The sequence below is a fragment of the Pempheris klunzingeri genome, chromosome 3 (assembly GCF_042242105.1).
Source record: "Pempheris klunzingeri isolate RE-2024b chromosome 3, fPemKlu1.hap1, whole genome shotgun sequence".
Lineage (NCBI taxonomy): Eukaryota > Metazoa > Chordata > Actinopteri > Acropomatiformes > Pempheridae > Pempheris > Pempheris klunzingeri.
The window spans coordinates 25,078,540-25,179,675 of record NC_092014.1 but is presented as its reverse complement, the minus strand read 5'-3'; the positions used below and the strand labels follow the sequence as shown (position 1 = coordinate 25,179,675).

General features: G+C 43.7%; 6 protein-coding genes across 9 annotated transcripts; 5 read left to right on the top strand and 1 right to left on the bottom strand.

Annotated features, from left to right (window-relative positions):
* The first annotated feature begins 3,178 nt into the window (after nt 1-3,178).
* On the top strand, nt 3,179-26,774 carry ctnnd1 (catenin (cadherin-associated protein), delta 1). 4 transcript variants are annotated; one of them, XM_070855258.1, is made up of 22 exons: nt 3,179-3,249; nt 11,718-11,792; nt 11,900-12,025; nt 12,247-12,539; nt 12,623-12,713; nt 12,894-13,084; nt 13,402-13,657; nt 14,254-14,325; nt 15,578-15,728; nt 15,874-16,075; nt 18,425-18,542; nt 19,103-19,259; nt 20,158-20,175; nt 20,448-20,513; nt 20,619-20,746; nt 21,142-21,292; nt 21,437-21,632; nt 21,774-21,967; nt 23,090-23,137; nt 23,558-23,640; nt 24,295-24,389; nt 24,720-26,774. In XM_070855258.1, the coding sequence occupies exons 3-21, from the start codon at nt 11,906-11,908 to the stop codon at nt 24,352-24,354; spliced, it is 2,595 nt and encodes an 864-aa protein (XP_070711359.1). In that variant the 5' UTR covers nt 3,179-3,249; nt 11,718-11,792; nt 11,900-11,905; the 3' UTR covers nt 24,355-24,389; nt 24,720-26,774. The 4 variants fall into 4 exon arrangements, with proteins under 4 accessions (XP_070711359.1, XP_070711351.1, XP_070711365.1 ...); XM_070855250.1 differs by lacking the exon at nt 3,179-3,249 and adding an exon at nt 4,085-4,144; XM_070855264.1 differs by lacking the exon at nt 3,179-3,249 and adding an exon at nt 4,587-4,605.
* Nucleotides 26,775-35,916: 9,142 nt separating this feature from the next.
* Nucleotides 35,917-37,695, top strand: timm10 (translocase of inner mitochondrial membrane 10 homolog (yeast)). The gene is made up of 2 exons (XM_070828043.1): nt 35,917-36,122; nt 36,665-37,695. Exons 1-2 carry the CDS (start codon nt 36,052-36,054, stop codon nt 36,858-36,860), a joined length of 267 nt encoding a protein of 88 aa, XP_070684144.1. The 5' UTR covers nt 35,917-36,051; the 3' UTR covers nt 36,861-37,695.
* A 3,490-nt stretch (nt 37,696-41,185) lies between these two features.
* Nucleotides 41,186-53,693, top strand: unc93b1 (unc-93 homolog B1, TLR signaling regulator). The gene is made up of 13 exons (XM_070856259.1): nt 41,186-41,273; nt 44,068-44,190; nt 44,323-44,464; nt 44,604-44,757; nt 44,851-45,012; nt 47,049-47,178; nt 47,296-47,389; nt 48,033-48,157; nt 48,542-48,724; nt 49,561-49,834; nt 49,929-50,050; nt 50,152-50,274; nt 51,039-53,693. The coding sequence occupies exons 1-13, from the start codon at nt 41,271-41,273 to the stop codon at nt 51,216-51,218; spliced, it is 1,815 nt and encodes a 604-aa protein (XP_070712360.1). The 5' UTR covers nt 41,186-41,270; the 3' UTR covers nt 51,219-53,693.
* Nucleotides 53,694-56,547: 2,854 nt separating this feature from the next.
* Nucleotides 56,548-59,848, bottom strand: LOC139225427 (beta-crystallin A1-like). Its single transcript, XM_070856271.1, has 6 exons — nt 59,751-59,848; nt 59,371-59,447; nt 59,161-59,279; nt 57,669-57,810; nt 57,310-57,452; nt 56,548-56,870 (listed from the first exon to the last, which is right to left on the bottom strand). Exons 2-6 carry the CDS (start codon nt 59,443-59,445, stop codon nt 56,723-56,725), a joined length of 627 nt encoding a protein of 208 aa, XP_070712372.1. The 5' UTR covers nt 59,446-59,447; nt 59,751-59,848; the 3' UTR covers nt 56,548-56,722.
* Nucleotides 59,849-62,342: 2,494 nt separating this feature from the next.
* Nucleotides 62,343-66,122, top strand: crybb1l2 (crystallin, beta B1, like 2). Its single transcript, XM_070856261.1, is given in 7 exon segments — nt 62,343-62,494; nt 62,496-62,515; nt 63,256-63,356; nt 63,747-63,865; nt 64,287-64,419; nt 64,550-64,692; nt 65,900-66,122. Coding segments are annotated over 7 exon segments (840 nt in total). The 3' UTR covers nt 66,072-66,122.
* Nucleotides 66,123-84,251: 18,129 nt separating this feature from the next.
* Nucleotides 84,252-86,574, top strand: rtn4rl2a (reticulon 4 receptor-like 2 a). Its single transcript, XM_070828217.1, has 4 exons — nt 84,252-84,443; nt 84,910-85,136; nt 85,310-85,543; nt 85,714-86,574. The coding sequence occupies exons 1-4, from the start codon at nt 84,386-84,388 to the stop codon at nt 86,572-86,574; spliced, it is 1,380 nt and encodes a 459-aa protein (XP_070684318.1). The 5' UTR covers nt 84,252-84,385.
* The last annotated feature ends 14,562 nt before the right edge of the window (nt 86,575-101,136 follow it).

Sequence of the window (101,136 nt, the reverse complement as noted above, 5' to 3'; positions counted from 1 at the left end):
TAGGCACCTTTCAAGGTACTTGAGGTCGCCTTACAATTATAAAAACAATGACATACATTAAAATGACAGACAGTATATAATTAGAAAGTGCAGTGAGTCACAGGGAACACACACGTTTGAACAGGTGGGTTTTGAGTTTGGATTTGAAAAGTGGAAGTGAACCAGAGTTGCGGAGATCAGGAGGGGGTGAACTCCAGAGCGGCTGAATGCTCTGCTCCCCATGGTGGTGAGGCAGGCGGGGGGGACAGTGAGATGGATGGAGGAGGATCTGAGTGTGCGGGCAGGTGTGGTGATGTGGAGGAGGTCAGAGAGGTAGGGAGGGGCGAGGCAGTGGATGGCTTCGTAGGTGAGTAGTAGAATTTTATATTGAATATGATGTGTGATGGGGGGCCAGTGGAGCTGCTGCAGAACAGGTGTGATGTGGTGAATAGATGGTGTCCACCCGCTGCTGAATTCTGAACCAATTGTAGTTGATGGAGGGTTTTGTGAGGAAGACCAAACTGAAGACAGTTACAGTAGTCAAGGCAGGAAGTGATGACGCTGTGTACTGGTATGGCGGTGGTGTGAGGTGTGAGGGAGGGGCGGAGACGGTTAATGTTGTGGAGATGGAAGTAAGCTGACCGGGTTATGTTGTTGACATGAGATGTGAAAGAGAGTGTGCTGTCGAGGATGACACCCAGACTCTCAACCTGAGGGGGGGGAGAAATGGAAGAGTTGTCTATGGATATGGTAAAACTGTCAGATTTGGTTAGAAGTTAAAAGAACTGTTCAAAAGAAATATTCAAAAGTAACAACATCAACTCTCATCTGTTTCCTCAATCACTATACCTCAAAGGAAAGAATGAGCCTACAGATACTTTGGTCTGACCCTAAAAACAAGTAGCATATTTATCACACAGAATAGTTAGGTGGGAAAAGAAAAAGGCTTGGCATGATGGATGGATGCAGAGGTGAATCAACTTCTGGCAGAATGATCCAAGGATCAGTTCATGCTCTGGGCTGTTTGGTGCTGGCCAGAATGTTACACTAAAATATGTCATGGTAATGAGTAGAACTGGCATTGGTATGTAAGCAGCTGTTTAATGTCCATACTGATCAAGGTGGAGCTGAGATCAAGTCTGTCAATCCGATCAGTCAATCCACGGAAAACTAATCAGCAACTATTTTATCATAAAGTTCAGAATATTCTTTCCTGCTGGTTCCAGCCTCTGAGAGGGTTTTCTGCTAACCTATTATCTGTTGGTCGGACTAAACAAGCAGTGTGAGGATGTTACCTTGGCCTGTGGGAAAGCAGTGTTACGTCTGACAGAGAAAATCAGGTCCACAGGTCCACTCGTTCAGGTTCCTGGGGGTGCACATCGCAGGCGACCTCTCCTGGTCTGCTAACATCACGGCGGTGGTGAAGAAGACCCAGCAGCGACTCCACTTCCTGAGAGTGCTCAGGAAAAACAACCTGGAGGAGAAGCTGCTGGTGGCTTTCTACAGAGCCAACGTGGCGAGCATCCTGGCGTACTGCATCTCAGTGTGGTACGCCGGGTGCACGGCAGCAGACAGGAGAGCTCTGCAGAGGGTGATCAACACCGCCCAAAAGATCCCCGGCTGCTCTCTGCCCAGCCTGGAGGACATTGCTAGCTCTCGCTACCACAACAGAGCTAGCAACATCATCAAAGACTCATCCCACCCCGGTCACCATCTGTTTGACCTGTTGCCCTCCGGCAGGTGCTACAGGTCCCTCAGAACAGTCCCTCAGTCCCTTGAACCTCTGTTCAATGTGCAATAACCTCTGTTCAATGTGCAATAACCTCTGTTCAATGTATAATAACCTCTGTTCAATGTGCAATAACCTCTGTTCAATGTATAATAACCTCTGTTCAATGTGCAATAACCTCTGTTCAATGTATAATAACCTCTGTTAAAAGTGCAATAACCTCTGTTCAATGTATGATAACCTCTGTTCAATGTATAATAACCTCTGTTAAAAGTGCAATAACCTCTGTTCAATGTATAATAACCTCTGTTCAATGTATAATAACCTCTGTTCAATGTGCAATAACCTCTGTTCAATGTATAATAACCTCTATTCAATGTGCAATAACCTCTGTTCAATGTATAATAACCTCTGTTCAATGTGCAATAACCTCTGTTCAATGTATAATAACCTCTGTTAAAAGTGCAATAACCTCTGTTAAAAGTGCAATAACCTCTGTTCAATGTATAATAACCTCTGTTAAAAGTGCAATAACCTCTGTTCAATGTATAATAACCTCTGTTAAAAGTGCAATAACCTAGGTCTCACTCAGTGCAATATATATGTGACATACAGTACATCATCACGCAAAGCCTTTCTACAGACATGTAGAATTTTTGTACATATATATTTATATATTCTGTGTATATTGTTATATTCCTTTTATTATATTTTTATTGTATTCTATTCTAATTTGATTTTTGTAAAATGCACCAAAGTGGAGCAGCGCCCCTAATTTCATTGTACCGCAATGACAATAAAAGGCTATTCTATTCTATTCTATTCTTCTATTCTATTCTATTCTATTCTTCTATTCACAGTTTAGATGCTGATCATGTGTTGACTGTCAGGCTGCAGGTAAAGTTACTATAGATGGTAATGTCCATGACTTACCTTTGAGATGTATTGCAGCACAACATGGAAATACTCAAGTAAAATACAAATACTTGATATTTGTCTAAGGAATCCTACTGAACTGAAGTAAATGTACTCCGTTACTTGTCACTGCCCTCCATAAAGAACTGAAGTGTGGGTTCACTGTAATAACACTTCCATGACCACATGAGGGCAACATCCCAGTCCTTTAATTGCAGGGGGGGGTATATTTAGTGTCTGGAAGCTGAGAAAAAGGGATAGTGCTGAATAGGATTAATTGATCACAGCATTAGGGGTTAATTAAGATGACGTGGTTTTCTTAAAGTCGAGAAAGGCAACTTTAATTTGAAATGTAACGTTTTGTCTTTATTCTGTATCACGTCGTAATTGAATAATATCAGTGTGACGTTTTAAAGAATAAAGCTTGTTAACGTTAGAAGTTTGTTCAGTTGACGTAATGTGGCCAATAACCCACAGCGCCCCCCACCCCCTCCCTCCCCCCAGCGGACAGAGGAAGAGCAAAGACAAGTGAACAACAAACCAGCTGAGGAGGAGCAGGCGGCAGGCAGCAGGCAGCGGACAGGACACCGTGTGTGCGGCTCTCTCCGGCTCTCTCCGTCCTCTCTGTGAGTGCTCTCGCCCTGCGGTGGACAGGTGCGCTTCTGTTTTCACACGAACACACGCGGGGCTGTTTCTGTTGGCTCATCTCAACTCTTCACATCGCGGGTCGAGGTTTGGATCGTGTCGGCGCAGCACGGGCATCACTCGGCTAGGCTAGGCTAGGCTAAGCTAGGCTAGGCTAGGCCTGGCCTGAATCCACCCATATGAATTCTCCTCGCAAACACTTGTGGACTTTGAAAAACAAGCAGAATTGCCCCCCCCCCGAATCGGTGCACGCCTTTTTGTGATGCTCCGTGCTGGGTGCGGCTGGTTGGGATTAGTTGTAGTCGGAAAGAGGAGTGACTATTAATTTGGTAAACTTGGTATCGTTAGTTGTAACCGCGGCGTTAACAGGCTAGCTAACGTAGCACAGGCTAGTTGAGCCAGCAGTAGTGTATTTCAGTCGGCTGAATGAATTGCTTGCTAGAGGGAGACTTTGGCAAAGTTGAACAAAACTTGAGCACGCAGTTAAGACTGGCTGCTGTCAAGACGGCTGAAAGGGTGACACGTCCAGCCAGCGAGGCGTTCACTCGCCAGCCCAGCACTTTATTTCGTGAATGGGAGGCTGGGAGGTGAATAACAATAAAAATACGTCGTGTCTTCTCTGTTCCTGCCTTAAAACATGGAGCCCCGGACTTTTCCCTCCAGCTATCCCGGGCTGGGAGGGGTGTTAAGGTGAAAGACGCACACGGAAGTTCTCAGGTGGCCCGCCGCGTCAAAGAGCGCACGGTAAGGTGAGGGTCAAAGTCCAGGCTTGGTTTACTTAACACTACCAGCTTCCTGTACAATCGGTTCATTGTACCCGAGACTGTCTGTGCTGCAGGGGAGCTGCGGTGATCCCGAGGCCACTCCGCTCACAAGGTGCGCGCTTTTTTGGCCTTTTGACACTTAAGTCATTTCAGTGTTGGAGGTGGTCTACTGAGAGCTCCTACTCTGTCTCAGCAGCTGTCTTTGCGGTCTGCCAGGTAGGGGGGGTGGCAGGAGCGGAGGTGGAGCATTGAGAGACAAAAACAAGAACCTGTTGTGTGGGTCTGGATGTGTGGGGTGTGGTGCTGCTTCATTATTGAGTTTCTTTTTGTGTGGGAGTTGCAGCTCAGACGCCCTCTCAGTTAGCAGGTCTTCAGTCCGAGCAGATGCTTGATCACTCAAAGGGACCGGGCTGGTTCTGGGAGTGGGGTGGGGGTACTCTTGGATTATGCTTGCTGCTACTTACAGTTTGTAGTCAAGATCTGTTGTAGTTTCTGTATGCGACGTTGGAAATCACTGCACAGTAACACCTTGGCCTGGCTTGGCTCGTGTCTGACAGCTCATCTGAAGTCCCTGTGAGTAACTCACCCTTACCCTGTGAGTTGATTGGAGTTGGCTCAGTTAGTTTCAGTGCAGCATGAACATGCCTATCATATTCATCCTTGTGAGCAAGTTTGGACATGCTGTCTGTTCTGAAGTGTCCCTTCTGTAAGAGGTAAGAAGGAGGGGGCAAGTTGGGCATTTTGCTGCGTGAAATCTGTTCCTGGCCATGCTGTCTTTGTGGGCGCTGAAGTCTTGCTGATCAGCCAGTTGCTTTAGACAGGGTTATCATTTGAGAGCTTCGGTAATAACGGGCTTCCAGAGCACACCACGGGTGTGTCCCTCTGACACACAGAAGCTGGGCTTTTCTTATGTTTGCTCCTCCTCCACCCTTTCTGTCCCTCAGTTTATCCATCTTCCTCTCTTTGGCTACAGTTAAGCTGCAGTCAGTTTTTTCACTGAATGGCGGGCACATCAGAGTCCGCCTGCTCGCCACGCAGGGAGGACATGTGACAGGGGTGAGAGTGCACACAGAGTGCAATGAAAGTTTGAAAGCTCTGCAGTGAAATGCGGTACAGTAGTTGTTGGAAAGGCAGAGCGCCAGTTTGCACTTTCTGGTCCTCAGTGCAGCAATTTAACCAACTTCCTTGTTCAGTGGTGATCACTGTGATTTCAGGTCATCAGTGGTAAATGTTTACCGACTGCTGAATGTTGGCTTGTAGATTAACTGACTGTTTTTTATATATGACGACTGACCAGTAATGTTAATCATTTGTCACATGTATTAAGTGAATGATTATGAGCAAAATGTATATATAAAGAGAGAAATGTGTTTTACATGTGAAGGTTTTGTCTGACTTATTGCATATCAGTGGAACCCAACATACGTTTATTTTTTGATTAATTTTGGTTACATTTTCATATTGTGATATTCCAATGTACTGAATCATGATGATTCACTGTGATTAATTTTGTGTTGGACTCTGCACCACTATTATTAATATGCTGTTGTTAGTGATGGTACCTTGACAATTGTAATTTGTGGGAAAGGAAAATGTGCGCCCTCTACTCACCCCCTCTGTCTTTTGATCAGTTTAGTTAGTCGAGTATGACCTAATCGTTCGCCACCATAGTTTAGTAAAGGCTTTTGTTGTGTGAAATAGGCCTCTGCTTTCTATGTAAAACACTGCTAGAAACTCTTCATAGAGAATATTGTGACCGAGGTCAAATTCATTGCTATGGCATTCAGTGTCCATCTCACAGTGAAATTTAAAAGGTTGCTTAATCATCAGAAAAGTAACAAACAGCTATTTTAGTGATTGATGAGTAGTTACAAGCAAACATAGCTGTTGTAGCTTTTCAGATGAGGGTTTGCTTCTTTTATCCATTTATATCACGTGAATTACATGTTGAACTGTTGGTTGGAGAAAATACAAACCATTTGAAGATGTCACCTTGGGCTCTGAGAAATTGATGGGCAGTCCTCTCTAATTTCTTTGACATTTAGTTTTAGTTTATTGTTTATTTGTCAGGGACAGTGTACAAATACATTAATCTCAAGGAGAAGAGATGCTTTGCACCAGAGTTAGCTATAAGCTGCTTTCCATCTGCTGTCCCCGGGCAGGTGTGCACACAATACAGAACATTTACATTACATACAATACCAAACTAACCTTAGCTCATAATTACAATAGTTAAGAACATCAATTTCATAATTTTCATGTTGTTTCCTAAAAAAGCAATTACATTTGATTGTCGTAATGGGTAATCTCTATAATAAACTACAGATCAGTCTATAAAGAAAAACTAGTCAGTTAGTCTATTTATCTTCTAGCTCCATATAGTGGTGGAAATATTTTTCTGATTGCCCTCTGAGTGACAGACATTGTAAGATTACACAGTGCAGATCAGACAGCTGACTGTGCAGAGGTGTTTTAACAGTCAGCGTGGAGTGATGATGGTTGGATGGGTGGTTGCACTCCCGCTGCAGCTACCACTGTAGGCCACACATGGGGGGAGGTACAAGTCAGGGTGACGGTAGTAGGTGGGTGTAAGCCAAGGCTAACACACAAAACACACTCACACATACACACACCGGCCAAATCTCTCTGTGAGAGGCTGAGTCAGCGGAGCACTTGGCCAGGCCATAACAGAGAGAGCAGACTGGAGCTGAATGCATGTCACCCTGCCACAACCAGCAGTTGCTGAAATGGCACTGATAGCATATATTAGGGAACATTGCAGTACTCACAGGGGGATAGACCAACAGATCAGATGGGAGTATGTACTTCACAAAGTTTTTTGTGAGTAGTGTGTGTAATCTGTGTTGGCTTAGGAAGGTAAGTGGCTTAGCAGCGTAATACAGGACTATCCCATTAGCAGATACGATTTAGCGTTGCTGCTAATGGCCTTACCGTAGATCAGTGACTAATGCCCAGGCTTTAAGTGGCTGAAGCCATTTCAAACTCTCACAGAATCGACTGCTCCCAGCCACAAGAATGTTAGCGGTGGGACTCGTAGCATAGCTGTAGTGGTTGTGTGGGTCGGTGTGTCTGAAGAGACCGCCATCCTCTGTCCTCTCTGAATGTGCTGATGTTTTGACAGAGCCACAACCCACTCTGCTATGTTGGCTCGTCTGATGTATGGTGTCAGTTCCCCATTGTCAAGTTGAAGTTTTGGTCCCTAATGTAGAACTTGACCATTTCTACAGGCAGCCTTCATGACGCAATAGACATTTGTTGGTTACTTGCTGCCATGTTTCATTATCTGTTTTCTTTCAGTTTTTAGGATCTCAGCAAATACCTTAGTCACAGTCATTGTTGAGCAAAGTCATGGTTTTGATTGTTGATTTCTTGATAAGTCTAATGCATTCAAAGCTGCATATATAAACTTCAGATCAGTTCAAACCATCGTTCACACTAAAGGAGTACTCTGTGGATTTGTGTTGGATGCCCTGATTGGGTCAGAGAAAGTAATAGTGCCCACACTCTCATTCTGATAGATTGGTAAGAGCAGCACTTTGAAGGAATGAACCCCCCCCCCTTATTAGGACAGCTTCCAACAGCAGAGACAGGATATGACATGTTGAAACTCACTGTGGAATGCATGACAATGGTGATGTGTGTTTGTGCCTTTGGAAAGGTGAATCAACTTTTCTTTCAACTTTTTTCTTCTGAATTCAAATGTGATCTGAGATGCAACATAGTTAAATTTGTAAACCGGGTAGAGGTAAAGTTTAAGTTGGACTTAAATAATAAAGCACTGAATATTTTTTAGCACTAAGGCACAGTAACATTAAAACTGAGTCACTGACAATTTGAAAATGGATGGGTGGATGATTTCATTTTGTCCCCTGTAACAATTAATGTGATGTAATTATGCTATATTGGTGTGTAATAGTAAGAATATTTTTGTTGTTGAATGTAGAGGAGAACGAGGCCTGCGATTACTTTCCCTGCTGTGGAGCTTGCTTTTCAGATTTGATTAGAGTTGATGGTGTGATGCTGTCTTTTTAATATTCGTCACCTTTTCCTTTCTCACCTTCTCTACATCCTTAGGATAAGGAAGTGCTAACAAGCTCCAAATGCTGCAGCTGAAAACGTGCTGTAATTGTCTCCCGTCATATATCTCACTTTCTGTCTATTTTTAACCCTGCCTAGCAGACAGTGATGGTAGTTTGCTCCTGTCCCTGCTCTGCGGATGCCAGTCCCACCTTGAATTTGGATGGAATAGTCATTGTTGTGGATGAATTCTTAAGTAGTGAGCTCTGTCTTTGTGCCTGTTATTCATCCTTGGAGTGTTTTTTGCTCTTCTTCTGTCTATACGCACATTTTCTCTGTACCTGCTTCTTTATCTCCCCTCACTTATCTTCCTTTGCTTTGCCTTCCTGCCTCAGCTCCTGCTGCCTCTTAACCTCCAAATATCATCTTCATCAGTACTTCACTGTGTGTATGGTGCCAGGGCCCCCTGTCTTTGTATCTTTGTATGTATGGAAGTGATTGAGCCTCGCTGTATGTCTGGTCTTTGATGAAATGCTGGTGCTAGTTGAATCTCTCCCCCTCTGTGGTGGTGTTGATCCTGTCCTGTCCTGTCCTGTCCTGTGCTCTACCTCAGTGTGTAAATGGAGCAGTGTGCGAGTACGGCCTCCCTGCTGGCCTCGGTGCGGGAGCAGGAGAGGCAGTTTGAGATGCTGAGCCGAGCTTTGGAGGAGGAGCGGAGGTCATGTGCTGGCACCCTGCCCCGCCCCCTCCCCAATATGCAGGTAACATGGAACATACCCACTCCCCTCCCCACCCATCCTTATTCACTTCTTCCATCAACAGTCCTTCAGATTCACCTTTCACTTGAGTGAATTCATCCAGTGTCACTTCCATGGTGTCCTCCTTCCCATCTGTGTGGACTGGCTGGATGGCAGCAGAACTTAAACCAAGCATAGGGAAAAAGACCCCCCTGTTGGGCTTTAGTCAATGGAAGTGTGCTCGAATTGAATTTTTGAATTCAAAAGTTGAGTCAAATACTGGCAAGCACCTTCCCACATAGCCCGAGAAGGTAATTTTCTGTTGCAGCTTTCAGTCACACCTTTTTTCCATCCTCCATTGGTTCCTCAGTAACATTCATGTCCTTCCACCATCATGTCTCCCCTTCCACCAATCAAATATCACCACCCACTGTAACACATCATGTTTGCATGCAAACTTGAATAGACAGCCCAAGACTGTGCCTTACTTGATATATTGTTATGTTATGTTACATTTCCTGGATCATAATGAGTTTAACTTTGTACAAACTGTCCATTAGCAAGGACGAGGGTCCAGTCAGTCCTGCTAGGAATATTACTTGATATAAATCTTGAGTCCTGAGTCTGTTTCATGGCAAAAATGCCTTCTGCTGTTTGGTGACACACCCTCCTTATCGTGCATGAGTCAGTTACCTGATTCAAGTTACTTACACTTACCTCACTGACAGAGTTGCAGGAACACACACTCCCACACTTACTCATTCTTTCGCTTCCTTATTGGCACACTCTGCTATTAGACTGCATGAATAAAATGGCGTACACACACACACACACACTCTTTTGGGCTTGACGCCTTTGAAACACACTCAAATAACTGGGCTCCCCCACTCTCCCTCTTTCATTTGTTGCTCTTGCATGTAGGCTTCCTGGGGGCACAACCAGTCAGAGGTAATTGTAGTGGCTCATGTCTAGGTGGACTGTGTCTCACAGTGAGAGCAGAACAGAAGTGTAGCCCGTGCTGGTCCTTATCTCTTCTGTGTGTTTACATAGCCCAAAGGTTTTGGCATGCCTCTGCCAATCTCCCAGGCAGCACAACAGAACCTCAGTTTTTACTGACAAGTTCCCACATGTTCAGATCTGCTCGCCACTTTCTACCATTCTCTCACTTGTGCTTAACTTAACTTAAGATAGTGATCATTTGCTTAATCTCTGTCTGGTTCATGTGGTCTGGACAGAATGGCACTTGAAACGGTAGTCATTGCTCCTCTGATGTTATTTTTAGCATTCAGGAAATTATTTCTGTTTTTGGTTATGAAAATACAACAATTTGGTCAGCATGAAATGACCATATCCCATCTTTGAATACAGTTAAAATTATTCAACCCCCAATGCAAATTTGGTATACTGGCAAAATGTACAAACTTTTAGCTGCTAAAACAAGAACAATTGGAATGGCTCAACACAACTTATATTACAGGTGGTTTCTCCAAATTCATCACAATATATGCCACCTTTTCATGACTACAGCCTGTCCTGATATCATTCACCCCCCTTAAAAGAGTCCCTCATAGGAATACTAAATTGCAAATCCGGATGGAACACATTGGTTGCATGTTAGACATATGAGTAAGTCAAGAGAATTATCCAGGAAGGATATTATTGCCTTGCACAAACAAGGTTAAGGATACAAAAAGATGGCAAAGACACTGAATGTTCCTTGAGATACTGTTGGAAGCATAGATCGCTAGTTCAAAGCTAAAGGAACACTGGCTACACTACCTGGATGTGGCAGAAAGAGGAAGCTATCAACAGCTGCCACCAGATTTCTGAGGAGGCAGGAGGCCAAAAACCCTCAAGTGACTGCAAAAGACCTGCTGCAAGACTTGGTGGCAGCAGGCACTGAGGTTTCAGTTTCTACAGTAAGGTGTATACTAAACGCTGAAGGCCTCCATGCCCAAACTCCAAGATATGTTTATCACTACTGACACAAAAGCACAAGACAAGTCGGCTCCAATATGCTCTAAACCTTAGAATGACATAAAGCTGGAATTGTTTGGGTCTATGGATCAGTGGTACGACTGGAGGTGGAAGAATGAGCCAGATGCTGAAAAAAACACCCTGCTTATAGTGAAGCATGACGGTGGCTCAGTGATGTTCTGGGGCGGCTTTGCTTCTTCTGGCACTGAAAACCTGCAGCATTTGGAGGGCAAGATGGATTTAATCAAGTATCAGGAAATCCAGGAGAAATGTCATGATAATCATCAATTTTGAGACTGCAGCAGTCATTAAAAGTGGCATATTGTGTTGAATTTGGAGAAACCACCTGAAATATTAGTTGCGTTGAGCTATTTCAATTGTTCTTGTTTGAGTCGTTCATTGAACACAACTGCAATTTTGCTAAACACCTAATTGGCAATGACGGTTGAATAATTTTGAGTTCAACTGCACCTTTGGAGTTCATGTAACAGTTTTTTTTTTGTCTGAAAAACACTGCAAAGGACAAACCAGTGCTCCATTCTCTTTCTCTAGATTTTTTAAAAGACAAAACTCTTTTTTTATTTCTGGTGAGGCTGTCATTGGCTAGTTGTGTCACTGTAACCCAACACAAGAAAAAAGTAGAGCATGGTCCTTCAGCTGCAGTGCAACTTTAAGTGCTTGAGCTCCACAAGATAAGACTTTGTGTCATTAAAATTCAAATGAAAGTTGACGATGGGTGCTGCTTTTACTTTTTTTCCTTTTTCCTTTTTTTTGGGTCAGTCTGAGTAGATGGATGGCCAGAAAGTCCAACTGCTCAGTGGTGTGATGTGTGTATGTGTTCATATTCATCCATTCATCCATTGTGTGTGTGTGTGTGTGTGTGTGTGTGAGAGAGTGTGTTTGATCCCCTCATGTGTGTCTTCCTTCCTGCAGAACGGCCGCAGTCCTTGTGATGCAGATATCGAGATATTGTCATTGAACGAGAGTTATATCAACGGGACACATCACGTAAGCCTCTTCTGTGTCTTCTGTCTAATTCTGAACAAGGTTAAAGCTTAAGATCTCCCTTGTGAGACCAATGCATGGCTTATATTCGTGTGTGTGTGTGTGTGTAGTACAGGATGGAGCCTGGTCAGGTGGTGCAGGAGACGTACACTGTGGAGGAAGACCCCCAGGAGTCACCACCTGTTGTCTCTGTGGAGACCTGTGATGATGGGACCACACGCCGCACAGAAACCACTGTAATATGAGAAATTCAAATTTATGTTGTGCAATTCAAATCACAAAATGACTACAACAGAAGAATGGTTTTATGTTGCACAAGTTAGGAGCTTATCTGATTCAGAATTCTTTGAGACATTTCAATTGTATCTCTGGATAGGGTTGAAAGTGCGTCTTGCATTCATAATGTTAATCTTGTAAATATGGTCTGTTGAATCTTTTCTCCCTTCTACTCCATAAGGTAAAGAAAGTAGTAAAGACCACCACCACTCGCACCGTCATCCCCTCCATGTCAGACACACTTTCCCTGGATGGTGGCGGTTCAGTGACTGGTATGGGGGGCTACACTACACCCATGGACCGGGTCTACAGACCAGCGCCTGGAGTTGGCTTGCCCATGGATTACCCCACCCACACGGTGCCGCGCAACTACCACTACGGCCCACCAGTGGGCTATGACGACTACCGCACAGGACCCCCATCTGAGACCTATGCAAGCCTTAACAGGGGAGCTCGCATGGATGATCGCTACAGGTATTAAAATTCTTGGACAGTCTTACAGCCTTTCCATGTATTCCTGTTCTGACACTCAGCCTGCCTGTCCCTCCCCTGTCCAGACCGGTCCATCCAGATGGTTACAGAACTCTGGATCCAAACTACAGAGCCCACAGCAGGAACCAGCTGGACCCCTATGCTGCTCAGCCACAGGTATGTGTAACAATCACTGTCCCACCCGCTTTGATGTTTTCGTTTCTAACAGGACTAACTTGTTCTACTGACACTTTTCAAAAGAGTACACAGATTTACAAGCCATAGCATATGTTTGCCACAGCAATTGGCTTGTAGCTTGCATCATTTCTTGTATTATTTTGGACCCCATCTGTGTAGGTTGGCCGTATGGGTAGTGCCATGGAACTATCCTCCATCCCAAGGTTTGTCCCAGAGCCATACGGTCTGGAGGATGATCAGCGCAGCATAGGTTACGATGAGCCTGACTATGGCATGGGACACCCAATGCACTACAGCACTGTGCCCCGCAACCACCATGCATTCCCTCATGGGCCCCCACGCAGGGCAGGGTAAGTTGTGCTCTTGTAGTTCATGTTTAAGGGGTGAGTAACATGTAGATGTATCTTCTGTGTGCATGCACTGTACACAGTCCTCTTTGAGCTTGAATATTGTGTGTGTAAGATGTGCACATAATGTACTGTCCTCTATCACTCAAATTTTAGCTAAAAGATGCAGTAAAAGGAAAAATAGATTGAACTGTTTTCATTTTCAAATCACCAATGTTATGAATAAATACAGACGAAACTGTTTTCATCCTTTCTTGTCTTTATTGATGCATTTATGTACAAAATATGTACATACACATGTTCTTGTCCTCCCTTTGCAGGAGTTACGAAGGTACCTTGGATGGTGACATGAGCGGTCCTGGGGACATGTACTATTGGGGAGGGGGAGTGCCGCTGGCCCAGGGTGAAAGAGGTAGCATGGCTTCATTAGACAGCACTCTAAGGAAAGGTCCTGGTCCCAGTGGCTGGCGTCAGCCAGAGTTGCCAGAGGTCATCGCCATGCTCAACTACAGGCTGGACCCCGTCAAGAGCAATGCAGCTGCATACCTGCAGCATCTCACCTATAAGAATGATAAAGTAAGAGATGCACATGGGCAAGTATATATTTTATGGTATAAAGTATTGTTTCCTTTCAGGAGTCTGTTTGTCGAATGAAAATATTTAAAAGAATGCAACATCCTTTTTCTGGTAGATAATTTCTTATTTTACCATTATAATTCCCCTTGTGAGAGGGTCAATAGACCCTTAAGGTATGCTCTAGGAGGAAGGGATAGAGTGAGGGAGATGGTCTACTCGTCAGTTGATCGTGGGAAATTCTCCGTCATGGTTGGATATCGGATATAGAGCTGATTTTGAACTGGAACAGGCTTCAAATGTAGTACTGTAAATTTGTTTGGAGAGAAGCATTTTTTCCTGTTGATCAGTGAAGTCCGTGTTTCAGTAGCATGACGCATAGGCGCATTTTAATTTGCTTTTCTGCTCAGCCAGAACGTGTGACTGTTATGCTCACACTGAACCTATCAATTTACCACAGCTCAACATAACTGTTGATTTCAGCTTTTTGTGTAATAGTGGCGTATTTGCGTATGATGTACTCATTGAAATTATTTGTACATATTACATATTTTATTGTTTAATTGATGTTGACATAATTTTGTCCATGGTTTTTCAAGGTAAAGTCTGATGTGCGTCGTCTGAAAGGCATTCCGGCGCTGGTCTCAATGCTTGACAACCCCAACAAAGAGGTGAGCTTGCTGATTTTTCTTCATGGCTTTTTGTTCACTCTTTACTAGAAGTGTGTTATGATTGGGCTAGTTGTGGTAAAAGTGAGACTTATGGGATGTATTGCATTTCATATTTGATACCAAGACAGGTCATTGGCCTGTGACAAGGTGAACTTGACTTTATCACTAATATCAAAAGGGGGCTAGAAATGAGCATTATACATCTGACTTCTCTTCAACTCCTGTACTTTGTGCTAGTTCTTGTGGATTTTCCATTATTCACTTTCATTCAGCCCAAAGTTTTGCTGATGTTTGAATGGCAGAGCTCCAGACTAATCCTGAAAACCCACCAGGCACGTCTGCGTCCTATCCCGGCTGTGGTCCGCTTTGGCTCCATCCTCAGCATGGCTGTAAAACCCATCGGGAGCGCAGAGCATTTTGCCTGACTGATTAGTTGACTTGCTCTGATTTTATTGATTTGGTCATTTTCCTGTGATTTTCATGCTTCTAATGTACTCAAACAAGCTACGTTTCAGATTTTGTCTGTTGCTGTAGGATACAGACAGCAGCTGAAGTGAAAGTGAAATAGTTTTTCCCATATCCAAGACAAACCTCTCATCAAACATGGTGTTGAAATACCCTCCAACTGGTTAACTGGCCTGGTGCCACTGATTATAAAATGATATCGATGTGGTGGCGGGGTATACGATTGAAAGTCTGCATGGGTTGCTTTTATTTTGAAAACTGACCGTATTCTCGTTGCCGTTTGTTTGTCTGTCCTGCCCACCTCATCTGCTCTATGCTGCTTGAGCTGCATCGAAAATGGAACAAGCGCGAGCCGCTTGTGGGATGCGCCGCATAGTGATCAATGCATGATGATCATTGCTGTTTTAAAGTTTCTCTGTCACAAGCAGTGGCTGACACCAATAGGTTATCTTCTAATTAAAAGAAAACCGCAACCAGGGATACTGCATTAGCAGTATTTTTACTCAAGTACAATACTTTAGGACTTAATTTTTTTTTTTACAAATATTGTACTATTGTACTGTCAGTTTAGTTGCTTTGCTTGGATGTTCAAATTTGCCTCTAAAAATAGATTTGTATGAACCAAAAAAAAATCATTAATCATTAAAAAAAACAAAAAACATCCAGCTTTCCACAAGCGTTACATGCTACAGCTACAAGAGTTATCAGGGCATGACACTGTTTTCTACTATTAAGTGACACTCCATCCATAACGGGTCAATAAGCTGTCATTATGTCTTTGTTATAGGTTCACCATGCAGCTTGTGGAGCGCTGAAGAACATCTCGTATGGCAAAGATCCAGACAACAAGATAGCCATCAAGAACTGTGACGGAGTGCCTGCTCTGGTCAGGCTGCTGAGGAAGACCCACGACCAGGACCTCACTGACACTATCACAGGTAAGTGAGCACATGTACAGACTGCACCGACTGTTTACCAGCCAAAGATACTGTGGTCTGATTGGTTGGTTGTGGTTAAAGTGATGCTTGGCAAGATTGAAAGTAGGCTTCATAATTAAATAATGCATTTATTCGTTTTTCCAAGGAACGCTGTGGAATTTATCGTCCCATGACTCTGTGAAAATGGAGATTGTGGACCATGCGCTGCACGCCCTCTCCGATGAGGTGATGGTGCCCCATTCAGGCTGGGAGCGAGGGAGCAACGGAGCAGGAGGAGGGGAAGAGAACTGCAAGCCCAGACATCTCGAGTGGGAGACGGCCCTCACCAACACAGCAGGCTGCCTGAGGTATGGAGGCTGCATCAGAGAACTGAGCAGAGATTTTGGACTTGACATGGAGGTGATGATATGGAGAAGATGGTAGGGTTGATGTAGATGAGAAGGGAATGTGGAAACATGCAAGCCTAACAGACTGACCAAGCAGTGGGATGGATGAGGGAGGAAGGGAGCAATGGTAAGTTAGCAGAGCAGAAGAGAAGGAAAATCGTCATGGAGTGGTCTTTGTGAAGAGGGAGGAAAGGAGCCAGTTGGAACACAAAAGCTGAATGTGTCCTCAACGAATAAACCTAAAAGACCTTTTCTAATCAGTTATAACAAATACAAATATGTCAGTTGCCCCCGGGCAGCACGGTGCTGCTGTGGTGTGAACCTCTTTCTGTGTGGAGTTTCTCCCTGTGCTTGCGTGGGTTTTCTCTGTGGGTACTCCAAAGACATGCAGGTTAGGTTGATTGGTCACTCTAAATTGCCTATGTGAGTGTGACCGTGAATGGTTGTCTCCATGTGTTGGAGACCAGTCCAGGGTGTACCCTGCCTCTCGCCTAGGGGCAGAGGACTGTGGGGAATTTACTTACACAGTGTAAACAGTATGTTCTGGCCTGTCAGTAATTAACAATGTGGTCGAGGGGAATGTTTAGATATCAGACTATGTTCATTCAGGTCTAGCAAAGTATGTGTGAGTAACATTGTAACTTAAGAGTGAAATGGTCTGGACAGGATTGTCGCAGTACACCCCATGACTAGACACTGGAGTACAAAATCTGCATAGTTGGGTTGTAGTCGACCAAAATCTTGGTTTTGATCTGTGATTGTACCTGCTATTCAGGCAACCAATCAGTAGGCACGCATACACACACACTTCTGCTTTGTGTTCTTTTTCTTATGCTGTGTTCTTGTGGGATACAGATGATTATTTCACTGCTACATTAATTCACTTACCTGCTCTCATAGCAATCACTCCCTTCAGTCCAGTGCCAGTTCTCCACTAGTGGTATATTACAGTATCACATCATATGAAATGCACAAGAATAATGGATTAAGAAGGCTTTTCCCCTTATGAAAGTAACGCTAGGGATTGTCTGACCAATCAGAATTGGGTCGGACAATAGTATATCAATGAACCAACTGACTGACAGGAAGACGTCAGCCCTTCTGCACTCTCATTTAAAATGCAATGTATTGTCACTTTACAGCTGATGATACAAGGCTTTAACATATTAAACTGTGGCCAACAGTCTTTAAATCTGATAAAGGAATGTAATGAAAAGCTATTGGAGTCTCTGAATCCATTATGGAAACTTGATTAATAGGTTGAGTTTTTATTGTTTGTGTTTTTATGTTTGTATTTGTTAGTACACATTAGAGGTAGACAGGAAACACAGGTGAGAGAGAGAGACATGCAGCAAACCGTCCGGATAAGAAGCCAACCTGCTGCAACAAGGACTGAGCCTTGTGGTTTAGCTACTGGGGCTCCCCATTTGTTTTCCATTTTTAGAACCTCCAGAAAAGTGCCACTTGGGAGGAAAAAGTTCAGTACTCTTTGAGGCCACTGTTAGGAGATAAACATACTTTTGTAGGTGATAACAGGACATACATAGAGCCACCTTGCTAGTAAATGGAACTTCTTTTTACATGCCCAGCAAGTCTTAGCAAAGAGGCAAAATGTCAATGTTCACTTTCAGTCAGAAGTTCAACTGTTATTTCACTCTTCTGGTGCACGGAGGGGGTTACTGCCACTGACCTTCCCTGTCACCAGAATCTAAGAAATAAATGTAATAAGTTTCTTTTCTTGACGGAGAGGACTTTATTGAGTCTTTATTTTGCCTACGGCAGCCTATAAAGAAACATCCTGAATTGAAATCAGTGCCCCCTGCCGTGGTCATTAATGTGTCCCTGTATTGTGTGAGAGGGTGTGTCTGACACTGGGGACTCAGGCCGGCACAAAAGACCAAGGCTGAATATCATTCCACAGTCTTCTCCCTCATGTTCCTCTTTACATGTCTTCTACATCAATGAATGAAGACTTCACTGGGTCTCACTTTCTACGTCCAGTCCTGTTCCTGATCTCTAAGTAGGACTGAGTCAGAACAATTGAAGAAATTGGTCTGGAGCTGTAACTTGATCTCACCAAACTGTACTCTCTTTGTAAACTAGTAGATTTAACACCGGTGTCATTCAAGCAGTTCTTGGGGGTGTGCTCAAAGCATTGTGCGCTGGAATCCTTTTGTCACTAAAATGGACTCTTTTCTTTCCCCTTAACTGCCTTGTTTATTTTTCCAACCATTCGCACTGCTAATCCGTATTTTGTGTTACATTCTTGTTTTTCATTCTTTTTCGTATCATCTTTCCATTCATCTATAGAAACGTCAGTTCAGAGCGAAGTGAGGCGAGGAGGAAGCTGAGGGAGTGCACAGGATTGGTTGATTCGCTCATGTACATTGTCCAATCACAGATTGACTGTAAAGACGTCGACAATAAGGTAAGTGGAACTTTTTCACATTGAAGTCACTGGTGTTGACGTGTTCGATTGCACATGTGGCTCCAGAGAGAGCTGCTTAAGGTCTTATAAGCTGTCTCCAGTGATGTCACTTGTGTCGGTGTCTGTTGGGTGTGAGGCCTGTGAGTTATAATAATAATAAAATAAAAAGCCCTGCTGGGGTGGAATTAGAGACAACAGCAGACTTGTGCAGCCCACAGCTCATCTCTACTGCAGGCCTGTGGCTCCAGGTTACAAGCCCCTACAAGCATAACACATCAGAATCTCTGACTGAACTTAGAAATTGATTGATTTTGGTCCTTTTTTTTTTCTTCAGAAACTGTCAGTTGTGGGTGTGACATGGTAGGAGTGCAGTGCTAAATCAGTGGAGTACTAACTATAATTAAAGAAATGAAAAGGGTGTATGATGCGTTGCATGTAGGTGAAGTGATGATGAGATAATGAGAAATCGGCAGATTAAAAGTTTGCATTTGAACAGTTTTTCATTATTTTTTCACTATTTATTTCCTCCATCCCACTGTTTGTCCCTTAATCTTTTTCAGTTGATAGAGAATAGCCTGTGTCTGCTGAGAAACTTGTCCTATCAGGTGCATCGTGAAATCCCCGGCTGTGAGCGCTACCAGGAGGCTGCGCCAGTCAACCAGGGCCCTCCCCCCTCCAGCCAGAAGGGGGGCTGCTTCAGCTCCCGCAAGAGCAAAGGTTTGTCAGAGATAGAGAGACGTGCTGTGTTTGTTCAGTGAGCTGGAGCAACTTTTACGGTGATGTCACTGTTGACAACAGCGACTGGACTGATACTAACACACACACACACACACGCGCACACTTGCACAAACAAAACCACTTGTTGGCTCAGGGATGTTAACAGTTTCCCCAGCTGTGAGAAATCCCATCCTCTCCCCTGCTGACTTTTAAACAGAAAAGCAGTAACTAAGTAGCAGTAAGAGAATTCTTCAGAGAATGTTTTAGTAATTTGTCATAAGAAATGACTGAAATGATTTCTAAACATATAAATCAATTCAGTAGTTGATTATTTGTTGTTGTTTTAGCTGATTATTATTAATCAACCAGAGCATTTCTTCCTTAGGAATATTTTACGTCGTGATATAAAAGAATTATACAGCTTCTGTATGAAAGAGAAAAGTTGCTGCTATGCAACATATAGCTGTGAAATGTGTCGGCTCACTTTATCACACACTGCCTATTGGTTTGCTCCATGTTGTTCTGTGTATGTATAATTTTTTCAGGTGTGCTTCGAAGATAGAAAAGTATCGCAGCAGCAAGAGCAGTCACTGTGTGTGTGTGTGTGTGTGTGTGTGTGTGTGTGTGTGTAAAACGTTTTCATGAGCTGCTGCTGAATCATTTGAAGAGCTTTATTTGGCCTTCATACTTGGCATCTCACATTGCTGATGGGTGTGTGGTGGCAGCAGTAGTTGGGATGTAAGCAGATGTTAACTGGGTGGCACAGTTATGGCTGCTTTCCTCTTACTTACAGTAAATGCTCTCTCTTCATTCTGTCCTGTCATTCTCTTCTCCCTCTTCATCCATTTTCTCTCTTCCCTCTTCCACTCCACTCTCGCCTTTTCGAGCTGGACTACAGATGAGTGGTTTTCCAAAGGTAAGCTTTATACTCCTGCATGACTGCCCTTTGCTTCTGCTACCTGTTGTCACTGTGGTAGTAACAGAGTAGCTGAGCTAACAGGTCGGTGTAACTGCCTTAGTACTAACATGCATGCAAGCAGAATGTGCATCTCCGTGTTTGGTCGTAGCGTTTGTCTAACCAAAGTAGAACAAAACTAAGACTAACGGTGGAGGTAATTCTCTGAAATAAATGTGTCACAGTTATCCTCTGTGTGTTTTTAAGGCTGAATTATTCTTGTTTGATTCCAGGTAGAAAAGATGAGGATGCAGCTGCAGACATGATAGACATTCCAAAGAGGACCACACCTGCTAAAGGTACCTACTGACTCAGTTGACACTTTTATTGATTGTATCACACAGTCAAAAGAAACTGAGAGGAAACATGAATTTGTTCTTTACTTTTCCACACTTCCCCTGTAGGTTATGAGCTGTTGTACCAGCCAGAGGTGGTCCGTATCTATACCTCCCTGTTCAAGGAGTCCAAGAACCCCACTGTCCTGGAAGCCTCAGCTGGCGCCGTTCAAAACCTGTGTGCTGGACGCTGGACTGTAAGAACTACTACTGTCTTATCCTGTTCTGTTTGACAGCGGTCTTCTGAACAGACCTGAACATAGAGCTGTGCACAGATGCCACAAGACCAACCATAGCTTGTAAGATATTAAATCATTCCTAAGGGAGTATTGGGAATGGACTAAAGCATTATTACACACTCCTTTCCAAAGTCCTCACTATAGTATGACTTTCCATATTTTGTCTGGTCTTGGATCTTGCCCACGTGGACCTTGGCCTGACCTTGAAGGTTCACACTTTAATTACTTAATGGTGTGACTACCCAGTGGAGCACCTTTGGTCTTTGTGCCACACAATTACAGCACAACTGAAACCAGTCTGACAGGTGGAGAAGCTAAACAACTGATTTAATGGGGGAAAATTGTGTGTTTAGTATGGACGATACATCCGTGCCTTGGTGCGCCAGGAGAAGGGTCTACCCATGATGACTGAGCTGCTGGCACACGGGAACGACCGTGTAGTGCGCGCAATGTCTGGAGCCCTCCGCAACCTAGCCATTGATGCACGCAACAGAGATCTACTAGGTGAGACCTGTGACTGAGCTGGTCATGCTGTCCAGCAGAATTACAAAATACAGTTTTAACCATGTAGCGACAGAGGGATTTATTTTATCAAGAGAATGGCATCAGTATTTAAGAGTGTTAAGTCTTGTGATTGTTTGTTGTCAGGGAATCATGCAGTGCCTCACCTGGTGGCCAATCTGCCTGGCGGTGGTCAGAGTCAGCCGGTGCGAGCACTGTCAGAAGAGACGGTGGTGTCAGTATTGAGCACGCTCCATGAGGTGCTTGGTTCCAGCCTGGATGCAGCTAAGACCCTCAGGGCTTCACAGGGAATCGAGAGATTGGTGCTCATTAACAAGGATGGGTATGGGGTTTTTTGGAGATCATTTTCTATCAGTACACGTTTATAGCCTGTAGAAACTGCAGTTTAGAATTACTTGGCTTTGTTTTGGATAAGTCCCATCTTAATTCCCCATCTGCCTTTCATACCTATTGGGGTCACCAGTAATCGCTCTGAGCGGGAGGTGCGTGGGGCCGGCCTGGTGCTGCAGACGGTGTGGGGATACAAGGAGCTGCGGCGCACTTTGGAGAAGGACGGCTGGAAGAAGACAGACTTCATGGTCAACCTAAACCCTCCCAGCAACAACACCAGGGCCAATGGAGGATATGAGGACAGCACTCTGCCGCTCATAGACAAAGGTCAGTAATGGACATGTACATTTGTAGTGTACTTCATTTCAAGGCCAAATGTCTCAGAGTTAAATTAGTGACAGCAAGTCTTCAGCATCTACTCTTTAAATCTCCTCTCCAAGCATTCAAGCAGTACAGAGGCCTGATTGGCATTTTTATTATCTTGTCGAGTTGAACCAAAATGTACTCCACAGAGCTCTGCTTCAGATTCAACTGATTTAACTATGGCAGTGTTTCAAAGAATCAGTGCTTCTGTGTGTTTCTCTGAGCTGCTGTTTATGTAATTAGGTGGACTGTTTGCAGACTTTGGAGAATAACGTGGCGTTATTACAATTACTGCTTCAAACCTCCTGCATGCCAAGCAGATTGAGGCAAACATCAGAATGAGAATTCCTTTAATAATCCCCAGGGGGAAATTGCTTTTTGTTACACACAGCTCCAAAACAATAAGAATAAACCCCAAACACAAAAGCAAAAAATGCAATTATATAAAAAGTATGTATTAAAAAATATTATTACAAATTATTACACAGAGGTAAATTATTGCACCAGGTGAGTCCAGAGTCTTATAATAATAATAATAATAATAATAACATAACAACATGTACATTCAGAGTAAGGCGTTATACTATATAATAATACTACTACTACTACTACCAATAATAACATAACAACATGTACACTCAGAGTGAGGAGCTGTATTATATAATGATAATAATAATAATGATAACAATAATAATAATCAGGTGAGTCCAGGGTCCTCTCCTCTCTGGTGAAACAGTTCACGTACTGGGTGAAGTTGGGCATGTAAACATGAGGGTTTACAAGTGGGACACTGAACTTTATCTCAGCCAGGGTTCTCAATCACCACACTTTTATGTTAAATTTTCCTTTTTACTATGTTCAAAAGATCTTTTAAACTCTGTGGTAATAATGTTAACATTACCCCCCACCCATTACAGCAAAGTAATGTAAACTATGTTACTGGCTAACGGGTACAAAACACACACACCTGATCACTTTCTATCTTTGGTAAGGGATTCTGTGGGTGTGATCACTGCCTCTGTGAGGGAATACAAAGATTTAACAGTGCATAGTGATGCTCATCGTTTCTGTGTCTGTATTACACAGGGGGCAAAGGGGACCGGGAAATGATTCCAATGAATGACTTTGGACCAGGCAAGTGTGGCAACAGAAAAAACACACACATGCACATCTATCTATTGTGTATACTGTAACTAAAGAATACTAACCCTTACTACCCTACTGACCCTTACACTGACTTTAACTATCACCAAACAAGTCTTTTGACACTTTTTGTTTTCTCAATAGCAACAATATAGTTTAGAAAAATGTTCTTCTCCTAGTGGTGCCCAGCAAAATGTCCTTACTAAACAGTCTGGGCCCCATATGGTCAGTGTACGTCCAGTGTTAGGGCACTCACTCACACACACACACACACACACACACACACACACACACACACACACAGGTCAGTATCACACTAGGCTGCAGTGACTTTGTTGAGTAGTGTTTGGTAAGATCCTTGGATTCCAAACACTCATCTGTGCCTCTGGTTTAAACTCGTTTTTTCTTCAGATGCCTACTCCACACTGGACCAGAGAGGCAGAAGGAACACTCTGGATAACACACTCGAACCTGCTGACAAAGACGCAGTACAGGTGAACACTGGCCACACATAGCACCCTCCATGAATTACTTACTCCTAACAGAAACGTTTCTCCACACTCCCTACGTCCCTCAGTATACTGTACAGTTTACATTTGTGAGACTAACAGCACAAGCAGCATCATCATCATATCTGATCATCTGCGGATACTGTTTGCCATTTCCATCATCTCTGAAATAAGTCATGATCCTTCAGAAGACATCGGTGCAGTCTGTAGCGTCACTAAGCTGAATGTTATTTTTGATTGGATATTGATCACACAGCATCATGGTAAGGAAAGGCTGCTGAAAACGTTACCTTGTGACTGGACATGCTCTGACACTCACCCACTCACAGCATGTTGAAGTATGTCTTGTTAAAGCACTGCAGTTCGTCTGTCTTGCACATAAGTTCTCACCGGTGTTCCTTTTTCCCCTGAAACATGACCTAACATCAAACTAACCTTCTGTGATCCCTCTCTCTTTTCTCATCTGATGCCTTCTACTTTTCTCTCCGTTCATTTTTCATTCTTTCTTTTTACATGTTTGTGTCTCCTCACCGATTCCCTTGGATTTTCTCACTTAACCCTCTTATTTCTTTATTTTGCTGTCTGTCTGTCTGTCTGTCTCTGTATGTTTCTTTCTTTTTCTCTCTCTCTCTCTCTCAGGGAGGGATGTATGGGGAGAGGCAGGCCTCTTTGCCTCTGATGGATTCTTATGATGGTTAGGCTACACCCACTGTCACACTGCATGTCAGCGCATGGTATGTGTGTGCCACCGGCTGCTCCTCTCTGCTCACTGCATGGCCTTGTAATAGGACCTGTGACTTCTTTGTGTATTTAACAGTGGCCAGTGTTGTACTGTACTTGGACTGTTGTTGCTCCCCCTGATGGTGAAACGTGTCAGTGTTTTTTTTTTCTCTCTTTTCCTGAGATGTGATTGTTCTGTTCACCACAGTGTGTATAATGTGTGGTGACTTGTTGTCAGCATCCACTGCTGTCTTGTTTTTTGTGCTTTTCTTCAAGCCTAGACATGAACGCCTCACATTAGCTCCTCGACATGATCAATTCCCACACCTCTTCTTGTCTTGCAGAAAAACTGATTGTGTGCATCACAAGACGACAGCCTCCTCCCACTTACTGCCCTTGCTGAACTGACAATGGGGGACCACAACAATACAGATGGGACTGACCCTGTCCTGTATCACTCAACTCTTCTGTCCCTCTTCACTCTTCTGCAGCTTCTCTCTCTTTCTCTTTGTTACATTCCCCCATCGCAGCTGACACACTAATGAAACCACATGGAAATACTGACGTGGATCTACGCTCCCTGTGGACTAACTAGATGGAACAGTTTGATCACTTTGTGATCTGCCACTGTCACTTAAATCCAAAACACTCAGAGACCATGGCCAAACACTACATCTCCACGCAACGACACTACAACTTCTCTGGACAACACTAATCCTCTCTAATGGAAAGCTGAGACTATGGCTTCATCTGAGAACTTTTCTAAATCTTGGAGGTGGAGTGTAGACTTGGACTGATTAAACTGATTAGTAAGAAATGGTGGAATCGTAATGGAACATTTTTGGTGAAATTTTACATAAACGAGAGGGAAGTTGGCCATTTTTTTTCCTCTGTCTCTGATAGTTAAATATTTCCTACCACTAAGAGCCAATGTTTAACAATCTTATCAGATATGTGTAAAGCTTCTGCTTCTGTTTTGGTAGTGATTATTCCTCCTCTGGCTTTGCTCTGTACCACAGTAATGCACACGTGCCAAATGACACTGCTCCTGCTGCGACTGCCAACACTGAATGCAAGAACATCACTCACTCAGACTTTTTTCTTAGCAGCCACACTGAAAAAAACTGACATCTGCCGTGTTTTGTGTGCAGTTTGTGCCGGTGACAGTCCGTTGCCAAGATGCATGGGGATGCTGCATATTTTGTATTTAATTGCGACCGATAGTCCTAGAGGTCCTTGTATGGATGTTACCAACAGACAGAAATCAAGAGGCAAATTATTCTCCATCTCATTAGGACAGACCGCACTGTCTGATCCATGTTTCTAAAGTGAGGTTTCTGTTAAATGTAATTCCCTTAATCTTGTCATTCTTGGGAGATCTCACAGGATTCAGTGGATGCATTTCCCTTTATCTGCAGGTCTGTAATCTTATGAATGTGTACATAAGACTGTCTCTAAGAACATGTGTGGGCTAACTTGAGTGCCTCCTTCAGGATGGGTCTGATGGGTTTGTCCAGCATGACGTGGATAACCACTCTGTTGTCTGCTGACAAGTACAAATCTTGATACTATTTGGGAATACTGTATATGGAACTCAGCAGTTTTCTATTCTGTAAGATAATGGAATATGTGAACTGTAAGAGTTGATTCCTGTCAATGTGATTGGTTTTTTATGAGGTATAAAACTCTTGAGTTCTGTATCATTTGATGCTTCACAAACCCATGGCCTGCCTGGCTTTAAGACTACAGAACAGTACATGGGAGAAGACACAGTGTTGTCTTGTTTTGACCAATGTTTCTAAAGTAACCTGTTCTGTAGAAGAATGCATATTCTTAGTGTCGAGTGAGATGTAGATATTTACTGAGAGGATTATTAAAAGAAGCACTGGGGGGGTATAATGTGTGTTTCTCTTTTTTCCTTCTTTCCCTTTTTGTTTTCTATGCCAATGGAAACATGACAGAGGATGCCTCATTTTGCCTTCAAGAGTAAAAGTATAGAAAAGAGCAAGAGTGTCAGAAAATATTAATGTAAGGAGGCATAGATGAGAGAAAGTGGTGGAAAAATACAAGCACATTTAAACTATATACAAGAGAATATTTGTTAATTTTAATGGTTTTATGTATTTCTTTTTGATATTGATTTGGGTTCAATTGTTTTGGGTGCTCTGGATGAATGCATATGCAATCACTTTTTGTTTTGATTGAAAACATTCAGTTTGTCTTAAATGCAAAGCAAGTTATCTTAAACAAGTCCTCAGATCCTGGAACACTAACTGAAGAATCAGATTCTGGACTACACCGTAATCTCTTTGCCTTGGCTCTTAAAGTTGCACATTCTCATTTCTGAATGGATTCTGTAACTAGCAATACTGTTTTTAATAAAAAAGACTGATTTCTCAGAGGCTGCTTCCTGTGTTCACTGGGCGTCCACCGGGGGGCGCTGTCGGCCCGAGCCCGGCTGTGTCAGGTGGAGGTGAGGGAAGGTGTCAACATGCTGATGGTCTCTAGATCCACAGGTCAACGCTAGTGTCACTGTTTGGAAGTATTCTGAAGGATTCCTGCTCCAGACTCCTGCTGGTAAGTGTTGTCACAGTGAACACTTCAGCTCCGGTGACTCTAGTTGGCTAACGTCGTTAGCGAATCCACTTCAAATGGCGTTAAAGGTTAATTCTAATGCACCACTTTAAGGTCCCTAAATGTAGAAGGTGGACATTTTACATGGCTCTGCTAATAATGTAGTATAATGTAATAATTGAAAAGTGGAGCGGCTAAGAGGAGCAGAAGGTCGCCCGGAGGCGGGAACACGGCACATGAATGGTGCCAAAACAAAGGCTCACACATGGACAAGCTAAGCCAGGCTAATGCTAACGAACAAGGCACAACACGTGTTTTCTTCTGTGTTTTAAGGGAACTGCTGCAGCATACTGAAGCAAAGAGCTAGCACAGCTTTAGCCAACACACAGTGGAGAAATAAAGAAGGTGAAACACACTCCAGCATTAATATGGCTGCTGAACAGTGAGCAGGTGGGAATACTCTGTGTGTGTGTGTGTGAGTGATTAAAAAAGACCACATGTCCTGGTCCTTCTTGCTCCCAGTGTCCAGGTGGACATGCAGAGGTATCACTGGCCAGGTTATGGGATACAGCTGCTTGGAGAGCTGCAGAGACAACAAAACAACGCCCAGTTCTGTGACACCCTGCTGCAAACCGAGGGTGAGATGTGATGCCGATTGCCTGATTGATACAAAAGTTTTAAATGGAAGGAAAATTGGAAAAAAAATCTGTCTTCTACTGTTTGTAAAGGTATTTCAGTCCCGACCCATAGTTGCATTCTGGCAGCTCTCAGTCCCTACCTGTCTCAGAAGTTATCCACCTCCCCATCTCCTCCATCTGGCCAGAAGCGCCAGCTGCAGCTCCAGGCCGTAGGGGCCCAAACTCTGCTGAAACTTGTTGGTCTTCTGTACTCGGGGGAACTGGAGGTAAAAGGAGGCGTAGAGCAGAATGACGTGCTGTCTGCAGCCCGCCAGTTTGGGATCACAGACCTTGTTGAAGGCCAGAAAGATGGGAGAATGAAGGAGGGAACCCCCCAGAAAAAGAGCTCTGGGAATTCCAGAGAGAGGAATGAAAGCAGGGTAATGCAAGACATTCCAGGTTCTCCAGCTGAGAAGAGAAGTTTAGTTTCCACAGGCACACAGACAGTTAAAGCTGCTGAAAAGACTGCAGGCAGTTCTGTTACTCACTCTGACCAAGTGAAACCTTCAAACCAAGAGCCTGCATCCTTTGTAGCTCAAAGTCTGGATTTTTCTATCTTACTGCAACCACAAAATATCACATTTGATAAACAAGCTTGTTCCACTTCTTTCCCACCAATCCCACCAAGCAGTGATGGATCTACATTAGACCAATCCTCTCTCAGCGTAACAAACCCCATGTCAGCTTCACTTTTGTCCAGCAGTGTGATTTTCGTTAGTGATGAATCAACCTCCCTGTCACCCCAGGAAGATGGCACCTGCCAGCAGCCATCTGAGAGAAAAACATATGATAAGATGGCTGACAGTAGAGAAGATACTGAACAGCCAAGCCACCCCAAAAGAAATGAGATGCTAGGAAACTGTGCAGAAAAGAAGCAGGCACATGCTAATGTAGGGGCGAAGAGCCTGGCTAAGATGAAACAGATGCAGCAGATGATGGAAACCACACAGATCTCTATCAAGGTAAGAAGAGGTAGTTAATTTATTCATGTAGAAAATAACCGGGAATTAATTTCTTTTGCATGGAGTCATCTTCAGATTGTCATAACAAATGTGTAGTGAGTCCTCTGTTTCTTTACATCTGTGTGTTCTCATCATGGCCATGTTTTCTTCCTCTGTAGGTGAAGCTGAGGAGGAGGACCAAAGGAGATGCGTGGGAGGTTGTGAGCGGGCATGACGACACGCTATCAGCTCTTACCTGCCTGGAACAGGTAGAATAGAAAAGAAGCCACTGCTTTTGATATTAAACCTGGCTGGGAAGCCTGAAAGCATACAGTACAGGCCAAAAGTTTGGACACACCTTCTCATTCAGTGCGTTTTCTTTATTTTCATGACTATTTACATTGTAGATTCTCACTGAAGGCATCAAAACTATGAATGAACACGTGGAATTATGTACTTAAGTGTGAAATAACTGAAAACATGTCTTATATTCTAGTTTCTTCAAAGTAGCCACCCTTTGCTCTGATTACTGCTTTGCACACTCTTGGCATTCTCTTGATGAGCTTCAAGAGGTAGTCACCTGAAATGGTTTTCACTTCACAGGTGTGCCTTGTCAGGGTTACTTAGTGGAATTTCTTGCCTTATTAAAGGGGTTGGGACCATCAGTTGTGTTGTGCAGAAGTCAGGTTGATACACAGCCGACAGCCCTATTGGACAATTGTTAGAATTCATATTATGGCAAGAACCAATCAGCTAAGTAAAGAGAAGCGAGTGGCCATCATTACTTTAAGAAATGAAGGTTAGTCAGTCCGGAAAATTGCAAAAACTTTGAATGTGTCCCCAAGTGCAGTCGCAAAAACCATCAAGCGCTACAACAAAACTGAACGAAACATGAGGACCGCCCCAGGAAAGGAAGACCAAGAGTCACCTCTGCTGCTGAGGATAAGTTCATCCGAGTCACCAGCCTCAGAAATCGCAAGTTAACAGCAGATGAATGAACCAGATGAATGCCACACAGAGCTCTAGCAGCAGACACATCTCTAGAACAACTGTTAAGAAGAGACTTCACGAATCAGGCCTTCCTTCATGGTCAAATAGCTGCTAGGAAACCAGTGCTAAGGAGAGGCAACAAGCAGAAGAGATTTGTTTGGGCCAAGAAACATTTATTTATTCAAAATTGAAGGCATACTGCACCAGCATGGCTACCACAGCATCCTGCAGCGACATGCCATCCCATCTGGTTTGCGCTTAGTTGGACCATCATTTATTTTTCAACAGGACAATGACCCCAAACACACCTCCAGGCTGTGTAAGGGCTATTTGACCAAGAAGGAGAGTGATGGAGTGCTGCGCCAGATGACCTGCCAAAAGGGCCAACAAGTGCTAAGCATCTCTGGGAACTCCTTCAAGACTGTTGGAAAACCATTTCAGGTGACTACCTCTTGAAGCTCATCAAGAGAATGCCAAGAGTGTGCAAAGCAGTAATCAGAGCAAAGGGTGGCTACTTTGAAGAAACTAGAATATAAGACATGTTTTCAGTTATTTCACACTTTTTTGTTAAGTACATAATTCCACATGTGTTCATTCATAGTTTTGATGCCTTCAGTGAGAATCTACAATGTAAATAGTCATGAAAATAAAGAAAACGCATTGAATGAGAAGGTGTGTCCAAACTTTTGGCCTGTACTGTATGATAGCAATATACGTACAGGAAACTATATTAAATGTCTTTTTGTATGTGAAAGAAGTGACATTGCAGAGGGGACGTGTTAAGAGAAAGAATAAAGCCATTGGAGAGCTTATTTGCACCACACATGGTGATCCAACAGTGCTGGGTGTTACTCTGAGGAAGCCTTGGCGGGGCTGATGCACATTCTTGGGCAGAGTAGAGGATGTGGTGCTGTGGAGAGTGTTTAGGCTCACTGTCTGCTGGGAAAAGTGAAAGGCAGTATGTTGCAAACATGTGGTAAAAGCCTACCTTAGCTGCTGCCTGAGGCAGGTGTGTTTCACTATCTGCTCCCAGGCTCTCCATCATCAGCAGCCCCACAGCCGGTAATTGTAAGGAAAGTTTTAGTTTTTAAATAAAGAAATCAATAGATGTTTCAAAAAATCTTGATAAAACCTCCTCATCTTTCTGAAGGATGGGTCCAACCTTCTTCAGCCTGCTACCACCAACTCCCCTGAAGCACCACTTCAGTCCAACACCACCTACGGCGCCCAGCTTCCCTTGAGTGACTGCTTCACTCCAAACACAAACAGTAGCCTGGAGTCAGTCCTGCTCCCCCAGCCTCCAGCTCCTGTAGAGGAGTCAGATGAGCAAATAGAGAAGCTGCTGGAAGACATCATGATGGGCCTGAACATCCTGCCAAATTTGCAGAAGGACTGCAAGAGGTCTCACCACCTTCAACTGAGCCATGACGACGCGCCGGCCTCCTGCCAAGTCCCCGTTACAGCAGACAGCCAGGCCCCGAGCCGGATGCATGCCACCGTCAGTGCAGCAGGGGGGGTCTATTACCAGGATTTTGAGACACAAATTGGTGACACGACAACAGATACAGGTATCTAGATGTCTTTGTTTACTGACCGTTTGCCCCTAGCAGGTTGTCTAGACTGTTTTACAAGCAGTGGCAGTTGGGTTCTTGCTTATGAATCAAGTCGCCATTTTTAATCCAAAGACTAGAGATTTGCTAGTTGGGAAAACTAAAAAGAAACAACGGCCATGTTGTGACTCTTTGCATGTACAGGCTAATGTAACTACATGTGGTGGGTTTTGAATCATGGAAGTTGATGATTTCAAGTTTTCTCAATCTGTGTTTTATTTTGAATTTGATTACACCAGTATGTCTATAAGATATTGCATTGGGCCTATACAAAATCAGCCATCCTCTTGTTTGTAGTCCAGCATTTGAAATGGTCCAAAACCTTACACTGTATAAAAGAAGTGAAATGTAGCTTGAGGGCCTGAAAAGTGAAGCCAGTGTGAAAGTGCCTTAAATGTACATCCTTTGTAATGGCCAGCAGGGCTGCTGGGTGCAAAAAGATGTCTGAATGTATGGAAGTTTATGAGAAAATGACTCTAGTTCTCACTTGATTTATCACCTCAGTAAACACTTTCCTAATGAGTTTTGTGTCGTCATCGCTAGTTTCAGTCTTCAATACAGCACGATGTTCATTTAGTGAATTGTGGTCCCATTCAGAGTAAAACAGGACTACATTGTGACTAACCAATCCTGGAATGAGCGTCACTTCTGGCTCAAAAAAACAAGATGGTGACGGCCAAGTAACCCAGATGGCGATGCCCATAAAGCCAGACTGACCGATGACGTCATGGTGGCTGTGTCCACTTCTTATGTCCAATCTATGTCCACAACTTAAATATTGCCAATTTACTATCACAGTATGTAAAGAGAGGCAGAACTGAAAGGCTGGAATAAGGTAATGTTGAAAAATGACTTGAGTTGTTGATCATTCAGTTAACTAATTGTTTCAACTCTAATTAAAAGGTTTTGTTTGATTAATATTGAGCAGTAGTATTCAAAGTTTTGCTGTTTCTTGTTTCTTTGAAAGTCCTCCCAGTCCTTTTTATAACACCCCCAGCACCAGCCCACTGTCTAAGCTCCCGTTATTTCTCCACTATCCTAAACCCCCTTTCTACCAACATGAATTAATGACAGTCTTCCCACCTGTGCAGGTGTCCATTGTTGTTTTACTGCTGGAACCCCGTCCAGCTGCTCAGTTCTTCCATCTGTATCCCCGAATGCGGTGCTGATCCAACAGCAGCAGTCCTCCCTTCACTGTCATTCATCTCTCTCACCCATGGGGCAAAAATATAGAAGCAGCCAAAAGGACATGCCATCGTCCAAAGATCAAAAAGGTACATATCCTGAAGCACCCACAACAGGATCAGTCACATCCGCAGCTTTCTGCTCTAGTGGGCAGACACTCCATCATCCGGTATGCCAGGGACCACCTTCACAGGATGATCAGAACATCCTAACAAATGGAAATGAGGTACCGTCCTCGCTCTCTTTTTTTTTACCTTGCATGGATGAGTTGAGGCTTCCCCGATGCCTCTCTCCATTGGAGCAGTTTGCACCAGCAGCAGAACATCAGCCGTTCGTCGACAACTCCACGACAAACCAGAGCGCCACGGCTCAGCCGCAGCCATCTTTACATGGGCGACCCTGGCTCACAGAAGAGCCTGGATCACTACAGTTTCCTCTCAGGGCCATCGCTCACAGAGCTGATGGAAGTGTGTCTTTACCGCTGGATACAAACAGCTGCTGCCGTTCAAAGCAACAGCAGAAACCTATGGAACTGAATTCACAAAACAGGGTAACCTGGACAGAGTCACATACTGTGAGGGAGAGGACAGTACCTCCTGGTCATGGAAACACAGCAGTCATGACATCTGACCCCCGGGAAAAGAAGGAACATTTAGGATGTAAACAAGGTGACGCTGCAGTGCCTCAAAGGAAGAAGAAGGAGCACTCGGTTTATCCACCAGGTGCTGCCAGTTCTCTTTCAGCATACCGAGATGTGAAAGTCAGTGATGGAACAAAAGCTCAGATCAGTCTGAATGCGTGTTCAGTCAGTTTGTCAAGCAACAATATGCTGGCGAGAGAAAGGGAAATGGCCACCAGTTCTTCAAACATACTAAACAAATTTGTAGAGAAACCAAACGAACTGTCAACCATCGCAGAAAGTCTAAGAGAGAAAGACGGAGGGCCGAGGGATCTGGGAACTAACCAGACTCGGATAAGAACCAGGGGCTTTTTGAAAAAAACTCTAGAGACGGCAAGTAACGCACACCTAGAATGGTCCTCAGGTGTAAACCCCATGGCCCTTAGAGCCAATATTGTGAATATTCGGGGAGTCTCGCCCCCCAGGAGGAAACGTGGAAGGCCGCCGAAAAAGAAGGTTGAAGAGATCTCTTCAGAGAGCTGTCCTGCCGTAGCTGGAAAAAAGAGCCACAACGTAGAGAGTGAGCCTCTCATTGATAACAGTTTGCCAAAGATGGAAGAGAGTGACCGAATAAAGAGAAGCTGTAAAAAACGGAGGAAGACCAGAAGTCTAGTGGAGGTAATTCCACTGAAGAAGACCATCAGCGATGAGAGCACCGGCAATAACAATGACATCATCCCAGCAGGGAGAAACCCTGGGACACCCAAACAACCACGGATGGTCACTCTGAAGGAGCTGCAAAAGCTCATCACATGCCAACGCTCCAAAACAAGGAAAGCAAATGAAAGGCAAGACAAGGAAACAGGTGAAACTGCACAAGATGTCGGCAGTAAAGGGAAGGCCTGTGGTAACACAGATGAAGGACTTAAAGAGTCTCATGTCACTGTTGGTAAAACTCCAGACCACATTCTCAACAAATCGACAGATGAGTGTAGCAGGTGGCAGCGAGATGAGCCAAACAGCTGCCTTACTAAGGAGAGCGGCGTGGTCACTGATGGGAACCGTCCAGAGTTTTCCTTCCATGTCTTAGAGGAGAAGGTGACCAAGTTAGCAGCTGAGAGGGGGCAGCCACTGAAGGATCCTGATGAAGGTAAAGTGGTTGCCATAAGTGAACTGCTTTTTACGTGTGCGTTTCTGGAAAAATCCCATGTTCATTAAGCTGTAGAACAGTACGTGTGATATTAGGAGCGTCTCTGGTGCCACCTGCTGGATATAATGAGACACTGACAGCAACAATTGCAAGATACTTGAAATTGTATTTCACTAATAGAGAGAGAGTTGAAATGGAGAGACATGTATTGCATTTTTAAAAAAGAAAATGTCTTGATAGAACTCTGCTTACAGGCTTCATTCACTCTGATCACAGTGCTTCCTCAAGTGGTCCAAGTCTTTCACCGGTGGTGGAGGAAGTATACATCACATGTCTGCCTTCATACTCCTCTATAAAAGTGTTAACAGCAAAATGTGCTCAGTATCAGCAGTAAAGGGTAGTGCTACTTGTTCAGTAAATAGTTTTATTTGATGACGTAATGATGCTACAGCAGTGTGTTACTGTTGGAGCAGTAACACACTCTGAACTATTTGAAATACAAAACAAATCTATTTGTTCTTCTTTCTTCGGATCTTTGCTTTTTTGTGAGAAGTGTAGAGGAAGTTTGTCTTCACTGTTTATGTAAATAATGAATAGAAGTGAAATCTGTTGACCATCCCCGACCACATTCAAGGAGCCACAAGCCCAAATCCCTGCTTTCATCAGTTTGTCCCATCTTAAAGCCAAAGCCGTTATTGTTTCATGTATCTTATTCCAGCTGTCACCACACACCTCTGATCTGTTATGGAGTAGAAGTACGAAGTAGCATGAAATGCAAATTTGAGTACAAGCACCTCTATTTCTATACTTAAGCACTGAACTAAAGTTTTGTACTTGAGTAAATGTATTTTGCCTCGTGGTGTTTTATTTGCTGAGGCTTTCAGATACCTGACACTTCAATACAGTAGAGATTAATTCAGTTTTGTCCTAATCCTCCTGTTTTAGCACAGAGATGTGATGATGCAGGAGCATCGCAGGCAGCCCAGCAGATGGCTGTCAGGGATGAAGGCTCATCCACATCACACACCCACACCCAGACCCACCTCCCTGAAGAAGACAAAATGCCTTTTGACCACAACTTGGAACCCCAGACCCCGGAGAAAACTGGTCCACCTCTGTTGGCAGCTGTGGGGTTCAGCAAGAGCTCAGGCTGCACCGAAGAAGAGGAGGAGGGGGAGGGGGAGGAGGAGGTGGACATTCTGCTTTACTCCCCAGACAAAGTGCCTCAGATCAGAGAGTGCAAAGATGGACTGGACAGCATGGACGGAAGTCCAGAGGAGGAGGAGGAGGAGGAGGAGGAGGAGGAAGATGTGACTGAGGTCGATGTGACTGGAGATGAGGCAGAGTAACTTGTTGTGTTGTCATGTTAGACCTCATGTTCTGTGTGTTCACCAGTATGACAGATGGCCCCCCCTTTCTGTTCACAAGTGTCAGAGTCCAGTTCACAGACCCGGTTCACACGGATGTTTATGTTCCATTAATAAGATGCTAAAGTATTGAAACAGTTCTTTATGTTTACAATAACCATCTAGATCTTCTTCATTCTTTTCAGTGAGCTTTGAGTTGAGCTAACAGTCCAGCGTCTCTTCTTCTTCTTCTGTCCAAATAAACTCCATTCAGAGCCTGTCTTTGTAAACACAAGTGTTTTTTTTGAATTACGCCGTTCTTCACTTGTCGAGCCTGTCAGAGGTGTTGTTCCTGTCAACACCACCAGGAGGAGGAGGAGCAGAGAGACCCTCCTTCCGTTTCAATCCAACTTTATTGACAGTGGAAGCGGAAGTGGCGCACACGTGCTGCATCGCAGATTTGAAGGTTATAGAAGAAGAAGCAGCAGCATCGGAGGGGAAGGTTTGCTGTCGGCTGTCCGCTGCAGAGGGTCACTGGGACGTTGTGGTTTGTGGAAGGTTGAAGCATCGTTGAAGTGAAAGACATGGATCCTATGAAGGCGCAGCAGCTCGCAGCGGAGCTGGAGGTGGAGATGATGGCCGACATGTACAACCGGTACGAGCTGAAACAAGCTAACCACCGAGCTAGCTGTGATGAGTGCTGGCAGGCAGCAGTGATCGGTCCTACGGCCTCTAGTCCAACAGTCTGTGACTAAGGCTCATGGAAGGTTAGCCTGCTGGGTGCTAGCTGCAGCCTCCTGCAGGCACTTTAACATTAGCTGCAAAGCATTTCAGTGTTTTAGGGCTGCAGGAGACTGGATCCAGTCAGGATCCGGTTTGGATTTCAAGCAGAAATACTGTCATTAGTCACAGTGAGCTACTCGAAGATTATATGAATGTTTATTAATATGATCAGTGTTACTTTCGGCCCTTAAAAAATCACATAATGTATTAAATAGCAGACCTCCTGTGTTAAACAGTGACCAGGCCAAGTCAGGGTGATTCCACAATGATCAAAAAACAGTGATTCCAGCTGATTGAACGGTTGTTTCAGTGAGTGACTATTGGTGGGACATTATATTAAGCTATAGGCATAATGAAACAGCTAAGCAGAAGTGTTTGTGACATTGATCTGAACATTCCTTCCTTTCCTTCCAGAATGACCAACGCCTGCCACAGGAAGTGTGTGCCACCACATTACAAGGAGGCCGAACTGACAAAGGGCGAGTCGGTGTGCTTGGACCGCTGCGTGGCCAAATACCTGGACCTTCACGAAAGGCTGGGCCGGAAGCTGACCGAGCTGTCTGTCCAGGATGAGGAGATGATGAGGAAGTCGGCCGTGGGGAGCGGATAGAGATGCTGATGAAAGGAACCAAGTGGAGCATTGTGGGGGATTACAAGGTCATTTGGTGGGGCTGGCATGTCTGGTTCCTCCAAGATGAGAGACTTCTGTTTTAATGAGTGGATGGGTTTTGTTGAGGCACTGAGAGAACCTGCCCTCTCTGCTGTACAGGATGAGATAGGAAGTGGCTGGACGAACCACCAACGATGGCACGGGGACATTTTGACACTCTGTTCACATCAGTCCGCTGCCCTCTGGATACGTCTGATTAGTTTACATTCAAGAAGCAATCTGAAAAGGAAAGGACACCAGCCTGGGACATGTAATATTCTATCCAAGTCATACTATGTACTTCTTTCTGCTGCTTTGATTTCAAGAAGGGTGCTGCAGAACCTCAAATACTGTTCAGTGCTTAGTGAAGGCACCTTCTAGAAGGAGAATGATTTGCATTTAGTTTTTCTCTTCCCAAATGATCCTTTGAACTGAGGGGGGTGGCGCCCGCCCTCCTCTTGAAGTTGTAACACAATGTGATATTTCAGTTCTTGAGAAAACCTCAGATTACAGAAAATCAAATCCGTGGAGCAGGGCCTGTATCAAGTAACACCTCCCTTCATGCAGACACTTGTGTCCTCAGTAACTCCGGCAGACGGACGACCCGCCCACCTGCTGTCATGGCCGTGCCTCCAAGATGGAACAGGCTTTGCTCATTGGTCATCTTTGTGTATGTGTGCTGTACGTCAGTGGACCAGGCTTCTGACTGTGAAACATTTACTCTTCTCTCTGTCGACCACTATGTCAGGAGATCTGTGTTTTTACTGTTGATCATTAATAAAACAATGTGTCCTAATGTCCAAAACAGCATCCTGGTGTCTGTCCTACTATAGGCTGTATGACTGTGTGGCACAGACAGGAGGGAGGGAGGGCTCTGTACCACAGACAGGTCTGTACCACAGACAGGAGGCAGACAGGCAGGGCTCTGCGCCACAGACAGGAGGGAGGCAGGCAGGGCTCTGCACCACAGACAGGAGGCAGACAGGCAGGGCTCTGCACCACAGACAGGAGGGAGGCAGGGCTCTGTACCACAGACAGGAGGCAGACAGGCAGGGCTCTGTACCACAGACAGGTTTGTACCACAGACAGGAGGCAGACAGGCAGGGCTCTGCACCACAGACAGGAGGCAGACAGGCAGGGCTCTGTACCATAGACAGGCAGGGCTCTGTACCACAGACAGGAGGGAGGCAGGGCTCTGCACCACAGACAGGAGGCAGACAGGCAGGGCTCTGTACCACAGACAGGAGGGAGGCAGGGCTCTGCACCACAGACAGGAAGGAGGCAGGCAGGGCTCTGTACCACAGACAGGAGGGAGGCAGGCAGGGCTCTGTACCACAGACAGGAGGGAGGCAGGGCTCTGTACCACAGACAGGAGGGAGGCAGGGCTCTGCACCACAGACAGGAAGGAGGCAGGCAGGGCTCTGTACCACAGACAGGAGGAAGACAGGAGGCAGACAGGCAGGGCTCTGCACCACAGACAGGAGGCAGACAGGCAGGGCTCTGTACCACAGACAGGTCTGTACCACAGACAGGGAGGAGGCAGGGCTCTGCACCACAGACAGGAGGGAGGGAGGGCTCTGTACCACAGACAGGTCTGTACCACAGACAGGAGGCAGACAGGCAGGGCTCTGCACCACAGACAGGAGGCAGACAGGCAGGGCTCTGTACCACAGACAGGAGGGAGGCAGGGCTCTGCACCACAGACAGGAGGGAGGAAGGGCTCTGCACCACAGACAGGAGGGAGGCAGGCAGGGCTCTGCACCACAGACAGGAGGCAGACAGGCAGGGCTCTGTACCACAGACAGGAGGGAGGTAGGGCTCTGTACCACAGACAGGAGGGAGGCAGGGCTCTGCACCACAGACAGGAGGCAGACAGGCAGGGCTCTGTACCGCAGACAGGAGGCAGACAGGAGGCAGACAGGCAGGGCTCTGCACCACAGACAGGAGGCAGACAGGCAGGGCTCTGTACCACAGACAGGACGCAGACAGGCAGGGCTCTGCACCACAGACAGGAGGCAGACAGGCAGGGCTCTGTACCACAGACAGGAGGGAGGCAGGACTCTGCACCACAGACAGGAAGGAGGCAGGGCTCTGTACCACAGACAGGAAGGAGGCAGGCAAGGCTCTGTACCACAGACAGGAGGGAGGCAGGGCTCTATACCACAGACAGGAAGGAGGCAGGCAAGGCTCTGTACCACAGACAGGAGGGAGGCAGGGCTCTATACCACAGACAGGGCTCTGTATCACAGACAGGAAGCAGACAGGCAGGGCTCTGTACCACAGACAGGAGGGAGGCAGGGCTCTGTACCACAGACAGGAGGGAGGCAGGGCTCTGCACCACAGACAGGAAGGAGGCAGGCAGGGCTCTGTACCACAGACAGGAGGCAGACAGGAGGCAGACAGGCAGGGCTCTGCACCACAGACAGGAGGCAGACAGGCAGGGCTCTGTACCACAGACAGGTCTGTACCACAGATAGGGAGGAGGCAGGGCTCTGCACCACAGACAGGAGGGAGGGAGGGCTCTGTACCACAGACAGGTCTGTACCACAGACAGGAGGCAGACAGGCAGGGCTCTGCACCACAGACAGGAGGCAGACAGGCAGGGCTCTGTACCACAGACAGGAGGGAGGCAGGGCTCTGCACCACAGACAGGAGGGAGGAAGGGCTCTGCACCACAGACAGGAGGGAGGCAGGCAGGGCTCTGCACCACAGACAGGAGGCAGACAGGCAGGGCTCTGTACCACAGACAGGAGGGAGGTAGGGCTCTGTACCACAGACAGGAGGGAGGCAGGGCTCTGCACCACAGACAGGAGGCAGACAGGCAGGGCTCTGTACCGCAGACAGGAGGCAGACAGGAGGCAGACAGGCAGGGCTCTGCACCACAGACAGGAGGCAGACAGGCAGGGCTCTGTACCACAGACAGGACGCAGACAGGCAGGGCTCTGCACCACAGACAGGAGGCAGACAGGCAGGGCTCTGTACCACAGACAGGAGGGAGGCAGGACTCTGCACCACAGACAGGAAGGAGGCAGGGCTCTGTACCACAGACAGGAAGGAGGCAGGCAAGGCTCTGTACCACAGACAGGAGGGAGGCAGGGCTCTATACCACAGACAGGAGGGAGGCAGGCAAGGCTCTGTACCACAGACAGGAGGGAGGCAGGGCTCTATACCACAGACAGGGCTCTGTATCACAGACAGGAAGCAGACAGGCAGGGCTCTGAACCACAGACAGGAGGGAGGCAGACAGGGCTCTGTACCACAGACAGGAGGCAGACAGACAAGGCTATGTACCACAGACAGGGCTCTGTACCACAGGCAGGCTCTGTACCACAGACAGGAGGCAGACAGACATGGCTCTGTACCACAGACAGGCTCTGTCCCACAGACAGGCTCTGTCCCACAGACAGGAGGCAGACAGACAAGGCTCTGTACCACAGACAGGGCTCTGTACCACAGACAGGAGGCAGACAGACATGGCTCTGTACCACAGACAGGGCTCTGTACAACAGACAGGCTCTGTACCACAGACAGGAGGCAGACAGACAGGCTCTGTACCACAGACATGGCTCTGTACCACAGACAGGCTCTGTACCACAGACAGGATGCAGACAGACAAGGCTCTGTACCACAGACAGGCTCTGTACCACAAACAGGAGGCAGACAGACAAGGCTCTGTACCACAGACAGGCTCTGTACCACAGACAGGAGGCAGACAGACAAGGCTCTGTACCACAGACAGGGCTCTGTACCACAGACAGGAGGCAGACAGACAAGGCTCTGTACCACAGACAGGAGGCAGACAGACATGGCTCTGTACCACAGACAGGGCTCTGTACCACAGACAGGCTCTGTACCACAGACAGGAGGCAGACAGACAAGGCTCTGTACCACAGACAGGAGGCAGACAGACAAGGCTCTGTACCACAGACAGGGCTCTGTACCACAGACAGGCTCTGTACCACAGACAGGAGGCAGACAGACATGGCTCTGTACCACAGACAGGGCTCTGTACCACAGACAGGAGGCAGACAGACATGGCTCTGTACCACAGACAGGGCTCTGTACCACAGACAGGAGGCAGACAGACATGGCTCTGTACCACAGACAGGGCTCTGTACCACAGACAGGCTCTGTACCACAGACATGGCTCTGTACCACAGACAGGCTCTGTACCACAAACAGGAGGCAGACAGACAAGGCTCTGTACCTTTAAGACAGACAGTGAGGAAGTGAATGTGAGGGAAGTTTCGGTTCCTTCCAGGTTGTGTTTCCAGCTGCAGCCTGTACTGAGGAAAGGGGAACTGTAGCTGCACTCAACACTTTCTGTATCAGAAGTGTTCGAAGCTGTCAGCGTGGTGCCCTGAGAGAAACATGGTAAGTGATTTTCAAAGTGTTGCTGTTTGAACAAGCCTCGTCACTTACTGAGTGTTCTTGTGTTTGTCCGAGCTTTGCTGGACACACCTGAAAATAATGGTACAACTGGAACCCTTCACAGTAATGTCTGAACCTACGTAGCTGTCGCTCACATGTACTTTACCCCCTGAATGCAGACTATTTATAAAGCTAGTATTTACAGCATATCCAACGCCCATGTGACTCATATATTAATAATTCAAACCTGATATTAATCTGTTGTATAGAGTGAGACAACTGTGCAATCATTTTCATACAGTCCCTAACCTACACCGTGAACTCTTAATGGGAATGTAGTGTTTTAATAGAGACACAGCTGTTACTGTTACTACTGCTACTGTTACTGTTACTACTGTTACTGTTACTACTGCTACTGTTACTGTTACTACTGTTACTGTTACTACTGCTACTGTTACTGTTACTACTGCTACTGTTTCTACTGCTACTGTTACTGTTACTACTGTTACTGTTACTACTGCTACTGCTACTGTTACTACTGCTACTGTTTCTACTGCTACTGTTACTGTTACTACTGTTACTGTTACTACTGCTACTGCTACTACTGCTACTGTTTCTATTGTTACTACTGTTACTGATTCTACTGTTTCTACTGTTACTACTGCTACTGCTACTACTGCTACTGTTTCTACTGTTACTATTGTTACTGTTACTACTGCTACTACTGCTACTGTTTCTACTGTTACTACTGTTTCTACTGTTACTACTGCTACTGTTTCTACTGTTACTGTTACTACTGCTACTGTTACTACTGTTACTGTTTCTACTGTTACTGTTACTACTGCTACTGTTACTACCGTTACTGTTACTACTATTACTACTGCTACTGTTACTACTGCTACTGTTACTACCGTTACTGTTACTACTATTACTACTGTTACTGTTACTACTGCTACTGTTGCTGTTACTGCTGTTACTACTGTTACTGTTACTACTGCTACTATTACGACTGTTACTACTGTTACTGTTACTACTGCTACTGTTACTGCTGTTACTACTGTTACTGTTACTATTACTACTGTTACTACCGTTACTACTATTTTTACTATACTATTGTTACTACTGTCACTACTGTTACTATTGTTACTACTGTTACTGTTACTACTGTTACTACTATTATTACTATACTATTGTTACTACTGTCACTACTGTTACTATTGTTACTACTGTTACTATTGTCACTACTGCCACTACTGTTACTACTGTTACTATTGTTACTACTATTATTACTGTTACTGTAAAATGTAGCCTTCAAAAAAGAGGACTCCCTTTGTTCGAATGATGCATTACATTTTGGTTATACATGTTTCTCATGTTCCTCTGCTGAAGAGTAAATTCAGCCAAATTGAAACTTTGGTTTGTGTGTTCAACTTCTCATCTGTGCCCTGAAAACTCTCCTTAACAGAGGTCATAGTTAACAGTGGGAGTATGCATGCATGTAGGTGTCCAATAAAATACAGAGGATATAAAAAGTCTACACACCCGTTAAAATGCCACGTTTATGTGATGTAAAAAATGAGACCAAGATAAATCATTTCAGAACCATTTTTCCACCTTTAATGTGGCCTATAACCTGTACAACTCAACTGAAAAACAAACTGAAATCTTTTAGGTGGGGTTGCATAAATATGCACACCCTTAAACTAATACTTTGTTGAAGCACCTTTTGGTTTTATTAAAGCACTCAGTCTTTTTGGGTAGGAGTCTATCAGCATGGCACATCTTGACTTTCTCTTCTTTGCAAAAACGCTCTAAATCTGTCAGATTGGGAGGGCATCTCCTGTGCACAGCCCTTTTCAGGTCATCCAACAGATTTTCAATGGGATTCAGGTCTGGGCTCTGGGTGGGCCATTCCAAAACTTTAATCTTCTCCTGGTGAAGCCGTTCTTTTGTTGATTTGGATGTATGCTTTGGCTCGTTGTCATGCTGAAAGATGAAGTTCCTCTTCATCTTCAGCTTTCTAGCAGAAGCCTGAAGGTTTTGTATCAGCACTAAAGAAAATGTGAGAAAAAGCTACTAGAACAGCTGAACTGTATTTGGGGTTAATCAGAGGCACTTAAAATGATGGCAGGTGTGTACTGACTCCTATTTAACATGATTCTGAACACAGCCACATCCCCAGTTATAAGAGGGTGTGCACACTTGTGCAACCACATTATTTTAATGTTTTTATTTTTACTCCCCCCCCCTAAAAGATTTCAGTTTGTTTTTCAGTTGATTTGTACAGGTTATAGGTCACATTAAAGGTGGAAAAAGTTCTGAAATGATTTATCTTAGTCTCATTTTTTTATATCACAAACACCTGGCATTTTAACAGGTGTGTGTAGACTTTTTATATCCACTGTACATGGCGGTAGTTTTACAGTTTGTTAAATGAATTATAATGTTATTGCATTCACGTACTATTCACAGGACCCCACCCTCCAATAAACTTTATTGCAAATCTTTGCAAATACTGCACACCTTTTAAGGAGTATTTATATGGATGATTCTAATTCATAGTCATAGTCAGTCTTGGATTCAATCTAAAATCCATAATGATGTTTAAAGCCCGTGAAAACTTGAAAAAAGCATCTGTATGTAGTCCCGGTAGTATGATCAGTAAGAGTTTTGAGAGCCCTGCTCCCTGTAGGTGCCTCAGGAACACTGTTACTAAAATGTGGTATCAGTTCAGATGCCTGCTTCAGGTGCAGTGAACCACCTGTGAATCCAGTGTGCTTCTCCTTTTGGTCACTAGATGGAGGCCTCTTCTACAGAAGACTTGGTCAGGGAGGATGATGATGATGAGCTTATAACACCTCCTGGTGGGGGCCTGAATGAACTGCTGAATGTGGGGCAAGAAGACAACATGCAGGGCCAGGTGAGCTCCCTCCTGTCCTGTGGAAAACGTCATAGCTCCGATCTTTGTGATTATCAGGTTTCAAGTGAAAGCTAGCACACTTCTCCACAAGTGTGATACAGTTTGTGTAACCTCTTACGCTTCTTTCTTCAGATGGAGGAGTTTCTGGGTCCACAGGCAGAGTACAATGAGGAGGAGGAGGAGAAGAAATACTACCGGAGGAAGAGGCTTGGAGTCATCAAGAATGTTCTTGCAGCCAGTTTTGGAGCCATGATTGTGTACAGCGTGTACATGGGTGAGATTCAGTGGAGAGAATTCAATGAAATGGACAAAGAAACACACAGAGAGACAGAGTTACAGAGACCCTGATATGTTCTTTCAAATATATATATATTGTGTGTGTGTGTGTGTGTGTGTATGCTTGCCTGCGACAGGCCTACTGCAGATGCAGCTGATCCTCCATTATGATATGACTTACCGTGAGGTAAAGTACAGCAACCTTGGCCTGGAGGACATCGATCGGAAGATGCTGATGGGCATCAATGTCACCCCCATCATAGGCCTGCTGTACACCCCCATACTTATCAGGTTGACACACACACACTCACACACATACATAATGAAGCTCTGTGTGTGTGTCCTCGGCACTCTTTATGCTAATCACTTCCGTCCCTCTGGCAGGTTTCTAGGTACTAAGTGGATGATGTTCCTCGCTTCAGGAATCTATGCACTCTTCGTTTCAACCAACTACTGGGAGCGTTACTACACCTTGGTTCCATCAGCCGTAGCTATTGGCGTGGCCATTGTGCCGCTCTGGGCCTCTTTGGGAAATTATATCACTAGGTAAGAAACACAATTTAGAAAGGTGGATGGATGTTTCAAGCCTGACCCTCATCACGTCACAGGCACACACAGAGTCCTGAACAGTTAGCCAAGATCTCAGCTCATTGCTCTTTCCTTCACTGCACTACATTTCAACTTGACTCTTTCTTATCTTAGACTAAGCCTAACCGTCTGTAATGGAATGCATAAAGATAAGTGTATGACTACCTTTATCCTAGAGTATAACAGTAGCCAGTGATACCGACCATCTCCAATTATCAAAGCTTTAAAGTGGACATACTATCTAACTGTCTTTTCAGTGCGGACATGTGTCCCTGGTGTATCCAGAGACCCTCAAACTAGGAGAAAAGACGATCCTCTCTCTTTTTCTCCTGTTCCATCTGTTAGTAAATGTATGTGGAAACGCTCAGTTTTAGATTTGATAGCTTCTTCAGTAGGCTGACAGTCCCACCCACTGAAAACCTGAATCCGCCTTGCTGTCTGCCATTGCTGTGTAGCTCTAGTAATATGATGTAAGCTACAAGCAAAGTATGCAAATTGTGCTGTCACTGGCTACAAAAACCCATATAACAGCCTTCATGTCCTCCTACCATTTGAGGAAGTCAATACCAGATGATAAACTGTATTTTGGATGGAAATGTCCTGACCAATCAGAACAGGCGGTGCTGTTCTAGAAGGCTAAAACTGAGGGGCTGAAAATGTATGCAGTATGCACAGTGTGAGAAAAATAATACATTTTTTGAACATTACAGCATGCAAACGTATTCTGGTAGGACCCCCCAAATTCAAATATGAACTTGAAAATGACCATAATAAGTCATAATAAATGTCAAATTACAGTCAGAGACATAACCATCATATTACAGGTCTCAACTAACAGAGGGTCATAATATATAATTATAATATTATAATTATAATGATATAATTGTATGTCATTGAAAACATCTGATAACAGTTTATTGGCTTATTGTCATTTTTAACATGAAAACCTGAATCAGGAATTTTTTGATAAGATCCCTTAAATGTGATTATTTAGAAATTGTGACCAACATATGTGGAACGATTCACAGATAAGGAACTTGTCAGTCTTCTCTGTAGATGCTCCTGACCGTAATACTAACCCCTGTTCCTCCCATAGTCTGCAGTGATTCAAGTTTTTATACGCGTTCCTTCGGTTCAGTGTGTGTTAATATGATTAAACATAAATAAAACAAGAACATACAGTATAAGCAACAACCTGAAATAATCCAGATCATCAAGATCAGTTAACAAAGAACCCCCCATACGACCATCATCAAATCACAGTGGATATGGTGGTTATTCTTAAACTAATTATTATTCATTCAAAAGCCAGTTAAAAACAGGAAATCCGGAGTTGTTTTTAGTTTCAAAGCCTGTGCTAACTTGCTACGTCAGTCAGCGACATCAAAACTTCATTAAATAAGTATCATTAGCCGCCGCGAGTGCTCACACGTGTTCACAAAAAGCATAACAGTAAAAATAGGCCCTATTGTTTGGATCAGTTCTATTGAGCTGTGCAGTGCTGTGGTCGTCAGGCCGAGCTCTTCATTGCCAGCATGTTTGTCTTATTTTGTAAAGCATTGTTTTGTTTATTTTATCGAGAACCACAGTTCACAAATGTAGTGTTTTTATTCCATTGACTTGAGTATTACACTTTTATAAAGCTGAATGCAGAAAGAAACAGATAATGGAAATGTAATTCATATTCTTCCATTGTTAAATCAATTTAAACTATGAATTATAGAAATCTTCACACCCCTCCTATTCATAGACCAACGCTTAGCTGTCAAGGTGTGAAGTTGAGGGAGCACATGGATCAGTATGAGCACCTCATACACAGAGGCAGTGGTCATGTGATGATCATATGATGAATGATCACAGGTGAATGGATACATACCCACACAAGCCTCAAATGAGCACACACCTGACTGAACACGATGTGTACGCATATTTTGAATGTTTGCTGTTCCTCCTCCCACACACACACACACACGCTCCCACACACATACATACAGGATGGCGCAGCAGTACTATGAGTATGTCAACTACAAAGAAGAGCATGTGCAGGAACAGAAGAAGCTTCCCAAGGGAGCGTGCCACAGCTACATCATTGTCTTCCAGTCAGTCTTCAACATCATCTTCCATGTGAGTCTTCAGCCGTCTTTTCCTTCAGTTCACTGAACGGCGTGTGTTGGTGTTCAACATTTGTTTGCATCGCTGCAGAAAGACATGAGCAAACGTCTTCTCTCTCTCCCCCATCAGCTGAGCTTTGTCTTCGCGGAGTTCCCCATGCTTTTCATTCTCAATGACTACTTGCAAGACAACAAACACATTCTCTGCAATGTGCAAACCTGCGGTAAAGACACGCCACTTCACCCCCACTGATCAATGACCACAGACAGGAGAAAAATGTATAAGGATTCAGTTCATTCTGTCCAACAAGACATGTACCTGTGCTTGGCAAGTATATACTTGGTCCTCTATGCCTCAGTGTGTAGCACGGGACTGAACCAAGCACAAGCTGGCCTCCCAAAGCTGTGAGATTAGTGAAGTGCAACATTTCTTGTAGAGCTAAAAGGTTTTCCTGGAATGCTGAACTAAAAGGATCTCACTTCTGCCAGCAATGCTTCCTTTTAATTGTAAACAACAATAGGAGGAAGCAAAACTACAGTCAGGTTCCCACCATCACATGCCTCACAGGTGACCTCTTAAAAATACAAAACCACGCTCACCCTAATTTTCTTTTTTATTGCTTGTCCAGTATGCAATAGAAAATAGAATGACCACTGATCCACCAGGCTTGAGCTTTCCTAAGATGCTAGAGGCGTCAAAGTGGAAACTAATGAAGGGTTTCTATGCAGTGTATCACTTTATTTCTGCACTTCTGGTCTATCAGACATTCATCTGAACATACCAGTGTAGATTTCAGCCACTCACTGGCAGGGATACAGTGTCAGACATACAGGAGTGAAACCTAATCCTTCCTCTTCCTCGGCCAGGAGCAACAATCAGTGGAGTGATCCCCGGCTTCAATATCACTGTGCTGACCAACCTGCCGCGCTCCATGCTGCTCATCCAGGTGGAGAGCGTCCTCATGGGCTTTGCCTTCCTTGCCATGATCATCGTAAGAATGAAACTCCCCGACACACATGCACCTCTTGACTCCCCAGTGTTTTTATTTGTTCTGTGATTGTTTGTTAAGTCTGATTGTTAAGTGTCTGTCGTTCATAACTCATTACTATGTATTAATGTTTTACATCAAACCAAACACTAAGCGGTTGAGAAACAACATATTGTGGTGCGGTGGTTCTAGCAGCAGTAGTATTTAGGTTATTGTAGTGAAATGAGGAGGTATGGTACTATCTTATTCAGAGCTGTCTTTAGCTTGAACTTATTTTGTCCTACAACAGGCTGAAATGAACTGACAAAGCATGTACAGTACTGTACTCCACAGCAATCATTCCAAATGATTCCAAATACACTGATTACTGTTTGCTGCTGCACACAGTTCCTTGTGCTGTGTGGTGCTGCATATCGGCCGACAGAAGAGATCGACCTTCGTAGTATTGGCTGGGGAAACATCTTCCAGCTGCCTTTTAAACACCTGAGGGACTACCGCCTCAGACTGCTTTGCCCCTTCTTCATCTACAGCGGCTTTGAAGTGCTGTTTGCCATCTCTGGATTCTCCCTGGTAGTGCACTGTCAATCAAGTTTGTTGAACAGTAGCTTTTACATGCATTGCTTCATTTTGTTAGTGTCTTTGAGCAGTATCATGAAATATTATTATTAGTCATATTTTTATCATCATTATTATTATTATTATCAGTGCTATTATTTTTGTTGTCGATATTCTTCTTCTTTTCCTGCTTCTTCTTATTTGTCCCTGCTGAAAGTGTAACTGAAAGCAGTAACTGTAAGACCTACATGCACCAAAAATGGCAGATGGGTTGCAAATGCCGCTCACCAGGTGCATAACATGACTCACTGGCCTTGGTGGTGCTGCAACAATTAACTTTACAGTTTCACAGTTATCTTGAAAACAGCTTGACCTAAATTGGGCAGCAGATAGATCTGCCCTGTCTCCTTCTCCTAGGAGTGTTTTTGGAGAGCTCATTAAGTTCTTTGAAGTCTGAGATTACAGACTATCCTTGTCTCATCCTCACCTGTCCAACAGTGACCATATATTCTGTGTTCTGTTGGTTTTTTGTTTTTCTTTGTTTTCAGTGTTCAGTGGAGAGATATTCTCTCTGCTTAGGTCTAGTCTACTTTGCCCACTGTCTTTCACAGCAGATGGCCGCCGACCTTCGAGCCAGTTTCTGTTTGAGGTTTCTGCCTATGCTTGCTCACGAATGTTGGGTCTCTGCAAATTGTAAATGTTAAACTATTGTCTTGTCCTGCTCTGTATGAAATGCAAAATAATAGAACAGGACACATAAAGGAGCAGACAGATTATAGTAATGAGGGCAGGAAATATAGGAAATGTCAATGTTTCCACTAATTTCTTCTTTTGCTTCCCTCCCTCAATAGTCCTATGGTGTCTGTGTTTTGGGCCTGAAGAAACTGTGGCTCCTCATTCTAGTCTATGGCCTCTCCTGCTCCGTCTTTTCCTCCCTCTCCCTTTGCCTCCTCCGCTTCCCCCGCTGGCTGTGTCTCATGGGGGGTGCTGCTGTGCACTCAGTGCTGCTGGTGGTTCTCCTGGCCTTGTCTCTACCTAAAGACCAACCACAGTATCTGGGCCCTCTGCTGGTGATCTCTGTGCTGTGGGGACTTGGCACAGCTCTGAACAAGACGGGAGTCAGCAGTGAGTACCAGTGGTGTTTGAGGAGTCCGTACATACTCTTTACAACTTTGTTCACACAATGACGTGTCAGCATGAACTCCTGTGTGTGTGTCAGCTCTGCTCGGCATGCTGTATGCTGAGGAAAAAGAACGTCTGGACTTTGTCTACACCATCTATCACTGGTGGCAGGCCATCGCCATCTTCATAGTTTACCTCTGGTCCAACCTGCCAATGAGGGTATGACTATGTCTGTTTAGAGAATGATTCATGTGTATCTGTGTCACCATTTGAATCCACATTTTAGAAGAAAAGTTCATATTTTTTTCCCACCTCCTCAGGCTAAACTCTCTCTCCTGTTGGCCACTTTATTGCTGGCCTGCTACTGTTATTGGGTTATGGAGCGTAGGCTGGCCAAGAGAGTGCCTTACAGACTGCCTCGCATCCCTCGGCCACGGCACAAGGTAACCAATCACAGTCACAAATGACTGCCTCAATCTGAACACATTCACCTAAACAGATTGGTGCTGTCAGTCAAAGGTTAAAGTGGAGATCTCATAACCCAAAAGGAAGTTAACCAATCCAATCGTCACTCTTTTTTTTAATGTGTTTGTCATTTTAAACCTGTATTTTAGTCTGGTAATATAAGCGCGCACGTATTGACCGATAAAACTACCCGAGCTGCCGCCTTGTGGGAAAAGTCACTGGGGTCGGGTGTTTTGTCAGTTGGCAGGAGACAAAGGCGGGGGCAGAGGTGTTCCTGCATCTGGCTTCAGAATGCCTCCAGGAGGAGCTGAGGAGAGAGATGTCTGAACTGCGTAGCTCAGTCTGCCCCAGCCCAGATAGTCATCAAAAAATAATCAGCCCAACTCATAACTCATTCATTTCCATACATTTTTCAGGTTTTGTGTGTTTGTTGGACAAAAGCAAAACCTAGCAGCGTATGAGGTGCACACCAACCACACCTTTGCAGGAGATAAATCTCACTGCACAGCAGACATTTTTTTCATTAACTCAGAGATGTGGTGTTTGACCAGATTTGAATTCCTGCAAACAGTGATCTGTCCTGCACTGTGTGGAAGAAACCCCTCAGCTATGCGGGAGTGAATAAAATCCTGTTATTGTCATAGCCTTGCTGTAAAACATTTAACTTCTGACTGTAAAACTCTTAAGAGCCACTTACCTCCTCTCCTCACTTATCAATAGAACATATCATTTGTGTGCACAGGTCAAAGGCTACCGCTACCTGGAAGAGGACAACTCAGATGAGTCAGACTCTGAGATAAGTGAGGAAGAAGACAAGGAGGAGAAAAAGGAGGACGAAGAACATTTGGTGGAGGAGATGGGAGAAGAGGACAGGGAGGAAGTAGGCCGAAACACAGGGGTCCAGGGAGCTGACTCACGCTGAGCCAGGAGGAGAGACTCAAGATGTTTATTATCACGTGCACAGAAAACCAGACAGTTCCACTGTACAATGAAATTCTTACTTTGCAGCCCTTAACTATAGGCTTTATCACCAAGGAAGGTTTTTAGTCTACTCTTAAATGTAGAGAGGGTGTCTGCCCCCCAAACCCAAACTGGAAGGAGGTTCCACAGGAGAGGAGCCTGATAGCTGAAAGCTCTGGCTCCATCACTACTTTAGAGGACTTTAGGAACCACCAGTACAATACAATCTAAGCAAAATGTAGAGCCTAAATAAATAGGAGTAAGCATACCTGAACCAACAGCAGCAGTGGTCATAAAGTGCACTGTGCATTATGTAGACTTTGGTAGAATAGATAAAGTGACAACAGCAGTGAATATAAAGTGCAGAGACTGGAGGATGCCCATGTGAGGGAGGGAGAGAGGGATGGATGAAAGATATACAGAAGAGGAAGAGAGTTGTGCCTGGCGCTGTTGTGTTCATTACTCCATTTATTTTTTCTAGATATGTATACTTTTTGTAATTCTTGCGGTACACACCAAACAAAAGCATTTTTCTGGCTTAAATGAAAAGATTTACCGATACTATCAGAAGAAAGGGTATAGAAACTGGAACCGGAATAGATAGAGCACTGACTGGATGAAATACAACAGTACATACATACAATAAGAATAGTTTAGTGCTTCTTTTGCTGCGGTTTGTGACATTTAGCGCACATGGTGATAAATATTCCATTGTCATTGCTTTTGTGCTTCATCAAGTAGAAAACCTATTTTGTAAAACTGTTTTCATTTGAAAAACAGCACTTATCTCAGAAGGAAGAACTGACAGTGACAGAAACAGAGATGAGGAATTGATTTTCTAAGTTTATCTCCAGGTTGAAGTGTGTTTTGATGGAGTCATTTTCTGAAAGCCTGGCCTGCTTCATGTGGACAGCACAAGCAGCCTCAGCTATATTTGTTCTTCTTTGTTTATCTTCAATCCCTTAACTTGTGCACAATTCTCAAAAGATGCTATCATCAGCAGCTCAGATGCCAGTCTGTTGCCTTGATGCATCTCATGCTCTTAGCAGAAGTTAAATATGAACGCATGAATGTAGGCTTATGCTTTATTTCAATATGGCAGAGGTAAGGGTAGTCAGTCATTCATGGCCAGAGCCAACAAGGCTAAACAGTGCTCTCCTGAATACTGAAAGTATCAGTATGTGGACTATATCATTCGCTCACATGCTGATGTTTAGGTATAATGTTTACCAGGTTCGCCACCTTAGTTCAGTGCATTACCATTATTTCACTTTTTAACGAGCCCGTTACAGGCTTGGAGGTTTTGGATGATTTTGTGATTAAGGAGTTTGGTTCAACTTGACAGCACAACATGTTTAATTGTACCATATACAACGTTCATATGTATATCCGTATGAATTTTACTGCCCGCCATGTTGTTCTGTTTTTTTTTTCTTTTTTTGTTTGGCTTGGTTTGATCCAGGCAGCGTTAATAGAATAGTAATATAAGGTAAAGGAGGACCAAAAGCTGAAATGCTGTCATACAGGTGGTTGGACTAATGGACCAAGCTTTGTAGGTACTGTACTCAGGGTTCACCTTTAGTGCATTCTATTTTGTAAGTAATCACAGTATTTATATTTGTACCTGCTGTGGGAGGAAAGAATGGATCTGCACTCTCTAGCAGGATATTTAACATTTCATTAATGTAATGAAAACCACTCCTTACTTTTCACTGAAGTGATGCCAAAGCTCCCTGATTTCCTATGAAGTTGTTATGCTTCTGACTTCACCCGTCTCTGTCTAACTTTAGAGCCACTGACATTAGGTGGTACGGTGGTCAGCACTGTTGCCTCACAGCAGAATCTGCTGGCCAGCAGGTTTGCAGTTTGAGCCAAGGGCCTTTCTGAGTGCTGTGTTCTGTGCTTGTGTGGATTTTCTCCAGGTGGGACTCTGGCTTCCTCCCACAGCCCAAAGACATGCAGGTTGGATTAGGATGTGTTGAAGTTAGCTGCTGCTGTGTTTCTTGACTGGTGGGTGGCATGATGTCAGTTACTGATTTTATAAAAAGAACTATAATGACAGCCAAACACTCATCGCCATAGAAACCTTAAAGTACTACTAACGCAAAGAATAGCAAGAAAGCTAAATTAATGTTTCATTGCAGTTGTTGTGACACAGTACATTACATGCCCATACAGTCATAAATGTAGATCCTATGATTGAAAACTGTGCATGTCTTTTGCTTCTGTAAAGGTACAAATATCAGTAGCAACCTGGTAGATTGTGTATCATTTCCTTACTGCAGTGGACTGGGTTTGAGTCCAGCTCGGGCCCTTTGCTGCATGTTGTCCCATTTCTCTCTCCTTTCCTGTAAATCTGTACTGTACTATCTAATGAAAAAGAAATTGCCAAAGGTGCAAATATTATAATGAACATTAAAAACACATTTCAGAGTAACATTTTTTGTTCAAGCAATCATCACTTTCTGGTTTTAACTTACTGATGAATTAACTTTAAGTATTTAAATACTTTAAGGTCAATCAATCGATCATCATCATTCTTTATTTATATAGCACAAATTCATAACAAGCATTCTCAAGGTGCTTTCCATAAATTAAGATTAATTATTAATTAAGAGACCCAATGATACAAGAATTAAAAGTTAAGGATTCAAGAATCCCCACATGAGCAGCATCAGATATTGTATTAGACAACAGTGGCAGGAAGAACTCCCCTTTAACGGGAAGAAACCTGGAACAGACCCAGGTTCAGAGGGGGGGGGGCTTTCTGTCAGGGTCCGTGTTGGGTGGAGGTTGGACAGAGACTAACACTGAGAAACATGGCAATAGTTAATATATGACTACTATCAGTAAAAAGTGTCAGTGGCTGACGATCCTCAGCTGTGATTCATTAAGCCAGAGAACCACAGCAGGAGAACCAGGACCAGGATCCACAGGAACCAGAGAACCACAGCAGGAGAACCAGGACCAGGATCCACAGGAACCAGAGAACCACAGCAGGAGAACCAGGACTAGGATCCACAGGAACCAGAGAACCACAGCAAGAGAACCAGGACCAGGATCCACAGGAACCTGAGAACCACAGCAGGAGAACCAGGACCAGGATCCACAGGAACCAGAGAACCACGATCCACAGGAACCAGAGAGATGAGAAAAGCACAGAAAGGCTCCAGGGAAGAATGAAGCATCAGGATGGAGAGGAAGAGGAGGAGAGAGGAGCCCAGTGCATCATGGGAGTCCCCCGGCAGTCTAAGCCTATAGCAGAATAACTAGGGGCTGGTCTAAGGCCTGATCCAGCCCTAAACTATAGGCTTTATCACTAAGGAAGGTTTTTAGCCTACTCTTAAATGTAGAGAGGGTGTCTGCCCCCCGAACCCAAACTGGAAGGGGATTCCACAGGAGAGGAGCCTGATAGCTGAAAGCTCTGGCTCCATCACTACTTTAGAGGACTTTAGGAACCACCAGTAGACCTGCATTCTGGGAGCACAGTGCTCTAGTGGGGTAGTACGGTACTATGAGTTCTGTAAGATATGATGGAGCCTGACCCTTAAGAACCTTGTAGGTGAGGAGAAGGATTTTAAATTCTATTCTAAATTTTACTGGAAGCCAGTGAAGAGAAGCCAGTACAGGAGAAATATGGTCTCTTCTCTTAGTTCTCATCAGAACACGAGCAGCAGCATTCTGGACCAGCTGGAGAGTCTTTAAGGACTTATTGGGGCAGCCTGATAATAAGGAGTTACAATAGTCCAACCTAGAAGTGACAAATGCATGGACTAATTTTTCTGCATCATCTATGGATATGATGGGCCTGATTTTAGCAATATTACGTAGAAGGAAAAAGGCAGTTCTAGAAATCTGTTTAATGTGGGAGTTAAAGGACAAATCCTGATCAAAGATAACTCCCAGATTCCTCACAGTGGAGCTGGAGGCCAGAGTAAGGAGGTGATGAATTTTGTCTCTAATAGTTAGAATTTTATCATCAAAGAAGCTCATGAAGTCGTTGCTACTGAGCTCTAAAGGAGCACAAGGATCAATGGAGTTCTGGCTCTTTGTCAGCCTGGCTAGTGTGCTGAACAGAAATCTAGGGCTGTTTTTATTTTCTTCTATCAATGAGGAGTAATTACAGCATTACAGAGGGACTTTCTATAGGATTTCACACTGTTTTGCCAGATTAAGCGGGATTCTTCTAATTTGGTGGCACGCCATGTGGTAAAATGGTGAATGATCTGCATTTTTGTACTTTCTAGTCATTTTGACTCCTCAGAGCTCTTTTCCATCACATCCTCATTCAGCCATTCACCCATCATTCATCCAGGAGGAATCTAATTTGAAGGACACACTGAAGCTGCTTCAGGAGCAAATTGGGGTTCAGTGTCTTGCCCATGGACACTTGGACATGCTGACTCACATGTTGGGAATTATACCAAGGAGCTTGTCTCTTTTCTTTAATCATCTTCTTTTTTAGAGTGACATTTGCAGTGGGCCTGATGCACCATCACTATCACCTGCAGCAATTTGGGAGGGGCTAAGATTAGCGTAGGGGTCTTCTATTGTATGGAGACATGGCATTAGCTTTAATACTGATGGAATCACTTCCTTGAATTTGGCAACAGCACTATCAGATAAGCATCTAGTGAGGACATTTTTGTTGAATGGCGCATAGTCCAGTAATAGGAAACCAAATGTTATCAGGTAACGGTCCAATAAAATAGAATTTTGTGGAAAAACTGTTAACTGTTCAATTTCACTGACATATGCCAGAGCAAGGTCAAGGGAGTGGTTAAAGCAGTGAGTGGGTTCATTTACACTCTGAGAAACCAGTTGAGTCTAATGAGATGAAAACAGTGCTGAGATCATCATTAGAATTGTCCACATGAATATTAAAGTCATCTACTATAATAAGATAAAGTTCTATCTGATCAAAATGCTGTTGGGTCATCAAGAAGCCTAATTATTTTGTTTTGGATTGAAAACTTTACATTTACACACATAAAATGTTGATTGTGCTGCAGAATTATAACCCACAAGAGCGTTGTGTCTTGATGGTGTCACACAGAGACTGGTATGAGATCAGCATTTATTGTTCCTTCCATCCGATCCTCTCAGCTTCGGACAGTGCCGAAGCTGCAGCTGCTCTTTGTGCTGAGGGAAGTCAGATGGGTGCATTCATGCACTTGCACATGATTCCAGATACACAAGATTCCAGACAGGGTCAGGTTCTCAATCTGAACTTTATTTCACTTGTACTGAGACAAAATGAGTATTAACAGAAATATGAATATGAGCTGGGATGAAGAGGTGTCTGCTATGTCACTGATGGTGTTATAGTTGCTGTCCTTACAAATGAACCCTCGGAACCAAAACTTAACTTCAGGCTTTTGACACATAGTCAGGCCATCGTCATAAACCATGACATTTAGACGTGAGCCTGACCAGTTACTGTCATCAGTCTTGAGCTGTTCCCTCTTAGTGCCTGATTCGTCTGATAGACTGAATCTTTGGAGTCTGGCAGTGGGAGCCCCAGTTCTTCCAGTGCTGGTAGTCTCCACTGTGTCTCTCACACTCCATGATGTACTGCTGGCCTCTGTAGCCTGGGTACTCATAGCACACGAAGCTGCAGAAAGACAGACGCAGGATGAGGAGCTAATAAGTAGGCAAGAGCTCAATCGATTTATATAGTGCCAATTCGTAACAAGCTTCATCTTAGACGCTTAGACCAAACTCTTTAAGAGATGAGTGCCAGTTTATGTGCCAGTTATGAGTTGCTTAACTAAAAGTAATTGTACAGGTGGACAGACAGTTGCCATTTGGGCAATGATTCAGATTAGAGCCTAACTAATACTGGATTACTGAGGTCAATACCAATACTTAAGATTAAATAATGTGATGCTGATATATTGGATCATATTCCTTTAAAATACAATAAAATTAACAAATGTTTTAGTAATGTATGTTTGTTTGCTCCTATCTCTCTGTTCTTCTTTCTTCCTCTTAAAGCCCTCTTATACATCTTAAAAAGCTTTGATTCAACATGAACCAGAACACTGACTTACGCTCCACATTGCACGTGCATGGAGCCCACCTCGGGCCTGAACCAGCCCATGGCCTGCAGGGAGGGGTAGTCGTCGCACAGGTCGCTGCAGCGGCCCATGAAGTTCTCCCTCTCGAAGATCATCATGCGGCTGCTTTGGTGGGACTGTGGAGGGGTACAGCACAGACTCTGTGTTACAGTCAGTGCTGGCCGGTCAGGCGGACGAACGAGTTGTCTCGTGTCTATTTTTGAGTGGTCTCAGTCGCTCTTCTGATCACTCTCTCCGTCTGTCACTCACCACCTTCTCATTTCCATTCACCCTTCCTTCCTCTCCCACTTCCCTGTCTCATTCTAGCCCGCCTGTTCTCTACAGGTACTCACAGCGCAGTAAATGGGGCGAAAAGACATGAAGCGCTCGGTGTGGTAGGACAGGGAGCCACTGTAGGCATCCCAGTTGGGGTACTCGCCCCTCTCCAGGATGAACTGCTGGCCCTGGAAGTCATGGTGCTCGTAACCCACCCAACTAGACACATGAGCGGAAGAGGTGAAACAGTCAGACAGGTGAGTCAACATGGCAGGCACTGTTGTCTGAAATCATCCAAACATAAAACAGATAGGTGACAACACATGGGGTGAGAGGAAACTGAACCAGTCTGGTCCCTCTGGTGGGCAGAGGCAACAGTGATGAGGATGACGGGCAGGGGCATGACATCGTTGGGGTCCTGTTTTCAAGAGCTACTTTTTACATTTAACATTCCTACATCATCCCTAAAATGTTTGACTGTCATCGACCAAATTCAAAACTTGGCACACAAAATGAATGAATGAAAAATTACCAATAGATGGTTTTCAAAATGGATATATATCACTTTGTTTTAATAACAATCTATCCGTTGCCACATTTGTTGTCCTTATTGTCAACTTTTTCTAAACTCCAAAGAAGAAGGGCTGGATGACTGCAGCCCTTGAACAAAGAGCCCAAAAGATTTTCTGACCTGCTGACCAACAGATGTCTGCTTGATGTATACACAGGGAAAGAAACGACCTTTTGTTGGAGCATTTTCATTGAACAAACAACAACAACAACAACAACAACAACAACAGGAATACAAGCAACTAAATAATGTAGTAAATTTGGAAGACTACTTCTACTTCTAACCCACAACCTACTGCATTAGACTGGCCTAAACATTTACTCAAGTAAAAGGAGCAGTATAAATACCCAACACAGAAATACCTCAAAACCAGACTTAAGTACAGTACTTAAGTAAATGTACCTGATAATACCTCAGGACTCTAATATGGAACGTTATCTAGAAGGATGTCATATCTTAATCCAAGTTTTCAGAGGCTTTAGGACTGAAAGTGATTTGCTAGTGTCAAAATATAGTCCAGCAGAGCAGTTTGGTGTTTCTAAATAGGAGTGTGCTTTTCATCAGAGGGATCTTGACATGTTTTTCTTTCATACACTATGAGAAGAAAGCGTCACACCATCTTATTAAAGGGATGAAAACTCCCAGGTGGCCTTAAATGATCAACTGGCCGACGAAATCTGCGGACCACAGGTGAGGCACGTATACCAGTGAAGACTCCTGCAGTATAAATGGCTTTCAGATTGGTTGAAAGAGCAGTCAGCTCCTCGGGTGATCCTGATGAAATTGTTTCCCAGTATTTCATCTGAAATGTCAAAGAGAAGACAACCTCCCCACTATTTCATCTACCTACATGGAGGACAAGCGGGAGTCCAGAGGTGACTGAACACAAGTTCCTCTCTACAGACACACACCTACATAAACACACACACACACACACACAGTCAGTCAGTCCACGGTCCACAGAGACTTATTGCAGGCGTACAGGCTGTGTGACTCACGCTCCACTCTCCACTCGGATGGAGCGAATGTTGTCCATGCCACAGTCGTGGATGTTGCAGCACTCGTTGGTGAACTCCATACACTTGCCCTGGAAGTACTCCCGCTCAAACACAGTCACCTGCACACAGGGGGAGACGGATGTAGACGGGTGGAGGCATGAGGGTGTGTACTGTATGTGTGTATATGTGTGTGTGTGTGTGTGTGTTCACCTTAAAGAAGGGGGCTGTACCCATGCTGGGGAAGTACATGGGTGAGGTCATGTGGGTTTTAGTGACTCTATACATTTCTGAAGTGGAATAGAAAACAAGAAAAACAGAGCATATGGATCAGAGAAGGGTACAAGTGGTAAAATGTTTGACTAATAACAATTTCATTTATTTGACAATAACAAAATTATTTTTCTTCAAATGTGAACTTTAAGTGAATTTAACTAGTTTTCATGTCTTCATGTGTTGCCCTCCATATGAATTCAGTTAAACTTTACATGTAATCAACATTTTCTTCATAAACAGCTAGAAACTAGTCCCCAGAAACAGAGAGCCGACTAACCAGGTGAATCCATCCACCAGCCTCCCCCTGCCTCTCTTACCTGGATGCTCCTCGTGTTGTCCTCGCACTCCTCACACCACACCAAACACTCTTACGGGAGACTTTTGTCGGAACCTGGCGCTTCCGTTTTATACCAGCGTCCACGCGAGCACCTCGTGCTCACGCGTGTGCGTGCGTGGCCCCTCCATGTTAATGATGTGAACGATGCCAGTTTTGTCAAGAGTGAAGCTGGCCCGATTTCAAAGCAACACTTCCGGTTTGAGTTTTCAAAATAAAGCTCTGTTAAACATTGTAACACCTTCACTGAATAAAGTAACACCAATACGGTATGTTGCAGTGTACAGTTATGCAGTGTTACAGTAATACCTGTACGGCGTGTGACAATGATTCTATGTAGTAACACTTGCACAGCACAGTCTCAGTTATGAAAACCATTACTAGCTCAGGTCAGGGCTATAATAGGGTTTTTATTGTGAAGGCAGGGTGAAGAAGAGTTCCGGTTTTTCTCTTGCTAACTGTGATTAACTTGACGCAGGTGAGAGTGGACCCCACGTGAGTTCCTCTGTGTGCGCGATAAAAGGGTTTGTGCACGCGCGCCGGCAGCTTTCAGCAGCGCTCTCTCTCCGTCTCTCGCTGTCTCTCTCTCTCTCTCTCTCTCTTTGTGAGCCTGTCCACTCAGCAGATCATATAGAGGCACAGAGGTGAGCTGAGGAATGCGGCCTGTTGTTGCTCTATTCGTATAGGTCAGCATTGCCATCGTATGGAGCAACAATGGCCGGGGCTATAGGCAGAGAATGAGGTGGATTTGGAGAGCCATCCGGGGAGCATGCTTCTATTGAGGCTCCCATAAATTGGGACAGAGGTATTCAATTGAAGATAGAAGAATATTAATTAATAATAGGCTGCCACCAAGTTCCTCTTAACATGTCTAAGTATAGCACAGTGACACCACCAGAGTTACACAGTGAGCACTGTGTGTCTCCTGGCTCTCTCTCTATAACTGTACTGAGACATGGCATCAGCTTCTATACATTTTCTAGAAATGCTGGGTAGCCTTAAATACAACAGGACCTCATTATCAAACAAGCCTGCCGGCCTATAGCCTGGATTACAGGTCAGTGCACGGACAATGAACTGAACCTATTTCTGGACTGGAGAGGACGATCAATCAAACCTTTGTTGAATGTGAAGGTGTATTTCACACACTTGTTCCAGAAAGGCTTGGAGTTGTTTCAAAACTCCATAGAATTTATTACTGAACGAAATCCAGGTTCTTTTTAGCTGTTTTTAGGAATGTCATTATTTTAAAATGGCATTTATTCATGGCTTTCAGGGTCTGTTTTATTGTCCTCTATGTGAATGTTAATGTATTTATATAGAGCCTTTCTAGTCATTTCGACTACTCAAAGTACTTTTACATCACATCCTCATTCACACAGCGTTCATACAGGACGAATCTAAGTTAGAGGAGACTGTTCTTTCACACACATTCACACACTGAAGCTGCTGCAGGAGCAAGCTGGGGTTCAGTGTCTTGCCCAAGGACAGGGATTGAACCACCATCCAGCAGTTAGGACTGCTGGATGTCCATCTATGACTTAGGGCATTCAGCAGTGATTGAAGATGTACTTAGCTGGATGTCCAGCAGCAACTGAGGACATTCAGCAGCTACTGAGGTCATCCAGCAGCTACTGAGGTCATCCAGCAGCTACTGAGGTCATCCAGCAGTGACTGAAAGGGAGGTGTGTGATTTCCTGTGTCGCTCCATCCTCTGGTGCCCTCTTACTGTTGCTCACTTGAATGTGAAGATTTTGGGAAATTCAAATTGCAGGATAAATAAGGTTGACCACTGAATCCAAGACATGAATAGTTTCACCTCAGGATCTGAGCTGGTGAACGGCTGCAGCCCTCATTTCCTGCCTGTCCCCATAAGCACACATCTGGCACACACCTACTTCCTGTGCAGCAACGTTCAAAGCTATGTTTGACCAGTTTGCTTGTTCCCTTGTGTGCACTTCGGAATCAGCTTCTTATGGACTTTCTTCTCGCACCCACCATGATATCTTATAAGCCCACGCAAGAAAAAAGACAGTGTGCTTTAATTTAATAGCTTTCTCCCACTGTGATGCATTGAGAGATTATTGTCCATACACACAACCAACCTCTCTGCTCACATCGAGGTGGAGCAGTGAGGTTATTGCTTCTCACAGCTTATTGCTTCTCCTGTTATTATTTGTCCCAGTGCTTCTTGATTATATAACTGTAGGGAACGGGAGTGAACAATTCTGTGATGGGCTCTAAAATGCGACCACGGTCAGAAGGGGCCTGACATTATTATGAGAGTGCTATTGGGGCTTTCTATGTAACAGCTCACTGCAGAAACAGGAGATGTCTTTATCCTGACTGTCAGTATCATCCTGACTGTATGTTTAGTTCATGGATTCATGCTATGATCAACTTATTTTGTCCTCCATCAAGTCCTCTGAGGGCAACTATACATTCATTTTCAGTTTGGCACATTTGCTTCCTCATATTCCTCTCTTCTCTCAACCTACATCTGGCTGCCTCTCTTCCTGCCCCCGCCCCCCCCCCCCCCCCTCCCTCGCCTTCTCTCTGCCTCTCTCTCTCTTTGATGATGGGGGGATTTCTATTCTGTGGGGGCTGTGAGCTCAGCGAGTTTGTTTCTGTGTGTATAATCCCCTCTCTCTGGGCGCCAGCATATATAAGCGCTGAGGGGCCTGGCACACTCTGACACAGACCACCAATCTCAGCCCTGAGTCTACTCCTTTACACACACCATCACAGGTAAGACAGTGGACAAACATCTTACAGAAAGAGAAAGAAGGGAGTCAGAGAGCAAGAATAACCAGATGTAGGATGGAAAAATGAAAAAAAGTTTGAGCTCAAGATATGAAATTTAAACATTGCTAGTGAATTTCATTAGCGCAAATCCAATAGCTGGAAATAAATGCAAAGCGGCCTTACATTTAGAATAAACATTGGAGTTTATTCTGAGCAGTTTATTTTGAATATGAATTAAACTAAAACTAATGCATAAATCTTAAATTGTGGAACTTAAAATATAACTTTAAGCATCAAATTGGTGCCACAATTTTTTCACTTCAGGTTCAGAAATGAAAAATATGTCAAGCTACCAAACCATTTATTTAAAAGACAGTTTATATGTATTTTATATGCACATAATAAAGGGTACAGGAGTTAGATTTGCACAGAATGAACGCTTAGTGGGGTTTACTACCTTTTGTTTTGTACTAAAGACTTCATTTTGGTTATGTTAATAGTTTTTGATGGATAAATGCTCATGTTTTATACTATGAATATTAGTGTCACAACAGAACAAGTGACAAGATGGTCATTTGTGAGGTAAAGTCTGAAGTGAATTTAGCTTTGTTAGGGATTCTAAGAGGAGGAGATTGTGGAAAGATATTAAGATGTTGTGGGTGTATTCACTCACTTAATTTGACAATGATTCCCTTAATGTAAAAATGATTTAAAGCTTCTCTTCTCTTCTCTTCTCTTCTCAGTCATCATGTCTGCCGGAGGAGAGAAATCTAAGACTGCTTCCCAGACTGATGGGAAGGCGGCTCAGAACAAGATGTCTGAGATGGGCATGATGTCCTATAAGGTACAAAACACACACACACACACACACACACACATATGCACACACATGCACACACACACACACACACATACACACACACACGCACACAGATGCACACACACACACTACATCCCACATGTATGACAGATGATCAAACATCTCCAAATATATTCTACAGTCTTTTTCACCCCATGTGAAGCAGGTGGCCTCACACTAACAGTTCTTCTGGGCTGATGTCTATTACCATAGCCCACCTGTTCTAAAACTACTTATCTGTCTACAACTGACAACATAATACCATGTGAGGCTCCTGTGTGTTAAGTCACTGTCATAACAACTTTTGACTTTGAAACCACCTCTTCAGCCTCGCCTCTCACTCCCTTTCTCATTCTCTTTGTCCCAACTATCCAGATGTGTGTGTTTGACCAGGAGAACTTCCAGGGCCGCTGTATTGAGATCAGTGCTGAGTGTATGAATGTGTGTGACATGGGAATGGACAGGGTGCGCTCCCTGCGTGTCGACTGTGGTCCGTAAGTACCGTTTTCATGTACAGCTGCACATACACACCCACCATTGCCATGCAAGTACCCATAATGTACCCAGCACCCACACTCCTCTGAGCACAGAGCTGGTTGATTCACAGAGGCACCTCGCTATTATGTGACATTTCACATACTTTAGGCTGTTAGCTGGTGCTTTTATCTCAGGTGATTTGCAGTGAGTGCAGCAGTAGAATGAACTTCAACATCTAAATTAATAACGTAACAAAGGAACAAGAGCAATGACTGGAATGAAGGTAGTGCAGTGACCACGTCACAATGTGGACCAATAGAAATGACAGAAAATATCAAGTAAGGGCATAAGGAAAGTTTTATATTAAGCCTGTGTAAAATCTGTGGAGAGCTCATCATCTTCATCCCCTCTTGTGCTCTTTCCCCCCCCCCCCCTCAGTTTTGTGGGATTTGAGCAGATGAACTTCTGTGGTGAGATGTTCATCCTGGAGAAGGGTGAGTATCCCCGTTGGGACTCCTGGAGCAACTGCCAGAAGAACGACTACCTGCTGTCCTTCAGGCCTGTCCGCATGGTAAACAACCCCTGTTAACACAAGACTTCACTGACTTTGGCAGCTTATATCCACGAAGATTGTTTGCTCTGCTTTTCTTCATCTTCTGTGTCTCTTCATTTCAACTTTGTCTTTCCCCACCATCTTCTAGGACCCCGAGAAGCACAAGATCTGTCTGTATGAGGTCGGAGAGTTCAAGGGTCGTAAGATGGAGATCATGGACGATGATGTCCCCAGTCTGTTTTCCTACGGCTTCACTGACAGAGTGGGCAGCGTCATGGTCAGCTGTGGAACGTGAGTAAGATAAGATGAGATCAACTTCATTGATCCTGCAAGAAATTGCTTTGCCAGAGTACAGTACAAAGGTGACGCAACAATACAAACGTTGAATACAAATATTTGCCAAACTTATTGTGTTGTAGCAACAAGCGTTATCTTGTTTTATTCAGGATTACATGTCAGACACAGTGTCTGTCTCACACTTTCTGTAAGGATTGAGTAAATCAGATATAATGTGCTAATGAATGAGCTTTAGAGGTGCTGGTAGGCAGATTTCTCTATCCTGACAAAGTGCGGCTAGCTGTTTCCCCATTTCTAGTCTTCTTACTCGGCTGGGCAGCACACAGAATTGAGAATAGGATCGATCTGTTCATCTAATTCTCTGCACGAAAGAAAATAATTCTCTCCAACACTTCCTTTTTTATGTCTGGCTATGAAACTGTAACCCTGCTATCTACCTCTATTTGCAGCTCCCAAATCTCAAATCATATATTTTTTAACAGCGTTAGCTAAAACAACACTACACCCAGCTTCTGCAACAGTCCAATCATACAGTTCAGCTGTATGTGCTGACGCGTGTGTTAGATAGTTCCCACAACACTGAGGTTCATTTCAAACTTGGAGAAATAGCAGCATTATAACCATTATAACTACCTGGAGTGTTTTCCAGGGTGTCAGGCTTTTTCATCAGCAGCTAGCTGAGGTTGTCATGAGCGTCAGCAGTGACTCTGCCTGTGTCTGAGATTACATTTTTTCTTTGGCCTTAAAGGCTTTATTGGACAGATACAGTGGAGAGACACAGGAAATGGGTGAGAGAGAGGGGAAGAAACTCAGGCCACCGCCATGGGGCCTAAGCGCTCCACCAGGCAAGGCGCCCAGAGGACACTGTTTCTGAACAGCTGTGACTGCTTCACTTGCAGTGTTCTCCGCTACCTGAAACAGCTGGGAGGCAGACTTTCTAGTGATTTGGGATCTGACAGCATGACAAACAAATCAATTATTCTTTATCTGTCAGATGTTTATCCTCCCTGCTAGTGTTAATAGCATCTTTAGCTTATCACCTTGTGTTTTTTACCTTGAATCAATTGTCTCTGAATATTGTGTTCAATCACGCACCCTTTCCTCCACACTTTCTGTACTGTTTCCACCTTGAAATCCCTCCCTATTTCAGAAATGTTAAATCTCTTTCCTTCTACTCTCCTCTTTCTCTGTATCTCCCCAGTTGGGTGGGTTACCAATTCCCTGGCTACCGTGGCAGCCAGTTCCTGCTGGAGAAGGGTGAATACAGGCATTTCAACGAGTTTGGTGCCCGCTGCCCCCAGATGCAGTCCATGAGACGCATCCGTGACATGCAGTGGCACCCACACGGCTGCTACACCATGTCTTCCAAGTGAAACCCCGCGAGGTCAAGGAGGAGAGAGATCGAATGACAGATGGAGGCAGAAGGCGGGCATAGAGATGGAGGGGGAGGCAGAGGAGGGAGGGCGAAGAAGGGGAGAGGAGGTAGAGGGTGTAGTATTTTCTCCTCTGTCCCAAAATCTCTTGGCAGTTTGAGTGCAGGGTGGATGGAATACAGTGGGTTGTTATTTTTAGCTGTTGGAAGACTGTAATCTAGTGACCAATGAAAAGTTATTCAAATGGAAAGAGGAGATAATTACACGGACCATTGACCATTGATAATAAATCATTTTTGTTCCCCCTCTCGCACTGTCTCTGTTTGTCAGCTCCCTTCTCATCACCCTACTCTCCCCTCTCCCCCTCAAACTTCTCTTCCACATCACACCAATGTCACTTAGCCCATTAGAGCACTGCAGTGGGTACCAGTGTAGATTTGAATATGTTTGTGTGGTGGGGGACCCTAAACCCTGAAATAAAGCATATCCCATCCTGATTCTAAATGTTTCTCAAGATTGATCCACAGTGGCACTCCATTCCACACATGTTATAAAAGAATATGGATCAAGCAGAGATATTCTGCTCAAGTGTTATTCAACCAAATCAACCATCCATCCATTGTCTATACTTTGTCTATTGGGTAAGAGGCGGGGGACAACCTGGATTTGTCTCCAGTCAATCGCAGGGCAGACTAAAAACTGTTACAATAGTAACTTGTCTCTGATATGGTTTTCCACAAGCTTGAACTCTGCACAACACACTTGCATATTTTACCGTGATCGTCTCCAAACTAGTTGTGATATCACAAATCGTGTGTATGTGTTGACTGCCGTTGACTGTGCACGTACAGGTGTTGAATCCACATTTAAGGTGAGCGCAGAGAGATGTTCCCCTTTCAGCAGATGCGTCAAACTCTGCACATACATCACACACATTCTGCGATGAGCCCATTCTCACTTTTGAACGAGCACAACAAGAGGTGTTGATAACAATCACAAACAGTTTCTTTGGATTGTCTTGTTTTGTTCACTGTAATTCTAATGAACTGGAATTGAATGAAAGATTTCGGCTGATTTCGATAATAATGCATTATCATAGGAAAATGTAAAAGGAGTGCAACTTCCTGTCAGAACACTACTTCAAAACAAAACAACGTTTTTTTAATCTTTTTTTAAAATACACAAAAAATACTTTTATTGACTCGCAAACTGCAAATTACTCAGAGTTTCAACTGCCTGAATGGATTTGTTATTGTGTGAGTACTCACAGTATGTGATCACTGAACATAATGCATGCTGCAGGCACACAGGTTTGATTTGAAACAGATAGGATATTATTGGACTAACATTGTTAATGTGTGAAAGAGGAAAGCACTCCATCTCATCGACCATACCACTCTGTCTAAAATAGCACATTAGGTTTTGATAGCGAATCATTTCATGCATTATTTATCTTTCTCACCAAAGAGAATATTAATGCTCAGTGCTGTCTGCAAACACCAAAATGGACTTTCACCTCATTTTAGCATTCACATTTTCTTTTTATAGAATACAGTCAATTGTGCAATGTTTACTTCTTCCCCTAAGGCCTATCAAATACGAAAAAATAACCCAAACTACATCATTGTTGATGTAATCTCCCATCCTCTCTGTGCGATTTGGTTTATCCATGGTGTGACGACAATGATGAAAGAGCTCAAATAATGCAAATGCAATGAGGCAAGTTTCAGTAAACTGCGTCAGAGTAATATTCAGTCATTGTCAGCCCAGAAATGATGGTAAATCAATCAATCAATCAATCAATCAATCTTTATTTATATAGCGCCAATTCACAACAGCGTTATCTCAAGACGCTTTACATAAAGAGCAGGTCTAGACCAAACTCTTTAATTAGAGAGAGACCCAACGATTCAGGGATTCAACATTAAGGATTCAAGAATCTCCACATGAGACAACACAAACAGCAACCAACGTACTAACAGTGACTATAGCACTAACAATAGGAGTGTGACTAAAAGATTAGCAATATGATATTATTGAAAAACATGACGAGTGGTTGACAATCCGCAGCAGTGATTCATGAAGCGGAGAACCACATCAGCAGGACCAGGACCAGGATCCACAGGAACCTGAGAGATGAGAAAGCACAGAAAGGCTCCAGGGAAGATAGCAAGTTAGAGGCAGACATTAGGCGGACATGAGACATAATGATGGAGAGGAAGAGGAGGATAGAGAATAATAAATGTCATTCAGTATGAGCTTTCATTGTTTTTCTTCTCCTTTATTGACCTGCTGACCAATCCATACAAGTTTTATTTAAATACAACAAAAGTTGTACACATTCCAATAAGGATCCATCTAATGCAATAACCATGAGGATTTAAGTTTGGTCCTTGAAGCAGCTTGTCTTGCTGAAAAGACTCCAAGGAGAAATAGCTTCCATGTAATGGAACACAGTCTGTTGTCTGTCAGGTTTTGGTAGGTATCATGTTTTGTGTCAGCTTTTAATAGCGGAAGTGGCTCGATTGTTTCTATGGAGGCGAAGACGTCCTCACCGTTCCTGTTGAACATTTCTCAATATAAAAACACTCCTCAACTATATGGATTATCGTTAAGGCCATCAGTCTGAATTATTTGCTCCTCGGTTCTTATAACAATAAAATTTTTTCATCTGTTTTTCACAGTGAAATTGGCGTCATTACCCATGAGCCTCAGCAAAGATTACGTTACCAAACCTTTCTTAATACTGTGATACTAATGTGATACTGTGAACTGCATCCAACCTCCACTGTTACACTATTTAATTATTTATTCACATGTCACATTTAATTTTTGCTTTTGTCTCCTTCATATATTTCATTACCCACACCTTGTTTGTTTATCCATAGTACAGTCCATATCAAAATCATTTCTTCCTAACCCTATACGTAATTCATTTCATTCTATGAAGTATGCCTTCAAAATGCTCTCTAAAACTAGGCCTGGGGTGCCTTGTGTCCATGACATGAGAAAATTAAAACTTCATAGAGCTAAACTAAACCCATTCGGGTGTCGGCCTGGAGAGTAACATATATCACTATGAAGATTCTACATGGCTCCTGCTGTGTAATACTAACCTTTGAACCTTGACCTCAGTGTATTTTTGAAGACTTATAGTTCAGCATTAAGGGGCTACACACACTGAACCATCTGTTGTAGAGAGCACTCGACTCAGTTTTCTCTCAGTTCAGTATTTACAGCCTCCAATTCTAGAGGGGGAAAAAACAAAATTTTTTAAAAAACACTACAATTCCCTCGTGCCACCCCATGCAATATGATACAAATCAGCCTCACAGTCGTAATTCTCAGTTTAGGGTTGCAAATAGGGTCATAAAACGATATATCTACTGAATATTTCACATATCTAGTACGCTCAAATAAGTAATTACGCTGCATCTAGATGATGTATTTTAACAAGCATTAAAGATGTTCTTACAATTTACAAAGTAGGGTTGTAAAAAGATATATCTATCAAATACCTAGTACAGCTGAATTAATAATAACACTGCATCTAGATTATCTATGAATAGATTTAGTATGTAAATGATATAATAGTATTATAGTAATAATAAAAATGTTGCTTTGGAGGCTCATGGTAATGACGCCACTTCAGGTATATGAAAAACAGACGAAAAAACGTGGCTGTGTTTGGAATGGCATACTAACGTACTTTATAATACCTACTCAAACAGTATGCACTGCATACTGTCCACTAAATGAACCATCATGCAGGCTTACCAATTCCACCAGACTGTTCAGACTAAGGTATGCTCAATAATTCATCTTCTCTGCAGGGTCCTGATTGCAGTTATATCCAGACCAGGTGGGTTGGGCCATAAAAAATGAACATTCTGATGGCGGATGTGTGGCAGTGGTTGAATAAAAACACATCAATAATGAGGACGATAAATACAATACAAACAACAAGTGCGTCTCCAGGAGAGCCGCTGTGTGCATTTACGCACGAAGCGCAGCAGCTTAACTTCCACAATTATTTAAATCTCCAGACAGACAGACAGGATCGATCAGGATCTAATGTTGATTTATCTGTGTTCTTCTGCACATCCTAACGTTCACACACACAGCCCAGGATCATGTAGTGAGAGTAAGGCTGCATCCAGCAGAGCTGTCTAAAAATATTTATTTCAGAAGCTAAAAATTTGCTTAAATGTCCCACAGTATTTTCTGCAATGACATTATGGCACGCATGGAAACGTTTAGAGTTACTGAGGCAGCCTCTCTGATCTCTTATTGTTAAATCATTACAGAAGAGATATACAAGATATAATTAAGAAATCATCTGGAAAACTCAGGCCGCTCAATGTAATTTAAAAGGATAAAATAATGAATTCTCTAAGTTGGAGGCAGTAAATACAAAGTTTCAACAGATTTGGAGAAAACAGAGGCTAGAAAGAAAAGACATGAAGCACATGGCAGCTTTAACAATCTGGCAGAGGAACAATGGATCTGGGCTGGTATATATAGGGAGTGTCTGATGAGGGAATGAGGTGCAAGGGGGAGATGGGCAGGGAAGCAAAGGTGAGGGGAATGAGTGCACGGCAGGTGGAAGTGACAGGATGGTAACCACACTAATTTGTATTGCTTGCATTATCTCACTGAACTAATATGTAATTAATAGCCGCACCATTTCCTCTCTCACAACTGTATAACATTTTGATGGTGTACTGGGCAGTAGTGGCCAGTTGTCCAGTAGAGCATCATGGTGGGAAAATATTTTGTGTGTCCAGGACTCTGGAAGCAAAACTCATGTTGATTTTCTGCAAAGACAGTGTTGGAGTTGGAACACTTTGAAGGCTTGGATGAATATGGAGCCTCACTGATTGAAAAATCAAAGGTTAGTAAGCCTGTACATTTGAAAACTATAGGAGGGAAGGTGACTAGAGCCTATGAGGAACATTGCAGTAAAAAAATATTCATTCACTCCCCTTAAAATTTAATTGCATGCTCCTCGAATGGCTGGATGAAGCTTGAGCTCATTTCTGTAGACTCCTGCTAGCAACTAATAACTAATTGATAAGTCACTCTCTGATTCTGGGTCAATGTAGGAAGAATGCACCAGTGGTGCAGGTTTAATCTTAGCTGCAATGCTGAATTTGATTCAGCTCTGAGTCATTCTGGCTCACTTCTTTCAGCAATATCCGGTGAGGTTTATGGGTGCAGTAGACGTTAAAGTAATTGGCTATACCAACTGAAAAAATGTCAAATATCTACCATTATTATAGTATTATTAAAATAATCAAAATAAATAATAATTTAAATAATAATAAATGTAGCTCCACCAGCTTTGTTATCTTCGCGGAGCAGCTAATTGATTGGCAAATGTGGATCATTCAATGATGAGATCAAATTGAAACTCTCAGTTATTACATTATTGCATAATACACAGAGACAGATGCAGTAGATACAGCTGTAGCACACAGTTGTCACTACACCAGCGTAGGTGGAGAGCACCAGAAATAGCAAAACCAAAACAACATTGAACATGACACTTAAAGAAACATGACTTCTGGCCTCATTGCATTCACCTGATGTTTCCTGTTTGTGTTCCAGACTTATTACATTTTTTGTGCTGTTATGTTTGATTTTTTTGAAAGAATAACGTGGAATCAAATCCAAGCTACTTCAGTTGTTTTTGTAACCCTGGCTAAATGTTGTAAAGGTTTATTCTGATTCATGATGAAGTACCATTTCAGGACTTTCCTCATTATTTTTCCACCCCTCCTTTCTAAAAAATGTCTCTGCCTCTAAACTGCGATAAAAATCCAATTCCATTAAAACAGATTCTAATGCAGTCCCACTCAGGAGTAAACTCTCAGTTGAGCTCTTTCTCCTTCAAACTAGAGAGGGGAAGGCACACTTCACCTGTCCCACCAGCACCTAATTTAGTTCAGTCTATAAATACAGTCAGATAAGACACAGACAAGGTGCTATGAGCCTTCCTCACTATGGAGTTAAATATGGATTGGAGGAGTATTGACGTCAGACTGACACGCACGCACATGCAAATACGCACAAGTTAACACACACATATGGATGTTCATGTGTGAGTATACAAGAGGACGAGTTGGCACAGGCACTCACAGGCACATGCACACACACACACACACTCACCACTCACATGGCGCTATTCTTATTTCCAGCCATGCTTCTGATGTCATTCTGTGTATTGGGACTGTTTCAGCAGCAGGGCATTATGGAATCGCGAATAAGAGCTTAATGACTCCTTGAGATACAATAGTGCTAAATAATGGGTAGAGAGAGAGGCAGTGAGAGAGATAAAAACACATTAACGCTACCGTTATGTGCAAACATGTCCGCCTAATCTCCACTTTGGACACTACACTTCTCACCCCAGCTGGAGATTTAGCAGTGCTGATTGGCTGCTCAGACAGGTGGTCATTCACCACGGTCGATAAAGACTTGTTTATTTATTTTATGTAGTGCAGGGTAGAAGAAATAGGGTTGAAGCAACAACAACACTTTGATTTTCAGTCCTGTACAGCTCATTCAAAATGAAAACCTGTTATTTGTCATGTCAATATTCAGTTTGTTCCTTTGTCATCTCAAGACTAATTACGTTCAATAAGATTTTAACAACCCCATACTTTGCAAAGTGGAAGAAAACTCAGTTAGAATCTGTGGAAAGTGAGCTCACCTGTCGATTAAAGAATTAATGAAGAAAAGCGAAGAATAAATAAGAAAAAGAAAAAGAAAAAATGAAATAGATAAATGTATACATATGTAATTTGTCACATTTAATATCAACTTTATCTTTCATCACCATCTTGTAGTTGGTTTCCTCCAACAAGATTTGAACACCAGTTAATTTGCATATTGAAAGAAAAATTAAGCCACGCCCACATTCATAAGATAAACTCTATCAAGTCTAAGGATTGGGACTTTTACAATTTCAGTTTGATTTAATCATTCAAATCAACCTAAATTCAACTAAATTCAATTCAATTTTTTATTTTGTATAGCCCAATATCACAGTGCTTTACAAAGTTCACTGAAATAAACAAGTGTAAGCGAACAAACAATCTAATAAAGAGTCCAGCAGTCGATAAGGCCAATGGTTCAGTCCGGTGGATCAGTCCGAGGCATCACCTGCCCTTAATGACCCTCCTTCTTCGGGAAGGGAAAGCTCAAAAAACCCAGTGGGAAAAGAGAAACCTCCGGGAGCACCACAGTGAAGGAGAGATCCAGCTCCCAAGGACGGACAGGCTGTAGCCTTGGACAGACGCACATCCATTGGTTGATGGAGAACCACATCAGCGGGGCCAGGACCAGGATCCATAGGAACCAGGGAACCACATCAGCAGAACCAGGACCAGGATCCACAGGAACCAGAGAACCACATCAGCGGGACCGGGTCCAGGACCCACAGGAACCAGAGAACCACATCAGCAGGGCCAGGACCAGGATCCACAGGAAACAGAACATGAGTAAAGCTCTGTGTTGATAAAAATATTGTTACAACCTTTAATGTCCTGGATTTCTTCTAGCTGGAAGAAGCCTTGGAGGAGCACCTTCTGCATCTCTTTTTCTGATGGAAAAATAACTTCAATTTAAAATTTTCAGCTGATAATGAATTAATTTCCATTGTATTTTGATATAATTTACATTATTTAGATTTTATTTGCATGTAAATGTGCATTTATGTTATGAAATTACAACAATCTAATCTAATTACAATTCAATCTTTTTAAGAATCCACAATTTCAAAGTCCAATGTTCAGTGTGTCACTTTCATGCGTGCCTCTAATTTCTAGATGCAAACCTATAAAACTCTCCAGCCACAGTCATGTCTGGCTGAGGCTAAATTTAAACCAGTGTAACATTTGTTTCTTTGTTAATCTGTTTTCATTTATTTATTTGTGTGTTTATTCAGCAGTCAGTATCAGTCGGTCATTATCTTCCTTCCCACCAAATGCACATGCTTAATGAGTTTAGTCAGAGTTACAGGCAGACTAAATGAAATCACAGAGCAGATGATTTGGCTATTAAAGTCACAGATTTAGTTGAATGTGTTATCAGTAATAATTTTACTGGGATATTTGAATAATAATGTCCTAAATGAAGCTTAATGTTTGGCAGTAATTTGGGTGCTGCCATTGTCATGTGGGTTTTGTGATGAATTTGTTTAGTGATGTGAACAGCTAACAGACATATGTTGAGTAGGAGTGGACTGACAATTTTAATCTCATTGTAATTATGAGTAATATTAAATCATTATTGTAAGTTGGAGGGAGTTGGACCATATGGAGGAAAAACTTTCTCTTTCCTTTCTGCTATCTCATTGATCAATAATGATGAACTCATTATTGTAAGCTGTAGGGATGAGGCGAAGGCTTTCTTTCCTCTGCGCTGTACTTTCTGTCTAATGTCTAATGAATAAATGAACTATATACACAAATTCATGTGCAAGTATTTGCACTCACACACATGGGCACACAGGACACACATACTTCAACCTGACAGTTGGTGTGCGTCATGCAGTGTTGACTCTCATTCTATGAAAAGTCTCTGACTGGCTGTTGAGTGATGTAAGATTGATATGTAACTCCTCTTCTTTCTGCTCAGACAAATGAGTGGGTGTGTTGAGCTTTCAGGAAGATAGATGGGGTAGAGAGGGAGAGGGTACAAGCGGGAATACTATAACTAAGTGATTGTGTTTTTTGGGGAGGTGGGGGGGTGTAGCATGGTTTATACCACAGCAGATGATTAAAAATGTTGCAGGCAGGCATTTCAGGGATGTGTGTCAGGTGGCAAGTTTTAAAAGGGCTAACTATTTCACTTTGAGTTATAAAACAAGGGATAACAACATTTCTGTCTCTGCGTCTGTTTGTCTCACCACCTATTCCTCACTGCCACTCTTTAAATCATTCATTCTTCTTCCTTGTATCAAGACCCTCTGTGTTTTCCCTGTTCTCCTCTCTCATATCAGTCACTGTGTCTCTCTGTCTGCAGCCAAGGCCTTTTCCCTCTTTAGTTACTGTGTCCGTATTACGTGCCCATATGCGTCACGCATGAGACATGACCTGAGGGCTAAAAATAAAAGATGAAAGGGAAGCAGACAGATGCAAGGAGAGAGGAGAAGGGAACTGATGACTATCAGTTCCCTTCTCCTCTCTCCTTGTGGGTGAGGATAGGAGAAGAGGTAGAATTGGCTTTAGAAGCAGCAGCCTGCAGGCAAAAAGTAATAATGCATCCATTAATAGTTGTTTTTTTCATGTATTTATTCTTCAGTCCATCACCTCGAAATGTGGTGCCATTGAGAGTGTGAATGCTTTCTCTCTCTCTCTGTGTCAGTGAGGGACACAGATCATAATGAAAGAGAGATCCTAAGTAGTGGGAGATATAGACAGTACCCACAATAACCAGATAGATACTGGAACAGTGTGTGTCTGCTGTTGTACATTTCTAACTTGTCTAAGAACAAATGATGATAAAGACCCTCCAAAACAGGTTTTTGAAATTAATCCTTAATCAACAACTTCTCTCAATTTTCACGTGTAATGTAAATTACACGTGAAAAAAGGTAGGACCCACTTTCAGACTCTTACCATGCTGTTCGTTTGAGTGATAATTCTATATTATGGCTGCCATGTAGTTCTGGGGCCCTGGGGCAGTTAGGGTTAACACCAGCCTTGTGTATAAACTAGTTTGTTCAGGACGTAATGGACATTGCTGGAGCTTCCTGCTCCTAAAGCCCACCCTCCTGCACACACTCAGCCAGTTCACTCTGCCACTCACCTGTTGCTCATCAGCTCATTTGTCCTTTGTGTTTCTACCAGTTTGTCTGGTTCTTTGCCAGATTGTTGTTAGGGCTTCAGCCTAATTCATAGCCCCCCTGGTTTTGAGGGTTTCCTCAGTAAATGTAGCAGCTAGTTTATGCAGTCTCTGAGCTTTGCCTATGCCTGTGTTTTTGATTCCAAAGTACTTGCAAGTTGCTGCTGTGTCTCCACAGTCTTTGACACTTCAACCCGTACTATTACTGTAGTAAGAGTAGTGGTGTAGCATGCCAAAGCAGAAGGTTTATATCATCTGTTTTGTGTGCTTAAAATATGTTTCCGTAAATTAAAGCGAGTTCTGCTAACTCTAAAATTGTATTCACATATTTTGGGTTCTGTGCTGTAATGTTAGCTACTGATACGCCTGCATTCAGACAACATCTGCTTTCATTCAGGTTGTGTGAACTTCACAGTTTCCAAAGAAACTTTCCGTCCGAATTTCCAGAAAACCTGCAAAATAAAATGCAAATGAATTTGCATTTTTACCCACTACCTACTAAGAATGTTAGGAGATGAGCACATTGATATATGAAGTAATGACTTAAAAGACAGCAACATAGACATTAGAAAACAATGTAGAAAACACAATGGAAATATTCCATTTCTGTACACTGGGTTTGAGTTGCCTCAGTCTTCCTGTCTTCCTGTGTTTCCATTGCAGTTTAGTCATTTTTTTTAAATCTAAAAAGCTGTTTTCTTCAGAGTTAAAAGTGCTGTCCACACTGATAAACACAGAAATATATTTGTGAATCCTATCAGATTCCCATGGATCTTTTTGACATTGTTTTAGGAGTGAACAAATCGATCTATTATCTAGTCCTACATCTATTCATCCATCTATGGTCTACAGGAGATCCTGTGCTTGCACAATATGCATTATTGTTGAATGGCCATTTTATCCTCCTGGCTTTATTTTTACATTTCCCAAATGGAAATGGAAATGGGAATTTAGAATTTGGTAGTCTTGTTTTTTGTTCTAAATGAGGTGGAAGATTGATTTGATAACATTATAACAATCATGTTGAAAGCCCAGTCGAATTAAAAGGAATTAAAAGAGACAGAGCAACAACTACTAAGCTTTCTAAAATAAGAGAGGTAATATAGAGTTAATAAGAAAATGTGTATGCAGACGTCGACACATACGCACACACAGCAAGCTCAGAACATTTGGAGGGTGTGATGACATGAAAGAAGTCTGTGTGACAAATGTGAGAAAGAAGTTCTGTTGAGGAAAAGATTTGTGAAGATGATTCTATGACAGAATGCACTGCTATACTCATTTATATACTAAAATCATTTATTTTTGTTAGACTTCCCAGTAAAGTAAAGTGTGTGATGACTGGGGCCAACGCTCGGCCAGGGTCAAGTAAAAATCTTGCTTTATAAATTCCCATTTCGCCAGACTTCAGTACTTAACTGCTCATCTTCCAGTCAGCGCCTGCCAGCTTCTTCCCTCCAGTTCAACATCCACACCTACTGCCACTCCTCCTACATCATCTGTCTGCCAATCAGCTGCCAGCCTGTCCAGTCTGCCACTCACCTGTTGCTCAGCAGACTGGTACCCTGGAAATTAGTGTCCAGAAACTCTTTTACTAAAAACACTTGGAACCTCTGAATCCAGCTACTAGCTTACATTTTTGTTGCTAGTTGCTAGGCTAAGAGAAAACATACAGGCTCTGATGTCTCCAGCGCCAGCTTTGCACTTTCTTCTTCTCGTCTGGACCCCTGAGGGTCCAGCTCTAGGCCTGCAGCTTTCTTCTACTTCTATGGGGCGGCTGTGGCTCGGGAGTAGAGTGGGTCGTCCAGCAATCAAAAGGTCGATCCCTGGCTCCTCTGAGTCAGCATGTCAAAGTGTCCTTGGACAAGACACCTAACCTGCTCCTGAAGCATCTTCAGTGTGTCAATGTGTGTGAAAGAATATTCAATTCAATTCAATTCAATTTTATTTGTATAGCCCAATATCACAACAGAGTGTCTCATAGTGCTTTACAAAGTTACAAAGAATAGTCTCCTCCTGAATGAATGATGTGTGAACGGGTGAATGTGGATGTGATGCAAAAGCACTTTTGACCAGAAAGGCACTGCACAAATACAGACCATTCACCATTTACCATTCTCAGAGTCTGCCAGCTGATCTTCACCAGCGAGTTAACACCAAGCGGTTAACTAACAAGGAACAAAAGAGCAACCAGATTCCTCCAACCTGCAACCAGGACATCAAGGACAAAGACCAGCCTTGACTGCAGAACCACAACCCTTCTTCCTGCCTGGCTCATCAACAGATGTGCCAGCTAAGAAAGCAGCACACCAAGGATTTCTTCCTTTTTCCCTCCAAGGATGGACAACAAACTGTAATTGGGCATACATAGCACAGATAGCTACAGATAGCAGTGACAGGCGTTCTGTCAGCACTCCAATACACTGACCTGTGGGATTACATTAGGGAGAATGTCACCGATCAGTCACTAATCACTTCGAACATTCACAACCCTTCATTCACATTTCAACAGTGATGTCAGTAAAAACAAAGAACACAACACCAATACAATACAGAAAAACAAGTAAATCAAGACTCATCTTTGCCCCGGTGCATGTTGGGTAGCCTTCCTACATGCTTATGTAATATGAGCTTGTCAGAGTGAGTGAGTGAGAGAGTGAGTGAGTGAGTGAGTGAGTGAGAGAGTGAGTGAGTGAGTGAGTGAGTGAGTGAGTGAGTGAGAGTGAGAGTGAGAGTGAGAGTGAGAGTGAGAGAGTGAGTGAGTGAGTGAGTGAGTGAGTGAGAGAGTGAGAGTGAGTGAGTGAGTGAGTGAGTGAGGGAGTGAGAGAGTGAGTGAGTGAGTGAGTGAGTGAGTGAGTGAGTGAGAGTGAGAGTGAGAGTGAGAGTGAGTGAGTGAGAGTGAGAGTGAGAGAGTGAGTGAGTGAGAGTGAGAGTGAGTGAGTGAGTGAGTGAGTGAGTGAGTGAGTGAGTGAGTGAGTGAGAGTGAGTGAGAGTGAGAGTGAGAGAGTGAGTGAGTGAGTGAGAGTGAGAGAGTGGGTGAGTGAGTAAGAGAGTGAGTGAGTGAGTGAGAGAGTGAGTGAGAGAGTGAGAGAGTGAGTGAGTGAGAGAGTGAGTGAGTGATTTGATGAGTGAAGCGGAGGAGGAAACACATAAGGTAAAATGTTCTCCAGTTGTTCTGTTGCTAACGACAGAGAAGGAGGGAAAGACAAAATGGTGCTACTGTTAACATGGTTCTGTCACAGGGAGACTGGGTGACCTACTGGGTCCATGGGACCTGCCCCAGGATCCCACTCCCTAATGGGTAAGCCATTAGCCATTAGTGTGTGGTTACTGTAGATGTGTTTGATGGTACTGTTCTTTGTGATCTACACTTGTTTATTTCAGTGAACTTTGTAAAGCACTGTGAGACAACTCTGTTGTGATATTGGGCTATACAAGTAAATTGAATTGAAGTGAATTGATCATGGACAGGAATAACAGACATTAATGGATTTTCTTGCCACTAGCAGCACTGGTGAGCAATGTTTTTATTAGTGGGCTCCATCTTATTTGTACTGTGTACAGACAGCAACATATATGTAGCATCAGCTTCATGCTATTGTGCTGAGTGACAGTAACAAAGCTCAACATTTAGATAATAATGTTTTATGAGAAATTATGTGTTGTTACATATTTTTTATGCATTTGATCAAATTACAAGAAAATGTGCTTGTTGTAATCTGAACACATCTAAACTGGAGGAAGCTGCTTTTAATACAACAGAATACAAATACAATACACAAAAAATGAGAAGAGGGGTGTCAATAGGTGCCCAAAGATCAATTTTGTCCCAAGGCCCCCTGGCACGTTATCGCTGCCCTGCAATCAGAAGAAAACAATAATATGCTAAAGCTAAAAAAAATGATCTTCTACAATGTAGAGGTATGACTGTTATACTCAAAATTTCAAACTTGAAAGGATTTAATATTTAAGCACAATTTAAGATAAGATAAGATAAGATAAGATAAGATGAGATGAGATGAGATAAGATAAGATAAACCTTCCCCACATTGGGGAAATTTGCAAATTTACAGATTTGAACAAAAATTATATAACAAAAAATGAATAATATAGATAATAAATAAAATAAATAATAACATAAAAGTGATTACATCCTTGCTAAATGGCTGGAATTGTTTAGGCTATGTAATTTCAATTCAATTCAATTCAATTCAATTCAATTCAATTCAATTTTATTTGTATAGCCCAATATCACAACAGAGTGTCTCATAGTGCTTTACAAAGTTCACTGAAATAAACAATCTAATAAAGAGTCCAGCAGTCGATGAGGCCAATGGATCAGTCCGGTGGATCTGTCCGAGGCATGTAACTTGTTACCTTACAAGAAGAAGAGAGTAATTGCCATGTCACTCCAGTAACCACTGTGCACACTGTACCAGTGTGTGAACAGAAAGTGGCAGTATATGGTGAAGCGGATGTGGTGACGCCAAGGGACAGAACAAATGAAACAAAAAAGGGAGGGAGCTTTAGAAGACAAAGAGAAAGGCAATGTAGAGGAGGGGAGTTGACAATTGGACAGATTCTGAAAGATGCTGCTGCCTCTGTGAATGCGTGTGTGAGAAGTAGATGGGCTGTGTAGTTTCTTACAAAACAATCTGACAAGTTGAGTCATCTTCAAGAAGTACATCTTCTGGTTTTCTTTGTTTCACTGTTTGTGTGCGTGACATCATACTGTCTTGTTCAGTCTATGTCTGCGTCTTCAAGTATCTGTGTCTGCATTAGCCTTTTACTTCATCCTCACATGGTCTGTTGAGTGTGTGCTCATCCTCCTCCCTTTCTTGTACCTCTTCATTAGTGTAGCGCAGTGGGAAGCAAACATACTGAGTGTACAAGTGAATGCATATACAGTGTTTCGTGTTGGACAGTGTGATGAACAACGTAAAAGTCGCTGATATCTTTGTTGAATCAATAAACAGAAACAAATGAAATGCTTTTAAGCCAATGTGGGATGCAGCTCAATTTCAGGAAGATATTACCTATATCTAATATTTTCATCACATGCCACAGAACAGAGAGATGTGTGCTGTTACCTTGGCAACAGACATACCTCTACTGCAGTATCCCATCAGCGTTACTAAAATCTACTCCAACCTAATATCAGTGTGACAACATTGACGTCACGCAGATCTGAATTGCGCAGCCACACCTGTAGCAACGAATCCAGGTGGCTCAATTGGATCAACTGATTGAAAGTCTAATCAGTTTATTTCAGGGTGTCTCACACCACAGAGTGCAAGATAACAACACTACGTGCTGGTAGGTGCAGTGACGCACTCTTCAGTTAAACTAGCAGTACATCAGAGCTTGGCAGAGAGTGAAGAAAGCGAGGTGCAGACAGAGGGACACATAAAGACAGACATGCAGATGGACAGACAGACGGGCTGGCAGATGTGGCAGAGTGGGTGTGGGCCGGGGAAGCCTCGGTTTGTTTGTGTGGGGATTGCACAAACACGACATAGGAATCATCATGCTCCTCGAGGAGACGGTGCCTACACAGCACTGCAAACCTGCTGTGTGGGTGACTGGCACAACACTGATTGACTGACACCCTGTGATGGCATTTAGAGAAAGTTGTGCCTCAGCTGACAGGCATGCAAACACACATGTACAGACACATACTCATTCACACATACTCAACATACACTTGCACAGCTGGTACTGTGGGTGCGTGTGAAGGAGAGGCCTGTAGGGTGTTGGTCCCGGATGGCTAGTGGGCACTCAAGACTGTTCACAAGTCCAGATAAGGACAAAGCAGGGGGTGTAAAGGAACAACAACACACACCGTGTAATGGATCCCCTCTATTACTCATTTGTTTATCATTGCCCGTGGCTCAGTTGGCTTTATGTGTGTGCATACTCTACTGTATGTGTGTGTGTGGCAATGCATAATGTGTGTATGTCTGACTATTTTTTGCCCAGTGTTCATCTCCACATGGCTCTTGCTTTGAGCAGCAACCTACATTTATTGTTAACGTCAGACACACAAAAGAAAGTGGACTTCTCCAAGGCTGACTGATCTATTCTTGCATGGCTGGACCTCCTAACTATGACGGTCATTTCCTCTCTTCTCCACGTGTTGCTTGTATAATGTTACATTAACAAAATGTCTCACAAGGAATTATGCTAAACTAATACATACATTTGTATAGTTCTTGGTAGCTCCTTCGATCACACAAACATAGACCTCACACAGACCGTTTCCACTTAGATCAAATGATCAATGATCAAGTAAAGCAAAATTGAGTCATAAATTAAGCAAGGAAACAGGAAAGCAGATAAATAAAAAACAAACTGAATAAAAGCCTGCATAAGAATCTTGAATGAATTATACACATATTTTTGTAAATTATACGCAATAACAACAAACGGTACAGTTGTGAAAGTGGTGAAGTGATATTAAATCATTATACCCAAAAAATAGAAAACTAGAATAAATAAACACAATATGAACACAAATAAATAAACACAGATCAAGTGTCAGATACACAAATGAATTCATCTTTTGTATCTTTCAAATGTAATGTTTCTGAACATCTTCTTAAATGTACATATGTTGCTAAATGCATTCATTATTACAATTATTCCATAATTGACCCCCTTAACTGTCAAACATCAATTTTTCACATGTCCAACGCTTTCTCTCATATGCCCTGCTCTATAATGAGCAATATGTTGACAGCTAATAACATGAGAATAGTTTAGATATGAATAATAATAACAGGACTAATATCAGTAAAAGTGTCGGTGGCTGATCCTCAGCAGTGATTCATGAAGCAGAGAACCACAGCAGGAGAACCAGGACCAGGATCCACAGGAACCAGAGAACCACAGCAGGAGAACCATTTTTAACCACTGACATATCAGTAGACTTTTGTTCCTGTATTCATTAACAATATCAATAACTTCCTTCTGGTGAACTCCACTGAGAAATATGTAGCTAACATATTTTATAGAGCTTTCCTCTTTTATACCTTCCCAGTTATTAAGCTCAGCAATTACCAAAGAAAATCCAACTTTAACAAAGTGGTCACCAAATTCATCTGCAACCTCTTTTAATGTTACTCATTCCATATTTGTGCCTCGTTTTCTTTGATGAAGAAGCAACATTTTCAAAACACCTAATATGAGAACCATGCCACAAACTAGGCCTCCACATTTTTCAGTGCCAGCACGATGAAAAGTTTGTTAATTGATTGTTAACATTACAATGTCCGGAGGATTCTATTGTTTTGGTTGCTCAGTCTATTAAAGTAGTAAAACACATCCTGCAGTTACAAAGGACTGTACCAATGACAAGGCAATTAACATTTTTATTCCTCACACATTATCACAGTTGTGCTATCTTGCTCTCTTACAGCTGGTGGTTAAACACAGGCGGCAACAGCTTGAGGCACAAACACAGCAAAACAGACTTGAAGGTGCATTCATGTTAAGGCATCTGCTGCCTTTCTGTTTGGCTTTATTTCTGAGCTTTATGGACCTAATTAACATTGATATGCCTAATTAATATTTGAACTATAGCACAATAGAAACAGAAAAATAAAACATAAGAAGTGAAATGCATTTGACAATTAACATTCACTTCGACTGATTCAAGCGTTTAAATGGTAGAAACGCACCACTTTTGCCTTGTTTGGCCACTAATTCCTATCTCCATCATCACAGGAGTTTTGTCAGGAGCTATAATTAAAGTACAAATGGCATGAGCATGTCGCAGTTAGCCTCCACAACAAATACTACTTAATCACAGTTGTTTTCAGTGACTCTCTTCTGGCACAGAGCTCTCCCTTACTGCTGAATCATAATTCGGGGGCATCCTCCTTTCCTAAGACACAACCATTTAAGCCTTTTTTCAGTATCTTTCTGTCTGGCTGCAGCGCGCCGGAAACAGACCATATCAGTCTCTGAGAGAGCCAACCAGGAAACTAGCTGTGCGCTCTTCTCCTACCCGTCCTCCGCTCCTCCACAGGATCCAGTCATCAGAACTGGGAGCCGTGCCTTGCCTCCCTCATCCTTCTCTCTTTCTTACTTTCACTCTAACGCCCTCCCTCCCTCTTGCTCCGATGTGCGTCGTCCTAAGTCTCCTCCTCTCTCAGAGAGATCTCACGTCTCCAACCAGTCTTTACGCGCGTACAAACTCTCCAAGAGAATTCCCTACGGTGGCCCCTCCCCTTTCCGTTTCTTGCCACCCTCACTCATTCATGACCCCGGACCGGTGACGTAGGAGATTCCGCGGTGCCCACTGCCGTAGGCAATTACGGGCTGCTGGAGTATATATAGAAGAGTGGTAGCAGTCAGGCTGCACACTCTCAGTCGCTCCGACTCGGGAACCAGAGCATCAGCGGAGATAGCAGGCTTTTATTCGGTCTCATAGGCTAACTCGCTTTGGGCTTTGGCTGAGCATGGAAACCTCTTCGATGTCTCGGAGCCGACGATGCTCCATCATGCAAAACTGCAAAAGTAAGTTCCTCTGTGATTTCTTCGTTTTTGGATACTTGGTCTCTACAGATAGAATGTCAGTGCTGCTTTTCATCACTTGTGCAACAATTTCTAAGTTCTGTCAGAAAATATTATTATTTGTGATTTATAATAGTCAAATAGCAGAACTTGAAGTGGAATATAATCTGAAGTTTTTAGTATTTTGGTGTTTGGGTTATGAACACTGCTCATGCTGTGCGTAATGGTTCAAGTGTCAGGCTGCGGAGTAAACTACACTTGTAGAAACGTAAAGCTGTGAGGTTCATTCTGATGTTATAGATGTGGTTACAGCCAGTGCATGCATGCACTAACAGCAAAATAAATATGTAGCTTTAACATGCAAAACAACAAGTTACAGTTACCCACCTGGTGAATATGGAACGTGCAGTAATGGTTGAGCTTCACAAACAGCTCCCGCTCACCTGCCTCTCTCCCTGCCCTCCCCCAGGCGGTGTCTCCATCTGGCTGGTGATGTGGCTGGTCATCGGGAAGCCAAGTCCGGCATCGGCGTGCCCGCACCTGTGCGTCTGCTACCCGACGCCCATGACTGTGAGCTGCCAGGCGCAGAACTTCACCGCAGTCCCTGTCGGAGTGCCATATGAGTCGCAGCGCGTGTTCCTCCAGAACAACCGGATCACGGAGCTTAGAGTTGGCTCTTTCGGCTTCGGAACTCAGGTTAGGGAGTGGAAAAGGACGAGGGAGGAAGTAGTGGGAAGCTGTCTACATTTTTAACGCTAGACAATTTCTGTTTCAGCATGTTTTAAAAAACGTTTCTTTCATATTCAATGTTAAATAATATCTACTGATTTGATTAGTCACCGTCCAGTTCATGTGTTTTCTTGCATCAGGTTCTGTGGCTGTTTTCCAACAACATTACGTGGATTGAGGCAGGGGCCTTCAGTGAGCTGAGGGACTTGGAGGAGTTGGACCTGGGGGACAACCCCAACCTCCACAGGCTGGAGGGGGGAGCCTTCCGTGGCTTAGAGAAGCTCCAGAGCCTCCATATGCACCGTTGTCGGCTCACTGCCTTGCCCCATGACATCTTCCACAAGCTTTACAGCCTGCAGTTCCTCTACCTGCAGGTAGGAGCACTGGAGAGACATCCAGCGCGTGCAGATAGCTGGCACATACATACACACATGCAGCCACCCACACCTCCACAGCAGCACAAATGTCCAGTTACAAATATTATGAATCCCACTTTGTCTGTTCTTTTCATGCAAACCCTCTTCCCTTCTTTTTTCATCTTCAGGAGAATAATCTCCACTTTCTGCAAGACGACATCTTCTCTGACCTTATCAACCTGAGTCAGCTTTTCCTACATGGAAACCGTATCCGCACCCTCTCAGAGAATGTGTTCCGTGGCCTGGTCAACCTCGACCGCCTTCTCCTCCATGACAACCGCATCAGGCAGGTGAACCGCCGGGCCTTTCGGGACCTCGGCCGTCTAACCATGCTCTTCCTGTTCAACAACTCCCTGGCTGAGCTGCCCAGCCAGACCCTGAGGGACACGCAGGGCATTGAGTTCCTCCGCCTCAATGCCAACCCCTGGTCCTGTGGCTGCGAGGCTCGTGCCCTGTGGGAGTGGTTCCGTGAAGCTCGTGTCTCTTCATCTGAAGTTATCTGTGCCTCCCCTTCCACCCGCCGCAACCAGGACCTCCGCTTTCTTCGTGAGATGGACTTTGCCCTGTGCCCCCTGCCTGACCCAGGCTCCATCGCCGGCTCCACCACCACCACCTTCAGCACTAAAACCCGCTGGTGGTTCCACAAGAACAAGCCCCAGTCGTCCACAAAAGGCGTCTTTGAGAAAGCGTCAGAGACTGTCAAGGCTGGTTTGTATGGGAAAGGCCCATCCACAACAACCTCAGTGGTCAAGTACGAGCTGGGGGAGGAAGAGCTGGCACTGCCCAAACTTGACCCAGAAGAGTACTGGGCAAACTACGGCAATGAGGACTCAGGCGTCACCCTGCGGTGCTTCGAGCTTGAGTGTCCACCCGAGTTTGACCTTCCTCCATCTTCCTCCTCTCCCTCATCCTCCTCGTCCTCTATTCTCTCACTACTAGCCCTTTCTGTTTTCAACCTCTGCCTCAACCTCCCCCTGCTATTTGGCTGAATCTGACTCTTAGTACCACACCCCTTTCCCTCCCAGCCTGTTTTAAAGGCTGTGAGACCCTGTTAGACTCTCTACACCCCTTTTTGCCCGCTTAGCTGAAAGCCAATCCTCAAGGCACAGCGAGGGAGATAGGGGGGCGGTTAGATTAAGAATCTACCACCTACAGGGCTTAACACTTTTCAGGGCTGCTAAGAGTTCTACAGCTGAGGTCATATATATCCACACTACTGTACAGGTATGGCTCTCTGTGTCTCACCTGTATGATGTCATGTTTCCCTGCAATCAGGGCTATGAGGGCTGAGTCTATCACTAATATCAGCACAACGTGATAACAGTTGTAAATGATGTTGTCAGTTTTGTCACCTCAACAAACTACTAGTGCTATTACTGCAGCCAATTAACTGGCTGCTAAAAATACTACAATTACTGTTAGAATCAGTGCACAGTAATGACAATACTGTAACCACTTAAAGTGTCATGTAAATAGTTATTTATTTTTGTGAGTGTTCCATCTGTGGTCACCCAGAACTCATCATCATCTCGGTCCAGGAAATGCTTCGAAGGCTAGTGCCCCTACAGGACAGAGCACGATGTGCAGTGAGGCCGACCGTTGACTATGAGAGAGAGACGAGAAAGCAATATACTGTGAAGCAGGGAGAGAGAGAAAAGAAAAAGACAGCGTGTTGGGATGCCAAGAAGGAAGGGTGACAAGGAAAGTGACAGTGAGAGGAGTGGGTGTGTTTAAAGAAATAGGATTAGAAAGAACAAGGGAGGGAGGAGGGGGACAGTGATCATGCAGCAATAAAAAAGAAGCTGTGAGAACATAGGGACACACTATGAAGGACAGTGCTAGCGGTAGAGGCAGTAATATGCAGGAGAGAAGTAATACATTCAGTCATCAGTAGTCGTTCCATCCATCCACCATTCTCTGTAAATATGGTGTTGTTTGTGACAACAACAGGGAAAGAATGCTTCCTGTCAGGAAGAGATTTTGCTTTTTGGATGTCTTTCTGTGACATAATTGATACAATGTGTAAAGATTGCTGACTTTGATGCAGATAAAGATCTTGGTATAAAGATACACTGAATATTTCCTGAATCATGTGGTCTATCATGCTTTTCTTTTTTTAAAAAAAAGGGACTTAAGGTACTCATGGTCATTTCACATTGAAAGAGAAGGCAAATCATAAATCTGGGAACAAGACAACTAAAAACAAAGACAAATCCACCAAAAAGCAGCAGATTGTTGCTGTGTGACTGGACCCTGACTAAACCAGACTAAAGTGGACTGAGATCCTCATTCATCCACACACAGACACACACGCAGATGTCCATCACAGTAAGAGCCATTCTGAGCAACCTGTAGCTGTGACATCAGGTTCACGTCTAACTGTGATGGACACGTGTGTCTGTGTGTGGATGAATGAGGATGAATGGATCTGCAAGATGGCACCACTGCAAAAGGCAAATACGTCAGTAGGTTTGTCACTCCACTGACTCATCGGTGGGCGATGCCAGATGGACAGGCGAGGTGCAAATTGGCTGATTTGTGAATACACTAAGAGAGCAATGAGAAGCTCTGGTGACTGCTCGAGAGCAGAAGACACATTTAAACTGACACACGGGCTTGCGGACAGACTGATGGAGAGATTAAAAGTCAAACTTATAGTATACAGAGGTGTTAACACAGAGACTGCAAAAGAAGATGGTGGAGGTAGTGTGCAAGGGAAAAGAAGGAAGTAACCAAATATAGGCATCCGCTTGTTCTCCTTCAGCAGTGTTTATCCACCCCTTCCTCTTCAATACAAGTTTCTACATTGCCTTATAAGAAAAAAGGCACTGTAGGTGTGCTGATGTATAGCAACTCCTTCTTTTCTTCCTTCCTTTGATTTGCCCACGGTTTTCCTAAAGCTGTCTCCATCTCTGGAAGGATGCAAGTAGAATGCCCCCAGCTTCAACAGAAGTGACCAGGGCACGGCTAGGATGTAGTAGGAGTGAAAGAGTAGGAGGTAATGTGAGAGAGATACAAACACATAGAATAGACACACACACACACACAGGTATTCACTCACTGAGTGTGAGTTAGCCTTGCTTCACCAGAAACAGTCTTTTTTTCTGTATCTGAGTGTTCCTGAAAAACAATCTCTTTGAGAGTTTTTGACTAGAATCATTTGGAGAAATATTCAGGGTCATCTTGCTATTTAGTCTCTTACTGAGTCTGGAGGAGTCCAGACTGAGCCTAGGTACCCCTCAGTGGCCATGACAGGGAGATCATAATCAGACGACCAAAGAGCCAACTATACAATGTTCCCCAGGTTCGTTGTTCAGTTCGTCAGTGGGCACGTTTTATGTTTTGTATCTGAGAAAGAAATAATAATTCTACATGACAGATTGGTGTATTTGGTTGAGAGATGAAGTATAAAGAAAGAATAAATTCCTACTTGTTTTAACAAAATGTTTTTGCGTGGGCGTTTCATTCTATGTCTTGGCAATTGTCCAGTCAATCATTGCCAAAGCAATCAAATAGCACATACACACACTAAAATACTTCCAGGCACACACGCAGTGAACACACACACAGGCACGCAAGGACACACAGACATTGTATAAGTCCTCTATGCAGTTGTCCAGCCTTCTCAACTGCAACTATTCATCTCAGCTAAGAAACACTAACAAGAAGTGAGCGGAAGAAACCAGAGCACAAGCAGTGTAACCTACATTTACCATTCACCAACAATTCAAGCACAGTGACCCTATACAGTACAATGCCTGAAGGACACCAAAAACAGCACATGCTCTATCAATAAGCCAACATCATATGATTAAAAAAGTGACATTGACACAAGAGAAAAAAGGAGGAAGGAGGGGGACAATGTTCATGCAACAATAAAAATAGGTTTGTGGCTGTTACGGCCCATGGCCTTCTGTATTAGTGTTTCACCCCTGTCTCCTCCTGTATGTCATGGAGCACCGCCTGCGAACTGGATTATTTGGACTGCGGCACGCCCACACCTGGTTCTCTCTCCTACACCCGGATGCCATTGGAGGACCGATCAACCAGTGAGGGAGCGTCTCAACACCGCGCGCTCCTTCAAAAGAGACCGGAACCAGCAGTCGTGGCAGCTGTTGTTAGATGGTTTCGGGTGCTAGCGAACGTGGTGTGCGATGCTCTTTTGTGCCCCTTTTGTAAACAGCTTGCCGTTGTGTGTCCTAACTCGCTAAAACCTGTCTTGCCTGTGGGCTTAGCCTCTGCTACCTGTGTGGGTACTACTCCCCTGTACTTTTGTTTAGTAGACCAGGAAGTCTTTTTTTTTCACCCCTGTGTGGTGTCTAGTTAAGCTCAGGTTGAGTTCTCTTTTTGTTCTGATTTGTTTCTTTTGTTTGAGTAGCCGGGAACCGCCCTCCTTTTGTTTTCGCCTCCTTGTGCAGCTGTCATTGTTTTCCGGCACTTTCAACAACCAGTTGGTACAAATAAAACAACTGAGCTGACCTTTCCTGTCCACCTGGTCATTTATGTCCACGCCTCTTTCCCCTAGCGAGCCGGGGCGTAACAGTGGCAACCAGTCCCACAGGTGTAGAGAGCAGTGGGGCAGAGAGAACCAAAGACAGATTCATTTGGGGGAAAAAAGGAAAATGCTTTTGGGGTCTCCAAAAGGAACCCTGTCTGTCTACAACAATTATATTGTATGTTTTATTTGTATTCTGTACGGCAACCTTGTGAGCTTTGAAAGGCACCCTAAAAATAAAATGTATTATTATTATTAACTGAGATAAAAAAGGCATTTAGCTCCTTTTTCCACTGGACTGTACAAAGTGGCCTTTTTGGAGTTGGAATAACTTTGTACATTGAAGTAGACACTCAATGATCATCTTGTGAATTTACTTTGTTTTCTTGTCGTTGTGTTAGTATACATTTAAGTTTCCATTCAGTACATTCCTTTGTTACTGTCAAGAGGTTCTCAAAGACATCCAAAACCACTAGCAAGTAGCACTTGACTGATAACACGAACTAATCTTTAAATTTAAACTGATGCCCATAAAGTTGGAATAAAATGTTTTTTACCTCTTCTCATGAAATGATTGTGACAGTGTGATTTATTCTTGATAAATAAAGTGTAGATCTTCTCAACTTTATTGATCAAACTCTTCCAAACATATCACAGTGAAACTTAAACCACAATGAACCTTTGCAAACTGTGTATTCAGGCTTTAACTAAATTGGGGGCATTGAACAATTATTCCAACTTTATGGGCAACAGTGTACATTAATAATGGCTATTGGCAATGGTGGAGACATGAGGTCCACAGTCCTCATTCTGTGCAAAAGTTCAACATGGGGCTTCAGCAATAATGATAATAGTAATAATGCAATGAATAAATAACAATAGTCAGCAATAATAATGAAACCTTTAGATAAATAAATAAATAAGCCAAATAAAAATGTACAAAATGTTGTAAGTTAAATAAATACAAAATGTAATATACACTATAAACAGTACCAAATGTAATGTGCAGAGTGGTGTAAAGTTAGTGCAAGTTAAATAAAAACTGTAGTTCAAATTTTTCAAGTTTTGTTTATATAGTGCTTTAAAATAATTTACAAAGTACTTTATATACAATAAGCAAACGGTTAAAAGATTATGAAAATAAAAAGGATAATAAAACAATTAGTAAAATCAATAAAAAGCCAGTCAAAAATGTCCCACTAATTAACTCAGAGATATGTCAAAATCTGGAAAATAGTTTACACCCCCAGAAAGAAGTCCTGAATCAGAATGGCTCCTTAATGCACAGATGAGAAAGGGTACAAGATAACAGGGGTGCTATGCAGCCCGTGATAAATTTGGATCTGATCAAATGTATAGCTGCCTGCCAATTATCTTTAATATATTGTACCTGTATCTCTTTCCAATTTAGAGAAATATTCAATTCAATTCAATTCAATTCAATTCAATTCAATTCAATTCAATTCAATTCAATTCAATTCAATTCAATTCAATTCAATTTTATTTGTATAGCCCAATATCACAACAGAGTGTCTCATAGTGCTTTACAAATATAGTAGTTGGCAGTGTGTATGTTCCACAGCATCTGAGAAGTGAATTAAATGATGATGTGAAATATTTCACATTTTTGCATTCCACAAAAAAATCTCACTACAAGGGAGATTAAAAGAATATAAGGTAAACTGAAAAGATACGGAATGTATCATTTGTAGATAATTGAAAAGAAATATTGTTTGAGAATGTCAAACATTTCTTGTAAGTGCAGGAAGGACAGTAAAGTCTGATCTTAAAATAAGTAACCAAGTAGTATCTTTATAAGACTAATACAACCCACCAAGAAGAGTGATACTAATTGGTGCAGAAACAGGATTTCCACAGATCCCCTGGTACTTTTATCCCCAGATATGTAAAACAAAGGGAAAGGCAAAAAGAAAACTGTCCAAATCATCAGTGTTATTAAGGGTTCCTAATGGCATAGTGTCAGAATTAGTCACATCAGTGTTGTAGCCAGAAAATAGCAGGGACTGATTACTTACGGAGAGCAAAAACAGAAGAATATCATCCAGCACTCAACATTGGCTTGGCATTAAAACCACGAGCTGGAAATGTTCAACTTGCTGAAGATCCCCTCTGAGATTTGGAAATGGCGGTGGATTGAATTTCATTTGTTTTCCTTAAAGCATTCAAAACTGACATGTAAATGAGAGTACAGCCATGATAGCTGCTCTGTGAAGCTGGAACTAGGTACAGCAATGGCTTCAGCTCACTGCAAATGACTGCATGCTAACACATTCACAGAGAAAATACTAACATGGTGATGTTTAGCAGGTAATGTTTACTGTTATTTATTAGGGAGGCAAGTAAATATAGAAGAAACAAGATTTATACAGAAAAGGAAGATGTACACTCTACTTCTGCACAGTTTAGTAGAATGAATCTTCACTGATTTTTAAAAATACAATTATGGAACCAAATCCTTATTCATGTGCAAAATCACTTCATCCAGCAGTATTGCTGTAGCAGATTCTTTCTGAGCAAACAGACAACAGAGCAAACAGAAAGCTGTTACATGAAAAAGTCACAGACTCACACTGCAATCACGCACATAGTCAGTGGCACAGAGAGTGGAACTGCAGCTTGTCATGTCTATATAAGGATTAACAAGCACATCAGACAGCTCATCCTTCACCTTCCCATTGGTCTCCAAGCCTTTGTGTGTCAGAAAAATTCCATGACGCTCTTTCTCTCATGGAGTACATACAGGCTATATGGGTTCGACTGGATGACATCCATGTCACTCAGCGTCAGACACCATTGGAGGAGGGATGCTAACATGTCTGTGAAAGCAGAAATACTGAAGTTGAATAGATGAATATTAATGATTCCCAGTTTATTCATGAGAGGAGCAAAGCAAGGGATTGGGGGGAGGCTGGTTACTGCAAGCTTGTTCAAGTGCGTCACTGCTTTGACACAACCTGCTGGGCCCCCTCTCTTTCTTCTCTCACTCACACACACACATATTCATAAATGTGCAAACAATTTCACACTTCCTCATGCACATACGCGATTTGCATGGTGGTCACCCTTTTATGCATTTAAGAGAAGAGTTTATGCAACCTTTCAGACTCTTATTTAACAAGGCTGACATCTACCTCTTCACACATCCTTTCTTTCTCTGAAGCACCCTTGACGTCATGTCCTACTCAATCTTACACTTTGTTGCCTTTCTTTCTAACCTCCAACATGAAATGACAAGCTCCTCTGATTCATGGATGTGTTTCATCACTCTGGAAATATATAAAGGTGTGGAAAGTGCTGTTACTATACCACCTACTATATAGATACACATGCATGATCATGTCAGATAATATAGAACAGACCCTCTGTACAAATAGATAGTGAGCCCAGATTGTTCAGTGTGTGTTTATGTGTGTGTAACAAAAAGACTAGAATAGGTGAAAAGTCAATGACGCCAACATGGGAGGAAATCAGAGCTCGCTGTTGATAGAATGAGCTGAAAATGAGAATTTGTGTGTGAGAGAGGGATACAGAAAGATGGCGACAGAAGAGGTGTGATGTTTGAGTCATGTACTTGGACTGCTTCGCAGCTGAACATTTGGAAGGCTTAAGTGTGCACGCACACACATGTGCGAACACACCCCCGTTGGCAGCGTTTGGTGTTGCTGGTCTGCCTTAAAAGAGGCCCACTGGGAGACAGACGTTCCTCTTCGCATCACACAAGTGGCAATCACGCACATGCTTGCCTGCAGACACACACATCTACAAAGATGCAGACAAACATACTCTTACCAGCATAAACAACATGGACTCTTTAGTATTTCTGAGGAGATGAGTGTGTGATGACCTCTGCTGTGATACTGTTCCTCCTGCAAACATATTCTTATAAAATTCTACCCTTTCACGTAAACTCAAGGCAAACTCATCATCTGTCAGGTGGAAAAACTGAAGGAAAGCTCAAAAGGAGTAGCAGAGGAGGAATCCCTTCCCAGAAGACATACTGCATGTAAACGAACATGTGAAGAATATTGATCCATGGGGACCACTGAATATCTTTGGTGTCACCAAATAGATATGCTGAGTTCTATTGAGTGGTTTGCTGACTAGAACCTTTCCTCCTCTTCGTTTTTTACTGCAATGCTCTCTTCACACATCACTGAATTTTCTTCTGTCCTTCATTTGACCTGTAGCACATCTGTTACACATCTTTATAAGCAAATTGCAAGCTTGTTTCAAACCTTGCTGGTCTTTCAGGTCTGTTAGTGTAGTAACTAAAGTTTGTGTGCGTTAGATATGGGACATGTTGAAGCACCAGCTGTGCGGTGACTAATTCAACCTTCTCAAGGATGGGTGCAGTCACTCTTTAGTTGAGCTCAACAATCTATGAGAAGCGTGCAGCTGCTGTCCCTCAACACTGAGAAGAGCCTTGTGGTGTGGTACCGAACCCCTAGAGTTAGAGGTGGCTTAATGGTCATCAGACACACTTAAACTGGATTTAAAGTTGACGCATGCTCTGTCTTTCACCCAAGAACCCAAGAGGAGTTGGAGCGCAGAGGCCAAATGTTCAGATCAGGTATCCAGCAGTGTCCCATAAGGGCATTCATAGATGACCTCATGGTGGCAGCAAAATGGTTTCTGGGTGGAGCAACTCATCCAGTGGGCCAGGATGAACTTCAAGCCCGCAAAGTTCTGAAATAGGGTCAGGTAGTTAACCAGTTCTGCTTTACGCTTGGAGGGACCCAGATACCAACAGTGGAATCTGTGTATGGGCCAGGAGAAAGTGGAAGGCACAGGAAGATATGGACAGAGCAGCAAAACATCTTAGTGGGCACCATAGCAGGGGGAGGGCAGGAGTGGGCAGTTTTCCCAAACCATTCTACGACAAAGCACATGGGAAGGAGTAGCATCAACTAGCACAGGATGAGATAAGGGCAGAAGTGGAGGAAGCGCTGGATGGTCTGTATGTCCAAGCAAGTGGGACAGGGACACAGCATGACCGCTGTGAACGTGTAACTGACAGAACAACTGAAGACAAGTTGTTCAAAATCATTGATACTTACTTGAAAGGGGCTGATCTGAACTGGAAGGACTGTGTGGGGGTCTGCACAGGGGGGGCTCAGGCTGGGAATGCTGTTTCGATGTTATTTAGTGGACTAAAAGAATAAGAAAACAACTCAACAACTCAAATGTTGCTAAATCCTGACACCAGTGTGAAGAATGGAGATGAGAATGCAAATGAAAACAGTAATTAGGTATTTATGTAGAACCCTGTGGCATAGTTAACTAAGAACAGGTCATACACCCCCCAGCTGGCCAGGACAACAAGTGTGCTTACCCTATGAGACGTGACATGGGCAGGCCTTCTGAGGGATATATAAACTGGAGTTAACCTCTGCACATTTGATTATTTCATGATGTTGTGGAAGCAGTGATGTGTCCAACAGTACATTGTCTTTGCTAATGTTAATAACTGCTGGAGGCTAAAAAGCTCAGAGAAAATATTTGTGTAAACTAAGGGGGTGGGCATGTCTGATCTCTCTATCACATATAATCATGACACAGATTACCAGAAGATTAGTCCTCCTACCCACAGTTCTCATCCCTTGGTGTCCTAATTTCCCTCTTTGCCTCACTGATTACAACTGTCACAGACCACCTACATCACAAGCCGTCACTGAAGTGTCACGTCAGTCATTTACAGTCATCTCTCCGTTGTACAGGGGTTTCTCAATCAATCAATCAATCAATCAATCAATCTTTATTTATAAAGGGTCAATTCATGATAAGTGTTATCTCAAGACGCTTTCCGTAAAGAGTAGGTCCAAACCAAACTCTTTATTTAAAATTATTTATTATTCATTTTTAAAACAAAATCCTTTTTTTTGTTCACATTTTGATTACTACTGAATTAACACAGGTGAAATGGGAAACTACACAACAGCTGGAGATGCTTTAAACATTAAAAAATTAATAAATCGTTCTTGATGCTAATAAACTGTGGTGTTCATACATTTCTAATAACTGAAAAACACTTAACTTAATCTTGATCCCGTCCTGGACATTAATGACCTCCTCAAATATTAGTGTTATGTCTCGTCAAGTTTGTTAAGTTTAGTTCATGGGTTTTTCCGTCTTCCTGTTTCTGCCCCGCCCTGATTGTTTCCACCTGTGCTCCCGTCCCTGGTATATACAGTATATTGTCTGTGTTATCCCCTGTCCTGTGCCAGATCGCCTTGTCGCCTTTGTGCCAAGCGTTCCAGCATCCTAGTCAGTGTTAGAATCTTGTAGAGAGCGTTAGAGTCAAGTCAAGAGTCAAGTATTTGTCATTAAGTATTTTTTGGACTGTGTCTATTTTTGGTGCCTTGTCTTAACAACAAACTGCACCTTTTTTTAATCATCCTTGCGTTGAGCATTTGAGTCAGTTTTCTTGTGTTTGCTTCTGGTTGTTACAATGACGTTCTCACCATGGAGGGGCTCTGCCAGAGGCTATTTATCTGTATATCTCAATCCAGTCTAGTTTTATTTAACTTGAGCATTTTGACATAAAGACATGGATGTAACAAGCATGGGAAAGGTTCTCGTAGTAGAAGGGTTGCTAATGTTGAAGAAATCAGTTCCTGAATCAAAAAGTTACTGTAGTGTAGAGTGTTTAATGCTAAACACACAGAGGATCTGCCTGAGAAAATAAGCCAACCAAGAACAATGGTAGGATGGCACATAGGTGGGATGAAAGTGTGTGACGTAGTTCCCAAATATCAGTTTATCACATGGTAAAGATTTGTTACACTGAGGTTCAAAACCTTTGAGCAATATCACCTGGCTATGACAAAAAATGCTAACCTTATTACCATGCTCAAATAGCTTCATACACCCCCCACCTCCCACACCTTTCTGACATCAGATTAGTTTGGCATCCTTTTATGTATTCCCATATTGAAATATATGTGCTAGGGTTAAGATAATAAAGAAAGTACTTTTGGATTGTACTGTAGACACTTTGAGGTTGACTAATGTCACACAACTCAACAAGAGGCACTGTAGGGGCACATGGAAATGATGAACCTGCCCACAAAGCACAAGCCAGTGTGGCCGGGTGTTGTTCCCCCTTTTTGCCACTGCTGGGCACTGTGACGGCTGGGCACTGTGCCAGCGGTGCAGGTACTGATGGCGGGGCGGTGCCAGGTGTGGCGCAGGTATTGATTGCAGGGCGGTGCCAGGGGAACTTTTAAGTTCAGGGTTGTGGCGGCAGTACAGGTCTCTTCCGCTCTTTGCTGACTCCCGTGGTGACTGGTGCGGCGTGGCAGCGCTGTGTGGCGTGGCAACCCCTTTGTTTGGTGCGTACACCGTGTGTTGGTGTTTCCCATTTGGGCGCCCTGAGTTTCCTCCCGGGTGAGTACCCTGCTGTCTTTCTTCCTTTCGGTTGCACGTTAGCGTGTGTGGGAATCACAAGATCTCCGCTCCTTTCAGCGCGGCTGACGGCCGGGGCAGGAGAGAGAGAGAGAGATTCACTGGCGCACCACTGTGTACGGTCACTTGCTCGCTCCGGTACGTAAATTCCACGTTGTCTGCCTGCCCTTTTTGTCTGCTGTTCACCTTGCTAACACAGAGTGTAACTTTTAGGCTGTGCGGTTGAGCCAACCATAGAGGCCCATATCTTCCGGGGGCTTGGGGATTTGCTGCGCTGCTTGGAGCAACTGCCTGCCCGCTGCTATCAGCACTCCCTGGACTACACTGCTGTTTTGGTTCTGGTTATTTTTGTATTCTTCTGGTTTCTCTTTGTTTTGTTTTTGGTTCCGTTGCGGCGTGGGGTCAGCGCAGAGAGGACTCTGCTTTGGTTCAGCGGCTGACTGTCCCGTTTTGTAAGATAAGGCTAATGGTGTCACGCACTGTCTGGAAATGCGTGGCTGTCCACGCCTCGTGACACGGGCCTTATGAAGAAGATCTTAACAACTTAAGTTGTTTTTTTTTCATTTGATTGTCTAATGATAGATTTAGTAATTTGTTTGGTATTTTGGTTTCATTTGTATTGTGTTAATTTGATTTGTTTGTATATTTACATGAATTTATTTTGCTTCATTTATTGTTTTTTTTAGTTATTAAATCATTGTTTCTTTGGGATTTCTTTGTTTAGTCCACACCAGTTTTTGTTATGTTTATGGGCACGTTGTATTAATCTGTGTTTCTGCTGCTTTCAGGTGCTGTGGGCTGACTGCGGCAGTTACTTCCTGGTGGTGGTGCGTTCTTCACGGTCCCCTCCCTCCTTTTTTTGATTTTGTGTGCGTGTGTATTTGCAGTGTCACGGGTGATTCATTTGAGGGACCCCTTCTTCCTTCTTGGTTATCCTGCCGCATGGTAAGCCCCCAGCCCTGTGGTTTTATATTTTTCTGCCCATTTTATCAAGTGTTTGATCTGGTGTGTGATTTTGTTTATTTTCTTATGATTAAGTTTATTAATAAAATTGATTTTTGAAAACACGTCCTGCCCAGTGGTATCTGACCTGCGTGGCTAAGTTCATGGTGACTTTAGATTAAGGTTGCCTGAGCTTCTCATGCCACATTCTGGCGTTGTCGGCAGGATATCACATTTAAAGGGGCAGAGACGTGTTTTCTTTTCTTTTTTTCCCCTTATTGTTTGCCTTATTGTTAGTTGGTGTTTTTGATTTTGTTATTTGATTTGCTTTAGTGGTGAGAACCAAAACAGCAGTGTTCTCTCTAGGGGTCCAATTTGTCATCTTTTTTTTTGGTTGGTGCAGCACTCTCCTGGCCAGTATGGAGGAGGAAGTGCAGCAGCTTGAGGAGCTTGTGTTGCAGCTTAGGGCAGATAACGAGCGGCTTCGTCAGGAGCGAGCCGCCTCCTCTTCCTCTGCTCCGGCTGGTCATGTCCCATCTGCAGGTGTTGTCACCGCTGTCGCAGAGCGTTTGGTTGTCATACCAAGGGATCGTAAGTGCCCCATGTTCAATGGAAAGACTGGCATTGGGATAGCCGAGTGGGTGGAGGAAATTCAGGCGTGTGTGCGTGCCCGCCATCTTTCTGCTACTGACCAAGCCCTTTTCCTTTTTGACCATTTGGAGGGAGAGGCGAAGGAGGAGATCAAGTTTCGCTCTAGTGTAGAGCGAGGAGACCCAGCCCGGGTTCTCGCCATCTTGAAGGAGCTGTATGGTTGTGCTCAATCCTATGTCACTTTACAACAGGCTTTCTTTTCCAGGCACCAACTTGAAGGTGAGACACTGCAGGAGTTTTCTTTAGTCCTTCTGGCTTTAATGGCACAAGTGAGGCAGTGTGCACCTGATGGGATGCCAAATGCTGATGTTCTCCTCCGAGACCAATTTGTTGAGCATGTCCTTGATAGTTCCCTCCGGAGAGAACTTAAGCAGTTTGTTCGCCGTCAGCCAGCTGCCACTCTGTTGGAGTTACGGAGCGAAGCTATTAGGTGGGAGAGAGAGGGCCTTCCAGGGGGTACTAGGGGACGCAGTTTTTCCTTGCCATCAGCTTACGGCCTTCAGTATGGGGTACAGGGTCGTGTTCAGCCAACTGCTAAGGTCGCTTCACAGGAACCAGGGTTTGGTGAGTTACTGGAACTTATGAAGCGCCAGCAGGAGCAACTTAACCAGCTTACTCAAACTGTAGCCTCCCTGCAGGCCCCCCGTTACCAAGGCCGGGCTCCTCGCAGTGGCCCTCTGATCTGCAGAAGGTGCCAGCGGCCTGGCCATTTTGCGCGTGAGTGTGATAGTGAGCGGGTCCCCTCCCGCCCCCGTGTTAATTCTGTGGCTGGTGTGAACTCGAATCCTGTTGAACTTCCTTTTCCCCACCAGCCGGGAAACTGAAGCCCGCTGAGTTGGCGAGCCACAGCTCAGTTGGGGAGTCTTTAGGCTCACAGAAAGGTGCGGCAGCTGAATTAGTGGCTGCTTGTCCAAATATTGAAGTCTCCATTGGAGGAGTTATGGTTTCATGCCTGGTGGACACTGGTTCCATGGTGTCCACCGTCACAGAGAGCTTCTTTCTGGCACAATTCGCGCCTTGGGACCAGGATCGCCTTCGCTCCTGTCACTGGCTACAGCTGCGAGCAGCTAATGGCCTAGCAATTCCGTATATTGGCTACTTGGAGCTTGATGTGGAACTTTGTGGCAAGGCGATACCCCGCTGTGGGATCCTTGTAGTTAAAGACCCCCCTGGTGCCATGTCTCCTGTCCCTGGAATCTTGGGGATGAATGTGATTCGCAGGTGTTACAGGGAGCTGTTTGGTACATTTGGCACCTCTCTTTTTGACTCTCCGTTTGTTTCACAGGCACCTAGTCCAGTTGTGGCAGCTTTGCAGAGGTGCCATCGGGCTGCCACTGAAACCCCAACGAACCCCACAGGTGCTGTGAGGGTCCGGGGCAGGCGAGCTGTGCGTGTACCTGGTGGGACAATGAAGTTAGTTGCGAGCACCTGCCCAAAACAGTTTTCTGGTCAATTAGTATTGTTCGAACCCCCAGAAGCTGGTCTGCCGGCTGGGTTATTAGCTTCTCCTTGCCTTGTACAGGTTGTTCAGGGTACAGTGTATGTCCCTGTGGTTAATGTTGGGGCAACTGAGGCTCTACTTTATCCAAGGACTGGCCTTGGCACCCTTGGGTTTGCACAAGTTGTCAGTCTGCCTGCCGGTGTGACCGAGGAGCCAATGTGGGCTACTGTTTCTTCCCAAGCAGCTACCCCTTCAGTGCTAGATAGGATGGAGGCGCTGGATCTGTCTGTACTGACTGAGCAGGAGCAGACAGGTGTAAAGTCATTGCTGTGCAAGTACCATTCTGTCTTTTCCACTCATGATGGTGATTTGGGCTGCACTAATCTCATCACGCATGACATTCCCCTGCTTGATGATGTGCCGGTCAGACAGAGATACAGGCGCATTCCTCCGTCGGAATATGAGGCAGTGAAGACCCATATTCATCAACTTTTGGAGTCTGAGGTCATTAGGGAGAGCAGTAGTCCCTACGCCTCCCCCATTGTGCTGGTTCGGAAGAAGGATGGCAGTTTGCGGTTGTGTGTGGACTACCGCCTC

Excerpts from the sequence above, each read along its gene's own strand:
- ctnnd1 (XM_070855246.1), top strand. The coding sequence starts at position 8,691 with ATGGAGCAGTGTGCGAGTACGGCCTCCCTGCTGGCCTCGGTGCGGGAG. Across the intron at positions 11,793-11,899 it reads ATATCAACGGGACACATCAC|TACAGGATGGAGCCTGGTCA; the intron begins GTAAGCCTCTTC and ends GTGTGTGTGTAG. Across the intron at positions 13,085-13,401 it reads GGGCCCCCACGCAGGGCAGG|GAGTTACGAAGGTACCTTGG; the intron begins GTAAGTTGTGCT and ends CTCCCTTTGCAG.
- timm10 (XM_070828043.1), top strand. The coding sequence starts at position 36,052 with ATGGATCCTATGAAGGCGCAGCAGCTCGCAGCGGAGCTGGAGGTGGAG. Across the intron at positions 36,123-36,664 it reads ATGGCCGACATGTACAACCG|AATGACCAACGCCTGCCACA; the intron begins GTACGAGCTGAA and ends CTTTCCTTCCAG.
- unc93b1 (XM_070856259.1), top strand. Across the intron at positions 44,465-44,603 it reads TGTGTACAGCGTGTACATGG|GCCTACTGCAGATGCAGCTG; the intron begins GTGAGATTCAGT and ends TGCCTGCGACAG. Across the intron at positions 47,179-47,295 it reads TCTTCAACATCATCTTCCAT|CTGAGCTTTGTCTTCGCGGA; the intron begins GTGAGTCTTCAG and ends CTCCCCCATCAG.
- LOC139225427 (XM_070856271.1), bottom strand. The coding sequence starts at position 59,445 with ATGTATAGAGTCACTAAAACCCACATGACCTCACCCATGTACTTCCCC. Across the intron at positions 57,811-59,160 it reads ATCCGAGTGGAGAGTGGAGC|TTGGGTGGGTTACGAGCACC; the intron begins GTGAGTCACACA and ends TCATGTGTCTAG. Across the intron at positions 57,453-57,668 it reads TTCGCCCCATTTACTGCGCT|TCCCACCAAAGCAGCCGCAT; the intron begins GTGAGTACCTGT and ends ACCCCTCCACAG.
- rtn4rl2a (XM_070828217.1), top strand. The coding sequence starts at position 84,386 with ATGGAAACCTCTTCGATGTCTCGGAGCCGACGATGCTCCATCATGCAA. Across the intron at positions 84,444-84,909 it reads CATCATGCAAAACTGCAAAA|GCGGTGTCTCCATCTGGCTG; the intron begins GTAAGTTCCTCT and ends GCCCTCCCCCAG. Across the intron at positions 85,137-85,309 it reads CTTTCGGCTTCGGAACTCAG|GTTCTGTGGCTGTTTTCCAA; the intron begins GTTAGGGAGTGG and ends TTCTTGCATCAG.